We start from the raw sequence: 144,179 nt of genomic DNA on the forward strand, positions 1-144,179 counted from the left end.
TCTCTGTCCTCTACAATTTATTCAGAACAGGACTACGAAACTTGTCCTTGGCCGCAAGCCCAGGGATCGTATCTCTCCAGCACGGAAATCTCTTCACTGGCTCCCAGTGGTGGCAAGGATCAAGTTCAAGACCCTCTGCATTGTCCACAAGGCTTTCTGGGGCCTGGGACCGCACTACCTCCAACTTTCTCTTCCTAAAAATCTCCCATCTCAAGCTCTCCGCTCATCCACCTCCAACTCTCTAAGGGTCGGTCGCTTTTCCAAGCAGGGAGTTGGGGGCAGATCTCTTTCTTCGGCTGGGGCCTCGCTCTGGAACAGCCTCCCTGCCTCTCTCAAACTTGAGCAGAACCACCTCTGGTTCCGGAAGCAACTCAAGACCTTCCTCTTCCCTTCTGCTTTCTCTGTTCCTCTCCCCTGCTGATGACCCATCTTCTCCACCTGGACAAATGTCTCCCTTGACTCTTCCATGCCAGGTGGGTCACTTGCTTCTCCGTCTCTTGGTTCCTCTTCTTCGGCCGATGTCTTCTCTATCAGTTCCGGCTCCTCCAAGTATAGTTTGTGGAAAAAGGAGGCATTCTGGGTTATCTCACCCCCTTCTCCTGTCATGGTTACCATCGTCCCTTTCACCTCGGTAACTATGAGTGGTTCTGGGTTGTATCTCGGATTGGTCTTCCTTTGCCATTTTTGTCCTACTAGAATGACCTCGCCGACTGGGAGTTGGTGTTACTTTCCTCTCCTCTTTTGGACCGGCCATTCCTTCTCCTTTTTTTTGTTTTCTGCGTCCCTTTCTCTGATTTCTTCATCTTTTTCTGGTGTTTAGTCTTCTACTTGTGGGAGGTGGGTTTGAGGTTTGTATTTTATCATTGGCTCTAAGAGCGTCCGTCCTGTTGCTTTGTGTGGTGTATTTCTGTAACTCCTTAGCATTTGGGATATTGCTTGGGTTAGCAACGTTTGATCAGTAGTGGCCTTCTGTTGGGATCGCTTGATTGTGGCCATGAATTGTTCCACCATGCCATTGGCCTGTGGCCATAGTGGTGTGAATCTCTGGTGGCGGAAACCCCAGTGGGTGCCAAATCTCTGAAATTCTTGTCCTTGGAACGGTGGGCCGTTATCTGTCTTTACAGTGTTGGGGATCCCCCATTCACGGAACAGTTCATTGATCACTCCCACTATGTGGTGAAACGCTGTGAATTGTATGTGTCTTATTAGAGGGAACAGTGAGTGCTCCTCTATTATTACGAGGAGGTGCCCTCCTTCCTCCAGTGGGCTGTAGAAAACCATGGCTATTCTTTGCCATAGTCCATCTGGTAGTGGTAATATCTGTAGTTGACATGGGGGACTGTTTGCCACTGTCTTTTGGCAGGGTATGCAGTGGGTCAAGGTGTCTTCAACAATTGCGTCCATGTACGGGAACCACACTTGATTCCTCAGTATGTTCTTTGTGTTTGTGACCTCCCCGGTGACCCTAATGGGCTATGGTCACGTGTGCTGTTCTTATGCCTTTGGGAACCACTAGGCGGTTTCATCATAGCAGTATTCCTCTGTCCGGTGTGGCATGCTCATTCTGTATGTTCACCATTGTGTTCATATCTTTCTTGTCCACTTCACTGCTCCCGAACCGTTCCATGTTGAGGTGCTCGCATTTGTTTGTGTTGGTGAGGCATATCGCTGACTGTATCGTGGTGTCAGCCCTGCTTTTGGTGGAGAATGCCTCAGTCATGATGGCGGGGAGGAGGGCGTTGAGCGACAGGTATGAATGTAGTCTTCTTCCTCTTGTCTCATGGAGTCCTCCATCTTCCCTTCCAGATGTCTGGATAGATAATCTGCCGGGTTGGCATCACCTCCAGGTTTGTGGATGATCAGATAGTCATAGTCCTGTAGTCGGATGCCCCACCTTTCGATGCATGTGGGCATTTTGGTTTTGGGGTTTCCAAACAGGGAGAGTAGTGCCTGGTGATCCGTGATGAGGGTGAATTTTCTGCCGAAGATGAAGTGATGAAACTTCTCACAAGCCCATACCGCTGCTAGGCTTTCTCATTCGGCTTGGGGATATGCCTGTTCGGTGGGTGACAGGGCTCTGCAGGACTATGTCACGCTTGTGGGGTTCGCTGGGGCTCGTCTGGGCAAGTATGGCTCCCAGGCCAATGGGACTGGCATCAACGGTGAGTTCAGTGTCCCACTCTTGATTGAGGTAAGCGAGTTGGCGGTTGTTGGCGAGTTCCTGTTTGATGGTGTGAAATGCTTCTTGGCAGCACGTGTCCCACTCGAACAGGGAGTATTTCTTAGAAGTCTTCAGAGCAGGTCCGTGAGGGAGGCATAGTTCGGCAGGTAGCGAGCACAGTAGCCTGCCATCCCCAGGAATGATCATAGCTCAGCAACTCCGGTGGGGGAGGTTAGGCCGCCAATGGAACTGATTTTGTCGGTGTTGGCCGTAATGCCTTGGTCTGAAAAGATGTGGCCAAAGAAGTGTAGGCTCAGTTTGTTGATAGCACACTTAGGTCCATTAGCGGTCAGCCTGGCCTTGTGGAGAATGTTGCACACTGCTTTTAATGCAATGTCATGTTGTTCTTGGGTGGTACCAAAGATCAGGATGTCGTCACTGTAGTTGAGGACATTGAGCACCGGTGATATCAGTCTGCAAATTGTCTCATAGAATATATCAGTGACGGAGCATATCCAGAAGTTGAGCCACTTTTAGCAGAAAAGCCCTTCATGCACTGCAAAGGTGGTGATTGGTCTGGAAGCTGAGTCAATCACCAGCTGGTGGTACCCTTTGTTCAGGTCTAGTTTGGAGAAGTGAGTGGCCTGGTTGAGTCTCAACAGCATGTCCTCAATGTTGGGTCCTGGGTGTCTCTCTCTCTCTGGATTGCAGTATTTGGAATGCGCATGTCCATGCGGAGGTGCAGGTGGCCATTGTCCATGGGTACGATGACTAGAGGGGACACCCATGGGGTGGGGCCGTCCACTCTCTTGGTGATGTCGTTGTCAAGGAGTAGTTGCAGTTCATGTGTGACTTGGGCCTGTAAGTAGAATTCGACTCTGCGGGTGTGCTGAGGCACCGGGCGGACTCTTGGTTCAATGTGGAGGGATATGACTGTGTCTTTTAACATGCCCACCCCTTCGAATAGTTTTGGAAACAAGGATTTAAGTTCTGCGATGTCCAGTTCACAACATGATATTGAGGCCAGGATCTGTGCCCTGGCGGTAGGTCCTGTACAACTTCCTATGGGTCGTACTGGATGTCAATCAAGGCTAGGGCCCTGGCAGACCAGTAGCTGAGGAGACATCACCCTGTCATTGGGCTGTGGGTGACATGAAGCGTGGTGGGCACTCTTCGTCCTCTGTGGAGCAAGTCGCATTGATATTGCCCCTTGGATAGGAGTGGGTGGGCTGCTCCCCACTGGAATATGCGAGCCCGAGATGGATACAGTGAGTAGGTGTTTGCTATGGCGTGATAGATGCCCTCATTCATGATGTTAACCATCGCACCAGTGTCGACAACAAATTGGTTGCTTAGGCCACCTATTTGGATTGCAACCTTCAGTGCGATGCTGTCACTGATGAATCTGATGTATTCCTTGTTGTACCGGTCCTGGGCATAGCATTGGTCATCTTTTTGGTGTACCACTTCATTTAGTCGTGGGTTCTTGTACAGGTCCTGGATGTAGTATGGTGCTGGGTGTGTGTTTATGTCATGATCATGGTTGAGTCCTTGCTCAGGAGTGTAGCCTGCCGGTGGGTTGGGTGTGTAGTCATATGCACTGGAGTATCGCTTGCGGATCTTCTATTGCCCGTATGACTCCTAGTTGGGCCGGGGCTGACGGCATGTTCCTGTTTTGGAATGTTTTCGGTCATGGTATGGTCTGGTCTGAGACCCGGCCCTCTTGGCTGCTCAAGTCTCCTAATCGGGCCTGACAGTGGGGTCGGTCTGTATGCAGCAATCTTTGGAGATTTTTCCCTGCACATTGCCTAGAAGTGGTTTTCTTGGCTGCACCTCATACACATTTGCCCTATGGCTGGGCATTGACACTTGTTGAGAAATTCGAATCCACACCTGTAGCATTGCTTCTCCCCTTGGGTTCATCGGTGTGGGCTCCAGGGATTCTTGTCTGCCTGGCAGTACTGGGTTGCGGGTGTATCCTTGAGGGCCGTGGCCAATGCTGCAATGGTATCACCTTTCTTTGGGTTCTCCATGGCTGCCGCTTGCATGTCAACTCTTTCGTATATTCTCGCTAGGTCAATGATTTCTTGTAGGGAGAGGGGTTTCTTCAGCAGATGCTTCATAAATTGCAAGGAGGTGTACCCTTCGATTATCCTAAATCTAATCACTTCCTCATCGTTGAAGTTAGCAAAGTCACAGTAGGTGATTTTTTTCTGGAGTCAGAGGACAAACTCCCCTACTATTTCATGTGGTAGTTGTGCGCACTGATTGAATGTACACCTCTCATAGTTTCTGTTGGGGAGGATTATTAGTTTCCTGTTAACGACAGAGATTAGGTGTTGTTGGGTGGTTTATTCCGGTGTTGGGATTGTCTTCAGGGTCCCTTTGATCTCCTTCACGGCTAGGTTAGCGAAAATGTCTTCTTTGTTGGGGGAGTCTTGGTCCCCTATGGCTCTCTTAAAGTCTTTGAATTCCTCCATCCATTCTTCCCACCTCTGCCCCTGGTCATGATATGGTTGTAGTGGGAATGGGTTGGGTTGTCTAAAAAGGCAGGCCTGGAGCCCCCACCCCCAAATTCCTTCCCCATTTAGGTGAGCAGTGCCTTGCAAGCAGATTGCCAGCATGGGGAACTGGTGGGGGGCTTCATTTGTAAGTACTTGCCAGAGTCTCAGGTGAAGTTCGTGTCTTTCTATGGTTTATAAAAGATGCTAACCATCAGCTGCCCTGGCATTTCCATCCAACTACCTGTGTGAAGGTTAAAGGTGGGGGCTTAGGATGGGAGGGGGGGGCTTCCTCTCAGTGACTGCAATTGTGCAGGTTGGCTGGGAAAAGATTGCTGTGTTTGCATATAAACCAGATTGTGGAGAAGTAATTGGATTCTAACACACAGTATTCTCCAATGTTATTATAGATGAAAACCATTGAACAAGGTGCCCGAATACCAGAAAAAAAAAATGTGGATGCTCGATGGAGATTATACTTTCTTAGAATTCGTATCAATGTATTCCCCATGAATGAGATCCCAGGGGCTCGGAGCAAAATCGCAAGACATTTAAGGACTTGCCGTTTCTGCCACGTGCCATTCAAATGTCACGCCATTTTGCAATGAAGTGTTGCGAATTTGAGGGTCTTGGGCAACAGCACTTAGGACGCCTTCTCAATGAATGTATAACGATCTAATTCCATGAATTATGGCTTAAAGTCCGGGGGCGACCCCACATTTCATGGAAGATTTTTAAAGGCGATCTTTCCTGTCAGCTTTGAATGCTATTTTATTTTTTATTGAATATTGGAAACACCATGTTAGTACAAGTCACGAACCTTTTACTCATTTACACCATGTGAATGTATGCTCATTCTACGATCCGTCTATTTACTTATTCCCTGTGGATTTAAGTTGCCTACTGTTGTTGGACTGTGTATGGATTATGGAGCATTTACTGTTTTATTCTAATCTTTTTCTTTCCTTTTTATGCAATGCATTTGTGACAGGTTCACTTGTTAAACTGTAACACAATTAAATAAATGCATTTTTTTTTTAAAAGGTGCATTTTTCTCACGTTGTTTGACGTGCTTTTCTGGATGCATATGAAACCAATATACATTCTTAATTTAGCCCAAACAGAAAACAATACCTCATCTGTACATTTTTCTGTTACCATCAAATATGTCCTTGTCTATTAATGAGATGAGCCTTTTAGTAGAAACTGCACTTTGCAATAGTCTATGGTCACTGAGCTATTGCTTCCGGGGTGCCAACCTTTGATTTTCACCAGGGGGCAGAAATTCCCCCACCCCTGCCTGAATATGAGCAAGCAAACAGCCAAACTCATCCCCAGGCTGTACACATTTTACAGCACCTATTTCTTTAAAAATGGAATTTCAAAAAGTCATCTGATTGACAGCCAGCCTTCAACAGGACATCTGATCAACAGTCACTCACCCTGCTGAGCTACCTCTGTAGCTTTCTACTTCAGGACATGTCACACTACTCTCAAATGATTCAACATTGGATATGGATCCCCTATTGGGGCCAAAATCACGGCATTCACAACAATGCAGTTCATGCACAAGACTTTAAACCCAACCATGGGCCTCATTACGGGGTTGGCGGAAACCCCCCGGAGCTCCTGGCGGGTTGCTGCTGAAATCGTCACCGTTTCCGCCTCCTGATATCACAGTACCACTGGGACATTACAAGTCCCGCCAGCCTGGGATATCAGGCGGCGGAAAGTGTAAGTGCCCATTCCCGTGGAATCCAATAGGACTCCACGGGAATGGGGACATGGAAGCACCGGAATCATTGCGAACAGTGCCAGTGCTTCCGTCAAAAACATGCCAGCAGGGCCCGGTTATCCCGACAGGTCAGAACTGACGGGAGCAACGGGCCCTGCAGGCATACTCGTACTCTGGCATTCTGGAAAGGTTGCTGGTACGTTGCTACTGGAACCCTTATTTCCGGACCACCAGGCTCATAATGAGGCCCCATGTGAATGAAAGTCTGGGGCAAATATGTTCGTTAAAGTTCAATGTTACTTCTTCAATATTCAAAAAGCATTTACTTAATTAGAAATGTTCATATGGATATACACACACTTCAATACAATTGTTCTAACATCAGAAATATGTACAAACTTATAGTGAACATGAGTGTCCCGTCCACCAAACATATCACCTCAAAACATATCAACTCAACATTTTGATACACCACCCTAACACATAGAATCAATACAACATAATTGCCTATACTACCAAAAAAAACAGAATGTGACACACGCTATTAGGCATACCTAACATTTGGACAAATAAATTGCATGCAGTACAAAAAGTGATTACATGCTATACACATCTGTCTCCTAGTTCCGAACATCATGAATGTGCAAACAATGCACTTAATTCTCACACTAATGTTCACCACTCCTCATAAGTTCTTATTTCTGCCAACTTGAGTTTCGGCTAATGGAGCCTGTTTAATTTATTTGCCAAGCCTTCTTCAGGGAATGGTTTATTGTGTCAGGGTAGATGGTGAAAAAAATGCATATATCTGTTAATCCCATTTGGGAAATGTGTCAATTCTTGGCCTTTGAGTAGGGCTGTGAGCTCACACTGCCTCACTCCCAGAAACCCAGCCATGCTTGCGTCTATCTAGTGTGAGGGATCAAGAGTATGACTCGGAAACAGTAACAAGTTTCAGGTTGAAAGAAGGCTTTTATTATCGCAATAAAAAGAGGGGTTGGGGAATCCTATCTATCCCTAACTTTATGAGGGGATTCCCTGCCTCAACAAAACTAATGAACGTCTGTGTCAGGATGTCAAAATCAAAAGAGTTCTCTGTCCTGTGCCCAAAAATCTAAAATGACCCTCACACATTAGACTCATAATAATGTGAAATGGGAATGTCTGTTAGCTGAACCTCTGCTGCTTCCTTCCATGGTTTCAAATGTAAAGGGGCACATTACAAGTCCGGTGGTAAACATTAAAAGTGGCGGTAATGGATTTACAGCCACATTACCGTTCAGCCGAATTATGAGTTTGCGGAACTTCCGTGTCTGTGTTACAGCCGGTGGAATTATAGTCAGTGGAATTACTGTGAAAACATTATCAGCCCATCACACGTCTGGACATGGCAGTAATAGCATTGAAAATCAGTGCTAATTCTGCCAAAGAAAACACAGCGGACATGAAGTTGATCATGCTATTATTAGTCTTACTAAAGGCTAAATACCCCTTTGGATATTACCTCACTCACAAAGTCAGAGGCAGACCACAAATATTCATATACAAAGGAGAAGGTGACACAAATTGTATTTTCACAGATTCACTGATCTATACCAATAACATGATGCAAACCCTGCTGTACCTTATAGTCCTGAAAAAATAGACCAAGTACGTAAATCATATACAGAATTCTAGAAATGTTTTAATTTGGTTTACAAAAGATAAAAAAAAACTCATAAAAATGGTCTAAATGAACATGACCCAAAATAAACACACATGGTAGATATAAAATGAACCTATTCACTGACGTAACATACACTTAACCACATTTAACAATTGAAAACACACATATGCCTTTGACACCTAGTACACTCTCCAGGTGTCATAATTCAAAACATATATATCCCGACATGTTTCAGTTCTTCTTGGCTACAACTGCACAAACTTTCTTCAGGGGAAACACGATTATCTTGGTTACCACCACGCAATTCAGGGCCACATAAAAGTTTGCAGATTCAACAAAGAATTAGCCTAAAAAGAGGGGGACAGTAAACATACACCACCATAAGCTATCTCATATAGTCAGCAAAGCTGAATAAATAGCTGTACAATCCCGTCCATATAACCACAAATGCAATATACTGGATTAGGTCCACAGGTCAACATATTCTCAAAAAACTACATACCTCCAAATCTGATATTCGCTGGAATTACAGGAGCAGGAAAACCAGCACAGGGTGCAGAGAGGAGGAGGAGGAGGAGAAGGAGACGCCATGTAAGGCGAGTGCCCATACTCAGGGTCAGGCCCTCACCATAGACCCTCACAGACAGCCAGCTGGTAACTCTTTACCAGCTCAACAGGGAGACCATAGGTGAGCTGCTCACCACAATCCAGGGGGACATTGAGAGCAGGATTAACATCAGGACAGCTGTGCCCCTGCTGCTAAATCTAGTGTCTGTCCTGCAATTCCTGGGAGCTGGCACCTTTCAGCAGTACGTGGCCATGTTGCACGGCATGTCACAGCCAACATTTTCTCTCGTGCTTGGCAAGTGCTGGAAGCCCTCCCGCACCATGTTTCATGGTATATCTCTCTGCCCACCCCACCGGCACAAGAGCATGCCATGAAGGCACAGTTTCATGCTGTGGCACACATGCCAAATGTCATTGCAGCCCTGGACTTCACCCATGTGGCGTTGGTGTCCCCCCAGGCACATAAAGCGGTGTACCACAAAAGGAAGCACTTCCACTCATTGAACATCCAGATGACCTGCGATCCAGACCTGTACATCACACACTGATGTGCCCACTTCCCTGATTCCGCCCATGTGCCATGGTCCTACGTAATAGTACACTGCCTGGAAACATGGAGCAGCACAGAGGACAACAGACAAGTGATAGAGTATATGTGGAAAAACATTTGTATTTGTTTTATGTTCTTCAGCTCTCTGTAGTGCTTTTAGATGTTTATTAGCCTCCGCAAAGTTTTGGGTGGTTTCTATGGCAGTGGCCATATCAGGCCTATTTAACTGAAGTGCGGCTTTTTGTCAGAAAGGGGGCAAGCTATTAATACATTGTTTTATAGCCAGAGTTTTGAGGATTTCAGGGCAGGGATTCTTCCACAACTGGAGGGATAACGTATTTTGAATTCTCATTCCCAAATCAACTGGTGTTTCTCCCTGGTTTAGGCGGATGTTGCTAAACTTCTGTTTGTAAAAATGTTCAGTCTGGCCCACCTTCTGCAAGAACCCTTTTTTATCTCCTCAAAGGAGGCTGTCCCAAGGGGATTTAAGATTTGATAGGAGTTTTTCAGTTTCCCTTTTAACAGGGGTCCCAGGTAACAAGTTTTTAAATCATTGTCCCACCGACACTGCTGAACTAGCCTCTCAAAGTTAAGAAATCAATTTGCCAGATCTTCTCCTTCAATATACTGTTGTAAAACCCCATGAGGGAGGACCGGTTGCTGTTGGACCACAATCAGTCACTCAAGTCCAGTCTGCAACCTATACTCTGCTTATATTTGTTGTGTAATTAACTGTTCCAAAAGAGTGTCTAGGGTTGCCATATTGGTTCTTTGTGCTTCAGGGTTTTTTACAGCGATATCTTTGGATTTATCTGAGGGCTCGGGAAGAGATGGAAAAACAATGTCCTGCTCAAATATTTGAAGATCTTCCTTGGTCTCTAGGGTTGCGTCCAACTCTACGGGGGAAGTGTCTTCGTGGGGCGTCTTGTACTCTTTCCTCTGGGGGAATCCAAATAGAGAGAGTTTACTGGTGGACCTTTTTAAACTAGATTTTATACATAGGAGTCCTAAGTGAGGGATATGTTTTATGACTATGTTCAATTTACTGTTAAGTAGAATGGAGTAGTCTGCTAGACATGACCCATCAACTAAAAGCGGTCCCTTAAAGAGAAGTTTGTTTATATATTGGTATGCCTCGCTGTTTCAAGATGAACTGCTTGATGATTTGCATTGGCTCATCCTGGGAAACTTCTGCCCGATACTCATTCCCCTGTATTTCCTTTAGTCTCAAAATCATGGAAAGGGGAGGGAAATGGGTTTCGATCAGTGGGGAATGACAATTGATCTCATGGTTGTACTATTTTTTCTAAGCAACTAGTTAGGTTAGGGGCAAGTGATTCTTTAGTAGCTATAGAGAGGCTGGTTGTCTCTCACTGAAATTTACAAATTCAAGGGTCCCCAGTTTGTGTCAGCTGAGCCAGATCCTACATCTGACACCATACGTGAAGGATCAAGAGTAATACTGGGACACAGTAACAAGTTTCAGGTTGAAAGAAGGCTTTTATTATCGCAATAAAAAGAGGGGTTGGGGAATCCTATCTATCCCTAACTCTATGAGGGGTTTCCTTGCCTCAACAAAACTAATAAACGTCTGTGTCAGGATGTCAAAATCAAAAGAGTTCTGCATCCTGTGTCCAAAAATCTAAAATGGCCCTCACACATTGAACTCATAATAATGTGAAATGGGAATGTCTGTTAGCTGAGCCTGTGTAGCTTCCAGCCCTAGAGATAAGGGGTGTATCGGACACTATTACTCCCTAAAAATAGGCAAATACTCCCAAAAAATAAAAATAAGGAGTAAAAATACTCCCAACAAAAAATGGGAAACTGACATGTAAAATCTTGTGCCCGTCAGCTCAATACATATAATATATGATTATATATATTTTTTTAGGTTTTCGTTTAGGGAAAAAAAGTGTTTTTTAGCAAAAAAAGGGGTTGGGGGTACCCTCCCCCAAAAATAAAAAATATGTGAAAAAAACAAACAAAAAAATTCGATCCTTTGACCTGTCGACCCTTTGGTGTCGATCCTTTGACCTGTCGAACCTTTAGATTCGATCCTTTGACTGGCACCCCAACACACCTCCATTGACATGTTTGTATCAGTAGTGCACATAGTACCACAGGAAGGATCTACTATTATTACTGCCTGATCAGAAGAAGTAAACCTGTTTTTTTTTTTAATGTGCATGAATAAGTAGGTACAAAAATAAATGTTTTCCGGTTTCCAGTTAAAACATATTTTGACTCACTTATAAAATACTCCCACTGGGAATTGGCCTTACATTTTTATTCCCTAAAAAATAATGCTACTCCCAACTTTAAAAAAAATAGGAGGTAAAATACCCCCACTTCTAAATCTTATCTGGACCAGCTTTCTTCCATGGTTTCAAACAAAGTCTCTTACAGTGAAGAAAAGTAAACAGGATAAAGTTCCGTTAGAAAAGGGGTCTTCCCTTCCCATAGATTTCTCTTGTTATCCAAAATGTCAGTTTCTAATATTTCACAATCCCAGCAAGGGTGACTTTTTCCTTAGGTTTATCTTTATCCGCACAATACTCTCTCTGTGTCTTTCTGAATGTTCACAATGTCCCTTTTTTATATTTCACCGATCCGAGGGGGATGGTTCTCACCTTGGATTTTCTCCATTTATTTTATGTCAATATTTGCAATGTCACATATATATAAACCACTACTCATCTGATTTTGACGTATGGACAATCTGCCAAACACATCAAAGGCATCATACGCAAACACTGGAACACATTGGTAGTGGACCCGGACCTGAGACAATCATTGGGTGAATATCCTAACTTTGCCTTTCGGAAATGTCCATCATTTAAAGACAAATTAGAGAGCAGCTTCATGCAACCGAACATTGTTTCCCATCAGTCTACTTGGTTAAGTTGTAGGAAGGATGGCTTCTACAAATGCAGAAAATGCAAGATCTGTGAATTTGCAGAAGAGTGCAGCACATACCTACATCCTATACTCAAGAGAACAATTGCCATCACGGACAGGATAACGTGCGACTCAGAGTATCTAGTGTATGCACTTAAATGCACCTGTAGCAAATGGTACATAGGCAGTACCAAGTGCAAATTAAAGATACGGATACAGCAACATATCAGAGCCATCAAAAATCAAGATTACACATACCCCATTGCAAAACATTTTTGGGAGAAACATGATGGGAAACTATGTGACTTCTTGTTCATTGGGTTACAGCAGGTAAAGATCGGACCCAGGGGAGGAGATAGAGAGAAATTACTGAGACAACGAGAGACTAGAGTCATTATCGACTTCGAGAGCACGTTTCCATTGGGACACAACATCGATGAGGAACTTTATACTTTTTTGGGTGAATAATACACATGGTTGTTTTATCGCATACTAATTGTCATTGTTAAATCAGGATAACGATTATTCGCTGAAGATTTGTCAACCTTTCCCTCAGTATTCCCTTATTCCAGAGAATTTTATTTCTAACCGGATTGAAATCACTGGTTAGATGGGTTTTTAATCATGTATAGACACAGATCATCTAACCCCTATATACAGTTATATGTCATTTTTCATGCCTGTCCATAACAAGTTGTTTTTCTAATGCTTACATTTAGTCCAGGGTGGATTAAGGGCCGCCATTTATCCTTCCAGCACTAGTCACTTTGGAAAAATGTGTTGATGGTTTAGGTTTGTGTTCACCTATGGTAATACAATGCCGTGGTCAAAACTGATATTGAACATACCTTGCATTGTCTAATAGCACTTTTGCAAGAATATACTTTGGAATGAGGCACTATGCTTCCCATATGACAGACCCGATGTTATGCATTAAGGTTCGCATAACATAATGTGAACACACACAAGAGCCTCAACTGTGGTTACATGATTATGGTCGGAATTCGATCCAATAGGTGCAAGAATCTAGTACTCCGAGGATATATATCGAAACTTGTATTTATACAATAATAATGTGTGTACATTTTTAAATCACTGACTAATGATTTGTGTAACTGCTTTATCTGAATGTTATGTGCAGTGAGTGATCTACTCCAAAATGGCAGACGGTGTGAACAGGCATTTGGTATTGAAAGAAAAGGTATAGTCCTACCTCTATTGTGACTGTTATCCAAAGGGGAAGGATTCAAATTCTGTGTCTTGCAAAATCGAATTCATGTGAACAAGCTACAAGTCGTAGCGAAACGCGTCATCGTCAGGGTTTACCTTTGTGTTGCTGGGCGAGGGCAGGAGGTTTCCACATGAAATTATTTTAATTTTGTATTCAATAAAGAAAACATTTTTAATCGAACTTTGGTACAGCTGGCTCTCTGAGAACGTTGGAATTAACTCTGAGACTTTACTGCACAACACTCCTGGAGTGCGGCTCAAGACTGTGCCATTTCACGGTACACAAAATGGTGATATATATATATATATATATATATATATATATATATCACAATGCCCAAGGAGGATGGTTCTTCCCTTGCGTTTTCTCTGTTTACACAAATATATCACAGTTCTTTCTTTGGACCTCCAATATCCTTTACAGAAAAGGGGTATGGCTCTTCACTTATGATCCATAAAACAAAGTGGAGGGATCTTTTCCCCTATTCTCTCAGATTTCCACTATTTCTGGGGGGTCTATACCACGATTCTTCAATCCTTGGTTTACTCTCCTGCCAGGGTTTCACTTACTACTTGGGTGTGAGTCCCAGACTCGCTGTGTGCCTGGTTTACTATCCTGTCAGGGTTTTCTGCTACTTGACTTGGGTGCGAGTCCCAAACCTGCTGTGTGCCTGGTTTACTCTCCTGCCAACGCTTTATGCTACTTGACTTGGGTACAAGTCCCAGACCTGCTGTGTGCCTGGTTTACTCTCTTACAAGGGCTTTTTAAGTCTGCTAATGCCAGGTTTACTTTCTTTATTTTCATCTGCTCGTTTTTGTAATCCGGTAATTTTCACTCGCTTGTTTTTGTAATCTGGCAATTTTATTGCTTATACTTCGGGCTACAGACTCCTCTCCAGTTAAGCTTAATGTCCCAATTCCCTTGTAAGGGTTTCTGGTCACTGCTAACGGTATGCGGGAATTCAGCCTCAGGTGCCCCAGGATCTCTGCTGACTGGGAGGGGGTCTTGTCAGCCTTTCGGTTCCCCCTTGCCTTCTCCTTTGCTCTGTAGTTCTTGCTGCTCCTCTGTCAGCGCGGCAAACACTTCTTGGCCCGATCTCTCTGGATGCTGTCTTCTCCCATCTCCTTGTTTCGGACTGCTTCACTTCCTCCAACCAGCAGTGGGAGGCTCGAGACTCCTATTCTGCTCAGGTGTTCTGATTTTGAATGTACCGGCACCTGTCAGTAGTTTCCAATGACTAGACCATGGCGTTGGTTTGCCACACTTGGTGATCTTCATTACTCCATTCCTCTTCCTCGTCTCAATGGTGTAAAAAGAGAGGGGGAGGGAGTACATAAGCCTCAGTACTGGTGGTTATAATGTTGTTAAAGGGAGATGTAATGTATATGGGTTCCAGCACTTACTGTCTTAATGCTACCAAAGGAAGGGTAACATCCAGAAGTCCCTGCACTTGAACTCTCAGTATTATAACAGGGAGAGGATGGACAGAAGTCCCAGTACGTAATGACATCCTCCCTCAACTTGAACGTGGAGTTACTTTCATGCTTCGAGGGATATTGGCTCCTCCATCTCTCTTTCTCGTCTTAGTGCTAAAGGGGGAGACATTCACATAAGGTTGGTGCCCAGTAAGTAATGAGGATTCTTTACCTACGCCACAATATGCCATACAGGAATCGGGATAAGACAAATACTTGTCATCAAGGAATCCAGGCAAAGAATGATCTGGTCTAATGTTCTTACTCCACCTCCCTAGAGTTTGTCCTCCCCCATGTGGTCCTCCCGCAGATAGCCACCCCCAAGGTCAGAGTCGGGTCACTTCTGCCTTTCCCTGATCATGTAAGAGAAGCTTCCCTCCAGGGAAGCAGTGACGACACTGCTAGATCCGTCACAACAGCCAGTTTCTCATATTTATGCTGTCTACCTTTCATCAAGGGACACAGCTTCTTTCTCCAAGGATACATGGGCGGCTCTAACAGTTCACTCTCTGGTGCTGGTGGTAGTGACTTTAAAGCCAACAGTGTTTCCTCTAAAGCCACACTGAAAAAGTGCACAGTCACAGTCTCATTTATGTACAGCCAATTGAAAACTGTAAACATCTCAATGGTGGCATAGTGAATTTACAGCCTCCATTGCTAAAGAACTAAGGGAGAAATTGCTCCCTTTTCCCCTGCAGTCTGCGTCTAGAGGTGGTCTCATCTGATAAACGGGCTGTATTTGTTAAACTAACTGTTCGACTAATTATTGCCAGAGGTGATGTCTGCAAAAAGCATTCAGTCTCTTACTGAGCACATACTATTAGTTGGTGGAACTATAACTGATGTCTTCTCATGAAAGGTCTGCTGTCTCCTGCTTGCATACACATCATGCATAACAGGCTGCGTGCCTTCATCAAAAAGACTAAGAGCAGGTGACTATCACATGTATAACCCAAGCGGAAGATTAAAGACATCTAAAATTAACACATGGCAGGTGTGAGATGCTAAATCAATTCTCATGACCACATTGCATTCTGATACTTTTAAATCTTGCTTTATAATCAAACTAAAACTGCAATGACTGTACAAGAATACTAAATGAAGTGTGCTGCAAACAAGCACTAGAACACCTGAACCCTTAAGGGCACAAATCAAGAGCTTTCTTTATGCACGCTATTTAACATCGTGCAAATAAGCAGCAGTGGCCTCGTCCTGTGCCAGATAGCCATTCCTCCAGATGGTTTGGATTTTTCCAGGACCGAAATGTGGCTGGAAACAGGTGTCTCTGTGACATGTCGATATGTGGTAATTCAAATTGATGCCCTCTCCCTCGCTGGTACACAACTGCATATATTTTATAACAATCTGCAACTGAAAAGTGAGCTAAAACCTAGAAGGGTAGTTTGGATGTGGGAGGACATGGATGTCATTTAGGGGTCGCAACTGCGGTCTCCCTTGCTACCCTTAAAAATGTTTTACGTTGAGGCTCATGGGCTGTGGTCAGCAACATGTGGCTCTTTGTTTCTGGAGTGGCTGGTTTTCTGATAGCTATAGTCGGTAATATAGCTCAGTGGGCTGAGCGCTGCCTGCTGCAATGAGTGTGTGATCTGCAGGTTGCAGGTTTGACTCCCAGCAAGGTCAATTCAGCCTTTCATCAAGCTGAGGTTGATAAATGAGCACCAACAAAGGTTTGGTGATATTGTATGTAGATTTGTTCTATATAAAGCACTTAAGAGTAAGTGCTATATAATAACACATCATTCTCATTTGGCCTTCGATGTCTGCTTGCATTCACAGTGATTTGGTAATATGGGCCTATACGCATTGATATTAACGGTACATATGGTGATCCATTCTTGTATGAAATGTATATCACTTTACAGTGATATCGTAACCATACATTTTGTAGTGGATTCCGAAACAATGTTAGGTGATGCCAATTCCTGTTTTGTCGAGGGGTGATAGGTTGTGTTCCATCGCTTCCCATCAGAGGTCAAGGGTCTTGTGATGTCACTTCCGCTACCCCTGGCATTTTGGTGAAATGACGTCCCTGTAAAAGGACCCAGCTAAGAAAAAATATTAATTCCTGCACAGGCAGAATTATTGCAAGTACAACCCACCCACTCCCTCTCATCCTCATCACCCTGCCCCTAGCAGAAATAATTAGCATCAGTGCAGCAGAAACAGCATGAGGGCATGGCCCATAAAAGTGAAAGCCTCTCTCCTACAGAATAGGTACAGAAATTGCAAGCTACTCCAAAATGTAGGCCTTCCCCCTCTCGCCCGCTCTCCCTCTACCTTCGCTGAACTCGCTCACCTCACCCAACTCTATTGTAATTTCAATATTTGCTCATGTTTGTTTTCCATGCTGCTAACCCATGTACACCCTGGACGTAGCCTCTTAAACTTTTATGATTGAATGACTCCAGAGTATTACTCCCTTCCAAGGAGGATCTCAGTATTCCATGTGAGATAGTCAAACTCAAAGTTTGAAAGATGACCCTTTTCTTGGGAGCTGGTATAGGGATTTCAGGGCAGGGAGCATGTGGCCAGATATTTTCCAACCAAGTATGTCTGGCTGAATGATTTCAGACTAATTAAGCGTTCACCTGTGATATCTGTGTGCAGCCTGAAGTCACACCTTTGGATTCTGTCAGAGTCGATTTGGCCCTTCTTCCTCCAGAAGTCGATACATCGATTTCCTTGAAGATCCTCCTCCTGCCTCGAAGCCAAACTATGGAACTCAATGCCCAAGCAACTCTGCACTGAGGACAATTGCATAGTCTCCAAAAAAAACTCTCAAAACTTGGCTGTAATCTAGATCGCAACAGACAAACTAGCACAACACCCTTAAATGGCCGGACCAGGCCAAACTTTGCACCTCTAGTCAATCCACGATGGGGCTCTAAGAGTCACCAGAACTATGCAGATGAGCCAGCATGGTCCTGCAGCTCCCAGGGGATGGGCCACTTGGAATTTAACAAAATACTAGCCATCACAAATCTGAACACAAAGACTGATTAGAGCACCACTCTCGCAAACAGGAAGAAATACAGCAGGGACGTCATTTAGGGGTCACAACTGCGACCCGTGAGGTCTCCCTTGCTACACCTAAAAAAAATATTTTTTTTAAATGCAAGTTCCAGGTGGCTCATTGCTTCTGGAGTGGCAGACTATATTGTTCTGGCCAATTTAAAAAAAAAAAAAAAGAATAGGGGTTCCAAAAGTCTAACACTTTCAGCATTGACCCTAAATAAGAAAGAACAGGTATACCCACAATTGTGTCTTTCTGGAATTCTAGACAATTATTGCTAGACTCATCAAAGGGTTATTTCAGGCACACCTCAGGGGGTCAGTCACTGATTTAGTCTGTTCTTAAACACCTCACCTCAGCCTTTCATCCTTCTGAGGTCGGTAAATGAGTACCAACACAGGTTGGGTGCTACGGTATGTATATTTGTTCTATATAAAGGGCTTAAGCAGAAGTGCTATATAATAACACATAATTATCATTTTGCCATGGACATCTGCTTGCATTCACAGTAATTTAGTAATATGGGCCTTTATCGGCGATCCATTCTTGTATGAAATGTCTATCACATTATAGTGATATTGTAACCCTATTTTTCATAGTGTATTTAGGAACAATGCTATGTAATGCCTCTTCCTATTTTGTCAAGGGGTGAAAGGTTGTGTTCCATCGCTACCCGCAATATCACTTCAGGGTGGGGTAAAATTACATCATTTCCTGTGATGTCATGAGAGGTCAAGGCTCGTGTGATGTCACTTCATCTACCCCTGGCATTTTGGTGAAATGACGTCCCTGTTCTGAGGCTGATAAAATGAGTACATTTTATCCCCTTGTCTAGGGGCGAGCTGCTAGCATGCTAAAGACCTATGTCAGCTTTTCGCAGTAGCAGGCAAGGTTGTGAGCAGCAGGGGTGCAGTGCTAAATGGTGGAGAGGAGAGAGGTCTAGGCAAGCATCCCCAAAGCATACGACTTATGTGCCCCTCACCGATGGGCCAGCTTACAAATTGGTTCAAACCCCATGGCCACATGCCATAGGCCAGGGCGGGGAAAGTATAATACATTGGGCTGACAGCTCCTTACACGCTGCCCCATGCAAGCTCCCACACCTTCTCCTAGTAGTAAGTCATTTGGCTTGCAGTCAATTTGAAAGGAAAAACAACCACACTCCGAAGTCTTTCTATAATGATTAATATGGCAAAGTGACTACATTGCCCTGGGCATGCTATCCCCAGGTCCACACTATTCTGCTTGCATATTTCTCTATCCACTTTCAGAAAAAATGCAGTTCCAGTATTTCCATTAGAGACACTCTTAAAACCGAACAATTCAACAAAATACATAAACTTGCTAATCACCATGTAAAAACCCTACATACAAAAATTACAAAGCAGAGTATAGCAGGACAATAACACCTTGAGAAAAATTAAAAACAATTTATGTTAGTGATTTTTTAAGCGACAATCACATGGAACGTAGTGGTTCATCAACATCCTTGCAATACGTATACTTCCTAATCACAATCAAACAAATCCTACTTACTTTAACTGCATATCCTGGAGTATGCCAGAATGACGGTACCTTCAAAACAGTAACAGCGATTGGATGGACCTCATATTGGCCATCAAATCAAGAAAGATCCTAATATTTCCAGTGTACTCGCTAGATGATAACGCTTCACATCTATGACCCTACACGTGCATGTTTCCGTCCTTCGACTTATGTTGCTGGGCATTCTTCAGGGGACACTGCGTATGCAGATTATTAGTTGTCCATATCCTTTAATGGATTGATATCAGTGATGTGCCAACACGTACTTATTTCTCATGCCCTAATTACTCCGGTGGCTTTTGTAGTGTTCTTAATTTTGTTAACACAATCATTAGAGTGTCCTCTGTGGGGATAATAAAAATACTAATCAGACTCTATAATGAATCATTTATTTGTACATTAAGAGGAGAACAAAGTGTCACCTACCCTTTGCTTCTGGATTGAAAAATCAATGCCTGTAATATCTTCTCTCCTATAACTATCATCCTAGGGTGGGCAGCTTTACAAAATGGTTTCACAGGACACTTTAGATGCAGTGGTGCCTCAGAAGCAGTTTGTGGCGCTCGCGGTTCAAGGCAGTGCCCCATTTGCCCACACTTTTTCCTCCACCGCATCCACTTTTATGGTAACTGTATTTGCAAAAGGCCTTATAATACAAGCAGAGCAGAAACAATAAAAAGACTACAGGACTGTCATGCTCAAAGGGACTCACCAGTTAGATTTCTCTTCAAGGCCTGTCTTGGGATTTTTGAGGCCCTATGCAACTAAATATATGCAGAACCACTAATTTGCATCTGTATTGACATCAGACATGACATAATGGAAAATAACCTTACAAGGAGTGTGAGGGCACGTTTCCATGTATACGCCACGTTTCCATGTATACGCCAAGAGACAAAAAGCTGTGGTATCGAATATGTGAATGCACACTATCGTTAATATGTAACAACATAAAGTTTCTTAGCACATGGAGATCATAATGACCTCCTCTCATCCAATCAAAATGTTCATAATGCACTAGATAACTACTAGCATTCACTGCATTCTAAACATTCTGACTTCAAAAGCAGACAGGGAAACAATGCAATGTCCAGGCAAGATATCTTTCAACAAGACTCTTCTCTACCTCCTACCCCCACCTGCGAGGCTAAGAACCTCGGGGTCATCTTTGATTCCACACTTTCCTTCTCTGCCCACATCTCTGATGTCTTTAAAAAGTCAAACTTCCTACTGCACCTCCTCAGAGGTACTCTGCCTTTCCTCTCCTTCCCCCAGAAGCTCACTGTCTCCCAAGCCTTGGTTATCTCTAGGTTGGACTATTGTAACAGCCTCTTTCTAAATCTACCTGCCTCTACTCTCTGTCCTTTGCAACTCATCAAGAACAGGACTGCGAGACTTGTCCTTGGCCTCAATCCCTGGGATCGTATCTCTCCATTGGCTCCCAGTGGATGCAAGGATTAAATTCAAGACCCTTTGCATTGTCCACAAGACTTTATGGGGCCTGGGTCCAGAATACCTTCAGCTGTCCCTCCGTAAATACCTCCCCTTCCCGAGCTCTTTGCTCCTCTACCCTTTACTCCCTCAGGGTCAGTCGTTTTTCAAAGAAACGAGCTGGGGGTAGATCTCTGTCTTCGACTGGGAACTCCTTCTGGAACAGCTTCCCTGCCAATCTGAAACTGGAGGAGAACCTTCTCTGGTTCCGGAAGCACCTCAAGACCTTCCTCTTTGCTCCTGCCTTCGCCCCTCCTCTTCCCTGCTGATCTGCTCTCTCCTGGGACTGTGCACCTGGCCTTCCCTCTGACTTCTGGGCCCACGTACCTGCTCACTCTGCCACCCTCCCGCACTGCCTCATGGCAATACCTTGCGCTGGGGTCTTTATCTGTAACCATTCCATGAAGGCACAGCCAGCCACAGGTGAGGCCATCTTGCCCTTGTGGTCCCCTGGGACCCTTAACTTAAAAAAAAAGAAAAGAAAGCGAACGCGCTCTTCAGCACCTCACTTCCCACCTGGTCCTTCTGTGTTTCCCTGCTCCCGCCTCCCTCCTCCATCCATCCCGCCCACCGAGTCTGATTGGCCACTAGGGCCTTGCATTGAGCAGTGGGGAACTAGTACCCCTGCAACTGAGCCCCCCTTCCACTGAGTCATAGCCAGCCACAGGTGAGGCCATCTTTCCCTCGCGCTCCCCCGGCACCCTTAACCAAAGAAAAAAAGAAAAGAAAAGAAAGCAAATGCACTCTTGAGCGCCTCGCCTCCCACCTGGTCCTTCCGTGTTTCCCCGCTCCCTCCTCCCTCCACCCCACCCACTGAGTCTCTGATTGGCCGCTAGGGCCAAAATATCTTCAGCTTTCCCTCTGTAAATACCTCCCTCTCCCGAGCTCTTCGCTCCTCTACCCTTAACTCCCTCAGGGTCAGTCATTTTTCAAAGAAACGAGCTGAGGGTAGATCTCTGTCTTCGGCTGGGGACTCACTCTGGAACAGCCTGCCTGCCAATCTGAAACTCAAGAAGAACCATCTCTGGTTCCGGAAGCACCTCAAGACCTTCCTCTTTGCTTCTGCCTTTGCCAGTGCCACATCTAGATAGAATAGCGAATACTAGCCATTGCCACATCAAGACTGCATTGGGAATATTACCAATGCCACATTTAGATAGAATTGTGAATGCTAGCTTGCTTCGCATCTAGACAGGATTTTAAAGGTGGGCCATTTGGATATAATTGTAAATATTGGTGTGCGTCATATATAGATAGGATTGTGAATATTACTCAATGCCGGATCTAGATAAAAATGCAGAGATATTCATGCGCCTCATCTGGAAAGAACATGGAAATGTAGCACATATCACTTCTAGAGAGAGGCCAATAACCAGCCCACTAACAATTTTACCCCTCTGCATACGCCTCTCAAACTATAACCAAACACAACCACAACCCTAAAGCACAACAAACCGCACAAACTTCACTACACCGAAACAACATAACAAACCGCACAAAGCTTTGCACAACAGCACACGACGACTACTGACCGGAAAGCATCCCAAGCTGCGTATGGTGTTATCCGAATTGAAACTGCCAACAGCACATCACTGCTCTCTTGCACTTATCCTGCTGATTCCCACTAGCTCGCCCCCCAACCCATTTCCTTTTCAGATCCACCAGAGCGCCAGGGGAAAACTTTGGTGGTAATAATGCGCGGTACAAATATCCTTTAACATTAACATAACATCCCATATCACTATGCTCACTCTCTACTGTACACCATCAGACAATTAGAATGCAGCTATACCCCTCGATCAATTCGGCCTAGCTGTTCACATATGAACATTACTCCATGAACACCTCATCATTCTAATAAAATAAAGCTATACTCCATGACAAAACAGTGCAGCTGCACACATAAGCGTCCAACAGGCCTAACGCAGCCAGAACCTAGTCTTGGTGTCCACCCACCAGACTGCACACATTCAACCAACATCAAAACCACCACAGCTAATGCTAGGATGCAGATACCATCAGGCAAATACATCAGCTGGTCACATAACTGTGCACACAAGCACCCTACGACACCCTACTCTCTGTTACGCTCACCTGGTATCCACAGGGACGCAACCCAGCCGGGTTACTCGCTGGTAAGCTTCTCAGCTTTGCCCTGATGTGGTCTGCGGGGAAGGTTCTGCCTGAAAATACAGGAGGACTGTGTTCAAGACTGACCGACTCAGGTAAGTATCCTCCCTCCAACCCCGTATGATTTCAGTCCCTCTGGCGCCCTTTCCTCACCTTGTGGTAGAATTAGGCGTGCTCTCCGTCCTGCCTTCTTTTTGCAGGGGCGCGTTGCCTTTCATGGGAAAGTGCGGTCCAGTTACTTCACTGACGCCGGCCCGTTTGATATTGTTCAGGTAGGTCTTATTACTGTTCTTAGTTTTGTTGCTATCCTGCATGCCTTTCTTTGTTTAAAATGTCTCTTTTTTCTCCCTTAGGTATGCGGAGCTTCAGCGCGGCGAACTGGCTTGGTTGAGCCCCGCTGGTAAATGATGGCGCATTAACAGCGCTATGACGCGGTAAGTAAGTAAGCAGCGCTGTGAAGTCTTGCCTTTGCTAACCTGTGTTTTCCTTCCTTGTAGGTCGCTGTGTTCTTCAGCGCGAGTGGAATGTCCAGAGTGGTGCCAGCCGAGAGGCGACCAGCCAAGTAAGCCTTTTGAGCAGTTCGTAATTTGTAAATGTCTCTACTGCTTTCTGTTGCCTCTATCTTCCTCTTTCAGGTCGTTCTGTCCGGGAGGCGTGCAGATTCGAGGAAGCTGTTCTCAGTAGCTGCGAGTGTTTAAAGATGAAGACTGCAGGTAAGATGCTGCTGCTAATGATGTTCCTTTTGTCTCCTTGCAGGTTCTGCTTCTCCGAGGTTCGAGGGAATAGCTGGACATGGTGAGCGTCACGTTGCAAGCTGCAAAGTAACGCGAAGCATGTTGTCTTGCTCAGGTGTGGTTTAAAAAGCCCCAACAAAATACTCCAGGTAAAGTAGTCCCTAGGCTACCACACCCAAAACACTAGACCGCATAGCATGGTTCTTAGGAACCAAGCTATGTGGATGACTCCATGTTGGCTGACAATACAATAAAGTAGTTCCCAAGCACATTGGTTTTCATGGTGTATGAGCCTGGCGCCATAGGAGCCAGGACTGGCCCGATGAAGGCTTTTGAAGAGGATGCCAGGCTCTAGAGGCCCAAGTCCTGACTCCACCTGGCCAATGGGTTTGCCACAGGGGGTTTTGGGTGAGGGTTGTGACACTCTCTCAACTGACCAGGACCATGGTGCCCGAGGGCGTTCAACCTACCAGCGTTTTGAGATCATACCAATGATGCATAGAGCGCTATATAAATGCCAAATAACATAACATACCGCTCTCCCCCCCCTGCACTTACAAAACACACCCTGTCTGTTGCCTTAATCCCAGCACTAACCACTTGCTGGCTGCACTACCACTGTTTGTTGCTTGCTTTTTATTATTTAATTACTATGTATCTGTTTCTCCTTTGCTCCGCACTTTCCACTTCTCCCCCATCCACGCACTTTTCCCCTTTCCCTCTCCCATGCACTTGCGCGTTCTCAATATTACCGGGCCTAGTAAGATCGCTGTTTTGTTCTCCCTTGTTCCCCTCCCTTGCCTCGTCGTGCTCTGAAACACTTGTGTATGAGAGCGATACAAATAAAATATCAATGTCAATTCTCTAGGAGGACCTTTTTTTTTACTACAACATCCTATTTAACATACCAACTAGAAAGCGAACATATGTGAAAATGCTTTCACTTTCTTAATGACATGGCCCCTAATGCATGCTTGTGTTAAACCCTGTCAAGTGTAACCACGTTTGCAATGTAAATGGTACCCTTATGAAGACAACCTTGTTATTTAAATGCTACAAAATAAAACCACATTTAATGTCCTGAATTTGTCATTTTACTTTCTCATTTTTAAACTGACATGTTTTACTTCACTGCCAAAACTCCAGGGAATGGTTTGCTAGTAGCTCGGGAGGGGTCATTGTCGCTTGGGATAATGATCCTTTTCCCAGCCTATGACCTGAGGTGAAACTTGAGGGCGGGTCATTACACCACAATAACACCAACCCTGCTCTATAAACCACAAGAGTGGATGTTCTAATGTCTAAAGCTGCACACTAAATGACCAGCAAGGACTCCCAATGTTTGCAGCTCAGGCACAGTGGGCTCAAAGGATTTCCCCAGAATAACACACACTGCGTAAGTGGTGCAAGGAGGAATAGGGCAAAGTCTGCGATTTAAGTACTTGACCACAAATCCTCACAGCTATAGTTCTTATACCTATTTGTTCAGGTGTGGGATTCAATAGATGAAATCATTTATTTTATAGCAATGCCTTGAAAAGTAAAAAGCCATGAGAAACTAAGCTGTCTTGATGTATTGTTATATAAACAGTTTTATTTTCCCCATCCTGAATGCAACATTACTGTAGCAGCCTCCAACGGTGTGCAAGCCTAAACGCATCTCATTTGAGTTTATGATATGATATGGCATTTATAACGCGCCTATACACAAGTGTTTCAAGGCACGACCGGGTTTTCAAACGGCTCTTGGTGGGGAAAAAATGCAGGGCAGTTTGAGGGAACATACTTCAGTCATTGCAGTGGTGTGCTCCCCCCCATTTATCATCCACCATTTGCACCTCTTAGGGGGCAGTTGTCCTTCAGCAGGCACCCATGTGCTGACCCCTTAATCCCCATCCCTCTTTCTCTAATGCTTTGGTGGCAACATACCTCAGGGAAGCCATTGACAGCTAATACTGCTTCTGCGGCATAACACAATTTGGATTCCCCCCTCACTCCCAAGCTCCTCAGCAAAGCACGGGACACTCTGGGCTGGCCAGGAGCCACCAGGTGTGCGCAATGACCATGATAATCATGACGCTGCCGCAGCACACACGCGCTGTGCGAGGTGAAAGGTGTAAGAATGTTTTTAAATATAATATTATAATCCTTTCACCTAGTGTAGAAACAAGAGGACGGTGCCTGGCCCCTGGCACCCAAATGTGCTAGTCACCAGCGGCAGTTGGAGAATGTTTTTATTGGAGGGTGTAAATATTTGCCACAAGAATGTGATAGCAGCCCAGCGTACCGAGGGAGCCTGAACTAAAGGGGATGGGCGGGCGGAATTCTCACACATCCATTCTCCCAATCACCCATACATCATGCAATCACTCACACACACATTACATACATAATACATACGCTTTCATGCACTTAAGAATACATACAAACAGGAAACACCCTTGCGCACACACACGTAATTTGTTTCTTACTTGTTTCCAGTCTCCTGGCCCCCAAGGCACTCTTCTCAAGCAGTGAGAGCTTCCAGGTTCCTGACATGGTCAGTGAAGGTAGTGCACCTCCATCTTGCGCCGCACAGGAAATAGATATTTACTGTGCGGCCCAAGATGGTGGAGCTGGAGTGCGATGTCTGAAGCCCAAGGGAAATGATTTCCTTTGTGGCGCGAGATGGAGGCACTCTGACCCTGGAATACTTGCATATAAGGCTGGTATGGTTTTCACACTGGGCCTGTCTGTGAGCTTCAACTGATCAATTTCTTCTCAATTGATGAAATGTATTGATCTCATTTGGCACCCCAGAAAAGGCCAGGCTACCCTCCACCCAGGCACGCGTTTTGGGGGCATTCACGACTGGTGCCTCAAGAACCCAATCTCTGTCGCACCGTATTCTGGTCTATAGTCCTTTGAATGAAGGACCTTGATTGGTGGTTATAGGAGCCACACCTTATCATGCTGGGGGTCTCCTCTTATCCTATGCCATCCAAAAGCACGTCACCACTCTTCCTCGGCTAGTTGGGTGGCGACGGATGGCGTGCGCCCCCTTCAAACCCACAACTGAGCCGAGAGATCGCTGGATATCCATGTTCTGGAGATCAGTGTGATCTTCCCAGCACTACAAGCCCTACAGCGACCCCTCAAAGGACAAATTGATCGGACTACTCGGACAACACCATTGCCATGTTCAGAAATAAAAACACATTTAAAAAAAAAGGGTAGCACTTGTTACACCCTCTGGGAAACTTGAGATCTGGCACTGGTGAATCGCTGCTTTCTCACACTAATAATCCTCATAAAGGAGAACAAGGTTTGGAAATAAAAATGTGTGGTGCTGTTCATTTTCCACGAGGTGGCGCCCAATGCATTATTTTCTGGAGTCGTTAGTAAGTCTCCATACCTTCATTCTTTACCGCGCTTGATCGTAGATCGGCTTAGCTGTGGCTTCTCCTTTTATGGGTATGGCGCTACGCCTGAGCCTCGGAAGGGCTTAGTTACCAAGCCATGGCACAGTGAGAAAGTGGCACTCGTATAATATTAATGTTGCGCGTGTCACAATGTCACAAACAGCACTTTTAAACGTAGTACCAAGTACCAAATCTGTTTTAAACCAAGTTTGAAAGCGCGAAGGAAAAATGTCATATACTGTATTCGCTTTTTAATGCAGCGCCTCATTGTGTAAATGTCCTGTGAATGTCCGCGTGTTATTGGATAAATACATGTAAATAAGTGCTGTTTTTCATTGGTTTTGCACCTAGGTACATTTGATTAATGTATTGCGGCTCCTTTATTTTGGCTGCATTGTATTTAAAAAAAAGTATAGTAAAAAAGAAATCCACTTTTTGGCTTGTTTGGGGATTGCTTGTGGCTTGTTTTCAAGCTGCAGATTTTTTTTAGCATTCATCTTGGATTGTTTGGGGATTTTTCCAAGCAAGGATTTGTTAGTCTTGGGTTAGAGGATTTATTTTGGATTTTTACTGACTTGTTTCTCAGTAAAAACAATCCATTAACACTAATTGGCAGGCATGCATTTTTACAGGATTTATTTTGGATTTTTTGACAAGCAAGGATTGTTTGGTCTTAAAGTGGAGGATTTATTTTGGATTGTTGCCAACTTGTTTCTCAAAACCAATCCAGAAACATAGGCACACATTTTTACTGCATTTAAATGTTGTGAAAATAATGTCAGACTAGTTTCAATGTTGGTTGCATTTATTTAGCATTTTAAAATGGTTAAACATTTCACAGAGTTTAGGTTTGATTATTTTGCATTTTATTGGTGCAAATTACAAGTCCAGCTGCACTTGGTTAATTCTCCAGTAAATAATGCCTAGTCACTAACATTCTGGGTATACGAATTTGCAGCAATGGGTAGAAGAAATGGGCTAACAGCTCGGCCATCCCATCTCCCATCGCGCCACCTGACTCGCTGGACGGTGGCTGCCTGTCTCCTGCCTGCCACCTGGTACAGCTGTACCCCTCCTCTGTGCCCCTCTGTATACCAGTGATCAAAGTGAGGGGGAGCGGGTGTTAACTGTGCTCCTCTACTTTTTTTTCCACTGTTACCATTCCTATATTTTTATTTTTAAAAAGAAACCACTCTAGACCGGTTCTTTTTAAAAATAAAAGTATAGGGTTTTAGGACGAGAAGTCAATCAGCAGCACTGCACTCTCTGACTGAGAGATACAGGCTGCAGCAGACTGGATCACACTCGCATAGCCTTGGCCCACGCCTGCGCATTGAGCAGTGACGTGTAATTTCCTCACGTGCCCACACTATGCGCAAGCGTGGGCCAAGGTAGCGGCCAAGCCTAAACACTGTTGCTGGCAATAACTCACTGGATGCAGCCGCGGAACCGCCAGCTGAGCCCCGACAAACGAGGTCGGAGTTGCATTGCTGGTAGGGAATAGTGGAGGAGGCGAAGGCCAGTGTACTACTGGGTCGGGAGAGAGGGACGGTTCAGTGGACTTCATTTAACACTGTCAGTGAAGTCCACTGTACCTTGTGAACTGCCCCTCTCTCCCAACCATATTCTTATTTCAGGTGAGACGGGACTGTCACCTTTAGCCTGCCTCATTGCTCTGCAGAGGCAGGCAGAGCCATAATCTTCCCATTTGGTACCAATAACGAGGGCATGTCTTCTGCACTAAAATGCTGGAAGTATTTTAGCGCAGAACACAGGCCTTGCCTCATTATTGGCACCAAATACATGTTCTATTGTTCGTTTTGAGTTTGTATTCAGCTGGGAAACTGTCAAGTTGACAGCATTTCCCGGCTGATTACAAAGTCAAAATAACAATAACAAGGGACCCACCTTATTAGCCTGCCTGTCCTTGCTGTGCAGAGTGTTGCTGGGGCATTATATATTAAAAACGGGTTGTTAATTGTATGACCTTCTGCAATTCCTTATAAAAAAACAAGTGCTATATTTATAAAAATGTGTTTGGGTTGAGCTGCTGGTCGCTTGCTTATATTCAGTGTGGAGGTGGAAGTACTTCTGCCCCTGTAGTGGAAATCAAAAGTTGGCACCCATGAACCCACAGTTTAATTTCGTAATAACTGCTCTCAGCACAGCAGAAGCATTTATTTGTGATTAAGCAGTTTACAATAGAAAGCTTTCTAAGCAGCAGCACTTTGTTACTGAACACAGTGTCCAGGCTTCTCCTTGCCATAGGCTAAAATTCAAACGGTTGGCGGGAGTGAGGGGGCAGCAAATTGAATATAATAGGGGCAGAAACCTTATCCCCTCCACCTATTGCTCTTGTCCATGGTGCTAGCTGCAATGCCCTGTATTCACTCAGAGCTCCTTCACTGAGCTTTGGGCAACAAAGGCACTTTTGTGACTACCGGTAATCACTGAGCGAGAGATTTTAAGTTGTCCCAGGTCAGTTGTAAGTGCTACATACAGTTCAGGTTTTCATTGCATTATGGTACTTGTAGTCCTGTATTTAAAATAGGGACTAAAACATCAGAATTTGAAGAAAACAACAACAAGACTAGATGTGCTGCTTATGTTATGTTTGACGCAGAGCAGTCTGAGACCAAAGTTGTACATTCTCCGCTACTTGCACTGTGAACCGAGAGAACACATCTGTGGGCACTTCTATGGGCACCTGCACTCACTAGTTGTGCAAAGGTTTTGCCTCTGTACACACCTAGCCCCCATCAGTGGGTACCTGTACCCACTATGTGTGCACTGACACTGCTCTGTGTAACTCTCAGCAACTTCTGTGACCCCTTTTCTCACTTTGCATACACCTACATTAGCTCTGTGAGCACCTATGGCACATCTGCTGGCACATGTGCCACTTGGGATGCCCATGCACTGCCTTTGGCAGCTAGGACACATTAATGGGCACCTGGAGTTACTCTGCAATCACCAGCACATCCTCTGAGCAGCGAGGACGTAGCTGCGTATAAGCGCTTTGGATTAAGGCACTATATAAATAACACATCATTATCATTATTATCTGTGGGCACATGTCCTGCTCTGCATGTAATGGCATTGCCTCTTTGAGCACCCAGGGCGCATCTGTGAGCACCTATTAACGCTCTAACTGCTAACTTACTCCCAGACCCTGCCTCTTTTGACCATCAAAACCCTTATTACTCTTCCAATCTCCCACTTCATCTTCGTCCTCCTGACCTCTCCAATTGCCCCTCTCTGTCCATTTGTACTTGAATCTAAAGCCTGCATATATATATACCCTGCATCACATCCTCCAGGGATTTCTTTGTGATGGCTCTATCAAGCAATAGCATCAAACTTCACACTGTAAATGCCTGCCAGTGCAATTTCAAAACAGTCTTCTGAGATGTAATGCCTCAATCAGAGTTGTAAAAGCTAATCTGGTGTAACAAAAATGTCTTAGCCAAGTGTGCCTTCAGCCACTTGATTTATAAGAAGCTCGCATGTTCTTGCACAGAAGTCCTGTTAAAACGCGTATTGACAAAGACAAGAGTTTTTAGCTTGTTTATAGGCATTATATAGATAATTGTCTCACATTACTATCGTATTTCCGGTTACTTACACTATATTGGATGAAATAGTTGCACGTTGTTAGGCAATGTGGCACAACACAAGGCAAGACGCCAATGGGCTGCAAAAGTGCAAGCTATTTTGGGGAATGGTGAAATGATGTGAACATACCAAGTGTCAGAAAAATAAAATGCATTTTTATTGTAATATAGTATGTGTATAGTATGTGTACGTTTTCTGTATGTTTATGATATTGTGCTATGCTGCTTACTTTTGAAACCTATCCAAGTGTTTCTGGTGCTTTCTTTTTCTGCTTTTTTGGATGGGACTTAGTTTGTTTTGGGCTATTGTCGGAAGGACATGCGGCTTGTTTTTCCATTCTGACTTCCGGCCTGGCAACAATTGTAGCAATGGCGAATGATGAGGAATCGAGCGTGGGCCGGCGGCTGAAAATCCCAAGCCTTAAGGTAAGGATCGGGGTGGTGAGCACCTTTCTAGGCTCGTTTATTTCATAGTGCACATGTCTCTCAGCACACCAGGTTAGCTTGATTTTTGAGGCACACGAGCTGCGCAGCTCGTGTGCCTCATAAATCAAGCTACCCTTTTGTTGTGCTCTCATTGCCGAAACGGTTTCTTTTTAAAATAAAAGTATACGTTACATGTACCGTCGGATTTTGCTTTGCCATTGAAATTCACGCATGCGCAGTAGCACCCTAGGCATTTTTCGACACGAAGCAGATTTCGACGTTACACCGGCAGGCGCCGTGGAATGGCTGGGCTTTCCTGCTCATGGGGCGGGTAGGCAACGGAGCGTGGAGCTAGAGAGTTGCTTGTGGATTTCTGTTTTGCTTTTTACATGCTACACCCATCTCCAGATGTAAAAAGCAAAACTGGAAATCACAGCAAGCAAAGCGTCCTGGAATGCGGCAGTAGGTAATCTCGTCAGCTGCCAGCAACACATTCAAAACATCCACTATATATATAGCCAAAGCCCAGAAACGTGCCTTAGCCCAGTTGCTCATTCTCAAATGCTTATCATGCCTACGAAGCATTATGCAGAAACCCTAAACACATGTTTACCAGCATGGCATACAGACAGCCTAATAAAGATCTGTATTTTTTTAAGCTGTGGGCAGCTGGGTTTTATTTCCGCCTCTTGAGCCCTTGTTGTCTCTCGCAGAGTCCCTCGCTTAATTAATATCATCACGTTTTCTTTCATTTCGGAGTCTGGAAGGTGTCTAACAAATGTACAGCCACAGTATGCATTGTGTTCACATGTGCCTTTGGAAATTCGAATCCTGGGTTTCTAACAACACTTGTCCTCTGTCCTTTGTGTGTCTCTTATTTGCTTCCATTAACCTCTCTTTGTTTCGCTATCTTGCCGTTCCTACACAGCAGTCTCTCACTCTCCTATTGGTGTCCCCCTTCCTTACTCACTCTGTGCCCCATTGGCTATTGCGCGCACCTTTTCACCAGTTTCATAATCCCTCTCTCTTGCAGTGTATCCTGTCCTCAGCCTTCCTCTGAGCTTGTCACTCTGCCCTGCTTCTGCAGCGCCTTGAGCCTCCCTCCTGCTAGCCTTGCCCGTACGTGTATCCTGCGCTCCCTCTCACCTGTCTCTATCTGCTCTGTTTCTGTATATTGCCCCGCTGCCCGTCCAGCTCGCTCCCTGTGACCTGATATCTCTTCTGCTGTATTGCTCCGTCTCTCCTGGTAGCTTCCCCTGTGAGTGACTTCTGCTGTCTCTTCTGTCTTCTCGCCCTCTCTGTGTCTCCCTCTCGCTCTCCCTGTGACCTGCTGTCTCTTCTGTCTCGCGCCCATGTGTCTTTGAGTGGTTGAAGCTGGTCTGATTGCATCATTAAAGGTCCGCAGCAAATTTAAAGACTTGCACATCTATTAGGCTGGGTTTCTTGCATGCCAACCCACATTTACGCAACCATGATGTGCAATTCTGCGGAGAGACTGAGAGGTAATGATGTCATCTCAACAGATTTCTGCACATTTCTTCCAATGCCTTACATTAGACTATTTTCAACATGTAATGTTACGATGCAGAGACATGCAGCTGAATATGTGCTATAAGCTACTCCTTGGGCCACGCATGGTTTCCTAGATCCTGGGCAATCTACCAGTATTGCGAGTCCTGCACTAGTCGCAATCTGCATTGTCCTTCGTGCTTACGGCGGCTGGATTTCATCATACCAAGCGTGATTAATAGGACGCCACATGCTCAAATGTAATGTTTGAAAGATAACTTTGTTGCAGTACTGACAGGCAATCTTTGGAATCCATCTGTTGATCCAGCTGTGGGGGCCATGGCAAATACCTACATACATATCCTTGGGGGTCCACAAGTGGGCTCTACAGGCTATGATTTCAATGGTCCTGCATCATTGTCTTTGCTGTCTGGAGATTCTGGTGGGGGTGGTTTGGACATCTGGAGGGCCAGGGATTGCCTTGTCTATTTCATCCCCAGATACCATGATTACATGCAATAATATCATTGAGGTTTACCTCCATGGGCTTCCCCAGACACTTTGCCTACTTCCCCCAGTTGAATAAGCTCATGCACGCAGACCTTGTCGGTCAATAAGTTTTGTGCAATGTGTTGAATGTATCTTGACTTCTCAGTTTCAAAGATTCTCAGGCCTATTTCTAAAACCACGGACGTCCTCTTCTCACTTAAATCCACTAGGGAGCAAAGAGGCCATGCACAATACAGATAAGGCTTTATTTAAGACCCAGCATCACAACATAGTATTCATGATATGAACCAACGTCATCCTCTCCGCCTTGAATGAGTGCGTCTTATTTCACCACTCTCTCACGCTGTATCTCTTAACAAGGAATTTTTGGGGATGGAAGTGTTTAGGTTTGGCTCATGAGAGTGTGCCATCTTGCAAATAATGCGGACAACTTGCATATGGATTCTACTGTCTGTTCCTGAATTGGAGGAAGGTGGACACTGCATGGCATGTGTATTTGGGGCGGGAGGGACTGCTTCAGTTGGGGGTTTGGAATTAACCTATTTAAAGCAATTTCATATTTTTACTCATTTATTCTGGCAAGTAGATTGCTTATGTTATAATTCTAGACAGTATGTGTTCATTGAAATCTCATTTTAGTGGGGATTCATCTTATCCAAGGGTTACTATCTAAGCTTAGTAGTGACTATAATTGAATGCTTGCTTTTGTAAATTTCTCCTTTGACTCAATGGGGTTGTGTTAGCCGACTGTTGCTTTTCCTGGTTTTCAAAATATCTTGAAATATATGACCTTCCAAAATTATGATATGAGTATTTGTGTTCTGATCATAATACAAATAACAAGTTGTTGATCACATATTCTCTATTGTGTTCCACTGTGTTCCCAAGGTCATTTGGTATTAATCTTCATCGACTCACAAATTTGATAATTCAAAGCATATAGTTAGTGATGGTTGTTAACCATATATGGAACTGGGGTTTGTGAGATGGCATACTCAATGTTCAATGTTTCATATCCATAGAACTAACAATGTAATATGGGTATCGAGAGTTTTAGTATGGAGTTAGGAGACGAAGTCAGAACCAAGGGGTTGGTTATAAAAGAAAAATGACTGCTAATGAATTAACTTTGGTATGAGTGTTAGCATTATGGAGTGGATAGAGTGTTAAGTAGGCCAAGACTTGAGTTAATATCTCAATTATTATTGATTCACTTATAGTGTGGGTTTTTTCATGAATCTTGTTTGTATTGGTAGAGTTAGGTCGGAATGGCATTCGCTCTCAAATAAAGGTTGGATGACTTTAATTTAATTTAGCTTTAATGGGTTTACATTGTTTACAGTTCAGTTAATTGGGGAGAGGTGCCCAGGGTGTTGGGCTTTAGAAATGTGGTATTCAAGTTTATTCCAAATGCTGTTCTTTGTGTTGTTTTGCATCTCTTTTGGGGTGGGTGGGGTGGGGTTCACATTCATTTACTTTCTAAAGGAACAGGATTCTTGATCTAACTGCCTGGTGAGATTAAAAATGGGTAATCATTTGAGAGTGGTGACTTGGAATGTTAATGGTTTGAACAATGTGCAAAAGAGGAAGAAGGTCATGTCCTACTTGGAAGGTCTAAAATGTGACGTGGGTCTTATTCAAGAAACACATCTTGTAGAGAAAGAAATGGATGATCTGAAGAAAGGTTGGGTTGGAAGAGTGTTTCGATCTACGTTTAACTCGAGATCTAGAGGAGTGGCGATTTTTATTAGAAAGAATGCCCCGATCAAAGTTTTGAAAGAGGTTAAAGATGGTGAAGTTAGGGTTGTGGCAGTTCTAACTAATATTCAGGGCATGGAAATGTTTTTTTGTAATATATATGCGCCTACAGTTGATGATGGTACATTTTTCAGGAGTGTTGCCCAAAATTTGCAAAAGTTGGGATCACAAAATATAGTTCTAGGTGCTGATTTCAATACAGTTTTGGACTTGAGTAAGGATAGGACTAGTATGATACGTATCAGGAATAGTGACATGCACTATAGAACACTGAAGGACCTACTAGAAGAACTTAATCTAAAAGATGGTTGGAGGATGGAAAACCCTACATCCAGGGAATTTACATTCTATTCTGGTGCCCATGCGACCCATTCTAGGCTAGATATGCTTCTGACATCTGGGTGAGTATCCGAGAACTACTTGGCAACCAAAATCGGAAACATTGTGTTGACTGATCATGCCCATGTTGCAATAGATATGAAATTGGATTTTACTTTAAAAAAAACAATATACTTGGAGATTAAACACCTGGGTGTTGGATAATAAGGAGATGGATAAACTTTCCACAGAAATTGACTACTTTATGAAAGAAAACTGCACGGGAGAAGTTAGACCAGATGTGGTTTGGGAGGCTTTCAAATGTACTGTAAGGGGTATGCTTATCAGTTTAGCAAGCGGTTTGAAGAAAAAATCTGATAAGAGACATTTGGAGTTGGAATTGGAAATTAAAGATATCTCTAGGAATTTAGTGATTAATCCAGCTAATACGGATTTAATCCGAGAACTAAAGAATTTGAAAATGGAATCGAGAAATCTGATTTCAGATTGAGTAAATAAGAAATATTTTCATTAGAAATGCACGTATTTTGAAAAAGGGGAAAAATGTGATCGGTGGCTGGCTTTTAGGTTATGGATAAGAGAGTCTGAACGCACAATCACTTCTATTTAGGGGTTGGATGGTCAAATTACATTCAACCCTATGGAAATTAATACATTTTTCAAGTCCCTTTGCACACATCTATATAAAAATGAATCTCACATAAATCCGTCTGATTGCGTTTTTTTGGATGGATTACAGCTTTCAAAGATTTCTCAGGAAGAATCAAATAATCTGGAGAGGGATAAAACATTGGATGAGGTGAAGGAAGCAATTGGTAAACTTAATACTGGGAAATCACCTGGACCAGATGGGCTGCCGGTAGAATTCTACAAATGGTTACCAAATTCAGCATTGACTCTTTTGTTGAATATGTTTATAACTTCCAATTCCAGGGGTTTGCTCCCACCGTCCACTAGGCATGCTATGATCTCAGTGTTTTTAAAAAAAAAGGCAAGGATGAGACTATGGCTTCAAGCTACAGGCCAATTAGCCTAATAAATGTGGACAATAAAATTTTGGCTAAAATACTAGCGATGAGAATGGAAGATCTGTTGCTGAAATTGATACATTAGGATCAGTCTGGTTTTGTCAAAGAAAGGAGAACTTCCATTAATATCAGAAAGTTTCTATGTACCATAACCATGGCGACTGATTCAACTGAAGATTCTACGATTCTATCATTAGACGCAGAAAAGGCTTTTGACAGAGTAAATTGGCAATTTCTGTTGAAGGTTCTTGAGAAAATGGGGTTTGGTACTCAATACCCTCTTGGGTTAAATTGCTCTATTCCAAACCAACGGCTGATGTAAACCCCAATGGGCTGAGATCAGAATCATTTGAACTTGAAAGGGCAACAAGCCAGGGATGCCCTTTGTCTACCTCATTGTTTGTAATTCGAATAGAGCCATTAGCTATTGCATTGAGAGCTGAGGAAGGTTTACAGGGCGTCAGCTTTTGGGTTTAAAACAGAAAATATGGTTGTATGCAGATAATTTGTTAGCTCTCAAGAATCTGAGGCAGTAATTACCCCTTCTGATGAATATTCTGACATCCTTTATTTCATACTCTGGTTACAAGATAAATTGCGCTAAATCCGAGGTCTTACCCTTAGTACCGATTATGTAACGCAATGGGGCTTCAAGTGGTGAGCAGAAAAATTGTTATACCTAGGAGTTTGGATTTTACCAAATATCACTGACTTTATCACAGTGAATATGAATATGGTCTGCAACACATACAAAATGGACATAGAGAGGTGGAAGTTGCTAAATTTGTCCCTATGGGGGAAGGTTAATGCGCTGAAAATGGTGTCTACACTGAGGATAAATTATGTGCTAGGTATGATCCCACTAGACATTAAAAGAAAATACTGGTCCGAACGGGATAGTATAAGTTTTGTGTGGGATCAGAAGCCACCACGCTGAAAATTGTGTAAACTACAGTTGCCTTGGAGACGGGTGGTTTGGGGGTACCCAATTACAAAGCGTATCATTTGGCCCTTATGACACAAACCCTGAATGAGTTTACAAAACCAAATCCAAACGAATAGGTTTGTGCTGAATCTAGTCATGCTGGGCCCTTACTGCCCAGAGCTTTGTTGACAACTTTACCAAGGAAATATGGGAAGACTGATCTCTTGACAAGAAGTCTATAATATTCTTGGAAAGGTTTGAATGACTATTGAGAATTGACGCGTTAAGAGATCCTAATGCCTCTATATGGTTGAATCCAAGTATTAAGTTGCAGTGAAAGACTTTGTTTTGGCCTGAGTGGTTCCTAGCAGGTGTACTTTATTGGTTAGGGCACCTTTTTGAAAATGGGAAATGGATGGGTGTCAGAGGTTTTCAATCAAAATTTGATATTCCAAATTTCAGCTTGGCTGATTACCATAAAATCAAGAAAGCAGTTGGTGAGATCGACTTATAAACTTGATGTGGAATTGCTATGGCGTAAATCAAAAGTGGGTGAGTGTGGACTGGTAAGTCAGGTATATGATTTGATTGTAGGGGAATATAAAAGTAACAATCTATTAAGAGCGGATTGGAGGAGGAGGATTGGGTGTGACATTGATGAGGTTTGTTGGTCACGTATGTGTGAAAACATTAAACTATGTTCGTTGAGCTTGAATAAGAGGTCACGTCAAATTAAGATCATGAACAGGGTCTACTGAACACCAGAAAAGTTAGAAAAAAGAGGTATGACAGACAATTCAGATTGCTGGGCTTGCGTTCATGATACTGGTACATTGGAGCATATACTATGGAACTGCGCCAGAGTGAGAGGTTTTTGGTTTGAATACAGTACAGTTTGCGAAAAAAATTTCTTAGGAACTAGTTCCTTTTGATTTTAAAACCTTAATATTGGCAAGTGACATGTTATTGGATGATTTATCTACATGTATGAAAACATGGATTTTTAGGGGAGCAATGGTTGGAAAAAAGATGATACTTAGAGGTTGGAAGATGGTGAATCCTGTTACCATAGATGTATGGATTGAGGAAATGCATAGTTTGGCAGAAATGGAAAGAGTTATATTTCGGAGAGATTTCTCTATTTGAAAAAATCTGGGGGAATTTCCTTGAATTGTACTGATTAGATACATGTGATGTGAATCCTGGGGTGGGTGGGTTGGGGGTATTTCTATTTAATGTATATATGTATGGTTTCTGTTAAGTTATGTTTGACTTGTGATTGCAGGTTAGTGCTTTCATTGTAAATATTGTAAAATAAAATAAAATATTCAACAACAGAAAACATGGCTCGACCCGAGTAGCCCTCAAACGGCTGCTTCAACCCCTTGGGCACATCAGAGTACCCACGGTCACCAATTCGAGAAAAATCCCCCACCATCTCTGCCTGGCCCTACCTTGATGAGACCCTGGTGAACGTCCTGACCTGCATCGCAGAGCGACCGCATTCGCCCCTGATCATCGCCCGCTTGCTGCCTGGTCCCACATGATCTACCGTACCCGAACTGAGCTTGATCCACTCACATCGACGTTCGACACCGGGTTCGACACCTTCAACCCACCAAAAAACATGCAACCAGGTACTGTTTGACCCCAAAATGCCCTTAGGTCCATTGGGACCCTAGAAACTGGGTAGATCACCTGAGCACCTTCTTTCACCCAAAATATATCCTTTTGTGTTTGGTATTTTCCTATTTATTTATTTTTACTTTCGGAAAGCACCGAAACCCTGAGGCACCAGGGCGCTATTACGAGACTAGTAAAATGAGGCATATTAACTTAAAGCAAAGTGACATGTACATGCAGATAAAACAACTCTGCAGGTTAATATTATATATCATAGCTTTTATGGCATGTGTAGGAGGAAGTCTGTTTAGACAAACAGCCAAGTTTGCAGGGCCTCACGGAAGATCCAGTAGGAGTTCTGTGCTCTTAGTTCTGGAGTGAGGGCATTTCATTGGTTGGCTGCAACAGTGGGGAAGCTCACCCCCCTCCTTTGGCTCTTTTCACTTTTGGTAGGGTGAGTCGATTATCATAGCGAGACCTGATAGGTCTGATGGAGTTCGCCCTCTTAATTTCCAGGGAGATGTATTGTGGGGCGGTGATGCTCAGGCATTTGTGTGGGATGGACAGGATCTTGAAGATAATCCTTTCCCGTTTGGGGAGCCAATGCACCTGTCTTCTGGCAGCAGAGGTATGGTCTCGTTTGGGAATGTTTAGCACAGCTTAGAGGGCGTTATTTTGGATTATCTGCAGCCCATATCCTCTCTATTCATGCTCAGAGGGCTTGCTATTTTCTTCAGTCAGTGGCATCATCTCTGTTATTCAGCGGGGGGCGCGGAAGGGGAAGAGTTGTGCAGTGTTTGCTATTAGTTCTATTGCAGATGGTGTGTTTAATTAAAAGTATATATATTTTTATTGAACCTTGATTCGGCATTCCCTTTATTTTGGATTGTGTCATTGGGTTGTTTGGTTCACTGCTGAATCACATTCACACCCCTCTTAAGAGCATAGCCTTCCCTCGTCCCACATTACCACAAAAGGGAAAGGAGATATTATCTCTCAACTGTCCCTGTTTTACCTTCATGATTGCGTTGGGCTTTGGTTTGTAGAAGTGTGAGGGCTGAATGGGCCATTTTACCCCTACTCATCCTTGTACTCCTATGGTGCTTAATCCCATTTGTCACAATGCGTCCGGCTGTAACTGTGTTGAAAATAGAGCCAGTAGCCCTTCTCTGCATATCCACAGGTCACAATAGCAGATGTCTGCAGTAACTGCAGTAAAAGCAGATTGTTGCACCTGGATTTAGGAGTTATGTTAAGGGGATATTATGTATAGGGCAATGTCAAGAACGTGTTAATGTTTATGTTCAACTTGCCTGTATTGCATGCTAGCAGTGGCTTCTGGAACTGGAATCCTAGGGGGCTAGGATGTCAGTTAAGGAAGCACAGTGGTGGCATGGGGTATATTGAATAAACCTTCCAGAAATAATCCATTGGACTCACTGGTGACGAGGGGAACCTATGAAGGGTGCACCAAAAAGCACACATGTACCGACAGTGGACCGAGGGATGGCAGGTACGGATAGCTGGACAGTGAGCGACCACACCATAGCTGGAGCAGAAGGACAGTGAGCTGCTGAACGCTGTTAGGCCCGACATACTGAGGGCTACAGGATGAGTAGATGCACACCTCAAATTGAGGGACGAAGTCACTGTTGGCAAGGGCAGCTTTGAAGCTGAAAGTGGAGAAGCATAAGGGTGCTGGGGTAATTGAGATAGAATCTTCTGATTGGGTATCTCCACTGGTTTTAGCTCGCAAGCATGATGGATGATTATGCATGTGTGTAGATCTCTGGGAGTTAAATGCAAATATCTGGATAGACATCCATTACCTAACATCAATGAATTGTTAGCCACTATGGGGCAAGCATCCTGGTTCACCGCACTCGATCTGTCATCGGCATATCACCAGATAGAGATACATGAGTCTTCACATCCATTGATGTCATTTGTCACAATCTTTGGGGCATTCAGATTTTGTAGAATGCCCTTTAGGTTGACATTGGTGTCAGTTTTATTCCAGTGTCCCGTGAAGGAACTATTTGGTGATCTGTATGTGGTCAGCTACTTCAAGGATGATATATTGGTGTGGGGGAGATAGAAGAGGAACTGTAACGCTTACCTGATGCCCTCTGGAATCATCATGCCTTCTGATGCCAGGTGCGTGCATGTTCCAAACCACTCCTTCCCCACTGCTACACAGATGGCGAAAACAACCCTGCGTTCAGTGTAGTAAGGAGTGGTTGGATGAGATCCCATCAGCAAAGGTTGCCTAGGTCCCCATGCTGGTGATGAAGTGCCCTAATGTAGTGGGTTTGTAGCTGAGGTGAGGAACCTAGGGGTAAGATAAAGGATAATCACTGACTGCACTCTCACTTATATTCCTCTAAATCTCCCCTATACCTACTGGAATGATGGCTGGTAGACTGGCTCACCTCTTATTTTGCTGATATGCACCCAAACGTGAAAGGTGAAGGCTCCAGATCAGTTCCTTCCCTGGGGGATGTGTGGTCCAGTCCTGCTGTGGCCCGCGTGGTGCTGGTGCAAAGAGCAAGCCCCTCTGTAACTTCTTCTGGTGTCCTTGGGCTGGTGCGCAGTGTGACGCTGCTTTTATATCCTTTAATGTCTTGCAGGCGCTTGCAGATGCTGCCTGCTACTGTATGTCTCTTAAATGTCTGGCATGCCCTGCGCAGTGGAAATATGCTGCTTGACTGTTTTCTCTTGTTGTCCTTTGCAGGTGGATTTACTGGTTTGCTGCCACCAAAGTCCCTGAGGGCCGAGATTGTCAGGTAAGCCATACAGTAAGGGTGGACGGGCACGATGTTGCTTCACTGAGCGGTTCTCACTGGATTGCCTTTTCTCTCAGGAGTGCGCCGGCAGAGTCCAGGGGAGGAGCTTAGCTGAAGCTGGGGGCAGGTGAGTAAACGGAATGAGGATCAGGTAAGTATAGCAGGAGGCAAGCGGGTGGAGAGAAGCAGGAGCGGTAAGCGTCAGCTGCTGGTCGAATTTGCTGTAATAACGCAAATCTCAGGGTGTGGTCTAGGGCGTGGTATTAGAGGCTTGGGCTGCACCCTGTGCTCCTAGACTGTGCAGCCTACAGTAGCAGCACTGGAGTCTTCTGGAGGCCATCTAGTTTTTCAGGTAGTATCCAAACCCGACGGCCATCTTGGTTGTGGCACCCTCCATGACTTTTCATTGATCAAGAGCCTCCTGCGCCAGCCAGCAACTAAATAAGTCCAGCCTCCCTCCCTCTTATGCTTGTGATCACCTAAGGGTGTGTGCATAGTGTTGTGTATTGTGTCCCAAGGGGCCATGACAGGAACAAGATCAAATGGTGCATGCAGTTATCAAAATCTTGCAGGAGAAGGGCTTGCCGGTTAAGTTGGCCAAATGTCAAATAAAAGTGCATATGTCACATACCTAGGACATACCATTGGTACAAAGGGTATTAGGCCAAGGCAGGGTTTGGTTGAAGTGATGATGCAACCGCCGGCACCTTCGACAAAGCACCAATTGAGATCTTTCTTGGACATGTCTGAATATTATGTTAAATGTATACTGTCGTGTGAGGAGAAAACAGTTCACATGAGAGGACTGCTAAAGAAAAGTGCACCTTTAGATGATCAGAACAGCGTCAGTGAAAATGGGAGGTAATTAAACGTGATGTGAACAATGCATCATCTTTATCCACAGTCAATGTCAAAAGCAAAACAATGCATAATAGTGCATGCCAGTAATGTTGGGGTGGGAGCGTTACTGGCACAAAGGCAAGATGGTGAATACAGACCTATTATTATTATTATTCAATTCTTATTCCGTGCCACAATCCCTTTCTTTTTCAGGGGCCACATAAAACAAAACAATTAGAGAATCGGGATATCTGAAGGGGGGTAGAAGGCAGCATCAGTTCTACTCAACCCGGGTTCAGATTAAATAGATACATTTTAATGGCGATTTTAAAGGAGAGCAACGAGGGAGAAATCCGTAGGGAGAGGGGAAGAGCTTTCCATTTCTTGGGTGCTTGTACATCAAAGGTTAACCCACCGAATCTCACCAGCTTGAAGTGCAGTTGCAACAGTTTGCGATTGTTGCAGGCTTCACTTAGGCTGAGCACCTGCTAGACGGTTCATTAGATGTTGAGGCGCTGAAGCCATCTGACGTTTATATGTCAGTGACAGCAATATGTGAGTAATTCTTCACTCTACTGGGAGCCAGTCCTTGTGCATCCAGAGCATTGAGGGAACATAAAACGAGGTATGCAGTCATAGAAAGGGAAGCATTAGCTGCGTGGTGGGCTTCAAAACACTTCCACTTCAGATCATAAGCATCTTGTACATGTGATGACCACCAAAGGGTTGGGCTCAGTTTCACTTAGAATTGCAAGAAGGATTGTTGACCTGCAGGAATATATTTTTGTGGCAGATTATGTACCATGGTGGTGAAGTACAGTGGCTGACTGTCGAGGGGGTTGATTGTGGGGTGGAACAGGTTGTGGGGGTCTGTGTCCCATGTGCAGTGACTGTTATGGGTCAGGTGGTGAGGGAACAGATCAGTGTTCCTGTCATAATTCTGTACGGAGCATGGCATAAGGTAAGTTTGGGCATAATGGGTTCAATAGAAATATTGGGTGTGGAAGCAAGGTTTTTATTGGTGTTTGTGGATTATACGTCTACGTGGATATAGGTGTCACCGGTTTATTCGTTGACAAGGTGTAGTGTGATCAAGTTCTTAAACATGGTGTTTGATAGGGAAGGGGTTGCAGAGGAGTTGGTAACCAACAATAGAGTGCACTTTGTGTCACAACCTATGAGAGAATGTTTGACAGAGTGGGGAATAAGGCACCACAGGACAGCACTGTATAATCCTAGGTCGATTGGGCTGGTGGAGACGGACAATAGATTGGTAAAAGATGCCATTCAGTTTACTTTGAGGATCAGGCTCAGTTGGAGAGATGTGTTATCTGCAGCGATTATGGTGCATGGTCATACTCTGTTTGTGGTGATAGAACATACGCCATTGTGATGAATCAACTTCCAGGGCAGCAGTGGTCCAGGGATGAATATCTGTTTCTAAACCATCAATCAACCCCACACCTCTAGTACATCAGAAGGGATCCAAACAGATTGGAATACAAGTGAATTATAAGACTACTAGTCCAATTTTTGGTAACGTGAACAGAACAGCAGGCTTATCTCCGCATGGTCATGGATCATTGGTTAGTTGCAACACAGCGAAAATACAATTATTACCAATGATAAAAGAGACAGTTCAGTCAAGGTTGTATAAAAATATCTACTTTTTTATTACTACAACAGACAGTTCAAGCACACTACAAATACGACCTACCCTGCAAAGAAATACAGACGACAGACAGTTTCACAAAGGAAATGGATGCACTCTGGATACTGACAGGAGGGTAGTTGGCAAAGGCTCATAACTGTCTATAAGGGACTTCGGACAAGAACCCGGGGGGCAGAACCACAATGTTCCTGGTGCTGTAAATGTTCTTGGGGCTCGACAGTGTCGAGGAGGTTCCAGGGCACTTTACAGCCCTTGAGACAGAGTTAGTGGCGAGAGACAGCTGCAGGTACCAGTCAGCTGGCAGTTCGCCAAGCGAGACTGGACAGATGTTCGCAGGCTGTCTGGTGTGGCGGCTCAGGGCCAAGAATCATTGTCTCTGTGCTGGTTGGCGGATCTGGAATGTTGGTCGAGGCAGCTCGGATGGCTCTTGCGACTGCGGCATGACAACAGTCAGCTGTGCAGCTGGATGCATTTCGAGGACTCGACTGTCTCAAAAAAATGTACTTAAAAGATGGAGGACGGATGATGCCTTGTGTGGCACTCTTCCTAGCTTCTTTGCAGGGCTCATGTCCTTTCAAGACGGACAGCCCAAAGCTCAGGAGAGTGATTGCAGACAATGGCCTTGTCCTTTGTCCACAGACTCTCCAAAACTTTCCACCTAAGAAGCTTGCTGGCAGAACCTAGCATGGGCACACTATGTGCTGGCTGGTTACCGATTTTGGGGCTTCTGGACGGGTTCTCTGAGTCTGGTATCCCCCTCTGTTCCCTGGGAGATGTTTAGGGGAGGGATCTTGCTTCCCCCTTGGAACTCCTGGCCTTCCTTCACTGGTAGAAGATGTAAGGTAGACTGTACCTTCAGCTCGGGTCCAAATGAGTCCTTCTTCTTACTCCTTTCGAAGACGTCTGATGATCTGCAAATTGAGGGGTTCAGCCCTCTTTTAAAGCCAAATGAGCCCGAGTGATTGCTGCAGGCTACGCCCACCTTAATGAACCAATCCTGGGTCCCCACCAACAATCTTCTGTTACGCATGAGGTCAGGACCATAGAGCTCTGCAACAGGACGGACAATGGGTGACAACATACACCTAAGTAACACCCATCTTCCTATCTGTTGTAGATCAAAGTGTCTATCTGGTTAACTGAGCCCTCTGTGAATCTTAAAAGAAGTGCAGGTTTCCCTTGAAGTATGCAGTGGGTGCAGACTTCCTGTCTCCCCCAAATCATATACTTCTCCCCTGCGAAAGGGGTATGCTCTGCAGGGACACCTGTGGTAACTGCTGAACCCAGACATGCCATTCACTCCCTTTCATACAAAGATGGGAACTAACTTCAAGTTAGCACATTGCATAACAAGGGGTTGTTAGTCCCACCTTCCTGTTGTCTTATTCGGCAACCAAGCCTCTTCAGGCTTGCCTCCATTATCTCGTTAGTATGCACTGCCACCAGCTGAATTTAGACAAAAGGAATGCAGACCCCATGGAGCCTTTGATATTTAAATTAGGCTGCTCATGGCTGGAGGAAGGTGTGCCTTCCCCCTTCTTGGAATGCTTTGATGCATTCCAGCTGAATATGACAGGAGAAGACAGCGTCTGAAGGCTGTCTTTCCAGAATACATGCGACTATGCGTTTTGTGCGGGAAGCAGATGAAATGTGCGCGGCATGGCCTCTGACATTTCTCAGAGGTTGGTCTCCCATCATTCATTTTCATTATTTAAAAAATCTAAAAAATTCCAGGAGAGCACACTCTCTGCGTGCTGATGGTCGAATTCCTCACATCCATTTGAGATGATGTGAGACAGGAAGGGTGGGTGTAAGTTGCTACTCGCCTGGCTTGGTGGAGGTACTCATACTGGCATCATATGAAAGCTGTGTTTGAGCGTGCCAGATAGATGCAAATGCCAGAGGCTGATGCAGCATATGCCAGGCGAGGTGTCAGGGCCACCATGCAAGTGCAGGTGGGTGATCGGGTTTTAAGTTTGAAACCTTAGGTTTGTATCAGAGGGTCTTCCAGCGTATTTACAACCTTGTAAGGTGGTGCAACTAGGCAAGGAGTATGTCAAATTGGAAGATGGCAAGGTGTAGAGTAAGAGTCATATCGATTCAGTGGAGGTGGGACACTACATTTGTTGGGGAAAATGAAAAGGGGGAGGACAGAGATTGTTGGCGCAAGGTGGCGTAAAGCCAGCAGGCTTTGAATGGAGGGGTACAAAGGGACCGAGGTTAAGGTGGTGCCATTGAGTGAGAAGCGTGGATGTGGCCGTTAGACATGACATTGTGAATGGCATGTGTCCCAGATGGTTTAGTAGGATTAAGGCAGAGTTTACAAAGTTATAGGATTATGTTCATTGTGCAGGTGAAGGAGTGTGGTGGTGAGAAAGAGAGGTGCTCGTTGGTTATAGTGTTTGCATTTTGGTTTAGAAGTTATGTTATAGGTTTATTACTGAATGATGCAATGTTGTTTACAGTTTTGTATTTTGTTGGAAAATCTGTTGTTCTTCTATCGGGGAGAAGTGGTTGGGTTTCAAAATAATTTTATGAGGATATTATGTATGGTGCAATTTTGAGAATGTGCTAATGTTTATGCTCACCTTACCTACATTCCATACTACCCATGGCTTTTGAAACTGGAATCCTGAGGAGCTGGGATGTCAGTTGAGAAAGGACTATGGTGGCATGGAGTTGCTTGAATAAAGCTTCCTGAAATAGTACATGAGGCTCCTGCTTACTTCACATACCCCCGCTCACACTATATAGATGTGTGGTTGTTGTTGAATAACCTACCCATGTTACATATTAAATGGATTTTTAATTATTGTGTATGGTTATGGACCAAGATTTTCTGGGCACTTAGCGGATTATTGTTTAGGAACAGCACTCACTCTGTTTCATCGGACATCTTCTCTATCCCGCTGAATTAGAATGAAAATTGAAGAGAGGTTGTGATGTGCGGCGACTTGATCAGCTTTTTTTCTTTCTTCCGGACCACAGAGGAGGTTTGCAGTGATTGGCCAGCCTCTACATCATTTACATTAACCGATCCGGAGCCGGCAGGTGACCGCCGGCCCCCTCAAAGGGCCTCATCTAAGGACCATGACTCTCCCTGTCTGGCCCTGTCTGGGGCTGGAAGGGCCAGAGGGCCCTTTCACCTTGTTCGTCCCGGCATCATCAGCTTTTCGTTGATGCTCCTGCGTTCCTTACCCCACATTGATGACTTCATGGGCTGGCGGCCTTCCCCCCTCACTCTTTCTGCCCTGTGTCCCCCCTACCTGAACCCTGTTCCACCTTATTACACTGCATCACTCTTCCTTCCCTCCTGTTGATGCTCTGGTGGTATCCTACCCTGGTCTCCCTGCTTCTTATAGCATCTCAGATCTTGACAGGCTCTGAAATTTCGTTTTGAGGCGGGGCCCTGCCGGGGCCACTAATCTCCCCTGGAACCCACGGCCACTACACGAAAAGGCATTTATTTCTAAAGCCTGAAGCTCTCGCTCGTGTGCGAGAGCTTCAGGCTTAAGAAAATAATGCCTTTTAGCCATAATGGTGGTGCCGCACCTGCGAGGCATCTCTTTAAGCAAGAGATGCCCGTGGGCCGGCGCCAGCATTATGGAGAAATCGTGAGGCCGCTGGAAGCATAGGTCTTGTTTCCCTGATTCTGAAACTCCTGCGCATTCGCGGGAGTTTCAATCCTCAGGAAAACGGCCTCAGCTTCCAGTGGCCTCACCCTTTCAGTCTTAATGGTGACGCTGCCCCTCCCCAGCTGGCGAGGGCCGGAACCACCATTAAGGCTGAATAGGCGAGGGCTGCCCCCTGCCAGGCAAGTCTATAAAAAATAAAGGCAGAGAGGGAGAGGGTGCTGATCTCTACAAAATGCTGCCTGGCAGGGGTACAAGTAGCCCATTGAGCCGGGGCTTGTCAAGGGGCGTGGCCTGACAGGCCAGCAGGATCCCCGCCATTAGGCCACGCCCCCCTTGATGAGCCCCGGCTCATTTTGTAGTGCCACTTAAGGCACTGTCTAGAACTGAGGTGTTTTTAATTTCTCTGCAACCTCCACTTCCTCCGCCTTCCCTACCCCTAACCCTTTTCTTTCTCTGTCATTAACCCTCCCTTCTTCCTCTCTCTCCTTCCCCCCTACTCCTCGCCTACTATAGATCCTTTCACCTATCGCTATCAGAAACGCTGTCAGGCACGTACAATAGTTTAATTCTTTGTTTGTCTTTACCCTACCATCCCCCCTCCCCTCTCTCCTTTTTCCATGTAAAGCTCTTGCATTGTTGAAACGACCGCCAGGCACATAAATAATTATGTCATATGTTGTACATAGTTTTGTTTTCCTCTTGTTCCATGTTGTACCTCTAAACGCATAGCACTTGCACATTCTGAATGTTCCAGTGCTTTTTAAGAATGTAACTCGGTCTTGCTTGACTACTCACCACCATTCCCCCACACCTCTGCTCCCACCCCCCGCCCATGCCTTGGAGTGCTTTGAAACACATGTTTAAGTGTATAGGTGCTTTATAAATGACCAATAAATAAATAAATGTTGTCCAAGAATAAATCATATGAAATAAGATAGAACAATTATGTGATCAGACTGCCCATTTTCATTTGATTCACGTATCCCGCACCATGGCCCAATCCCTTTGGCATGAACAAACCAGAAAGCACTACATGTTGTTACTACAATTATGGGTAATTCCCCTCTTGATCAAACCCAAAACCCGGATTGGAACCACAGAGTAGAATTTTGGGGCCAGTGCGGGATAGACAATACAGAAGCCACAGACAGGTCACTTAGACCAGGGAAAAGGCTATTAAACATGTCCCTGGGTCTGATGGCCCAAACCAGGTTAACAAACCAACAACAAAGGGATTACATCTCCCAGAATCCCTCTTTTCCAACAGAGAAAAACCCTGACTGCAATATAAAAACTTGCTTACATATTTGGACCCACTGAAGTGTTTCACACCCCTCCCAAAGGAGGCAGTCCTTGGAAACATGCAAACATGCACCCGTTTCCCCTTTTGATATGTTAGGAAATCCAAAGGCGTAAGCAGGATACCCAGTCCTCACTTTTACAGTTAAAGGACACACAAGCAAAGCCCCACTTTCTTCCCATATTACCAGGAATATAGATATGATATGATATGATGCATGGCATTTATAACGCACCTATACACAAGTGTTTCAAGGCGCGACGAGGCAAGGGAGGGGAACAAAGGGAGGACAGCCAATGATACTACGTCATTCAGATCACGCAACTGCATGGGAAAGGGGCAGGGACAGTGCAGTACATGGCAAAAGATGATAACAATAAGTAAGTGGCTGCCAGCATGTGGCAACGGCATGGATAAGTGCAGACAACAGGTGTCACAGCCTGGGAGGGGGACTGTAGGGATACAGAAACAGTACCCAAGTGTGGGGGTTGCCAGGAGGGCAGTGCAGGTGTGAGACACTGGCGTGGGAGGGACCTGGTCCCGAGATCAGCAGGTGTCCAGGTAGCCAGTGCAGATCCAGTTACAGCTAGGAGGTCAGCAGAGGAGAGGAGGAGAAAAGGCAGAAGCAAAGAGAAAGGTTTTGAGGTGCTTCCGGAACCGGAGACGATTCTCCTCAAGTTTGAGGGAGGCAGGGAGGCTGTTCCAGAGGGAGGCCCCAGCCGAGGAAAGAGATCTACCACCAACTCATTGCTTGGAGAAGCGAATGACCCTGAGGGAGTTGGAGGCGGATGAGCGAAGAGCTCGAGAAGGGAGATATTTAGGAAGAGAGAGTTGAAGGTATAGAGGCCCCGGGCTCCAGAAGGCCTTTTGGACAATGCAGAGGGTTTTGAACTTAATCCTCGCGGACACTAGAGATTTCTGTCCTGGAGAGATACGATCCCTGGGCTTGATGCCAAGGACAAGTCTTGCAGTCCTGTTCTGGATAAGTTGCAGAGGGCGGAGAGTAGAAGCAGGTGGATTTAGAAAGAGGCTGTTGCAATAGTCCAGCCTAGAGAGAACCAGAGCTCTGGAGACAGTGAGCTTCTGGGGGAAGGTGAGGAAAGTTAGAATACCTCTCAAGAGGTGCAGCCGGTAGTGTGACTTCTTAGAGACATCAAAGATGTGAGGAGAGAAGGAGAGTGTGGAGTCGAAGATGACCCCAAGGTTTTTAGCCTTGCAGGTGGGAGCAGGAAGCGTGCCAAGAGAGGCTGGCCAGAGAGCTACAGGGAAGGAGGGAGCGGGTGTGCCAATGAGGAGAATCTCATTCTTACTGGCATTAAAGCAGAGGTTATTGGCGGCACACCACTCCTGGATAGCAGACAGTCAGAGATGAGGGAGGGAGAAGAGGAGGCCGAGGGTAGCCTGAAAATGAGCTGGGTGTCATCCGCATAGCACTGAAAGTTGGGGCAGAGAGCGGCAATGCGGTGGGCAAGGAGTGCCAGGTATTGGTTGAACAGCAATGGGAGAGAGGTTAGACCGCTGGGGTACACCACAGGTAGAGGAAAAGATAGCAGAGAGGAAAGACCCAAGTTGGACCTGGGAGGATCGGTCAGAGAGGAAAGAAGTCTGCCAAGCCAGAACCTGACCAGTGATACCCAGGTTATCATGGAGACGGTTGAGCAGAATGGCATGGTTGACAGTGTCAAAGGCAGAAGAGAGATCAAGCAAGAGGAGTACGCAGGGGGTGTTAGAGTCAAGGTTGGAGAGCACGTCTTCACGGATGTTCAGGAGAGCAGTTTCCGTGCTTCTGGCAGCTCTGAAGCCGGACTGATGTTCATGAAGACAACCAACAGATTCAGTGTTGAGATTAAGCTGTGAGATGGCCAGTTTTTCCTGGAGTTTGCCCAGGAAGGGAGTGATGGAAATTGGGCGATAGTTAGCCGGGCAGGAGGGGTCAGCAGAGGGTTTCTTAAGAAAAGGGTGCACAAGGGAGTGCTTCAGGGGGGATGGGAAGACTCCAGTGGTGAAGGAGTGATTGCAGAAATCAGCCAGGGCAGGAGCCAGGGAGTCGATGTGGTCCTTGATAGTTTTGGAGGAACAGGGGTGAACCTGTTTCGACAAGTCTTTCATAGATCGGACTTGTCTAGAAACCTCATCTGCAGAGAAAAGGGGAAAGGCAGAGAAGGAGGGAGGGGATGTGACTACAGAAAGGCCAGAGGAACAGCAGGAGGTAGGGGGAGGGAGGCGATAGGAGGAGAGTGAGGACAGGATGTCCCGAGTTTTATAGATGAAGTGAGAAGCCAGTGCTGTGCTGAGGGCCTGGCAGGGGACAGGAGAGGTAGAGACCGCGGCAGGATTGGCCAGTTTCTTGCAGATTTTAAAGAGTTCAGCCGAGTTGTTAGATGCCGCAGAGACGTAGGCTTGGATAAAGTTCTCTTCTTGGTGAGGACAGAGAGCCGGTATTGCCTTTACAGCAGGTGGCAGGCCAGTTTGTCAGAGGATGTACATGAAGCATGTAATTTCCACTTGGCCACCCTGCACTTGCGTTTTAGGGTGACGAGGTCAGAGTCGTACCAGGAGTTGCACATGGCTTTGGGCTTCAGGAGGATTCTCATGACAGGGGAAAAGATATCAAGAGTATCAGATATAGCAGAGTGGAGCGTGGAGAGGGCTGTGTCAGGGTGAGGGTCAGCCAAAGGGGGAAGACGGGGTGAGAAGGTGGCAGTGAAAGCCTCAGCTGACACACGCTTCATGGGTCGGATGACCAAAAAGGTGGTGGCAGTGATGGAGGTGGCTTGGCCTGAGGGCTAGGGAGGGTGAGGTGGGAGGATAGGAGAATGTGATCACTCCAGGAGAGAGGAATGGAGAGAGGGACGGAGAGGGGAAGGTCTGAGGAGATCACAACATCCAGAGTGTGCCCTGCAGAGTGATTCGGGCCAGAGGGAAGAATAGTCAGAGAGTTGCAGAGGTCGTAAAAGAGTCCGGAGGGAAGACATGAGGTATCCATGTGGATGTTGAAGTCTCCAAGAAGGATCAGTTGAGTGGTAGAGGCCAGGAGTGAGGAGGAGAGGTCCACCCACTCAGAGAGGTAGGAGGAGATCTGACCAGGTGGCCGATAGATAGTAGCCACAGTAAGGGAATGGCTAGGGGAGAGAGAGAGAGCCTGCAGACGAGGCATTCAAAAGAGGAGTAGGCCTGCGTAGGAGTGACAGAGGCAATCCACTCAGGGAAGATCAGGGCTACACCGCCACCAGAGTGGTTGGACCTGGGCGCGGAAAGGATCTTGTAGCCGTCCGGTAGGAGCGTGTCAAAGCTAGTGACAGAGCTGGCTGTGAACCAAGTCTCTGTGAGACCGAGGACATTGAGGTCAAGTTCTTCAAGAAGGCAGCAGATAGCAGAGGAGTGTTTGACAGCAGCGGGAGGAGAGAACTTATGTCACCTTCACAATTACCCACAAAAGGGAGAGAGAATCACCTGCAGCCTCCATTCAAAGCAAACGGAAGGATACCAGCACTGCACCAAAGAAAGAGGAAATATATTTTCCAAACTCCCACCCAACAGGAGTAATTCTTAATAAATACCCTGAGTTGTATGATACAGCGAAATTGAGTCAAGGAAACAAACCACCAGCTCCTTCCCAGCCATCAACAAACACAAACTAAAGTGGGAGCCAAAATGTCAGTGTCCCAATTTAAAGACTTCTCCCATGAACTCAGGACTACAGAGCATACCCGCTATGGAGCATGCCCAGAGCAAGCATGGGACCCCTCTGGCCAATCAGCAGGAAGCTTTTCAGTCCAAGCACCATGTAAGGGACAGCTCCCATGACAACAGTGGAAGGGAGTGTTGTGGTTCAGTGAAGGTGAGTTGTGGTGTTAAAGAGGAAGAGGATTGCTAGTTTATAGAGGAAAGTTGCCGGGCTGACTTTATGACCTGGAGTGGAAGACCAGATTGTAAGACCTAGAGAGGAGATAGAGACCGCCGGGCTGGCTGTAAGACCTGGGGAGGACAACCAGATTGTAAGACCCAGAGAAGAGATGGCTGCTCTGCTAGCTGCAAGACCTGGAGTGGAGAACCAGATTAGAAGGCCCGGAGAGGCGAGGAAGACAGCTGGGCTTGCTGGAAAATCTGGAGTAGATAACAGGATTTCAAGAACCAAAGAGGGGGGGGGGAGATTGTTGGGCAGATGGTAAAACAAGTGGAGTGATACATTTTAATTCCTTGAGATGAGAGGCTGATTGTAAAAACTGATTATAAAACCTGGAGATCAGCAGAGACTGAACCAGGGACCAAAAATACAGAAAAGGAAGGAGATTGATGTGGAGACCTCTGCCCGTTTTCCTCCAAGATTAGGCCCTGATTGTCAGTGGTGGAGCCAGCCACTCCCAAATTGAGGAAGTTGAAGGCAGAAAGCAGACATCTCACCCAGAGGCGTAGCCAGGATTGTCTAGCAAATGGGGCCTGAAGCTAATGTAGGTGGGCCCACTGCACTGACAAAAATATATGTAAATGCCCACATAACGCTGCTGAGTGGGCATTTACAGATTCTGGATGGGTCTTGCCCCAGAGGCAAGACCCCTGTCTATACCTCTGCTCTCACCCCCAGGGCAAAGAGTGGGAAAGGCTCACTACAGCAAGAGTCTTTCAAATCTTTCACTTTTGAGAGCAGAGTGTTTACATTTAAAAATCATGAACAAGCAGCAATATGAAAGCATACAGTAGCAGAGGACATAAGACTTCCCTGTGCATATCAATACACCCCAATGACAAAGTCAAAGATTTAACTGACCTGCACAGCTATCAGTGGCTCACACCTCACAATGATTATCATCTCTCCGTGAAACAAAACATCCTTTGAATTGTGGTGAAAGATAGATCTAATGTGCCAAAGGAAGGCAACATGGAAATGCAGTTTCCTCCTCTCAGAGGAAGGAGGGTCGACAGACCAATGGGATAATGCACCTACTGCAGCCTCCTATGTGTAGCCTGCAGGTGACACATTCAGTTGCTGATGAGATGCTGATACAGGTTTGCTTGCTATGCAGGGGCCGGTGGTCACCTTACAGCACCTCGAGAAGGTGTCCTGTTTGAGTCCCAGTGCTAGAACTCAGGTCTCCAGCATTCCAAGACCAAGCACTTACCACTTGAGCCACTGGTGGCTGTGCTTCTGAGAGTAGCTTTTGGGTGTATATATCTTTCTCCTGCATGCCCCGGTGAGTATACCCATTTGCATTGTGAAACATGTTCACTGAAGCCGATGAGGATAGAACATCTGGCCCCCGCTCTACCAAATACCAACTAACTGCAGTGGCCTACAGGTTAAGTGCTTGCGTTACAGCGATGGGGGCATGGGGTTGTGTCCTGCTTTTGGCACATAAACAGAATAGTTGGGTAATCTCCTTGTACAGTTGCAGGAACCCACACTCCTTCTAAAAGGTTCAGTGGTTATGAAAAGAGTGCCATGGTAAAGGGAGGGTGGAAGAAAGCAGAGAGGCAGGACTGTGCAAGCAAGGAAGTGCCGGGTAAAGGAGGAGGTGGGGCAGGCTAAAGGGGGAGGTAGGGCTGGATGAATGGGTCCATGTGGAGAGGAGTGGCTGGGTGAGTGGGGGTAGTTCTAGAGGGACATGGCGTAGGTTCCCTGGTAAAGGGAGGGTGGAAGAATGCAGAGAGGCGGGACTGTGGAGGCGGCAAAGTGCAGGGTAAATAAAGGAGGAGGTGGGGGGGTAGAGGCGGATGAATGGGTTGCTGTGGAGAGGAGGTGGGACTGGGTGAGTGAGTGGGGTTAGGTCTAGAGGGACATGGGGAAGTAGTATAAAGTGGCCCCAGGGGATGGTGTCATGGGGGAAGAGGGCCCTGAATTGTGGAGGGTGGGCTGTGTAATGGAGGGTCCTAATGTGGGGCAAGGGGGCATTGTGGAGGGAAAAGGGTGCCCAGTGGAGGGTAGAATGGACCCCACAATGGGCTTACATTTTTTTTTAATCCAGGTTTAGTGAGTGCTTCCCAGAGGCATACACAGGGTAGGCCCTCAGGGGCTAGGCCCACCCGAAATCGGTGAATGCCCACTCAGCAGCACGGTGTGGTCATTTACAGATATTTTTGCCAGTGCAGTGGGCCCAAGTACATTAGCTTCTGACACCATTTGCTAGACAATCCTGGCTATGCCTCTGGGTGAGAGGTTTGCTTTCTGCCTTCAACTTCCTCAATTTTGGAGTGGCTGGCTCCACCACTGACAATTAGGGCCTAATCCTGAGGGAAACGGGCAGAGGTCTATGCCCTGCGTCCTCCATGCATCCCTAACGCTCCCAAACGCGACGACAGCTCTTACGAGCACAGCCCTATGTCCTATGCAGCCCCTCTGGTGCTGCCACCCACAAAGCTTAGGGTTAGCATCTGTGCTCTTCCACGTAGGCCGGGCCACATAGGCCCCAAAACGTGTCACAGCCTGCTTTGTAAACCTTAGTGACGGTGGCCTAGGTGAAGATGCTCTTGCTGGAATACTGATGCCTTTTTCCTCCCAGAAGCCGCCTGGGAGCATAGTTAAATGAAGGGGTGTGCCTACTCAGCTTCCCTCTGTTTACCCTCTGCCTGAGTGACATTAGTTCTCAGCTCTCCAGGCAAATGTATCCATTCGGGAGAGAGCTAGGAATAGGACGTCTCTTTCTGCAGGCACAGTGGGGAAGACTCAGAGAGCTGTATGCCTGAGACATCTTTCCTTGTCCCTCACTCACTGTTGTGTTCCCTAACTTCTAACTCTCTGCGAGACCAAGCCCTGTTTCTTTTACTGCCAACCCCCCTGACTCCTTGTCTTCCAACTTCTTCCCACTCTATTCATGCCATCTCCTTTTTTACTCTCTTCTATGGCCCTTTGAAAAGGAATGCAGGCCTAGCTAAGTCTCATGACAAAAGATGCATTCCTCACTCATGGGAGGTGCTGTGAGAAGAGTAAGAAGGGTTGAAAGGGTGATTGGGTTGTTGAGTTGGGAAGCACCAGAGGCGTAGCCAGGGTGGTCTAGCAAATGGGGCCTGAAGCTAATGTAGGTGGGCCCACGGCACTTACAAAAATATCTGTAAATGCCCACATAGCGCTGCTGAGTGGGCATTTACATATTTTGGGTGGGCCTTGCCCCTCAGACCCTACCCTGTCTGCACCTCTGTGGGCAGTAATGGGTATTCCCCATTGGACCCAATGGGGCATTTTCAGAGCAATTAGCGCGCGCTAATAGAGCTGTGCTAATTGTGACCGGAAATGTGTGTTAAATTGGCGCATTTACCCACCGCTTAATGCTGGGGGCAAATGCTGTCAGACTCGGGATTGGGCAGGCCCTTAAATGCCACAGTAATTTGTCCAAAGTAAAAAAGAACAGTTTTTAACCAACAAATGGGAATCTCTACTTGAGGCAGCAGGTAGCATGAAAGCCTTTTGGAGAATAATCCAGAATGTGACAAATAGATATGTTTCTTCACTAGAGCTTTGCATTCTGGGTAATGAATGGTACACCTGTTTTGCTATTATTTTTAAGGAGGACAGATTGCTTTGTTCCCAGCAAAAAGATTCACTTACTCAGCTTACGCCCACTCCAGAAGTCAAATCACCTCTTCAATTTAGGCAAATAGAAATTGATCAGGCAATTTAATGAAAGAGGGCTCAGAAAGTGCCATGGCCTGATGGCATCCCAACTAACCTGATTGAAAGTAACATGGACATTTGTGTGCCTCGCCTAATGGCTGATTTTAATGCCATATGTGCCCACGAAAAGACCCCATAATCATGGACAAAAGCAACTTTTATCCAAGTATATAAGAAGGGAGGGAGAGAAATACCAGGCAACTACTGACCAGGATCGGACTGGCCCATAAAATTAGTCAGGGCCCACCGTCGCAAATGCAATACTACTCACTGGGGGAGTTTTTTTTTAAGTAAAAAGTGTTGCAATTTACGCATTTTAAAGGCTATTTCTTCAAACTATTTGCTGCACAGTGAAGTAACACACCAAACTGACCTACTTTCACCAAAATAAAATGGCCAACACAAGCATGTTTGGCGCTGCAATTCTGGCATTACCCTATTGCTGTATAGGCCAGTCCGAGCCTGCTAATGACCGATTTCTTGACTCTGTAGTGTAGGTAAACTCTTTGTGAAAATAATTCTGGTTAGGCTGGTACAATAGTTCACTACAAATAATAGCATCAAGTTAGCAGAAAAATATGTAACTCTGAATAAAAAATTATTGTACCTGACGTTTGTCGATCTAAGAAGGCATTCAATAGTGTCCCGGGAATAGAAGTGAAAAATTGCCCGGAACACCATGGAATACCGGGTATCAGTACCCCGGCGAGGGACAATCAGATTGTTACATAAAAATCTGATTGGCCCTCTGTAATGCTGGAAATGCATCGGAGCGACACAGCCGCCGTATCCTTGTCCTTTACTGCTTTTTATCATGTGTTCTGTCGTGTTTTCCGCGCAGGAGTTCATGTGGGACTCCTGGCGGTGCAGCTCTCTCTTTTGGTTTTGGTGAACCGACCCCTGGGATACCCCTATGGCACCCATGGGCGGGGGCACAACCCTTTCCCCCTAGTGTATGTTTTTGGGCACCTGTCCACAGAGCAGGGTACAGGCTGGTGGCAGCTCCGTGCTGAATTGACTGGTACCCTGAGCGTCCTCCATTTTGGGATGATTCCTGATGGAGACAAGATGGCCCCCGTGGCCTCTTGCCCTCCATCGCCTGTTATCTTGATCTTCCCGAAGTCCCGGGAAGCCCTGACTCTGTCCCTTCCCCCCAACTAGCTGTTGGGTGGAAGTTCCATATATGGTAGTTTGGGTAAGTGCTGACCAGACTGGCTATAGCCTTCCCAACGACCGTATGTCGTGGGTACGCCTGTGGGTGGGACCTGGGTGAATGGAGTATGTGACGAATGTGCACTTCTTGTGGATGGCTAGTTTCTGGTGTTTGACACAATGACTGAGACAGCCCTGCCCGAAACTGGTATGAATGTAGTGTGTAGTGTTGAATGGCGTGGTACTTGTCCCAATACACATGACTTGTTGTGAGTGTCTGGAGAGAAGTGAATGGCCTGAATGCACCGTGCGCCTGATTGGCTGACTGACTGCTAAATGCCCTTCGTAGTGATTGGATGCTCAAGTGTGACCCAGCGGAATGAATGGGAGATCCACAGTATATCTGGGGACCTCTCACTGCTAGGAATCGTGTTCAGAAGTGTTCAGAGCTGAAGTCCAAACTACGAAGAGTAACCATAGTGAAACTGACGCTTGACCTTGAAGCCCTGCAGGAAGAGAAGAATTGCTGTTGCTCTCCTTCATCAATCTGAAAGCTGCTGTGTCTCCAAGGACTGACCCAGAGAGGACCTGGTAAAACGCCCTCTTCCCGAGCTACGAGGGACCATCCTGCACAAGCTGATCTTTGCCAAATCTCCCTGGTAGACAGACCTACGACAGGCTGCCGACCGGAGACAGGGACTACCGCAGAATCCCAAAGAGAAGTGCCCGGACTGTTGTCCGCCACTGTCGACAACCGTCATTGCTGACCGGAGCGGTCGTGCTCCCGTTGCCTAAGAACTCTTGATCCAAGGACGCTCTCATCTGCATCATCGCCCATCTGATCCCACTGGAGAAGGCCAGGCTGTCGAAGTGCCGAGGAGTATCTGCCGGTGCTTTTCCCGCCACCCAAAAACCACAGAGACGCGGACGACTCAATGCCCTTGCTGGGCCACAGTTCTTCAAACTCTTTGCGGTCCAGAACTATCGACATCAAGGTGCCCCGCATGCCTCTTCCTTGCAGGACGTTTACCCTTACCCGTCGACGAGCACTGCTAGGAAAGGGGCTGCCACTTCAGCGCTGTAGTTCACCCTGTTCTCCGTCAGACGTTCGACGACCCATGACTCCTGCCTTAAAGGCAGGGCACTCAAGAAGGGCTGTTGATTCCCCGACGAGGAACGCTACAACGCCAGGTACTTTGGGGTTGCAGAACTATTGGAAAGACTCTTGTGAACAATATATGGACTGGGCTTTGGATATATCTTTATTGTACAGGTTGCCCATATGAGGGGATCTCCACACAGAACTGTGTCTAGGTATCGGGCCAGTATTCTACCAATTGTTCTAAACAACCCCTTTCCCCTCATATCTATTGTTGGTTTCCTTTACAAAGTGATTTGTGTGACATTTAACCATACAGTTGATGCACTTTAAAGAGATCTAATAGTAATTGTGGTACCACATAGAACTGTACATTTGCCATTATAGATAACTGAGTACGAAGTGCCTTGAATATTAATTATATAAAGACTGTGTTTTAACTAAGAGAAACAAATTGAGTAAGGTCATGTGAATCTCGATGCTGATTAAAGAACAACAAACTCCTGAATTTGTCACCACTTAATGTGGTGGACACAGAATTGCGCAAAAAGTATTGGAAGGGCAATTCAGTAGACTGCAGTTCGGATTTAATTTGTTTGCAGTAGATGTTTCAGATACATTTCAATTTCTAAAACATAGGATATTTCAACATTTACAGATTCACAGGGTGTAGTACCTAAATTGCATAGATCAAATATTGAGTATTTGCAAGACAAGGTTCTATTGCTTCTACATCCTCTATGTGTTCCTTGGGAAGGAAACCAGAGAACTTAGTGAAGTAGTAGCATAGTTATTAGCATGATTGCAGGAGACACAATGTAGGGTTGAACAACAACAACAAAACAAGTCAACACAACAGTGTTTCGGCCACAGAGTAAGCTGAATGAGCTTCTGGTGTGTAGGCCTTCATCAGGACAGGATAATCATGTGGGAGAAGTATCCTATGGGGTCTGATCTGACGATCAGAGGGGCTTGAGGCATCTAAGTGTCTATGTACACCGAGTAGAGTTAGTTGAAGGGGGACCCTCCTAGGCGGACTTCTGTAAGGGGCAGAGAGAGTGCCACTCTCTCGAGGGCCTGAGGAAACAGGCCCTGTCCCAGGCACAAGGAGAAGTGCCTAGGACATTCCGGATTTATTGGGAGGGTGAGCTCCTTGTTAGTGAGCCCACTAAACCTGAACCTGGTGCCCTCAAGAGGTTCTTGCTGCAGTTGGCACATGAGGTGCGCTTAGCTGGTCATCTTGGTACCAAGAAGACTAAGCAGAGGCTCTCTGCCCATTTCTACTGGCCTCGGATGGGAGTAGAAGTGGAGTCCCACTGTCCCACTGCAAGACCTGCCCAACTTGTCAGTTGTCTGGCAAGACTGGAGGCAGTGTCATCGCCCCACTGCAGCCATTGCCAGTGGTTGACACACCATTTGAGAGGGTGTGCACTGACACTGTCGTTCCCCTTGACCCTCCCACTTCAGGTGGACATCGGCTCATCCTGGTCTTGGTTGATCATGCCACCAGGTACCCTGAGGCTATGCCCCTTTGCACTGTTACTACCAAGGTGGTTGCCAGGGCTCTCCTGGGCATTTTCACCCGTTTTGGATTCCCTGAGGAGGTTGCCTCTGACAGAGGATCCAACTTCATGTTCAGTTACATGAAAACCATGTGGAAAGAGTGCAGGGTAAACTACAAGTTCTCCACCTCTTACCATCCCAGACCAATGGTGTGGTTGAGAGGTTTAATAAAACTCTCAAAGGCATGCTAGGTGCTTTGGAAGAGCCCCTAAGGAGGAAATAGGATCTCCTCCTGCCATGCCTTCTGTTTGCTTACAGAGAGGTACCTCAAGAGGATATTGGTTTCAGCCCCTTTGAGTTACTCTTTGGTCATGCCGTGAGGGGGCCCCTTGCCTTGATCAGAGAAGGTTTGGAAGCCACCGCTCCATGTCCCGCCAAGCAAGTGGGGGACTATGTGTTAGGCCTCAGACGGAGGATGACACAGATGATGGGTCAGGCGACAGTAAATCTCAAGGCCAGCCAGGAATTGAATAAGTAATGGCATGACCTTAAAGCCACGCAAGTGGATTGGACTCCGGGACAGGAGGTCCTCTTGATGGAGCCTGCCAAGCCTCGAGCTTTGGCAGATTAATGGACTGGACCCTTCAGGATAATCTCCAAGATGGGCGAGGTCAATTATCTGGTTGACATGGGAGCCCCTGGGATAGCCCTTCAGGTATTCCACGTTAACAGGCTCAAGCCTTTCCACAAGCGAGCAGAAGTCTCATGTCTCTTGCTAGCTTCAGAGCAAGAAGAGGATGAGAGTGAGCCCCTTCCTGATTTTCTGTATAGCAACCCTCAGGATGGCTCAGTGGAGGGAGTGCATCCCTCTCCTGATCTGACGACAGAGCAGCAGTGGGCCTGCAGGGCTTTGCTCCGGCAGTATGCCTCTCCGTGTTCACTCACACCAGGCCTTACACCGTGGTGTAGGCACGAAATTGACACTAGTGACAGTGTGTCTGTCAAAAGCAGGTGCTACCGTATGTCAGATACAGTTAAGAACCACATCCAGGCTGAGGTCGCCAAGATGTTGGATCTGGGTGTTATTGAACCCTCAACCAGTCCCTGGCCCAGTCCAGTGATCCTTGTCCCCAAGGCAAGTTCCCAGGCACGTACCAAGGATTGGAGGTTCTGTGTGGACTACCGAGGAGTCAATGCTGTCACAAAAACTGATGCGCACCCATTTCCCAGGGCTGATGAGCTTGTGGACACTATATGTGCTGCCAAATTTGTGAGCAACTTTGACCTTACCTCAGGCTATTGGCAAATAGCTCTGACGGACCATTCCAAGGAAAAAACAGCGTTCTCAAGATCAGAGGGACTCTACCAGTTTAGGGTCATGCCTTTTGGGTTGAAGAATGCCCCTGCCACCTTCCAGAGATTGGTCAATCATGCACTCAGTGGGCTGGAGGCCTTTTGTGTGGCCTACTTAGACGACATTAGGACTTGAAAAAGGCTAACCTCACTATCAAGGCAACCAAGTGCCAGATAGCTCAGGGGAAAGTCACGTATCTTGGTCATGAGGTAGGAGGAGGTCAAATCCAACCTCTCCCCAGTAAAGTGCAGGATGTACATGACTGGGAGACTCCCACTACTCAAACCCAGTTGAGAGCCTTGTTGGGCCTCACTGGGTATTATCGCAATTTCATGGCGGACTATGGAACCATAGCTGCACCACTGACAGCTCTGACTTCACCCAAACAACCTAGGAAAGTTAATTGGACTGAAGACTGTCCGAGGGCCTTTGATGGCTTGAAAGAAAGTCTGTGTAGGGCACCTGTGTTGTGTGCACCTGATTACAGCAAGCCCTTCATCGTTCAAACTGACGCCTGCGACACCGGAATTGGAGCTGTCTTGTCCAAGTTAGATGACAAAGGAAGAAAACATCCGATCATATTCATCAGTAGACAAGTCAAGGGTAGAGAACTTAGGTAGGCTACTTTTGAAAAGTAATGTTTTATGCATAGTTTGGAGCCTTAGGCATTTTAGACCCTACCTTACCGGGTCTACCTTCATGTTCCAAACAGATCATAAGCCCCTGAAGTGGCTTATGCAGATGAAGGGTGAGAACCCGAAACTGCTCAGGTCGTCCATTAGCCTGCAAGGGCTAGACTTCACCATAGAGCTTAGACCAGGTAAGAGTCACGATAATGCAGATGGCCTTTCCAGAAGGGATGTTTACCATCTGGATCAGGGTGTCTATCTCGTGGGAGATTAGGCACCCTAACATCAGTCTGGGGGGGGGCGACTGTGATGCTGGAAATGTATTGGAGGGACAGGGCCTCCGTATCTTTGTACTTTACTGCTTTTTATCGTGTGTTCTGTTGTGTTTTCCGCACAGAAGTTCATGTGGGACTCCTGGCGGTGCAGCTTTCTCTCTTTTGGTTTTGGTGAACCGACCCATGGGATACCCCCTATGGCACCCATGGGTGGGGGTACAACCCTGTGCCCCTAGTGTTTGTTTTTGGGCACCTGTGTGTGGCCAACAGAGCAAGGTACGGCTGGTGGCAGCACCGTGCTGAATTGACTGGTGCCCTGAGCGTCCTCCATTTTGGGATGCCCAGGCCCTGTCATTGGAACCGGTAGATTCCTGATGGAGACAAGATGGCCCCCGTAGCCTCTTGCCCTCCATCGCCTGTTACCTTGATCTTCCCGAAGTCCTGGGAAGCCCTGACTCTGTCCCTTCCCCCTGACTGGCTGTTGGGTGGAAGTTCCATATTTGGTAGTGTGGGGAAGTGCCGACCAGACTGGCTGTAGCCTTCCCAACGACCGTATGTCGTGGGTACACCTGTGGATGGGACCTGGGTGAATGGAGTGTGTGACGAATATGCACTTCTTGTTGTGGATGTCTAGTTTCTGGTGTTTGACACAATGACTGAGACAGCCCTGCCCGAAACAGGTATGAATGCAGTGTGTAGTGTTGACTGGCGTGGTACTTGTCCCAATACACATGACTTGTTGTGAGTGTCTGGAGAGAAGTGAATGGCCTGAATGCACCGTGCGTCTGATTGGCTGACTGGCTGCTGAATGCCCTTCGTAGTGATTGGATGCTCGAGTGTGACCCAGCGGAATGAATGGGAGATCCACAGTATATCTGGGGACCTCTCACTGCTAGGAATCATGTTCAGAAGTGTTCAGAGCTGAAGTCCAAACTACGAAGAGTGACTGTAGTGAAACTGACGCTTGACCTTGAAGCCCTGCAGGAAGAGAAGAATTGCTGTTGCTCTCCTTCATCAATCTGAAAGCTGCTGTGTCTCCAAGGACTGACCCAGAGAGGAACTGGTAAAACGCCCTCTTCCCGAGCTACGAGGGACCATCCTGCACAAGCTGATCTTTGCCAAATCTCCCTGGTAGACAGACCTACGACAGGCTGCCGACAGGCTGCCGACAGGAGACAGGGACTGCCGCGGAATCCCAAAGAGAAGTGCCCGGACTGTTGACCGCCACTGTCGACAACCGTCATCGCTGACCGGAGCCGTCGTGCCTCCGTTGTCTAAGAACTCTTGATCCAAGGACGCTCTCATCTGCATCATCGCCCGTCTGATCGCGCTGGAGAAGGCCAGGCCGTCGAAGTGCCGAGGAGTATCCGCCGGTGCTTTTCCCGCCAACCAAAAACCACAGAGACACGGACGACTCAACGCCCTTGCTGGGCCACAGTTCTTCAAACTCTTTGCGGTCCAGAACTATCGACATCAAGGTGCCCCGCATGCCTCTTCCTTGCAGGACGTTTACCCTTACCCGTCGATGAGCACCGCTAGGAAAGGGGCTGCCACTTCATCGTCGTAGTTCACCCTGTTCTCCGTCGGACGTTCGGCGACCCGTGATTCCTGGCTTAAAGGGAGGGCACTCAAGAAGGGCCGTTGATACCCCGACGAGGAACGCTACAACGCCAGGTACTTTGGGGTTGCAGAACTATTAGAAAGACTCTTGTGAACAATATATGGACTGGGCTTGTGATATATCTTTATTCTACAGGTTGCCCAGGTGGGGGATCTCCACACAGAACTGTGTCTAGGTATCGGGGCCAGTATTCTACCAATTGTTCTAACCAACAGCTTTCCCCTTATATCTATTGTTGGTTTCCTTTACGAACTGATTTGTCTGACATTTAACCGTACAGTTGATGCACTTTAAAGAGATCTAATAGTAATTGTGGTACCACGTAGAACTGTATATTTGCCATTATAGATAACTGAGTACAAAGTGAGTTATCGTGATATTGTACATAACCTTGAATATTAATTATATAAAAACTGTGTTTTAACTAATACTGTGTGCGGACATTCCTTTGTGGGTGCTTGGGGACTACACTGTACTTAAGAACCAGCCCGCATCACCTCCTGAGAATCTAGGCCTTGATTGCTCGACCACATACCAATAATAGAGAATCTTGGCTTGGGTCCTCTGTGCCTCTCCTCTACCATATAGAGAGCGGAAGTACAGACACCCCCCTCCGGTCCTTCACACCCTTGCCGGGCTCGAAATGGGGCAATCCCAGCACCGAGTCTCCACACGTCTGGAGGCTGCAATCCTCCCCTGCCGGGGATTCAGGTATGTGTTTTAGTCGGCCTCCCCATGCCACCCTCCAACAAATCCCATCCCTGCCCTCCCAACCCCACTTACCTTCTTTTTGGTACTTTTTCAGGAGTGAACGTGCTGGGAACACTTCTGTCCCCGGTGCGTTTGCGTTCCCGGCGGCCTTTTTTTAAACTTTTTTTTTTCCTGTTCCGAATCGCTGCAGCATTTTGAAACAGAAAAACAATGCTATTAGTACCCTGGTCTTGTGGGCCGGGGTATTAATAGCAATAAGCCCCTCGCCGCTGGGGTATTGCCAAGCTGTAACTATGGGCCCAAGGGCATTACCTGACTCGGTAATGCCACCGCGGCTCGGGGCTTATTGCATAAATATCATTAAGGCGATCTTCTGGCTGTACTCTGACAATAGTGCTACACTCAGATGGGATCCGAGAGGGGGGCAGAGGGGGCGCTAAGTGTTTTAATGTGCATAAAGGAGTACGTCTAGGCTGTATCCCATGCCCCTACCCTCTATACATAAACGAAATTGCAGTGGAATTAGCAGACATACAAGCTGATGCACCAACCCAGGGCACAGAAAATATACCAATATTACTGTTTGCCCTTGATGCAGTTCTATTATCCAAAAGAATTAGCAGCTTAAAAAAACGGACAGAGGGGCTCGTAGAACTATGTAAACTAAGGGCCTGGACCTCAATATTAAAAACAAAAAAACAAAGACTATGACATGTTCAAAAAAGAGAAATTGACAAAAAAAATCATAAATGAAAAAATGTATGTGGACCAATTGAAGATATGAACACATTCGATTACTTAGGTATGCATTTTATTAAACCCAGCAGCTGGACTGACCAAGTGACTAAGTCAAAGTGCTTATTAAGGTGTTCCTCACGCATTCATTGGCAGAGGGCAGTGAGCCCAACACTTCACATTCTTAGGAGTCACGCCAGGCAGGGGCACTATCTGGGCCATAAGAGATCCAACATTTGAGACCCAAGAAAAAGGGTTCTTAAAAAGACTGGTTTGTCTCCCAAAATCTACACCCAATTCAATTGTTCACCTGTTTTAAAATTGGCATGGGAGTGTGCCTATTATTAAGTTAAGGCTGATTTTTGACTAGGTACCTCTTCCGTCTGCACCTACACTGGCAAAATATAGAGATGGTGTGTTGCATAGTTTTACCCACCTTAATGGCAGTTCTCTCCCATGGTCCAGGTACAGTCACATCAAATCACTTTGTGACGCCCAGGAACTGGACTATTGCTGGACCAATCCTACCTCGATCGACCAATCTACAAAAAGTCTTTTGAAAAGGGGTTCGGAGGAGTGGTCTTTTTCTTTACTCCTCAGTAATTTTAGTAAGAGTAGCTTACTAGCATCAAGTAAAAGATATACCCCACCCAAACTGAAAAGTATTTGGGCCACATCGAGGAAGCTTACCTGTGCTCCCTTTTATTTAAGTCCAGAGCTGGCAGCCTACCCATTGCAACATTGACGGCAACTGGAAACCAGGCGGAAGCCAGATGTGCGCATTCTGCCTCTATTGAAAGAAACACCTGCTCCTTTTTTGTTCATGGGCTCTACATACACACACACATCAGACAGAAAACCCTGAAACCACGATTAATCGATTATGGAAGAAGGGATATGCCTACTGCAGAGATAAGGTGCCTAGAATGGAGCGGGAGGACATAGGCCCTCATTACGACCCTGGCGGAATTCGGAAAACGATGGCGGAAATGCAATACCGCCATCGAATAGCGCTCGGTGCGACTATGACCCGTCACCGCAAAGTACGAAGCCACTAGCGACACCGTAGTGAACGCCAACGCCAACTGCACCAAGCACGCGCGCCATGCCAAACCGTAAACACCACCATGGCGCAAGGGTACGCCAATTCCGACCCTAGCGGACATGTACCTAACGCCATCAAGCATGGCGGAATGTACCATTCCGCCATGGTGAGAAGTACGGCATCGCTAATCAACCGTAAACGGCCCCACTGAGTGCCTGTACACCGCTCCCTGCCCACAAAGTACAACTCCCCGTAGGTGCAATGAAGCCACAATGCAACCAGTGAAATGTACAAGTCACCCATGCATGCCAACGAACAAAAGAAACACAACAGGGGCCAATGGGAGCTGCAGGGCACAGATGGCACGAATACAGAAGCCATCCCAATGGACATGACCACAGTCCCCCACCAAGAAACGCACGCAAACACAGGCACCTGTGACCAGCAATATTCCGAAAATCACATCATTCCACCAGTCCACCTGGCTGACCGGCATCTGTTACACAAAACCCAATCCCCCGCCCCTGAGCATGACAACATTCAAACAGTCATATTGGCAGCCCCCATCCCTGACCTCACGGGCTTCGTAGGCAAACGCGCCCAGTACAGTACCACGCAACTAAACTCCGAAGCTGGAACCCAATGCAGATCTCCTCACAATACATCGCTCCCCAAATAGGCATATGCCACATCACTTGCAAAGAAGAACGCTACACGGGCCAAATCAGAATAGAAATTTAATGCACAACAAAATCACCAAGCCCATACAGCCATCAGGCCATGAACTCCAAAACACATTTCACCATTGTGGGCTGCATCCGCAAGAAATGACCAGCCACTACTTGTGTGACGCCCTGTTCCATCATGGTACACAGAGCCACATTCACGTACGAAAAGGCAACATGGAAGCGCACAGAACCGCAGGGCCGTCCCAATGGGGAGGCACTAGTCCAGCTGAAAGGCCGAAATGTTGCTCCGAGCCACCAGTACTGCGTAAGGGCATGTGGCCCATTGGCGATCGTCCCATAAGATCGTAATGCTGCTCCACTGATTAACACGAAGCAGCAGGTGTCGGGAGTAAAAGCCATCTGCAGGAGTGGCATACAGATGGCAGTGGCAAAAGGGGAGGAGATACCTGTCAACCAAAAGAAAAGAAAAAGAACAGAATGGCCATCAGAACTACATTCCAACAACTCACTTCAATGATCACACTAAATCCACAGCCATATGCATGCTAGCCCACTCCAAAGGTCCATCACCACCCAAAAACCACTTGCGACTCATAACTATCTATATCGAGGTGTAAACACCATCACAAACGAGTGTACCTGTGCATGCGTCTGTGAAAACAGAATCCATCAGATGGGATTGGTAACGTGCATGGACACAAGTGTCTGAGGGCGCGTCGAGACAGGGAGGGCTCAACAAGGCCAGACAGACGATGGTCCCACTATGGCAGCCCTGCATCACATAGCGTAGGGGAGGCGGATAGATCCCTAGAAGCCCTGTACATGGCAAACTCTGTATCAAATCACCTGCCCATGCATCCATTCATCATTCCCTCATCCCGGGATTAAAACGCCTGAATATTTACTCACATAACATTAGAAATATCCATTGAGTCTGTGCGTTATGCAGCCTGCGAAATCCACAGTGCCCCAGCCCGTAATTCCAGTGTAGTGAAGTAACATGTATTTGGGAACGTCCGGCCTCATCGCCCACGTCGCCATTGCGCATCCCAAACCATTCATATCAATCATTGCATCCTCGCCATGGCCCCTGTCCCAAGGACATTGAACAATAGTACGTTATATTTGCAGTCAGACCTGTGGGCATTTCCTCGCCGCTAGCTGAAAACCGAAAGCGCCGCCCTTCGAATTCCTCATTTGCAACATCACGTCGAAGAGGCATCTGTGGCCGTTTGAAATCACTAATTAATCCATCGAGTGCGGCTGTGTGTGAAAATGGCAACTGCCTTCACCCACAAATGGGACGCCCCGCCCGTCGTTGCAACTCGGTACAGTGATGCATGAGGGCCCACCGTTACTCGAGTACTACGTTCCACTGACCCTTCACAAGTCTGTTCGCGACTGCACAGATAGAATGTGAAACAATGGGACCACAGCAGAATGAACATATCAACCAATGTTACACGGCCATCGGGTACAAATACATGATTGCAATAGCAAGATGCCATTCCCCGAATTGCAGCGTTGTGCGCGGGACGTACTCGGCCAAAGGGGAGAGCAGTTTGCACAGGTGGAATGAATAACCACAGGTGGAGGCCATACAGCCTGAAAACACATAAATTGCACAGCCAGTCTCCTCCCACAACCACACCGAAATGCTACCGGCAGGACTCGCGATGTTGGCCCTGGGGGACATGATAGCACTGCAAGTACTCCAACTCCAAGAAGAAGACGAACACCAACTACAACCGGCCGCACGGAGGAGACGCAGGAGGAGGAGGAGGGCAAGGCAGGGCCAGCAAGGGCCGCCAGCACAGCCACTACCACCACGCAGGCAGCCCGCAATCCCACGCCTCCGAGCACATCCGTTCAACCTCACTGATGAGCAGATCCACACCCTCTACCGTCTGGACCGGGACACCATAGCCGCCATTGTGGACATGACACAGGCTGACCTTGTCAGCATGATAGATAGCCCAACCGCCATCCCACCCCTACTGAAGGTGGTGTCTGTACTACACTTCCTGGCCACAGGCACCTACCAGCACACAGTCGGACAGTTGCATGGCATTTCTCAGCCACTGTTCTCACGGGCACTATTGCAAGTGCTCGATGCCCTCCTGCAGCACGCAGATGACTACATCTCCCTACCACGCTCGGAGCAGGAAATTACCAACACAAAAGTGGGATTCCATGCACTTGCCGGCATACCGGGTTGCATTGGTGCCATCGACTGCACCCATGTGGAATTGGTCGTCCCACATGCCATGGAGGCCCAGTACCGCAACAGAAAACAATTTCATTCTCTGAATGTACAAATGGTGTGTGACTCCAACAGGATCATTACACATTGTTGTGCCCGATTCCCTGGATCAACCCATGATTCTATGGTCTTGAGGAACTCTACAATACCACGCTACATGGAGCGACACGCAGGGAACAGATCCTGGCTACTCGGTGAGTCTCATTACATGCATGATAATGTGGGGTATGTGATTCGAACCCACGGGACCAGCATGAGGAGGACTACAACCATGCCCACTCACGTACCCGTGTAGTCATTGAACAGGCATTCGGCCTACTGAAGGGTCGTTTCCGCTGCCTCAGCAGGTCTGGCGGGGCACTCCTGTACCGCCATGAGAAGGTTGCAAAGATGGTGATGGCATGTGTCATGCTCCACAACATGTGCGTACGTAGAAATGTGCCCATGCCCCCTGACGCAGAACTGCAAGCACCTGATGATGGTCATGATGAGGGTGGGGATGTGGCAGCACCTCAAGGAGTCTGCGAGGCACCGGAGGGCCGTGACATTCGTCAGCATCTCATTGATGTATGCTTCTAGCACTCACGCCTGGTGGCTGATACATGGACACGGGACTCGTGGCACTGTGTGTGTCTGGGACATGCACAATATGGACTGTACGCCTATGATGGCCTAGTACACAAAGATCAATGTCCACACATCTCATTGGTTGATCGTGCACTGTTTATGGCATATGTGATATCATGTAGTACACCCTATCGACCCGCCACCCAAGTGAGCCCAACACACCCCCTCCACCCTCCTACCTCCCCCCCGAACACCAGTGTCCAAAGATGCTCATTGTCAGTGGGCTGTCGCTATTGCAAGCCCCCTCTGCGGGTATCAGGGGCACCCCTGCCTGTGGAGCGCAGGTTCCTCCCAGATCTACGTTGGGGGCTGCCCTGGACGGAACTTGCAACGGATGATGTCTCTGCCTGCTCACGTCCATGCATGTCCCTAAGGGTTTGCGAGAGCTCAGTGAGCACACGGCGCACTGCGGCAAGTTCGGCACATACGTCCTTGGACGTCGCATGCAGTTCCCCCCTCAGGCTCTCGGTGCTTCTCTCCATTTGGACTCCCAGGCTCTCGGTGCTACTCTCCATTTGTGCCCTAAGTGTCTCAGTTGATGTTTCTATGTCTGCCTTAGTGCCCCCACATTCATCGGCATGGTCCTTGAGGAGCGTGGCCAGTTGCTGCTGTTGCACGATTAACTGGTCGAGGGACTGTTGCCTCTGCTGGGCCATGGCCATTTGCGGGGGTGTCACAGAGGGGCTGTTGTCCTCATGTTGCCTTGCCACAGGGCTTGTGGGGGATGGCCAGTCGTCGTCTTGTGGGTGCCCCTGCGTGGTATCCTCATGTTGCACGGGATGGGACAGACAGGTGGATTGGGACAGGTCATGGATGGATCTGACTTCGACATCCCCGTCTTCTGTGTCGGAGCATGCTGCCATCAATGGGGTGTCACCTATGGTGCTGCTGCCACCAGAGGCAGTGCCTTCTGTGGCATCCGTTGGGGGGACCTGTGGTGGTGGTGTTGTGGGCATGCTGGCTGCTGGGGTGCCTGTTGATGTTCCCTCCTCTGTGCTGCCACCTGATTTGTGCTGCTGCCGTGTCTTGATGCGTGCAGCTGAGGTGGAGGGTCTTTGGCCGTTGGTCTTGGCCCTCTTTGCAGGTGTGCTGGTAGGGGTGTCCTGATGCTCGTCGTTTGGATCGGACCCTGTGGTGGAGTAAAGGAGGGCGAGGGTTATTAATGGGTCTGTGGGTATTGGAATGGCATTGTATCACATGCATTGGGGTGGTACCTGAGGGTGATTTGGGTCGGGGCCTTGGAGGTGCTTTCATTTGTGTGTGGGGTGAGGGTGCAGTTGTTTGGCAGCCTGCAGTTAGGGTGTGCCTGCTGCACGTGTAGTGCGTGTTTTAGGGGTTTTTAATTATTTATGTATTTATTGTGGGTTTTAACGTGCGCTATCAGGCCGATGTGTGTGGACGTTCTCCTGGACATGTGTTTCTGTTGCACTATGTGGACACATGGTACTTCACATGGATGGACTTTGTGGATTTGGCATTGTTTTATTTGGCCCACCTACCTGAATCTTCGGATGTCTGCACTCCTTTCTCCATCCCTCCGACTCCCTCTATGCTCTCCATTCCGATGGTGGAGGCACAGATTTCTTCCCAGGGGGTCAACTTGATGGGTGATTCAGGACCTCCCCCGATGGCTGTGGCAATGTTGCGGTTGGCAGAGAGGATGCTGCGGACGCGTATCCACAGGTCGTCCCATCGCTTTCGGCATTGCTGTGGGGTGCGGGGTGCGGTCCCCACCGCACTTACCCGCTGTGCCACCAGAGCCCATATGGCCTTCTTGTTTGCAAGTGCCGTCCTGGTCATTTGCGTGCAGAAGACGACGGCAGCATTCTCCTGGAGGGTCTCTGTAAGCACGGTGAGTTCCTCACGGGAGAAGTGGACCTGCCGCTTGCGGTCGCACGCTTTCTTCGCTACTTTTCCCATTTTTCTTGGTTTCGCTAGGGTGGATGTCGGGTTGGGGTGTGTCTCAGGGTAGTGTTTTTAGTGGTTGTGTGGTTTTAGTGGTTTTACAGGTGTACGGCGGGATGTTTCCCGTTCCGGGCCCATGTTTTAACTTCCGTTTCCGTATATTTCCGGTCACCGTACTTTACGGTAGGCGCACACTGCGGTGTCCGCTGTGATGGGTGGCGGTATTGCACCTAGGGCGCCGTACGGCGGCGGTGTGGGCCGTTTTGGGGTCATTTCCGCCATCGCGGACTTTGCACTTCCGCCATGCCGTGGTGCTCGTGCCCGATGGGTCGGAATGGGCCGCACTTTGCTCCTTCGTGCAATGGCGGAAACGCTATTTACGCTGTGGCGGTCCGGTCAGTCACTTTCCGCCAGGGTCGTAATGAGGGCCATAGTGTTTGCAGTAGCTAACTTTATAGGAAGAGCCTGGCATAAGAGAACCAAGCTATTGCAACAGGTAGGGCACGGAAAGGGCACCGATTTTGCCACCGAACCTTGAATATTAACACTGGACCAAATTTGAACCACTAGCCTCCAACAGGTTTTAATTCAGCCAATGTCTGCGCCCAAGGTAATAAGTATTTTACTGATGTTCCTAACAGCTGCTGGAATCTTCACTGTATGAAAATGAATGTATGAACTGCCCACTACCCAATGGAGATTCATTAAGACTTGGAATGTGAGTAGCGCAAATGAGTTTGTGCATATATGTGAACTTCTAATTAGGGACTTATTGGTAACACAACACATTTATGGGAATACGTGTATGTGTATATGTTATTAATCACTACGTATGCTATTTAAATGTGATCTTATTAAGTCATCATTCTAACATGGGATGCATGTTTTATGCTTTACCATGACGCCATCATAATCAATTATTGTTTTAGAATCTTTGTTAATTTGTACGCGTACTGCTTTTATGAAATGTTGATCGAAATAAAGCTTGATTGATTGGATTCAAATTTGAAACAAGAGCAGCACAAAGCAGTGCAGGTGTGCCTTCAAGCAGTGCAAGTGTGCCTTAAGGCAGTGCAAGTATCCCTTCAGGAAGTGCAAGTGTGCCTTCTATTGGCTTGCTGCAAATACATCCACTAGATCCTTTAAAATGTGGAGGAGGCCAGGGAGCCCCAAGGACCAAACTCTTTCATATATCTCCCATAGCGCAGTGCAGCAAGAGAGGATTCTCAGAAATAAACAACTGTTTTTTCCTCTGCTGATGCAAGACTTTCTTGGGCGAATTCATGTGAGAACAGTAAACACTGCGCACGTGAAATTATATTTGGAGGTAGTGAAGGGAATTTTTTGGCTTCAGGGTGTACGTGGGAAGGGTTAAACAGCAGCAATTGGGTAGTTGGGGATTTTGGGGAGCAATAAAGAATACAATGGGCCTCATTACGGGTCCGGTGGTAACTGTGCCAGTGCTACCATCAAGTTGCCGCCGGACCCATAATGATTTACTGGCGCTTGTTTTTTTTTTTTTTTATTGATTTGGTTGAAACAAATCAACCTTTCAAGATGTTACAAGAGAAAGAGGAGAAACACAACAATAAATATTATACAAAGTAGAATGGTAAACAGAAATTTGCAATAGAGATAAAAATTGTTATGACAAAGACATGGTATAAAAACAACAAGATACGACATCTAGTCGTATTTAGAAAAAATAAGTTAACAATTTACCACGCACATAGACCAAGTTAAGACATAGTAAAAAGTAAATGCACTCATTGGTTCATAGCATAAATAGCAAGACACGATGGCAAAAGGCTAGAGGGGAGATCATCAATGAGTTTAACCATTTGAATTTGTCAAGGACAAGCTTTCAATAAATTTAACAACTGCAGTTTGAATAGGCAGGTACGTAGAGTTCAGAATTATAAGCCATGATGCTTCATAGTCTAGGAAACCTAAGTGCCGACAATGCCGACCCAGGAACTTGAGTCTATGAAGAGTGAGAGCAGGACACTCAATGATAAGATGCTCCAAAGTCTCAGGTTGACAATTGTTCTTACAAAAGCGACAAAAGTTATCACGATCTGTTATTTGCTTGCGTCTGTGAAGAATGGCTTTGGTTGGCCAAATGTTAAAACGTAGACGCATAATTGCAGAGCGGATATTGACTGCTGGGGCTTTGACTAGATAAGGATGGGGTGTTCTCATCTTTTTTGGAGGAAAACGGGAAACATTACCATCACGATAGGATAAACACAATTCATTTGTCTTAATCCAGTCAAATTCATATAGCTGACGTTTAGCTTTATCAGGATTGTTAATTAATGTATCAAGGGAGATATCAGCACTACTCAATGCAGAGTAGGCAGTAGTCACCCAAGAGGCAAAAAATGTTTGTGTAGTATGAAACATATGAAGAGCAAGTTCTGAAAGTAAAGTGTGATCCCTGGATGCAAGAAGGCATTTTCTGAAAAGCGCACACAAACGCCAAATGTATTGGGTTTCAAGTGAGATTAGGCCTAGTTCATATCTAATCCACGAAATGGGGATACAAGCTGGTAATTGTAGTATCTTTTTCCAAAACTGGCTTTCCCATTTGTGGAAGACAATTTTAGACTGACATGTAAAAGTTTCAAGCCCATACAATATTGACGGCACTGCTTTCTGATTCCAGTAAGCAAGGGCCGGAATGATGGAAAATTTGCCATATCTAGACATAATCAGACTAGCTTGTGACGTGGCCGTTGTCACCTTTTTCAGAATCCCGTCCACTTGAGCATTGAAGGACCCACGCAATTCAAATAACACACCTAAGTAGGTGTATTGCGGCACAATCAACAATTGTGCCTGATTAATGTACCAGTTGAATGATTTATTTCTTTTGGTTGGTTGATACAGCATTATCTGAGATTTATTGGAGTTAATTTTTAATTCATTACGAATCATATAAGATTCAAAAGCAGTTTGCAGTTTCTGCAAGCCAATTTGAGTTTTGGATAACAGTACCATGTCGTCAGCATACATTAGGGTTTGTACCTGACGATTATTAATTTTAGGAGAATCTGAATCAAGATTTTGAAATATGAAAGCTATGTCATGGATAAAATAATTAAAAACAGATGATGCCAAAAGACAGCCCTGTTTAAGACCACGAGCCGTGGGTATGGAGGTGGACAAAGCTCCATCAAGGGTTAATCGTACATAAATACACGTCTCAGAGTGGAGATCCAAGATGATGTCAAACAGTGTTTGTGGACAATGATCACGTTTTAATTTGGCAAAGAGCAGGGGGCGAGAAATAGAATCAAAAGCGGAGTGTAGATCAATAAACGCAAGAAATAAAGGTTGTTTCGATTCTTGGCACTGAGCTTTAATTGAGTTCAATGCAAAGAGATTGACCTGGGTGCCCATACCCGCAATGAAACCAGTCTGAAACGGATCTCTAAATGAGTTCTGTAGCATCCACTTATTAAATTCACTCAGAACAAGTTTGGTAAAAATTTTACTCGGGGAGTCTAATAGTGCAATTGGCCGATAGTTCTGGGGTAGACACCTTTCACCTTTTTTGAAAATCGGAATAATGATGGAGGATTTCCAAGATAAAGGGATGGTGCATGTGTGCAATATGTCCTGAAAAATGCCATACAATATACGAGCCCATGTGTCAGGGTTTAGTTTCAGCATGGCGTTGGAAATGCCATCTGGGCCGACGGCTCGGGAGGGGCTAGCTTTTTTGATGACTGATACAATGTCGTCAATTGTAAAAGCCAGCTTCCAAGTTGAAGTTCTAGTAGGGCGAAAGGTGTCCGGAACAAAGTTCGCATCAGCATATAAGTTTGTGAAATACGATATCCATTGTGTTTCATTGACTGCATTTAATTGTTCATCGGCATCTCTAATGTATGCATGATTGTGTAACAGATGCCACATTTGGGCCGAGTTTTTTTTGGCAAGTGATTTTAACATTATTTCACTGTCATGTTGGAACATTAATGATTTATGGCCCTTTAACCAGTTTTTGTGTTGTGTTTTCAACTTGTTAAGCACTTGCCAACGATTACACGAAGTGGAGGATAGAATCTGGCGCTTTAAGCGCCTAAACTCGGTCTTACGGTCTTTAACCAGCCAATCAAAGGAGTGGGTGTGATTGGATTGAAGTTGCCTGGGGGTCGAAATGGTATGCGCAAACGGTGCAAGTGTATCAGTATATTGTACACCCACTGTGTACAAGTTCTTTTGAATTGATTTTTCGAATTCATAAAGTCGGTAGTCTGTCCATTTCAGTCTAGATCTGGCCGAGTTGATAACAAAGCCACAGTTGACTGAAGAAGATTTTAACGCAAAAGTTTGCCATGAAAGGGTCAAAAGAAGTAACTTGTGATCACTGCCAGGATATGCAGTGATTGAAAGATCCTGACAGAGTTTAAACAGTGGCGAATCCACAAAAATGTAATCAAGTGTACTTGCACTGTTGTTGCGATACCAAGTCGATTGGGATGGAGAATCACCTTTGAGGGCCCCATTGATCATGATAAAGTTCCGTTCATTCATAAGTTGCATCCACCGAGAACTAACTGTTGAATATGGATTGTTAACAATGCAATTCATATTAAGGTCCCCTAATATGATGGTGAAGTTGGTATTATTTGCCATATTTATAGTATCCAACAAGGAAATAAGGCCACCATAAAAGTGTGCATCAGAGCAGGCCACAGGATTTCTATACACATTCAACAATGCAAGCGAGGCAGTACCCAGATCAATTTTAACTAGTTGCAAATGAACCCCAAAGGAAGCCCATGCATTTACATGGAGACCAGCCCTTTGTAGTACGGCAACCAACAAGCCCGACGTGGGTCTACCTTTAGTTCGAGTGGCCGGCAGCAGAGTGATTTCATACCCGTCCCACACCGGGGGGACTAAAAGCCAGGTCTCCTGTAAGGCAAGGATGTGAAAAGCCACAGGCATAGATTTAATAGACACCTGTAGATGATTATGCCCCCTGGTATTCCAACATGCAAGATACAAAGGATTGCCATTTTGACACAATGATGGTTAATTCTGGATGCGGGTCCGAGAATCATACACCTTATTAGTATCACATCTATCAATTTGTTGTCTTTCATAGATGCGTGGCTGTGGGATGGTGACCCTAGATTGAATTGTGTTATCATGTGGTTCATGAGCCAATAAGAAACCCATGTCAAACAGGGCCATTCTCGCTCGCCAGATCGTGTTGGCAACAATGGTCGATGGTATCCATAGTCTGGAAGAGACAGAGATGAATTCAATTTGTGCTATATCGAGAGTAGAAATATCCCTTAATTCATCAATGTCACTAAAGATGTTTAAGACACTCCTCCTATTCAAATTGTAAACAGGATAAGGACCATCTCGACATTTTAAGATAAATGTGCAAGCCGAGAGGGTGGAAGGGATTTGAGCAGGTTGAGATGGAGGACACCTTATTTCAGAATTATGAGGATTAGGCAATCTAGATTGGTACGCTTGTTGGGGGGGCAGATCTTTAAACTCAGTCACTTGAGACTCGTGATTGTACTGCTCAAGACTAGTAAAGTTGGACGTGTCAGAAGGTTTGGAAATGAGTTGGACGGGGGCTGTCATAGTAGACATGAGTTGGGGTATGGGCGCTGCAGATAGCCTTTCCTCTAGAAACTTGTCAACAGCTTGTCTCAGGTCATTCAACGGGCCCTGATTCGGTACAGATGTTGAGAAGGAGGGCCGTCTGGTACCTGAGGCAAAAGAGACAGTTTTAATGGGTGGTATGTCGATCACAACTCGTTCGTTGCGCTGCTCCAGCGTCTCAAGGGACTCAACCAGAGCGTCCAGAGGAGGGTGGGGAGGTATCTGTGCCGGAGTATCAATAGGCGCGGGAAGTGGTGCTTCCTTTGTTTGATCAGGCGGCTGAAGACTCGCTGGCAGCAGCGCCGGGTTAAGAGTTGCCGAGGGTATTTTGGGGGACTGACTCTGGGAGGGATCTTTCTGCCCTGCTGCCAAAGACCCACCAATAGCTTTGAAAAAGGCATTCAGAGTATTTTTGTTGCCTCGACGAGGGAGCTGTTTTTTCGTTTTTTTCATTGCGATAAGCGATTTATTTGGAATCATTGTGGTCCTAGACTTGCCACTGGATGAGACCAGAGGAACTGGAACGGCGGGGTTTGCCGGAATGACATCCTCAGGAAGGGGGAGTATGGCACTAGAAGTAGTAGTTACAACCGGGAGAGGCACCTCAAGAGCAGGCACCAGATCAATGTTGTTTGGGGCTATCTGAATTTGAGGCACAAAAACAGAAGTTATAGTATTAGGAGGAGCGTCAGCTGCACAAATGACATGATGAAAATGAGGCAAAACAGAGGGGACATTCGCACTTTTCACATGTGGAACACAAATTGCAGGGGGCAAAGCTGTACTTATGTGCCTGTCTAGATTAGTATAGCTACCACAGGTGATAATTGAGGCTTCATGGTTCACCACTGGCCTTTCTAATGGTGAGGTAGGTGAGAGGCACTGCTGATCATGGCGACGACTCCAGTGTAATAACTCCTCCAGTTGTGCACCTTGGGTAGCTATTTTTGTGTGCAGGATATCAAACATTTTGTGCATGCCCAAAATAGAGGTATTGATTGCCTGCAAGGCTGGTTCAACACCAATACTGATGGCTGAAGCAAATGTATTGCGAGCAGGCACAACTGGACGAGGTGTGGGAAGAGCAAAGGAGGCGATTGCTGAATCTATTGGGGTGGAGTAAGTACCTTGAGGAGAGAGACAAGATGGAGCCACATCGCAAGAGGATTTCTTAGACTGCAAAGTATCATGATGGCTGGCATACAAGGAGATACTCGTACTATCAAGGTGTAAGGGTGAATTTGGAGTTATGGGCGACAGAGTGTGGTTTGAATGCGAGCTGAATTTCCTCCTCACATTCCGTGCTTTTAACGATGCAAGAATCGTTTTATCCGAAATACCACGTGTGCAAGAGGGAGTTGATAGCACTTTGGAAGGACTGGGAAGCACCATACACGGTACCGTTTGCTGATCCACAGCTGAAAGATGAGATCCCGCAAAACCTTGTATCAAGGAAGGGACAGTCAGGAGTGGGTCCGCCAACGGGCCCACGGTGGGGTTGGTAGAAGTGGGGTCAACTGGATTTCTGGGAGATAGAATAAACGCTGGAAAGTTCGTTTGAAAGAGCCCAGTGCTGGGACAGCCAGGCTTGGGATAGGAAGCCAAGTCTGGCATGTTTGATTTCAATGAGTACGGCACAAAGGTCATTGGGGATAGGGCAACTCTCAATCTAGCCCAAAAAACCAGGGAAAGCGCAGTATACACAATTTGGGAAAAACACCTGCACTAAGAAGCCAGACCGCAACCGCAGAAACGCGGTGAAGCGGTAAAGCGGAACTTAGCCGTGAACTTGCTCGTGCGCGCGCGCTGTGCGCGTAGGCACGTCTTTAGTAGGGAACAGAATAGTAAAGAACACGCCCTTTCCTGGGCAGGGCTGTGTCAGTCACTGAGGCTGGTGTAACCAGGAAAGCAGTCCGCTTGAGTGCAAAATGAAACACTGTAAAAACAAAACAAACAAACAAACATATATCAAAAAGTTGCTGAATGCTGGCAACTCCCACTAGTGGGCTTACGAGTCCAAGTCCTCCAGCCAAAGCAATCACCTGGCCAGGCAAAAGGTCCAAAAACACATCCAAATGCAGAGCGAAGTCCTCACGAGTCCTCACGAGCGGTAAAGCGGAACTTAGCCGTGAACTTGCTCGTGCGCGCGCGCTGTGCGCGTAGGAACGTCTTTAGTAGGGAACAGAATAGTAAAGAACACGCCCTTTCCTGGGCAGGGCTGTGTCAGTCACTGAGGCTGGTGTAACCAGGAAAGCAGTCCGCTTGAGTGCAAAATGAAACACTGGCCAGGCAAAAGGTCCAAAAACACATCCAAATGCAGAGCGAAGTCCTCACGAGTCCTCACGAGCGGTAAAGCGGAACTTAGCCGTGAACTTGGCGCTTGACTTCCCGTTAACACTGGGGTATTACAACCCCGGCGGACCAGAAAGTCAGGAGCCGCTAAATTGTAAATCCCCATTCCCGTTGTTCCCGGACTAGCAAACTTAAAATGAGGCCAAATGTATTTATATTTGTTTTTGGCCTCTCCTGAGGCCCGATCAGCTGGCAGATGGCGCATCCAAAAGGTTCTCTCCCTTCCTACCGTCTCCCTGCAGGTCTGGTCCTCTGTGCAATAACACTGCCACCCCCGGGCTTGCCAGCATTGTGTGGCGTATCTTCTGCCAGCTTGGCAAGTTGCGTGGAGCGCCTCCGCTGCTCCGGCGTTATGAGGGAGTGCAGTGGTGTCGAAAACTATGACCGGCACACACCCCCTTGGCGGGGGAGAACGTGCCCTGTCGTCGTCAATGTAAATGTGGCTGGCCCGCCACCCATGTGTCGGGTCAGGCCGCTCAAAAGAAGGAGCCGGACACAGTGGGCTTTCCACTTTCTCTTTATTAAATTAACTGAACTCTGCCCCTTCCCCGAGAGGCCCGTCACTTCCTTTTCCCTCTCCGCACCCCAACAAGCCCCTCCCACATAACGAGGCCAATGGGCCTCACAACATGACACATGCTTTCAGGAAATGTGGCCCGGTTTTTCTATAGGCGAATCTAGCCATGCTCTTGACCTATGGACACACTCCAAAGGTATAAACTCATATAGCGCAAAGCAGCGGTCCTGCTCAGAAACATGCGTGCCAAGGTTACCTTGTGAAAAAGCGATGCCATCCCACTTTCGAGTCCGTCAGAAACAGGCAGTTGATTTTGCCGTTTTGCTGCGCCCGACGAGGCCCTCAGGACCCACTTTGGCTTAGAGCAATGGTGTGGCACAGTCATATTGTGAGCGAATGCAATTCAATTTAATCTTTCATTTTATGGACACTTAAGCAGGAATATTTTGCATAAGTGGATTTCACGCTGCTAGGGAATGCAGTCTGCATCTCAATTCAAAACTACTAGTCGCAGAGCACACATTCGGGGGAAAGGCACGGAAGGAGTGCGCAGAGTGGAAAGCAGAAGCGCTACTTCAGCTCCCTTGAGTGGTGCCTGGTGCGAGTTCGTCAAGAAGGGCCTCCAGGTGATACAACAGGTGGGGACACACTAGATGAGCCATGCTGCCTTTTGTTGAAGGCAGCCCACTTCTGTAACCGCAGCGCATGCTGGCACACTGCATGCACCCTCTCCGTTTACTGCCCTGAGTATGTACGCTGCCACCCCATGTTTATTAATTATTTTCTTTTTCTTTTTTCTGAGGGCTCAGTAACTCAAAGCTCTCCAGACATTCCTTAAAGGCGACAGGATTGTCCACTTTAAATCACCCCAGCAAGGCCCTATGTTAAGTGCTTACAGTCGTGCACTACAAGCTGAACAGTGTAATATACACCGCCCACTTGTATTCTCTCGGGCGTAACAACCATAGTTAGCCTGCACTCAGCACTCTTAAGCGTGGCAACAATATCAGGCCAAGCTGTGGCAGTAAAAAGAAAGTCATAACAAAACGAGGATTCCAAAAATGAAGTAGTGATTTTATTAAAACGGGCCTAACCGTTTTAGATTGTGTTTGTTACTGTGGTGTTCCTGTTTTGGAGTTTATGGGTATAGTATGAATGCGGGAATAGACTAAACCCATGGGAAGTTTTATGGGAGCGATCGTTTCTGGATCATTGTTCTAGGTCATTATTAATGGCCTTGGATCGCTATTTGAAGTTGTTGTGTTTTTGGTAAAATGTAATGAATGTATTTATAATTGGTGTGATGATGATGTTTGGAAGTGATGTATTATTGTATTGTCTGTGTATTGTTTTGCGCTAAGGTCTATTTAATTAGGCTATAGGACACAAATAAAAAAAAAAATAGGGTATGGGGAGCTAGGGGTTGCAAATGAGTGCTCTAGTGGTGACCTGCACCGCTCCTGTAATCAATAGTGTGCATTGACTGAGGCCAGAGACGTTTTTATGGGAGGGCAAAAGGGGCACTTGCCCTGGGCCCCCACCTTGGAGGGGGCACCACAAGGCTGCCTGATCTAAAGAAGTACGAATCCATTGTTCACCAGATTTAACATCTTATGGAGTGGTGCTGAGGCTCTAAACCTACTGCCCGTACATCCTGCCTTGATCAATTCATGATGTAATGCGTTCTGTAATCACTGTGGGGTACATAGTTTGTGTGTTCTTTGTGGCACAACTCCTGTACCATTCTCTTCTTCCTGTGGGAGTTAGGTTGATCATGGCACCAACTCTTTGTGTGTAAAGCGTTTTGCTAAACAAAGGGCCAGGGGGTGCTCACCTTCCTCTGTGGGCTCCGTCCTTTGGAACAACCTCCCCCTGGCCCTGCACATTGAGCAGGGTCTTCTCAAATTCTGGAAGCTCTTTAAGAGTTTATTCTTTTCCTCCTCCTTCCCTCCTTCTCTCCTCTGCTAATCCCACAGTTGCTGAATCAGTGTCCATGGCCCTTATGCATCTTCGGGGCCTTGACCTCCCACACCAATTCTTCCCAGCTCCTGTCTTTCCACAGCACTTTGCATCTGCACACGCTCCGCTCTGAATTCTATCCTTGCAACAACGAGGAGCCAGTGGAGAGATTCTAGATCTGGAGAGATATGGTCCCAGGGCTTAAGGCCAAGGATTAGTCTTGCAGCCCTATTCTGGATGTGAGGTGTAAAGGAGCGAGAGGAGCCAAAGATGACACCAAGGTTTTTGGCCTCAGTGGAAGGACAGGGAGGTGAACCCATAGAGGGTGGCCAGAGTGCAGGAGGCGAACGGGGAGCAGGTGTCCCGATAGGAAGGATCTCTGTCTTACTGGCATTAAGACAGAGAACATTGGAGGAGCAGCAACTGAATAGCAGACAGGCAGTCAGGGATGATAGAGGAGGAAGAGGGGACCTTGAAGAAGAGGTGTGCGTCATCGTTTTAACATGGAAATGAGGAGAGAAGGCAGATATCAGGTGAGCAAGAGACGCAAGGTAGATGTTGAAAAGCCAGGCGAGAGGATGGAGTCCTGGGGAGCACCACAGGTAGAGAGAGTGGTGGAGGAGAAGGAGCCCTGCAGCACTTGGGAAGGGCGGTCAGTGAGGAAGATCAACCAGTCCAGAGCCTAGTCTGAGATACCAAGAGTGTATTGGAGCCACTTTATGAGGATAGAATGGTTGACCGCGTCTAAGTCGGACGAGAGGTCAATGAGAATGGGAACAGCAGGAGAGTTAGAGTCAAGATTTGTGAGCAGTTCTCACGGGTGTTCAGAAGAGCAGTTTCCGTGCCTCTGGATGCTCGGAATCCAGATTGATGAACATGTAAACAACCCACAAGCTCATTGTGTTGGGTCAGTTAGGAGGAAGACCAACTTCTCCAGGAGTTTCCCAAGGAAGGGTGTAGTAAAGATAGGGCGGTAGTTGGCCAGACACCAGGGGTCCGCTGAAGGCTTTTTTAGGAGGGGTGCACAAGGGAGGGCTTGAGAGGTAAGGGAAAGAGCCAGATGCTAAGGAGTGGCTGCAGGAGTCAGCAAGAGCTGGAGCGAGGAAGGAGATGTTGTCCTTAATGGTTCTGAAAGAACAGGGAGAAACTTGTTTGGCTGAGACCTTCATAGAGGGGACTACTCTAGAAATCTCATCCGCTGTGATAGGTGAGAAGGAGGAGAGAGTGGATGGGTGGGGGTGGAAGAGAGGCCAATGGAGGCAGGGGGAGGAATGGGGGAAGGGAAAGAAGAGAGATGTCAGAATGTCCTGAGTTCTAGAGGTGAAATGGGTGGCCAGTGCAGCGGGCCGAGAGGGAAGAGGTGAGGTGGAGACTGCATTCCAGCAAGACTGGTTGAGCCTTTACTATGTCTGAAGTTTATAAACCTGCCTGCATATGTACTTGGTTTTGCAGCACAACAGGTGCCATTATCAGCAGTGTACCTGCACCAGATAGGGGTTGCTATAAAAACGAACATGTCATCCTTATGGTCAAGGTCTAGAAATTGTTCAGATGGGGTGTTCTAAAACCTAGGCAATCACCTCCAATGATTAGCATAAATTGTTAGACCAAGATGTGCATAAGTATCCAAATTCAAGACTGTGGGGCCAAAGCGATCATGCTTGAATCCTTGCTTTGCCAGCAGACGATACAGTGATCCTGGTCAAATTATCTGATATCTCTTACTTGACTGTGCTGCCTTCCGTGAGGTTTGCCTTCTCGCATGTTAAGCCCATTACTTGATCTTTCTTCTTAAGTAGGACATTTGAGTGGAAGGGGTGGTGGAATGAATAGAACAAATTAGATGTTGCAGGCCTCGGACAAGCATATTCTGGACACAAAAAGCTGTTTCCTTTTTTTGAAAAAGTCAAATATTTGTAGGCACGTTTATAAATGAATTTCACAAGCCATTGTTTTGCAAGTATTTAAAGCTTTACAATACAAAAGATAAACCCCATATTAAATCTGTTAAATAACATTGATTGGTATACTGGTAGTTACATACTTTCCTTGATGATAGAGAGAATCGAAGCTAGAATAATTCCCATTTTGTATAACACCCTTCTATAATATATTGTTTTTAAAAATTGTCATGTTTGGTAATGTGATTTGTGCACTTTCCAAGTCAGTTTTCTAAAATGAGATTCCTTTAATTCATGGTATGAACTGGAAAAGAATGTGTTAAAATGCAGAAATTGTAGAGTTTGCACAAATCCCAGCTTCGCTCCTTAACAAATGTGCGGTCCCGGGCATCTCATTTAATCTTGTATTGCTTAACCTTTCAAAATTGCCAGTCCCTAAATCTTTCAACATTATCAGCCCTTCAGAGAGATTTCCTTCTCAGGGTATGATCTTCAAAAAAGCCTCACTCATGGTGTCACTGGCTATAGTGTTGCTTCCATCATAATAGTGAGCATTGATATAGTGCACACTACAGACACTTGTTCCTTTGATCTCTAATGGCAACACTATTTGAAAACCGTGTTTCACTTCTAATCTCAGTCTGTCTGGATACAGACACCTTCTTGGAAGCTTTTAATCTGCATCCGCTATCCAAGATAAGGTATGTGTAGCTTTCCCATTCCTTCCAATTTGTCTCGTTCGTCCATGCTTGAGCACTTTTTCATTCTGTGAGGCAGCTAATGTGAGTTCTCTGTCTATTCTGGCTTACATGCACTTTTTACATATGGTCCTGCATTAATACTACAGGCTGGATACCTTCCTGGATGCTATTGAAAAAAGTATCCTGTATCTATACTCGAACAGAAGTAACCTCTTCATAGATTGCTAATGTTGGCCTTCAAATGCTACTTGTTTATCATTCCGACTAGAGCAATAATGAAGAGGGTAAGGGGACTTAAAGGGAGTACACATGCTTATTTTGAATGCTGGGGGTGCGACCAGTTATTCTTGAGGTACGTTATATTTATGTAGTACAGGGATATTGTCGTGATGTTCACAATATTTTTGGATTCCTTTTCCGTTTGTATATTTTTTCTTACAATGTATTAGTTCTTGGATTACGTTATTTACTCACAGTTTTAAAGATTGTATTGTAGAATTTTTTTTACCATAATAGTTTTTCTAACTAAATTATCAAACTGATCCTTAAATAAATAATGAAAAAGAGGGAAAGTGATTTGCACCTCATCACATGGTTGGGGTGTGCGGATGCATGGTCACACCTGCTCAACATTTTAGCCTATAACCCAAAAGAACCTCTTTTTTGTAAGGGGCTGGCTTACCCAAAAAAGGTGGCTTTTTGAGGGCCTTCTGAGTGCATAAAGGCTTGCTACAGTCCATGATACCAGAATGTGACTGAATATGTTTTATGCCATGATGTTATTGTGTCATAGTCCCTTGGTGCTTAGCGACCTGCAAAAGATAGGGCGGGTTACAGTTGGTTGTGGTCGGAAATTAGATTGTAAGGAACCTGGCTATGTTTGGGTGAGCATCAAAGGGCCCGATTCATGGACCTTTTAGCACGGTGCAAAGTGACTTTGCACTGCAAAAATACACTTTGCACCACCCTGTGAATCAGAATGTTTGCTGACAGTGCAACGTGTCTTTGCACTGGTGCAAAAGTGGTGCAAAATCACTTTGCACCGCATAAATACACTTTGCAGTGCTCTGTGAATCAGGGTGTTTGTTGGCAGTGCAAATTCACTTTGCACTGCGCAAAAAATTCCATGAATCTGCCCGCAAGTGTTCTTGAAGCCCATTGTCTGGTTAAGTGTGTCCTGTGCCTTTGTGTAGGTACTTGCCTTCATGGCATTCATTCTTACTTGATCTTATTGGTTTGTCTGGACCCTGTTGATGATTAGATCTGACTTACGCTTTCATCTTGTTTTAGTCTGCGCTCTGATTAGGGGTTTTATCTGGCTTACTTTTTATCATGTTTTTATTGTAGTGTTTTTTGAAACTTTTCTTGATACTTGTTTGATGTTGTTTTAGATTTACTTTTCTGTGTCATTTGTCTTATCTGTGCGCCCGTTTGCCCGAGGGCCTAAGGCGCTATAGAAATACAATAAACATAAACGTGGTAATGTTGTCATTGTGAGTTGGTGCGAGTTTGGCTTTGTTAGCTGCTAGTTCATTGTGCAGGTCTGGCTGCACGGTACAGTAATCCCATTTCAGACAGACTGCTGTAATGGCTGGGGTGTACCTGAGGTGTCAGAAGCTGTCCCGAGCACCTGGCTACAAATTGCGGACCCAGCAGTTGTGCCATGGCGTAGTACAACATTCCATAGCATGCCATAGCCTAAAATCACATAATATAGCACAATGTGGCGAAACAATGTTGTGCATGGATATAAACAAATAAATGCGGTAAACTAATATTTCCAAAGTGAAAAAAAAATGTTTCCAGTTGTTGGGAGGTCTGCTGAGCAAGGGATAGTAACAACAAACGCAAAATCATTCTACCTCTCACCAAAACCGGCAGCATATCCACAGAACTCCAGCTCCACAACGGCACAGTTTACCACCATCGAAAGCACACCACACGAAGACCCATGCGTCTACACTACATTTCCCTAAAGACCATACTAGCCACCACAGATAAGTTGGCACATCTCTCCACACTCTCCTTAACCACTACTCTGCCAGAAACAGCAGAAAACCACACCAGAATATACATCATCACAAAGCAGGGTCTGCAATGGCTGTTTTTGGCCATAAGCGCAGTACAAGTTATATTGTATTGCACATTATCAACCGGAAGCACACAACAGCCCCTCACAAACGATCTAAAATGTACACAACACAAGAGGGCAATGTTTTCAGATCTGCACATAACACTGAAACAAAAAACCTTGCCGTGGCAGTCCCATTCCCCTCCCCTTGACACCAAGAAATCCTGAAAATGGTAGAAGTGGTGTTGTACAAGCAGGGGTGGACTGGCCTATAGGGAACTCTGGAGATTTCCCGGTGGGCCTCTGCACCCTGGGCCTCTTTTGTGTGGTATTTGCACATTTTCTCATAGGAAAAGCATTGGGTTTGCTGAAAATGTGTCATATGGGGCCTCTTTGAACTTTATTTCCAGGGCCTCTTTTGGTCCCCAGTAATTATTTCCAGGGCCTCTTTTAGGTCCCAGTCCATTGTTGTGTACAAGACTCAATAACAAAGTGAGCGTAAAAGGGCTTCACTCAATCTCCTGTGAGGTAGGGCTCTGACAGGCCAAAGCATTTCTGGCGGTTGGCAGCAGAGAAGGGCATTAATATTGGTTCTGCTGCAGTCCGTCTGCTACACTAGAATCGCTGGGGCACTGATGGGCTTGTGAGGGTATATATCTGTCTGCCAAATCAGGTAATGTGGCACTGAGGGAAGGCCAGTGCTAAAATAACAATTCAAGGTGATGACATTGGGGGCCACAGAGTGAGGATCACGAGGGGACACCATTTTATCCATAAATATTTAAATCTGCCCGCTTTTTCAATAGTCTGAAACACTTCTAAGGGTCCAATTTTGCATTGATGGCACAGTAAAATTAAATTCTTTGCCCAGGATCTAACACTTTGATTAAGCAGCAAAGCCAGGATTTTAACCCAGTCTGCTTCCGTATAAACTTGTTAAGTCAAAACAGTATAATTGCAGCTGTAAGACTACATGTCCCAGAGTGCAGACCCAGGTATCTTTACATTTTCAACTAGAAGACCCTTGGGATCTTAACTCAGCTTTAAAAAGTCACTGTATCTTCTGCCTCCAGTGTTAGGTCAGTGAAATAAAGCAGGTCTGCAGGCACTTCAGGTCAGTTACAGGTAAGTTGCTTGATTGTTGTAACTTCAGATCACATTAAGTTATCTCATAGGAGCCCACTGGCGCCAATCACCCTGGCAAGAGCTCTTCAACTCCCTGAGCATAGATCCATTACCCATAACACTCACTCATACAACATTCTCACAGCATTCTCACTGACATCATAAGTTCCATGCATCCATCCAGGCACATTACAACATGTATCTAACCTCTTTACACACATTCTTGTGAGACTCTTCAGCTCACGCTCCTGTGTTAAAATCTGCCATAACTCTTCACAACTGAAACAAGACACTTCAGGACTGATGTGCAGATAATGCGTCTCCTCTTACCCTCCAACCCTTCCAAGCTCTCTCCCAGCATGCAAGTGCAGACATTGGGTTTACTGAACTAAGACCTGAATTCTTGTCATTAATAATTTATTGTGAGGTTTTTTCTGTTTCACTCCTAAAGTGTGTTCCCTTTGTTTAAAAATGCACTACTTGTGACTCACTTTGATTGTCTTGAGAGCAGTCCCACATGTTGTGGGTGATGGCAGTACTGTGTGAGATTTAAGTTGGAAACGTACCATCACGGTTCCAATTGCCTTAAATATTTATGAATAAGACAACAATGACAATTAAATGTTTTACCCAAGTAATTACTAGGAGTTTGTTAACGGCTCAGCCCCAGACAACCAACATAGCGTCTGTATGCGTGAGCGAAGACCAGTACATCAGCGAAGAATTCGAGAGGTTGAGAGGGGCAGGGGATGTAGGGGGGAGGGGCAAAAGCCCCAATAGCCCAATGGGCATTGTGTGGCTGTAACGTCGAGAGTTAGGTTTTGGGTGAAGCGAGGTGATGCAACGAGGAGCTGCCGCAGGTGCTTCCCACCTATCTGGTCACCAGTACTCATAGCCTTGACTAAGACAATTCCAGGATAGGAAACATTTCACACGTTTATATTTAGCATGTGGGCATTCACTTAGCATGGCATGTGAAAAAGCATAACATATTAACAGAATACAGTACACTCCCTCTTACTGGTACTGGTAAGTCTGTGACGTGTCCATCGGTAATCAGAAAAGGGCCTTATCCACGTTATTATACACTGCAGGCCCAGTCTGCGCCCTGGCAGAACCCGGCCTGACAGTGCGGCAAAGGCGAACATTGCATAATATAGCATAACACGAGTAAACAAGGCCTGAAAAAGCATGGACAGGCATGCCAAGGCATGACAATGTAATGCAAGGCAGTTTAACATGGCGTAAGTTCTGGCATTGTGGCACCTGCGAGAGATGAGGAGGCTGAGATAGTGGGAGGAGAGGGAGAAGCAAGACATGGAATCGGACGTGCTGATGAGTACAGATCAGAAGAACCCAGCCTCTATGTGTTAGTATTTTGTCATAGATGATTCGTGAATCCAAAAGCCATCCCCTGATATAGGCATCCTACTCGGCCAATCATTGTTGGAGAGCGATGCAGAGTTTCTACGGTGTAAGTGTGTTCAGGGGAAGGGATATTAGCAAGCCTTAACCTGCAGTGTGTTCGTGGCTAGTCATTGTGGGTAGTGTATGGTGCACAATAGAATGGTGAACAGGTAAATGAGGAGCACAAACAATCAAGAAATCACATATACTAAATGACAGTCTATCAAGGTGGAATTAATATGAATCTGTGTTCAGTTGAGAGGCAATATGTGAGGCAACAATGAAGGTGACATTTAAATGAAGTAATCGCTGATGTTATAGTTCGTGATGTTGTAGTTGTAATGTAATGTAAGCCTGTTGTTATGACTTCCCGCTATAGAGGGACGTTAGGAGCCCATAATGCCTTTCTACGGAAACACGGTCACGGAATACTCTATTTTAAGATGGCCGCCACCAGTCTGCTAAGGCACACAATAGACGCCTTAAGTTCTAAGGAGGACCAGTGCTGGAAATGAAAAAAATGTACTGTGGGAACCCTCTCCTCCTTGGACGGGCAGGGTCATGGGCAGGAAGAAGTGGGGCTGAGGGACATGGCCCCAGGCCAGGTCACGCAACACATTATCTCTTCATAGAACCCAATCCTGGTGATTTGAATAAAAGCAAAGAGCATTATGGGAACATAAGAATGCCCAGAATATAAAACGTGAAACATGTATTATAGTGATTCATTAATAAACCCTTTTGAGTGACTAATGGAAGTTGGACTATGCAGTTTTGCTTGGTCACAATACTCACCCTAAGAATAATTACACGACATATATACCAGTTTGGACAGCTGCAACAATTATATGAGGTTTTGGATGTTTCTGTATTCAGTTTCATGTGCCGCATTTTCTAAAAGCCGTCCGCCTGTTAAAACGTGGGTTGCTTTGCTCGTGCATGCAATAAGCTTCAGTACAGATCTTCCTCAGTGTCCTGTGCTAGCGCCTGGGCCTGGGGGCAGTTCTGTTCTGAAGCCAGGTTATCGCATGCATGAGCAACCCGCACTTCAATAAGCAGACTTTCAGAAGACTCAGGGTGCTGCTGAGTCTTCCTAAGGTGGTCTGCTTGTTGAAGCACGGGTTGCTCGTCCATGCGATAACTCGACTTCAGAATAGATATGGGAGTGTCCCGTGCTAGCCCCTGGGTCTGGGGACAGGGCAGAGCTCCAGAAAAATCAGGTTTTGCCAGCGTGTCACTCTGCTTGTTCCAGCCCGTTTCTCGCTCTGAAGAGGACATGTCGCAAGGTTTCTGCCTTCGTTGGTAGCACTTGCATGTTCTGAACATTCACAAGGCATAGTAGGTGTGTCTCCTCCCCACTGTATTTAATATTTGTATATATTTCAATCGTTTTGACATCCCCTTGTCCCCTCCCTGCTGCCCTGTGGGTGCTTTGAAACAGTATTTACTTCCTGTATAAGCACCTAACAAGCAAACAATAAATAAACAAACAGACGCTTCCCTTATGTAAATCTTGCCTGGTTTCCTTGGGCCTCCTTAGTCCTTGTTCCTTTCCTTTCCTTCCTGCTCCTCAGATCACTCTTCATTCTTCTCTGGCTCCTCTTCGCCTTGCTCAACATATTGCTCCCTCCTAATGTCCACTTCGGATCTTTCTTCAGGAACGCCAGCGGTTGCAGCCTGACTCCTTATTGTCGCATTTCACCTGTAATCCTGTTACGTACTGCAGATGGGGCTTTCTTCCCAGAATGTTTCCCCCATTGGACACATCTTCTGCAGGGGGATCTTCCAGCTACCTGTTACATCTCAGGGGGCAGGGTGGCCCTCTACAGAGCTAGACCCTATACCTTCTCGTCCTGATGCCGCCAGAAGACATCTGCAGGTTCAGAGGTTGGTCCTGACCGTCACCATTAGAAGAAATCTGCAAGTCCAGAGGTTAGTCCCGACACTCTCGATGTGCTAGGTGCTAGAGCAAAGTGCGTGTCCCGATGCATTTTATTATTACTGTAAGGAACTCATGGTGAAAACAGTAAAGACAGACACAAGTGATCACAGTTCAAGGGTGTTTATTATACTGTATGCAGGTTGGAAAAACGGCTAATCTAAACCTTAATTTAAGATGGAGCAAGCGTCGACCACCAAATGAAACTAAGGCAGTCCTAGTGGCGTTGTCAAATAAAAAGGACCTATACTAAGAAACCTATTGCCAAACATTACAATTAATACAAAGAGGGGTGTGGGATAGTTCTCAAGAATAGAAAAAAGTGTTCACAAATAATATGTCAGGATGCGGTAGCATGGGACTCCCTATCCCACGTTTTGATAATGGGGTAACGTGGTATCTTAGAGCACAGCACACTCTCAAGCTTCTCCAGCATGAGACGACAGTTCTACTTGCAGCTCTCAGGACCGTCGATGGTCAAGTCTAGTTTCTCTTGAAAGTCTCTTGCCTTCGCAGGCTTGACGTATTCAAATAAAAAAACAAAAAGTTCCTTCAACAAAATGAAAGTGTGTTTCCTGGTTTCACTTAGGGTGAGGATTCTTCACCCCCCTGTCCCTCTTTTCTGGGCGCTGACCCTTTGCAAATCATATGTTATAAATCCAATACAGTTCCTTTTCTTAATGGGGTTTGGGTGATGGCTTCACCCCTGGATCTCTCTCGTTCGGGTCCCTCTCGATTGTTGGCCTCCCTCTAACGGGTTCACTATGGCTTAAACAAATCTTCCTCTTTGGTTCTCGTAAAACCAAAGACTTTGCTGAAAACAAAGTCTTTTCAACAGTTCACTGTGAACCTCTCTTTTCTCGGGTTCACTTGATCAGGGTGATACTGGCTCTCCCCTGGATCCCCCTCTTCTGGGCGCAGACTTCAATTCTCAATACTCAGCCTCCCTCTACCGGGTTCACTTATGGCTTTCCTTCTTTCACAATTCTTAATGTCTTTTTAAACAGTTGCAGTGGACACCCCTTGGCCGGGTTCACTTTTGTCCACACACTGTTTCTTGGGACTTTATACCTTGCCCCCTCCTCGTCAGCATCCGTCTTCCAGGTTCACTCTTGCCAACTTCACATTCATATTCATTTTCAATATCTGCAGCATTCACTTCATTTGCTTTCTCACTGTTCTTAGGTCAAAGGCTTTGGCCTTTACAGGGATTTAGCTTGACCTCCTGTATGACCAATTTGACCTATCTTGGCGGCTCTCCTACGGCCATCTGGTATCTGAAGTTTCGTTCAAACAGGGATCAACCAGAGTCTCTAGAGTTAGCACCCACGTGGTGCCGGTTCCTTCTGCAGCTGGTCTCCCCTCAACACTTTTACAGTTCTTTGAACTTGATTCAACTTGCCACTTTGTGTTTTTTTTATTTACCACAGCCCGGCTCTTCTCTCTCCCCTAGACTCACCGGCTGTGATGAACCACTTGGCTTTCCTTGTAACTGGAGTCACGGCTGGTACCAGGAGTTTCCCTCGCTCCCGCTTATTAGCGTCAACACGTTCCGTGTATCACTGACATCTGAAGCATCACACTTGGGTTATTGTCCTCAGCCTTACTATTCTTTCAGAGGAGGGTTTGCAGGGTTTTGTCGAAGAGGGCAAGGTTGTGTGTTTCTTCGTCCGCCTCTCGATATTTGCCGCTTTTCTCCTGAACTGCCGGGTCTGAATAGCTGTCTCATTGTGTCACACCGCCGAGCTCATGGCGTTTGTGGAGGCCTTTGTGGAGCCGCTGGCGACGCGGACTCTAATTTCCGTCTCGCCCGGCTGCATTCCTAGACAGTCCCCTTTTCTTCTGATCCGTCCTATTGGTTGTACGTTCCACGACCCAGAGTTTTAACCTGCTTCTTCCGGGTCGCGGACGCATCGCAACGCTTCCGGTTTTCTTTCCACTACCTCCGCATTGCTGTGTTACCTTCTTGCTCCCTCTTCTTTGCCCATTCCTTCCTTCGTTCGGGGTCCTTGTGCCCAGTTCGGTATCTCCTATTTTCCCCCCTCTTCGCCGTTGCTTCTTTCTTGCTCTTTCCTTGCATCCTGCGTTTTCAGCCCTGTTCCCCGCCACCTTCGTCCTCCTTCCAGTCTGTGCTTACCCTCCCTCCGTCCCATCTTCCTTGAGTCCGGTTTTCTCTTCCTCTGTTATTTTCTAGTTTTGATTCCCTTCTTCCTGTTTTCCTTCTTTACCCTTCGCCCCTCCTTACCTGCCTTCCCGTGTGCCAGATTCCGGCTTGTTTACTGGACTGCCTGTTCCTTACCGCTTGGATACTTCTGCTGTATTAGACTCCCGTGCACCTACCTCAACCTGCTTCCGGACTGTCTTCGCCTCTACTATTCTGCGCTCCAGCCTGGTGTTGTGTCACCTTCTGTCTGGACAGCTTCCCCCTTCAGGGGATTCCACGGCATTCTCCTCCGGATCCTCACGTCCAGCCAACTACTCCCCAAGGGTACCCTGGGATTCCCTCCTCCCGAGGAGCTCTGTGATTGCTCAGGGGTTTTTTGTGCCTAAGGGCTTTTTCCCCTCCTTGACGGTCCTGGTGGGGGGCCCTTGGTCACCCTCTTGAGTGGCACGGTGGCTTCCTTCAGTGGTCGTCCTTATCTCCACAAAAAAAGGAGCGATCAAGAAGAAAAGAAGGGTTCTTGGAAAGAAGACGAAGGTGAGGAGTCTGGGGAGGGTGGAAATTCTGAGTCAACGTTTTCTGACGAAGACATCACAGATCCTGGTGACACATCGTATGGTCTGCCTTGCTCATACAGTGCTCTCTAGCTTCCCCTTTTATCTGTGTGTGGAAGGGAAAGGGCCGTCGGGGGTGTGTGTGTGATTCCGTTCAATTGCCCGACTTTGCCTGACCCTTGCATTGGGACAGGTCAGGTAAATGGCTCTGGTGTTAGTCCGTTCTCTGGTGTGTCATGTGGAATTGTTCGTGTCAAAAGGGGGGGGGGGGGAGGAGGGAAGTGGTTTTGAATGTCCTACAGAAGAGGATGGGGAAAGGGTTTTGAAGGAAGTGGGATACTGTGTCTCACCCGTCAGTGTCCCACTTCCACTCTCTGAGTACCCCCCCCATCCAGGTGATCGATCCTCACTAGTCCACCCCCAGGAACTGGATCCAATAGCGATGGCCGCATCCTGGACACCTTCAGGTTTCTCACATTACCCATATAAGACTGAGCAGCGTTTCAAGCGGAGCCTCTTGTGGTGTACTTGGGCAGTTTGGCCAATTGACTACAATTGTCAGGCCCCGAGTTCGCACCTTGGCATAACATGACCTGCCACAGGGTGACAGCCCAATATTGCATAATATAACCTAATGAGGCATCACAATGTAAGGGTTGAAGCTTCATAACAAGGGTTTATATATGTATTCTGCCATGGGCATGGGCTCTTGTTGCAGTCAGCTGTCTCTGTAGGCAAACAATTCTTTTAGTTTGCTTGACCTCACTCTGGTTCTTAGGTAGGGGTTTGGTGCATCTTTCCCCTTTTTCCAAACACCACTGTGAATAGTGAGTTTTGCCTGAGTGATAAGGCTTTGGGGCATTCCAAGACTCCTGGGTTTCAGTGTGAGTTTATGGGTTGCTTATGAGTTATTACATCGGGCTAAGCTCTTCAGTGTTCAGGTCTTCTGTGACTCCTGGGTGCCGGTGTGAAATTGTCTAGTTAGAAGGTTGAGAGCATTTGTTGCAGGACCACGGTCATGAGTTTGTTTGTAAGGTTTCCTTAGTGGTCAGGCAAATTGTAGGAGGCAGGGAGTCGAGTTGAGGGTGCGTGTGAGAAGCAAAAGAGGAGGTGTAGGGGGGGCAAGGAGCAGAGGTGAAGAGGGATGTGTCAGGGGGATGAGTGAATGTGAGAGAGACGGGAAAGGAGATTAGTGGTGGGTGGGATGAAGTTGCTCGAGCTCTAATGATGGTTGTGCAGGTGACAATGAGTTCTGAGGTGTTGGCGATGGAATGGGTAGGATAATTGGTGGGACATGGCCCTAGAAATGGAGGTGGCAGAGTGTGGGAGGTGATGTTGGAGTGGGAGATGACAGTGGTGTTAAAAATGAAGACGAGGAGGAGTAGCAAGTGCCAGCTTGCCCCCAAGTCAAAGGTAAGTGCTTAACACTCAATCTATCCAACCGGTTGCTGATGTTGTGGTTGGAATGTACTGCAAGGCTAGATGTGGCAATTGCTAGTGCAAAGTGCATGTCCAGCCACAATGTATTGTTACTGATATAAGGCTGATCAGTGTTTCAAGTGGAGCATCTTGACGCCAAATTGATTGCACAAAAAGAGTAGGCATCCTAAATCAAGGACCAGGGACACGGCCAATAGATATTGTAGTGAAACTGCACAATTGTGCATAAAAAGAAGAAATATTAACATTAGGAGAAAAGGAAAACTGACTTTAATGACAGTTTAATTTAGATATTTCAATATGTTTCCAAAGAGACACTCAATAGAAAAAAAGAGATGAAACATATTATATTCAAATTTACCAAGAGGCAGATTAGATCTGAATGGACTTCCCCTTTTGGACTCCAATGTAATATAAAAGAGTGTTGGCATTCTCAATGGAAGATGTGCAAAGCTATTAGAAATAGCGATTCCTAAAGATCTGAATAAAATGGATGACCAACTCCAGGGGCACTTTGAATGGTGAGTACCTACATGGCAACTGAAAAAGCAGAAAAGTTGAATACAACCATGAAAGGAAGAGGACCATTTTAGCTCGAGGTAGACTCAAAGCTGGACCTTTAAGGCTGCCTCAGAAGAACATGCATATTATTATTATTTTCCTGGCAGACAGTAACAGGGTATAGCTGGGGTAGCCTATGCCAGAATCTGATGAAATGTGAAGAAGAAGGGAGAAGATACTGAGAGCTATAAAGAATAGATGAACAGGGGGATGCACAGAGGACATTGATGGAAAGGTAGAGTAATATGTCAGGGCACTGATCAGAGATGGGGAAATCTGAAAAATGGGTACAGGTCATTTTGACAAGAACGTTATGGTTCAAACCAAAAGTCGCAGTGAAAGAGGTGGGCTGATGTGATGGGGGGGGGGGTGTAGGAGGGGATCAGGGGGTGAGGATGGGAAAATAAATATTCACACATGTATTGACAGAATTTGCAGTAGGTCAAAGAGGATACTTGTTTTATCAAACCGCATACACAGGCACGAAGGTGAGAAATATAGAAGGCCACGCCTCGAGGCTTTAGGAAGGAATACACATACAAGATTAGGACATCTAAGGAAGTGCTAGGGCACAAATTCTGGCCACCGAAACATTAGAGAACTAAATACACCGATAAAAAGAGTTAATCTATTTAGCGATCTCTACAGAGCTGGAGCGGGTATGCTGGCATTACAAGAAACACATGAAGTTGCCTAAAACTATACGAGATTACAATCTAGATTATATGACCAACAATTTCATTCATCGCGCCCACTAAAAATGTAAGATTCGTCCTCATACTAAATTGACATTTCCTGATAACAGTTAGCATTTCCAAAAGATGAGGCGAAAGGGACTTGTGATAATGTATGGGTCTGATGTATGGGAAGAAAATTATGTGGGCATCATTGTAGGTGCAAAATTCAGGTCAGGAGGTTTTTATTTATAGTTCTATTGAAACATTGAAAGAATATGCAGAGGGAGACTTGATACTGGAGGTACACATGCATCTAGTGATGGTTAACAATCTGGATAGGTCCTTCGTGGTGTTACCCTGAACATCAGGGAAAGGAAAAAAAATGAAATGAGATGCTACAGAACCTGAATTTGACACGTAGCGATGCGTCCACCCCCAAGAAAGAGACTTTCCCCCCCTACTATGTGCACAGATCAAATTCCTGAACAGATTGCATATGTATGTCTACAGTGAAGATGAGGAGGGTAGCGAAGCTAGAGATATTAGCGAATGCCAGTTCAGATTATTGTATTTTGGAGACTACATTTATAATTGAAAAAATACAAGCGAAAAGGACCAGATGGGTTATGGACACTTAGCTACTTCAAGACATAGCCTGTAAAACAGAAATGGAAAATACTGTTAAAGAGTATCTAAATATAGATTATATAGGATCCACCTCCTTCACCTGCAAGACACTGATGTATTTAAAGGCATCTATCAGGGGCGAAATGATAGTTGCTTTGAGGCAATCTTGAGATCCTACAGAGACATTTTTACAACCGGAATTGGAGGAGGCTGATAAAGTGCCCAAGATCACCCCCTACTAAAAAGACATTGAAGAAAGTACAAAAGAAATTAAGTTCACTAAAGACAGGCAAAACGGAAAGTATGTTGCTTCAGGCCAAGCAAAGATTCCTTGAGTAAGGGAATAAAGCAGGGAGACCATCAGGAATAAGATGAAACTAAGAAGAACAGAACCATCATATACAATTAGATGAAAGATGGGTGAAAAAAGGGGAAGTGGCACCTAAAAGGCCATCATTCACAGAGTTTATTAAGCGATTCTATAGGGCACGAAAAGTAGAGCCAAAACAAAAGAAGAATTTTTAAAAACACAATCTTCTCCCTCAGATACTGGGAGAAAAAAAGAGCTTTTAGAAGTCCCAATTGCACCATAAGTTGATTATACATCTGTAAAGTGGTAACAGCCCTCAACCTGACTCCAACACTGATTTTCTATAAAGAATTCAGGCATTTATGGGTTAAACCCTTCAGAGAGTTCTTCAGCAATATTAGGGCAGGGATGAAGATCTCAGACACAATGAGAGAAGCTAAGATGACCATTATTCCTATAAAAGTATTTAAGACTATGTTCCACTTACTGCTGATTTCATTATTGAATATTAATATCACAATTGTTTCTCTAATAACAAATAAATTAGAGATGATCGTGCCTTACATAATAGATCAGATCAATCAGGTTTTATCCCAAAGATCAACTTTTTATAATATACAAAGAGTTCTACAATTGGTAGATAAGGCAGGCAGATCCCCAGAGCCATCGTTGTTATTGGCTTAAGATGTGGAGAAAGGCTTTGACGGGGTGGACTAGGGATTTTTAGGAACAGTTTTGAAAATACTTCATTTTGGGCCAAAAAACAGACATAGGATACTAGACAGTTATAAATGTCCCACTGCACGGATTATGCAGAATGGGTTTGTCACAGAGAAACTGGCCTTTGTGAAAGGGGACAAGACAGGTATGCCCTCTCTCCCCGCTGCTCTTTGCGATCAGTATGGAGCAGTTGCCAAAAGAATCAGAAGAATCCAACAACCGGAGGGATTACCTTCATAAAGACTACATAAAAGGAACTTATTCACAGCTGATGTTGGTTTATCAATCTCCAAACCGCAGGTTTCACTGAAAGAAATAGAGGGATAGATTGGCCTATTTGGGGGAAGTATCCAGGTATAAGATTAATGAAAGTAAATCAGAGGTTCCAAACAATCTGAACCAGAAAACAAACTGAACGCACAAAAACCATAGTGCCATATCAATAGGCAAATAAAAGAAAGATATTTGGAAGTTCGTATTACCCCTAATCTGTCCAAACTATATACAGCCAATTACCCCTGTGGCGGCAAAAGGGGAGAATTGCGGTGGTCTGACTGCGCACTGTGGAAAAGAGGAGCAGCTAGTCAAGCTGGCAACATGCACCGAGATGCACTGTCAGCATGGAGAGAGGAAAAACACTTATCAGCTGCAAGGAAAAGGCCTCAACCTACCTCAACTGAATAGCAACACACCTGACATAGAACAGTGGTAGAATTGGTACCTCCTATGTAAAAGACCTGGGTTCAATCCCCCATTAAGTACTGTGGGTAAACTGAATTTAAATGAATGATATAACAACCACAAAACCACAAAGACATGGTGAAATGAAATAAAACCTTATTTCACAGAGTAAGAACATCACAGAGCGCCATACCATCTACCCAGGAGGAGCAAACCATAAAAACTGGAGAAAAGAAATATAGGATAGTTAATGGAATTCATTTGACTGATCTGACCAACAGGGGGAGGAACTAACTTGGGAGGCCTATGATGTAAGCACTACTTCACTAATCGTGTAGCTGGATGGTTCAGCCAATTAGTAGTTGCCTAGTAGAGATAAAAACGGTATAAAAGGAGAAACAGTTCAAGCTGTCTCAGATGGGGACTGGTTCCCTGGTTTGGGGAAAATAGTGGAGAAGAAGCCTGAAGCAGGGAAAGGGTGGCTGCATTGTGCCTGGTAGCTACGCTGCGTTGCTGAGTGCCCTGCTGAACCCACAGGGGGAGCAGAGGCCGACTCCCATCTGATCCAGGAGCCCAGAGGAGCTGGAAGAAAGGCAGCCTGTACTAGCCTCTGGAAGGGGCTATGCAATGTAAAGTTCCCCAGTGAAGGACTTTGGGTAGCCTGACTACTCCTCGAAGGGAAGCAGCGAGAAGGGGGGACCAGTTCGAAAGGAGTCACATAAAAGACTCACCCCCTTGCTCCAGCTCCAAGTGAAGATACCCTATGAGAGGGGAACGAGAGTCAAGAGACCTCAGGAGAAGGAGTGAAAGTGAAGATACCAAGAGGGGGAACAAGAGACCCAGAAGAGGGGGAGAGAGTAAAGTCACCCAGGAACAGGGATAAAAGAGAGAAACAAGAGAGAAGATACCCAGAATCAAGAGAAATAGAGTGGGAAACTCAGAGTGGAAAAGAAAACCCCAGAGTGGGATAAATATGTGCAAACAGCACCCAGAGGCGTCAGGAGACCGAGAGACTGGAATATCTCAAGTAAGACTTTATTTGGAACTACTTTGGGAACATTTAACCATTATAGTGTCACCTGGAGAACATTCTAACCAGGGGAGAAAACCTGGAACCAGAGCAGTCAAGCATCTTTTTAGTTATTGTACCCTTTTGAATTATTTGTGTTAGATGTTCTACACATGTTGTAGGCTAGTATAGGATTTGGGGTAGGCACTTTATGTTTTGATTCATCCTGACAAGACAACCCTTTCCTTGAACATTGGAGGTTTAGAATAGGCAATTTAGGGCTCATTTCTATTATTTTAATTTATTTTCTTCTTTGGCCAAGAGGTTAGATTAATTGTAAGAGAAGATAATAAAGATCCATTTACAGGATGCCCCAGAGTCCGAGTCCTTCGCCTGGCTTGCCACCTTCCCTTTACCCCCACTGATCGATTCGACTAAGAGGGACTTGAAAATTACCTATGTCTATCCTTGATGGGTAGGACCTCAGTATTGAAAATGAACATACTGCCTAGACTGCTCTTTTCATTCCAAGAGGCTTCAATCCTGAACCCAAATATAGAAATAAACAGATGGCAAAAACTGAATGTATTTTACATGGTGTGGGTAAAAATCACGGGTGAATAGGAAACTGTTACAAGGAAGTAGAGTGTAACCCCAGACACAATGGGGCCCGGTTAGGTAGGGGAGTTAATAATAAAAATGTATAGAATCCACAAGACAAGAATGAGTTTAGAAGTGTTTATTTAATGTGTGTTTTAAATTGTGTGCTTACTAATGGACTTACCCGACTGCACCACATTCCACACCATGGGGGACAAATGGAATCCTGGGACTGAGGGACAATGGGCAGACCTCCCCTGTCAATAGACATGGACTGGACTTACCTGAAGAGAAGGACCATTACAAAGTGACAGTTGGACGGAAGGAGAGCAGAAAGGAGAAAAGCAGAAAAGATCATATGCTGCCGGGGGGGGGGGATCACAGCCTCGAGCGCCAACCCCAAGGCCTCCTGAACGTGCTGGGCTGGGCTGTGTCTGCCAGCGCAGCCCAGCGTGAAGATAAGACCCAGGCTGCATGTTGGGTGTGGCCTGGGTGAAGGTAAACACCTGCATTAAGGCCGCCTGTGCGGGGCAGACCCCAAGCAAGAGCATGGCCAGGATGCAATGGCCAACCCGGTGGCCAGTTTGGGCAGGTAAGAAGATAGGAAAAGTCCCGGGCCATGTGCACGGTGCAGCCCAGGTGAAGTAAACACCTCAGTCAGGGGCCACATGGTGGGGCAGCCCGAACCGGGGTGCTGCCTGAGGGCTACAGGCTGCCCTGGGGCCAGTCCGGGTGGCCCAGAGAAGAGGGAAGGTCCAGGCCGCGGTGCACCTGGCATCCCGGGTGAAGGGGTTGGTCGGCGTCCCCCATGTTGTAAGTCCACCCTCCCCGGGTGCACACAGGGCGGGTGGTGAAGAAGATGGAAACCCGAACTATTCTGGTGGCTTGCACAGGTCGTCGGCAGGCCTGTGCCCTACCCGCTCTCCCCTGGCCTGATGGCGAGAGCGGGGAAAGGACTTACATGGGGCTCGGCCGAATCGCATCTGGTGGGGCCTGAGCCCAGCACAGGATGCCAGTGATGGGGAAAGGGCCTGGCCAGGTGGACAGGACCTGGGCAGGGCCCAACAAACCTCACTTTCCTGCAGCACCACAGAGGAAATAAGGGCTTGTGGAGCACATGGTCGATGGTGGAAGGGGCTCCCTAAGCCCTATGGAATTGAGGACTCTCAAAGCCTTAGGACTGTATTATCTAAGAGTGCACCACCACAGAGGAAATTGTAAACCCAAAGCATGAGACAGTTACTCTTATAGGACTGACAGGTACAGGCTTTTATCAAGCGACTAAGGGCAGACTGCAGCTGCCAAGGTTAGTTTAAGTAAGTAGAAATGTATGTTGATGTAGTGGGAGGTTGTGATGTGGGGATGTAATGCACAGGGTGGAGAGGTTGCAGACCTACTCCAGGTTAATATAAAGTGAGGTTGTGCGAGGGGTGTCCTCTACTCCTATAAATGCATCATCAACTACAGTATGAGTATAGATTGGGGCAACTATTGATCAGAAGGGATTGTATATGTTGCCAAGTTTTATATAAAAGCCTGTGAGGGTATCAAACGTCCCCCCTGGTGTTCCCTGCCTCATTAAGCTCAGGAACTCAGTATCACCTGTATTAACAACCATTTTATTTGCAGGTTGCCCAGCGCCTCCCCAGAGCAGCTGGTCTGGGATGGTGGGTGGCATCGAACTGGTCCATCTCTGGCCCAGGGTAATAATTCTATTATTGGGCACCCTTGGGTTGGGGGGGGGGGGGGGGGGGGGTCGGGGAGACCAGGGGCTACAGGACTACAAGAGCAAGAGGAGGACTGAGGTGTCCTGCAACTTACGAATATTACATCGGGTCAGAGCATAAGTGAATGCAGCAGAGGTCAGAAAGACGTTGGCTTTTGGTGCAGCGGTCAATTGCATGCAACACATTTGGGCAAAAGCATTGCATCCGAGGTACACTCTGCTGCCGAGTCTGTATTCAAATCTGATAACAAGGGCAACCCTCGATGCTTGGGATACAATATGGAAATTCCAGGTGCTCCAAACATTCCACTCTCATGGATTGAGCTTAAAGGAGGAGGCTCATATCTCAAAACCAGGAAATCTCTTCAATTAGGGATTAATTAAGATGTTTAGGGCAGTGTAAATCAGAATTTAATCTTGGGGACAAGCATCACTTTCAATATTGGCAGTTAAGACACTAGTTGTTGCAACCCGAAATGCGTAAATGTGTCACTAGATCGTTGACACCATTGGAGAAAATGCTGTCTGGGGCCAATATGATGAAAGCACTTATTTCAAAAATGTATACGGCACTTCGAGAGAAGGAATGGAAGAGGGACCCACTTTAGAGGAAAAGATGGCACAGGAACTATGGACGGTATTCTCAGAACAGCAACTATAGGAAACGTCGTTCTGCTCTACCCATGTTGAAACTCTTATGTAAATACTGTACAGATGTTACTGTATCCCAGACAAACTACATAGGATAGACCCTAAAAATAAAACCGGACTGTTTCTGGAGAAGTTGCAGTGCAAGGTGTAAATTAAGAAATGTTTTATGACGGCTCTAAGATTCGGCATTAGTGGCTGGAGGTCCATTCTAAAATTAGAGATATGGTGCATATGGAATTTCCAGATGACACACTATATTGGTAGTGATTGACAATTTTCCTGGGTTGGCAAGTTTAGGGAAGGCCAATCTTCTCTAACACAACTGTTATATGTAGACAAACTGTTCAAGAATGGCCCACTTCTGGCTTCTTCGGTAACGCCTCCCTGACTTGCATATGAAGATACTATGGAAGATATAAACTTTGTGCAGTAGTTCAAAAACACATCAGATGAATGTTTGAGCAGGCATGCTTCAGGGGCGGTGAAGAGTGGCTACATATATTGTGTCCCATTAGGCTTTCACATAGACTCAAACTAGCTGCATTTTCAGGCACTGTTTTTGTTTGATCCTAGCCGCATTAAAGACCCAACTCTTAATTCAAGATTTCCATTTTGCCTGACATCACAGAATAGAGCTGCACACTGGCATTCAGAAACCAGACCAATTACCTTCTTGCCGCTATCCACCCCACTCTACCCAATGCTCCGCCTCCCTGCACACATCACCCCATCTCATATGTCCCTTCCACAAATATACATCACACTTCCCAGAATAGAGCTATCCACTGACGTTCCAGAAACCAGATCAACCCTATCTGCCACTCTAGACACTTTATTCCATCTCCTCTCCCCACACCCTGTAGCTCGTATCCACCCTTTTCCCCCAATCTCTCCTACTCCCTCCACCTCACAACCTCCTCCCATCTTCCCCAACTCACATTTCATCTTCACTAAGCGTAGTTCGGGCTGCCTAGGCAAACACACCGCATTCAATAGCCCCTCCTACACTCTGCCATTGGCTCCCAAGCAGCACCCACAAAAACACAAAGGCACAGGCCATGGCACCCTCAATCCTCTCCTCAGTTTCGACCAAGACCCCTCAGGCACCCCCTAAACACCCATCCCATGCACCATCTTGTCCTCCCCTCCACCTCCCAACCCTGTCCAATCTCTTTCCCTCCCCTCCAAAATCTCCCATACCCGCCTGCGCCTTCAACCCACCCCACTTCTCAGAAATCTGCTTCCCCTTTTTTTCATCCCCCCTACAGCCTCTGACCTACCCCCAGATCACCCTCTTCCTCCTCCTATCCTATACATGCACACCCCTCTGCCACATCTCAGACCACATAACCCCTACAATCATCCATCCCCGTAGGCCAATTCCTCCTCCCACTCCAAGACCTAACCGCGCCCCTCACAAACCCCAACTACTCTCTTCCATCCTCATCAACACCAGATCTGGCTCCCAACATTATTATTATTTTTTTTAAACTTTATCTCTAATGAAAACCCAGACATCCTCTTCACTGAAATTTCTTGGACGACTTCAAACCCATCGCACACAAGGCCTTCCCCTCCCTGATCGTTCACAATAGGCCCATCAGAAATGGTGGATTAGCCATCCTTCACAAATAATGCCTCTCAGTCTTACACACTGAGAAACAACCCTGCAACACCAACTGCAAATCATTACTAGTAAAAATCCAACTTTCTCCCTCCTTCACCGACAACCTCTTACTCCTTTACAGACCTCCTGGCTACAACAGAATCTTTGCAGGCTGCCTATCATCCATCCCGATTTCGCACCATTCCCTTACCATATTAGGAGACTTCCACATCTGGTTTGATGTTCCCTCCAACCCTATGATCCACCCACTCATCAATAACATGGCAGCTCTAAGCATGACCCAACTGATATCACACCCCTCTCACACTGCAGGACACACCCATGACCCTTTATTCAGATCCACAGACTTGATATAGAGATCGATCTCGATCTCTCGATCTCTCTCTCTCTCTCTCTACCAATGGTTCTCCAATGCCCTCATCCCACTCACACAGACGAGATGTGACCCCCCCCCCCATCCCCCAGAGATCTGGCCCCAATCCCAAATGGTACACACCCTCCCCCGAATGCTCACAGCATCACCTGGAGCACACAAGGAGGGCAACCCCATGCCTCAAAACAGAGACACTTCTGCCAGACAGACCAGGTTCTATAAGATTGGAATTAGGAAAGACAAAAATCCTTCATGGGAAACCGAATTTCCAACTCCCATAACCCTAGCAGGGAACTCTACAGGATCATTGCAGAATTCAAGACTCAAGTTGCTCCACCCTCCCTCTCCCTACTCCAGACACTCTGCAATGCCCTGGTAGACCAGTTGTAAAACATAGCTATCAAATGGACACTGCCCCCTCACTACCAAACCATCACCATCCATCCCCCTTTTCTTCTCCTCCTATTTAGCACCCCATCTGCTGGTCCTCTCCTCCTTCACTCTGTCTCAGCCTGAATTCCTGAAACTACTATCCCAAAGCCGCCCTTCCAGTTCCCCTGGAAATCCCTCTTACCCTCACTCCATATGGAACATCCTATCCGCAACCTGTGCAGGCAGCATTTCATTATCCATTATTAACCAATCTCATACTTCACGCATCTTTCCTGAGGCCATCAAAACATCCCACGTAAAGCCCACGCTCGACCCCCTCCTTACTTCCATTTACCGCCCTACACCCAACACACGCTTCCTTGCCAAACTCTTAGAACGTACAGCATACACACAGCTCTGCCTCTACAATGAATCCAACTGCCTTCTCACCCCCCCCCACCCAATCTGGATTCAGAACCTTAACTCCATTTGGGGGTGACCTAAAAACAGAAAACTCTGACTGCAGTATTTATCCTCCTGGATTCCTCTGCTGCCTTCGACACTATCGACCACACCAACCTCATGGACAGACTGCACTTGGCTAGGCATCAGGGATGCCACTATAGATGGATCTCATTCCTCTCCAATCGCTCTCAAATCATGCCCCCACCCTTCCGTCTCCTCCCTCAGTCACCCTGTTCCCAAAGGGGTGACATCAGGAAGCATCTCTGCCCCCCCTCTTCAATCGCTACCTTAGCCCCTTCCCCACACTCCTCCGCTCTCATAACCCATCATGCTACAGCTACGTGAATGACGTCCAGATAACTCAGGATTCCCAAGTCACCAGCCTCCCCCATTATGAATCCCCCCCGACCCCCATCTCTCCTACCCTGACAGAGGCTCAGCAATCCTCACTATCATCTTCTCCCACTTAAGACTACACTAACTTCCTCTATCTGGGCACTCCTCCCGATCAGATCAGAACTCCAGCAAATCCAAAGCTCCATAGCAAATATTCACAGTTCAATCTCAATGTGGTGTAAGCCAATGGTCACAGTCCTCTCTAGTTGCAACTCGGGTAGTATTCACAATCCTCACTAGTTGTGAAGCTTGTTAGTATTAACAGCCTGGTGTGCCATGTTCTGAGGGTAGAGTGGCAGGGCTTCCAGAGTACAGCAAATGCTCTACTCCCTACCCAGGCCACACCTACCTTGCTTGGTCGCTGCTGGTTGGTAGCTGGCCGCTGGCCTCCACTGCAGACACTGTCTGGAGCTGCTGCTGCTGTAGGGGACACTCTTTGCCATGGGGCCCTTATCCACAGGGGCTGCACAAGCAGAGAACTGCCCAGGGAGGGTGTGTTAAGAGGGGTGCAGCAATGTCTGGTAAATACCAGGGAAAACCGATAAAGCTTTGCAAATGAGTAATGTCCCCACATCAGGGGACATGATATAAGCAGCAGGCATATCGAATACTAGCCATACATCAGGTGACAGACTCTTACCATGATGTTAGGGCCCATTACCAAACAGCAGGCTTTCCTTTTAAGCCAAACCATGGCAGTACATTTATTGGGAATAAAGTTTGGGCCTTATCCACAGAAGCATTTTATAATGATGCAATCAAATAGAAAAATGCTCTGAAGCGGGCCCTTCGTGTGCAAAATAAGGTGCACCATCTATTGCACTTCAGACATGGCGTTCAGTGTACCCTCATAACACCGTGGCTAGATAAAAGTAGAGATGTTTAAAATATTGCCCCACGAGGGCGCTAGAGGGCCAACCAAGATGGCCACCTTGGTGTAGGCTCCCGATCAGCCCCGCATCAATCCTGCATAATCCTTGCTGTTTACGGTGTTTCCACGTATTCCTTCCACGTCCCCGGTAAAACGACGAACCCCAGCTGCCTGCACGCGAAATTTGGTAGAAAATCGGCCGCTCCAAGACATCACACGGCCGGCAGGGTCTGGAGGCCAAGCTGCATCCTGCAGGCCTACCGGGCACGGGCTAGAGTGCGGCCGCCGACGCCCCCCTACAGAAGCCCGGAGACTTCCTGCACGGAGACCTGGCGTGCTCAACAAGTGAGGCGTAACAGAGACGCCCCCCCCGACAGAGCTGCAAAGGAACCGGTGCTCCCGCCAGGCCCCGGTCGCCGTGAGGACACTGTCGCCGGAGCCCGGGAGGCTGGGCGCGAGGCTACCGGCCACCGTCGTCCCATCCCCACCTCCCCCCATCCGAAGATCAGACAATACGCACCAGAATCCAGCGATTCGTCGGAAACTGTGACAATCAGGGCGGTCCGGTGAAACCCGGGAGGGCCGAAGCGCAGACACGATCCGGACAGCCCGGAGCACGAGCGGACGGCCACGTGTGGAGGTAAGGAGCGGGAGGGAGGGAGGTCATAGCCATCCCTGTTCCGTGTAGACACGGACTCGGGCATCCCCCCCCCCCCCCCTCTGCCTGTGCGCCTCGGAGGGCAGGCCCGCCTGACTGCCGCGGGGAACGCATTTCGCCAGCCCATAGGCGGCCCACATTCTCCTGGCCCCAATGCTCCAGTTGACAACAGCAGCATGGCGAGTTGAACACCAAATCGGAACAGAATCCCGGAGCGACTCCCCGGCAATATCGGGGGTCCCCCATCCACTTCCAAGTAAATCAACCTTAATAAATATTTCAAAATACCCGCTGATACAAGCACGGACCCCCCCCGGGACCGCACACTACATCACCTCTGACATGGGGGCCCCGTCCCAGGAGACCCTCCCCCACCTTTCTTCCCCATTAGGAAGGAACAGAACTTGGCAAGAGCAAGAGCTTTGTTTTTTGAGGTGACTCCTCGCCCCATCTGGTTCTCGGGACCAGTACTCAGGACACTACGAGAAATCCTATTCAGTGAAGAGCCCCCGGAGCACCCCGGGCAGGGCGGACCGCGCCCCACCAGCCCCCTCCAAACCCTCAGTCAAGATGGGAAAATACGATAAATCCCAGAGGAAACTAAACTTTGACGGCAGCTCAACCCCAAAAGCACTCCTCATTCAGGAAGACCAGGCGCCCTCTTCAGCATGTCCAATCCAAGAAGAGGAATCAGTTAATCCGTCTGAAATCAAAGAAATTCTTCTGGACTTGAAGAGCGGCACCGGTAGCCTGAATAGCAAAATGGATGGTCTAGCTTCCAAAGTAGACTTGATGCAACATCGTATGGACTCGCACACTGAACGCATGAATGAAATGGAACAAAGGGTGTCTAATCTCGATGATAACTCCTCAATCCTGACAAGCAAAGTCTTGCAACTTGAAAGGCAAATTAAATCTATTATTGATAAGTGCGAGGATTTGGAGGGCCGATCGAGAAGGAACAACCTACGGATAGTGGGAGTGAGAGAACACCAAGTGCAAGGGAAAATGGAGGACTTCGTGGAGTCCCTTTGCATATCCCTATTTGGTCGTGACGCTCTATCCCAAACCTTCATAATTGAGAGAGCACAGAGGGTACCCTCATCCAGACCGGCCCCAGGCTTGCCACCCAGGCCAATCGTAGCGAGACTTCTTAACTACAGGGATCGCAATTCCATCCTTCGGCTGGCCAGAGAAAAAGGCGAACTACTGCATGAGGGGGACACAATCCACTTTTATCCCGACTTCTCCCTGGCGGTACAGGCTCAGCGGAAAACTTTCGCCAATGTTAAACAGAGACTTAGAAACAGTCAAATACCTTATTCAATGCTATTCCCCGCAAGGCTTAGAATACTTCACGAGGGGAAAGTGCACTTCTTTCACTCCCCCGAAGAAGCCAATACTTATTTGGATCAACTGGGTTGTCCAGTACAGAACCAGGCTCGGCCAAGACCTCAAAGAGACAGAAACCTCAGGAATCCTCCATAAAACAGTGGAACCACATGGTTCATGGCAGGCATAGTCACGTTGCTGAATACACCGGATCACATACACTATACGTAAGTCGGGGCTGAATCACCAGGGAAGCCCCAGGGTACCCCTAGCACCTCGACTGTTGAGGTCACTTGGGGAGCCCTGAGCGCCCCTAGCACAGCCACTGTTAAGTTGTTTCGTTCCAAGTGGAGCTTGCTCCGCCGAGGTGAAGTTTCACCCCCCCCCCGGCATGGTGGCTCCAGGGGTTATTTTGGTTGTTTGTTGGTTCATGAGGGACCTCTCGGTGGGCCAGTTGGGGGTTGCCCACCCTCCAGAGAGTAACGTCTCAGGCCTGTTGGGGTTAGCCTGCGGTTCGAGCCCTCAGAGTTCATTGGGAAAGTTCAGCGCCTCCAGATCCCGACCATCCTGCTTCTCACCCGCTCTTAGCCCATCATCTGCACCGTCGCCTCAGCCGGACTCCCCACCCTTGAGCATTAACCCTGGCACCAGTCCGAGCATAACTAGTCCTTCACAGTCCACTGAAATGGCAAAATGGCCCCATATAAAAACTAAATCACCCCATTCAATGTCTTAACGTGGAATATAAGAGGCGGCAATATCCCCGCTAAAACCAGAAAAATTCTGCATTACCTCAGATGCCACGAAGTGGACGTGGCTTTGATCCAAGAGACTCATCTCACCCCAGGGAAGGATCATCAGTGGGCCAAGAGCTGGGGTTGTCACAGATACTTCTCATCCTTCTCCTCGAGAGGAGTCGCGATTCTCATACACAGGAGGCTCAGTTTCAGGCTACTTCATACGGCAAAAGACAACGAGGGAAGAGCGATTCTAGTGTGTGGCATCGTCGCAGGTCAAAAAATGACTCATTAATTCATACGCGCCGAATATGGACGGCCCCGACAATTTCGGTTGGGTGCTAACTCAGCTCTCCACTCACGACCCTGCAACAATTATCTGGGGTGTGGACATGAACACGGCTTTGGACCCTACAAGAGATAGATCAAAGGCCTCACAACAACCGCCCTCTAAGGCCTGTCTCCAAATAAAGGAAATTTGCAAAGCATTTGATCTCCAAGACATATGGAGAGTCTCTAATGGGGATCTGCAAGATTTCACCTTCCATTCTGCAGTCCACAACACAAGCTCCCGGATCGACTATTTCTTCACCTCCAAAAATGGCCCCCTGACATGTGGCCGGTGTTGTATCCACCCGAGAACGCTCTCAGACCACTCACCACTCTTCCTTAAACTTATGCCATCCAACCCCACACCGCCATTACAACGCTGGCGCTTTAAAGGGGGCTCGCTACGTGATGAAGTCTTCGCCTCTGAATTGAAGGAAGAGATGGACGCGTTTCGAGGCCAACCTGGGCTCGGTCCCCTCTGCAGGCACCATCTGGGAGTCCTTAAAATGTTTCATTAGAGGAGTATGCCACGCCAAAGAAAATGGTATCCTCAAACTCATAAGGAGCAAACTCAAAACCAACGAAGACAAATTAAAGCATCTTGAAACCCAGAACACGAACATGGCCGACCCAGAGTCCGCTGCAGCCCTGAAAATAGAACTGCAAAAATTCAATGCCGCAGCAGATCGATAGGTCCTATTTTTAAGCTGCCCCAACCAAGTCCGCCAATACGGCGAGGGCCAAAAACCAGGTGCCCTTCTGGCGAATCTAATCAGAGCCGACAAAAAACATTACCAAATCGAAAGTATCCGAACCAAGCAAGGCGAGGTGCTCCACACTGACGAAAAGATTGCAGAGGAATTCAGTCGATTCTACCAGGATCTCTACAGTGCTAAACTTCCAAAAGACTCAAATGCCCCACTGGAATATCTAGAAGACACAGAGCTCTACTGGGTCGAACAATACCTACGCGAACCACAGAATGAGCTGATCTCACAAGACGAGATTAGAGCAGCCATAAAGACCCTACCCTCTTCTAAGGCGCCGGGCCCCGACGGCCTAACGGGAGAATTCTATAAAGCCTTTGCAGATACCCTGCTTCCTCTCCTGGCGGCTGTGTACGAAGAGGCGCTGGAAGTGGGGACTCTCCCTCACTCCTCTTGTGAAGCCAATGTCATCCTTTTGCATAAACCAGGAAAACCACCTGAAGATTGTGCCTCGTACCGCCCTATCTCCCTGCTCAACCTCGACAATAAAATACTCGGCAAGGTTCTAGCCAATAGGTTGATGCCCCTGATGCCTGCCCTTGCACTAGCAGACCAAGCCGGATTTATACCAGGCCGCAATACGACCTTCGGCATCCGGAGAAAGTTTGGAATCATCGAGGCACTAGACCCCACAGATCAGGCAGTTGCGGTCCAACTAGACGCTGAAAAAGCGTTCAATTCAGTGGAGTGGCCGTTTATGTTCTTGGTTCTCACCAGGATGGGACTGGGTGCCCATTTCATCAAGCTCATCTTGCTCCTGTACACCATACCACAAGCTAATATCATTGTAGGCACAGCAAAATCAGCTTCAATAGACCTGCAGAGGGGAACAAGACAAGGCTGCCCGCTTTCAGCTTTAATATTCGCCCTGGTAATGGAACCACTAGTCTCCAACCTTCGTGAGCTCCGACAACAGAGGGGTCTCATCATCGGCCCTCACAGGCTCATCGTTTCCCTATACGCCGACGACGTGGCGCTTTTCATACGAGACCCCGAAGTTAACCTGAACCCAGTCATGAGAGAAGTCATCAAGTTTGGGGCAGCCTCTGGCTTAAAAATCAATCATGCTAAATCAGTCGTCTTTCCACTGACTCGTGCCACAAAGCAGTTTGCAGACGAATTCAATCTCACATGGAGGTCCGCCAGGGTTCGGCACCTGGGGGTGCAGCTGTCTCTGGATCGGCACAAGGTGTTTCGTGATAATTACGAGGAAGTGGTCAAGTCCCTTCAAGACAAGGTCTCACTCTGGAAGTCACTTTCACTAACGCTCTGGGGGAGGGCCCCTCCCTGGTTAAGATGGTGGTCCTGCCTAAACTTCTGTATCTTTTCAACAACATTCCTCTGTTACTACCACAGACCTTCCTGAAAAGTTTGGTCCTTGAGTTGCTCTGGGCAGGCAAACCAGCCAGGGTGGCACACTCAATATTGACACTTCCCGTGTCCAACGGGGGGCTAGCCCTTCCGGACTTGGAGAAATACTTCTGGGCAGCTCAGGCACAATACCTCAGCCACTGGTATGCGACGCAAGCAGTCCGCCCTCATGTACAAGTGGAACGCGCCCTGGCGACTCCCAACTTCCTGACTGCAGTGGTCTTTGGCCGGATTCCCGTGCCTTCCCCACGATGAATGTGGTACTCGTGACGTACAAGGCCTGGAAGACCCTAGCCCATAAGCTAGGGGTGCAAACAAGGTACTCTCCCCTCTTGCCAGCCAAGTTCATTCCTGGAATCCCCCTAACTTCAGAAACGGTCTTTCACCAGTGGGCCGACAAGCTGCACATACAATCCCTAGGGGACCTTTTTACTGAGGAGGGCTTCCTAACCCCAGACCAAGCGAAAATGAAAGGGGGCAACACTGCACTGGACGTATTCCTCTATTTCGGACTCGATACACTCTGCAGACCCTTCTGCCGGACTTCCCGTGTCAACCGCCAACCTGGCAATTGCTGCATGACGTTATTCAAGCACAAGGTGAAGGCAGACTGGTGTCGCAAATTTACAAAGCACTAATCCCGAGTGCGACCCCCGCCAATACAGGGGCAAAAACCAAATGGGAAAAGGCACTAAACACAGTCATTTCAGAGGAGGATTGGGGCTACATCCTGAATCAGACTCAGAAGATCGCACTCAATTCACGTCTCAAACTCATCCACTTTAATTTCCTCCACCAAACCTATTATCCGCAAACTTTGTCCATCTGTCCTGGGAGTGCCCTGAAGTAGCTCTCTTTTGGAACCGAGTGTTGGACACGACAACGGCGATTGTAGGAGAAGCAATACATCCGAGACAAACAGCAGCGTTGCTAGGTATGACGAGACTGCTATTCGCCCCATCAAAGAAGTTGACTGGTATTCTGCTGACACTTGCCCGTAGGAGAGTCGCTATGGCATGGGGCCGGGGTCCCCCTCCATCCTACGCAGCCTGGCGTAAGGACTTACTCTACCACCAAGATGTAGAATCAGACTTTATAAAGCTCCTTCCACAACACGCACGCCCACCCGACATATGGGGCCCACTGACAATATTCTTGATGAACGAAGCAGAGGCCCTTTCAGTTGGTACATCGGAGACCGGTGAGAGACCTTTGAGGCAATCTCAGTCCTGACCAAATTTTCCTCTAGTCATGGACCAGGAGTGAGAGGAAGATTCCCCTCAATGACATTGTTTGGGTGTAACGGGTGAAGGAGGCGGGTGGGAGTTTGGTTGGGAGGGCTCAAAGCGGCGGCGCAAAGTTAAAGTCCACCCTAATGTGGGTGTGTTTTTTTTGTATGATGTGTTAAATACCAAAAATAAAGTTTTTTAAAAAAACTATTGCCCCACACGCTACAATGCACTCTTAAACCGAGGCAGGGATCACGCCAGTTATCAAATATTTCCCAGGCCAGGGACTAATAATCCAGACCAGCGGCATATGCAATACTCCTATTTTACAAGAAACCAGGGAAGGAGATATACTGCATAGTTCAGGACCAACAGTACACACGGACCAGTTTGGCCGCGGGGTAAAGTGTCCACAAACCTCTTCTTGCAACAATTGAATAAAGATTTGGATGACATAAAATTGCCAGGAAAAAAAGTCAGTTTCTCGAAAAGACTATTTATAATTAAGGCTTTGAGTTTTTACTGATTTTCACACATAAATACAGACTGAAATCAATCTGCTTCTGTCTATTTCTATAAAATAAAAATTTTAAACGTCTGTCTGATACTCTATGATGCCACTCATACATCACAGGCCAATTGCATTGCAGATTGGTGAGAGTGTATAGGTTGTATAAAAAAAGTTCTTCAAATTGCTCACAGCACATATCTGCAGCAGTCACAGGAGCAACCATTGGAGCTGACAGTTCTTTCCTATATGGCTGCATGTGTGCTTTAATATCCTCTCCCGCTTAGACAATGCAAACTCCTTTTACTCAGGCACTCCAGCACAACAGCTCAGGAAACTCCAAAGAAACCAAAACTACAATGCCAGTCTCCTCCTTGAGAGGTCACCAAGCACCATATTAGCCCCGCACTCAAGTGCTACACTGGCTCCCTATCGGCCGACAGACAACTGTGGTATATATTGACCCACTCAACAGCATTTCCCCACATTACTAAGCTGCCTCTGTGCAAGAAACAGCAACCTGGCTGTGTTGGCTCCTGTGTGCACCAGGACCTCAAAACTGCATTTTGGCAGCAACAAAAGAAGGCTGCACCATCCTGCCTAGCACACTGCAGGCAAGATGGAAAAAGGGGACACTGAAAAAGTATGCCATTGCATTCTAAAACCTATAAATGGAATCAAGTGAAAAGGAAAGTCTGCCATTGCTGCAAAAGCCAAACATCACCTTCAAAATTAAACATTTTCCCCCATTTAAAAATGCTGCTTTGATGCCAAATCTATCTTTTCATTCTGAAACCACTGCGATTAAAAAGGCCCCGTCATGCCGAGGATAGTTCACGGTGCTTCACCAAAACCAGGTATAATTCCAGTGCGACAGGCCCAGTCAAACCAACTCAGAGAAATCAATAAGCAACTTCACTTCACTAGCACGAGAACACGCTTTTATTTCTTTCCAAAAAGTATCCAGGCTCAGCAGTTCAAAGAAACCAGCTCTCTGAGCCAGGTCAGTGTCAAATGTATCTAGGCTGTAGATAAAACTCCTGCATTCAAGGAAATGACTAAAGCTGCAAAGACAGTGGCAATCTAGTGGAGCTGCCAAACCAAATTTAAAGAAAGAAATGCTAGCAGTTTTAAACACATGTGGAAATATGGGCTGTGCTGACTGAAGAAAAAAATTGTCCTGTTAAAAAATAAATGGTTAATGACATCCTGCCTACTTAGCAATGTAAAGGGATTATGTTAGTGGTGATATAACGCACATATGCTATCTTCTTTCACAGGTTTGTTTCATTCAGGACCCAAAATAAGAAATTAAAGAGTTTAAAACACATGGGCTGGATTTGCAAGCTCTCAGAAAAACCTGTCATTCCAGTTTCCAGCCATGAAACTTCCCCAAGGAAGGCAGATACACCATAAATCCAAGACACACAAGTGAAAATTGCCAGCTTGAAAACTGAATGGGACAGGACAATGAAAGTTGACCTGCTCATCAGACCTTCGTCTGAACCCTGGGACACTAACTGTCAAGTGTGAAGGAGCAATAAAACCTTCAATTAAACTGCAAACCCCCACTTTGCTTTGAAGGAAATGACAGTTGGTTGCAGTTGAAGTTAAAGAAAAAAAAAAGACCCAACAAAGGACTGCCTTTTGGTGCCAGACTATTTCAGAAATAAACTTTAAAAAATGTATCTGAAGCAAGAATTAGTAAAAATGTAAAAGAAAATGTTTCAAATGTAATTTTATGGACTTGCTTTTAAAACTTGGTAGAACTCATTGCCACACGGGGACAGAAGTTACAAAATATGACAGATTCAAAGGGAAGTATTAATGTTGCAAACATAACATTTTGTACATACATCCATGGGGATAATTTGCATCGGTGTAGAAAAAGTTATGGAATTTTAAGCCAAATCTTTCATGTGTAAAATTTACAAATTTTATCAGAAGGGCAAAACAAGGTCCCACAGACCTGAGGATTGGACTGATCTGTGCTGCACATAATATGTAACCTGTGTGTATAATTTGCCAAGAGATTGCAAGTGTACAAATGTATGTTTTGGCAAAATCGGATTTTAAGTAGAGTAAATGTGGGAGTTTTGGGACATTGTAAAACTCACCTCATAAACCGGACATCATTCTCTTGGAAATCCAACCAACTGAGAGCGAGACGGAGACTAGCACCCTTGTCCACTCCCTTTGTTAGGGGTGTGTTTAGTTAAGCCTGCCCCAGTCATACTTGGATGATGTCACTAGGCATTATAAATAAGGGTCCCTGACAAGACTCTAGGACACACTCTTCCTGATTTCCTGCGCTGTGTTCCCGTTTCATCTTCCAGACTCCAGATCCCAACTACAAGGCCATGCATTGCTGATCCTACTCCAGGGCCCATTGCAAGTGCCAATCCCATTCCCAGCAAGGCCTCCAATATAATAACCCACTAAATCTCCCATTAACACATAGAAAACTGTGGTACTTTGTCATCCTGATCCAGCTTGGCTTGCCGCCACTCACTGCATGCTGCTACCATCCTGCTACCCTGATGACCTATAGTATCCAGTGACCAGAATTTCCAGTCCAGAAGAACTATCCTTTTGTATCCAGTCAATGTCCAGCTGTCCTGTTAGACCAGATCCATGTGGTGACCCAAACGCGGACTGTCCCAAAATCCTACACTAAAGTGGACTGAGTAGCAATAGAAACCATAGTATACCTTGCCTTGTCCTTAGTTCCTCTCTCCAAGTCATCCTATCCTTACCCTGATACCTTGTAATACTGTCAGAATCATTCTTCCAACCCTGCCATTGATTTCTAATGCTAGCACCATCTCTTTAGTAATTTGTCTTGTAAATCCTAAGCTTTCGCGTGATCGGACTGGTTCCGCCAAGGCGGGCACTGAGGTGCTAGGGTTGAATTTGAAAATCAACCCTGGAGCTTACTGTGTCCCTCTTTGATAGCCTAAATGCTCTAGTGTCAAGTAAAATTGTTATTTTTGTCAAAACAGATTCCTTTTCCTTTTTCACCACTCCATTTTTCTCAAGACGCGCCTTTCTAGATCTTGCTTGACTCACTCGATTTACCAGCTAGAGACCGAATTTCACATCCATATCGTACCTATGATCTATAGCTACACCCCAACATAAAAACCGCACTTCAAATCAGCGTATTTCACGCTAAAGTTTGCTAAATTTCCAACGTGTCATTTGCTACAATCTGTTTTAAACCTGCCAATCAATTTCAACTGTATGCTCTTGGTTATCCATTGCCTCTGATCGTTAGTACTTGTACATCGTTGCTGTAGTGAGGAATCATATGTTTCAAGGTTTTTACACATACATTCATTCATTTATCCATCCATCCCTGAGTGTCATTTTTAGCATTGCCAGGGTTTAAAATCTGTTTTTCTCTTGTTTGGGGAGGGAAGGTCAGATTTCAATTCTGTTTTCCATTAGTCATTCCGGATTACCTGCTGCTTCTGTTTATCTGCTCAGAATTGATTATTTGTGGGTTGAGGGACCATTGCCGGGGGAAATTCTAACTGAAGTGCTATCTTTCCTAAAATCAAAAAAGTGCTCCTTTTCTCTGGTGTTTTGTAGATGTGTCAATAGAAGGTTAAACTAAGTGCATTGCTTACATTCCTATTGTTCTTAATCACCCCATTGGTGATTGCTGCCCCATATTAAAAATGTTATGATTTCTTTTGAAATTTAAAATTATTACATTTTATCAACCAGCCTGGTTCATGGTCCATTATGACCCAGGGTATTTGAAAAGGGTGTGTGATATGAGTGGTATACCATCTCAATATTGAACCGAATATAAAAACAAGCATTTCAGTCGTGCGCTGGATACTGGGCCGAGACTAAGGTGTGCGTCGCTTGATTGAAATCCATAACAAATTTGGGGGCTCGAGTCTGGGGATTAAGTTTGGTTGCCACCCGTGACAGTCTAACACAGCAGACTAAGCTGCAGGGTAGTAATACTTTGCATGTTGTGAATACTAGGTTACACTGCTCAAGCGCCTCCTAAGCACCAGGCCTGTCTATAAAAGTAAAATTATTAATTATTTCAGTTCTGATTTTAAAAAAAGAACATTTCCAAAATGGCTGTTACAGTAGAGATCAATTTGGTTAGGCAATAACTTCTACACAAGCTATTTGCCAGAGGTGAGTGGCCAGAACAGGATGAAAATGTCTGGCTACAAGAAATAACCAACAGCTCACCGCCAAGGACCTGGATACATGGCAGGACGCTGGCCTATTACACCAAGCTCTGAGCAAGCTATATATGACCCCAGAAATTAAAGAGGAGCAAAGCAAAATTGCCAGAATCACAGCCTACCTGCATCTCCACGCGGGAGAGGCAGGAGGAAAATGAAATTTTAGCGCAGAATCAACTGTTAAATAAAATCCAGATTGATTTAGGTTTAGCGGAACATTACAAAAGAGCCAAGAGTTAAGAGGTAGAATCTACAAAATTACATCATAAAATTAAAAGAGGATTTGGCTCTCCAACAGCACAATAATGTAGATGAAGACACCCAATTAGAGGCATTGAGAGAGGAGTGTAAGAAAAAGGTTGACTCTCTGCAAGAGTCAACAGAAGTTAAATCAACAAATACATTTTAATAGAGCATGCGCAGAGCACATTGTTACCCTACAAGACCAGATAGACAAACTGAAAGAGGAAAATAATAAATTAATCACCAGAGACCCCCACTCAAGCAGAATTTGATCAGGAGCGCCAGAAATCCAATGCCATCAAAAAACAAAGGGATGACCTAGCTGAACAGAGGGGCACCCTAAATCAAGAGAAAGAGGCCCTAGGCCAGGAAATGGGCAAGTTAAAAACAGAGTTACAGGAGAGTGAATTAGCCCTCCAGGAGCTAAATGAACTGAAAACAGTATGGGAAGCTACTGGAGCATGCCAGGCGGTCTGAAGGTGCTCTGGAAGGGAACACCCAGACCAAAGATGCTAACTCAGGAGGAGTCTCCTGCAGCAAAAAGTGTCTCAGTATTCCCAGGCCATACAGGAAGCGAAGAGAGACAATGAGGCTCTCTGTGAAAAGAATGATGGGCTCAACATACAAGTGGCAGCGCAAGAGCGGGTCAGAGTGATAGCTGAACAAAAAGCTTAGATCTTTGCTTCTCATCCAGAAGCAGGGGCGGAAAAGGAGAAACTAGCAAGGTTGGAGAAAGAGGGTGCTAGATTTAATCTTAACTGGAGGGACCCCAAACAGATCGAGAGGGACAGGGTAACCCCTGATCATAGTATAAGGACCTCTATGCTAAGGGACTCCAACCCATTTAATTCTGTGAACACTGCCAGCTTCATGTCTACCGGTTCACATGAGCCAGAAACCATGAGGACAGCAGAATTCAATAGACCAACCATGAGGGAAGGGACAGGTCAGCGCCCCACAGAAAGTGATGTAAGAGCGTCCCTGTATAGATACCCAAACATTCAGGCCGATGTTTGACAGGGAATTAGATCCACCGAAATATTTTCTGGAGGGACCAGTTGGTCCAATTTAATGAAAAACCCAATGAGAGGAGGCCCAAAAAGAGTATCCTGAAGACCTCTACCCAATTAGGGCAGGGGGAGATACTCTGCCAACCCTGGGAGTAGGGAGGAGTCAGAAGACTACTCTCCTGCACCCCACAGGAGTGGAGAAACTAGGCCCCACCATTCTGTGAGCTCCTCTGAAGCTCTCAGAATCCGGGAGAGCCTAGATGATCATGAGGCAACCTCAACTAGTAGCGACGCTGAGTCTGAGAGCGAGTGGACTCGGGTGACTGAGCCAAAGAAGGCAAACAAACTCAAGTGAGTTATGACCAAAGACCCCATTACGCAGATTAAGGCCCTTAAGAGTGTCATAACCCCCTACCATAGAAATGCGAAATATTCTGTTTGGGAACACTTGGAGCTCCATGAGCAGATGGACACTTTACATATGAAAGACAACCAAAACTGTATAGATATGTAAAATGGACACTCCCCGGAATACTCAATTTTCTTTGCTGGACTGGAGTACCAGAACAATTCAAGATGGTCCACCTACAGGCCGGCCATCCTGAAACACTTTTCTGCCCACAGGAACCCCCAGGAGGTTCGCAAAGCGGCCTACAATCTGCAGCGTGGGGAAGAACAGGCCCCACGAGAGAGTGTGCAGGACCTCCAACACACCTTTGCCCAGACCACTAGGAGGGTGTGCACAGATAACGGAGTTTGTAAACACCTTCTTTCATGCCCTCCCCAAGTATATTATGACCCAGCTGGTGAGGGACTTCCACGGGTCAGAGCAGGCAACCCATATTTATGAGGTCCAAAAACCTGCAGAAAATATAAATCTGAATAAAACCCCAAACCAGCCAACACCCCTGCTGCTGCTAAGTTGGCAGAGGTGAAGGTTGCCCCCATGTTAGACTTAGATATGGTGGAGCCTAAAAATACACCTGCACAAAGTCAGCAGAATCCAAGACCCAGAAGGCATTCTGGCCAGTCCCAAACAGGTGGCAGTCAGGGAGGTAATCCCACTAATAGGACACCCAACTCCCCTGATTATATCAGCTGCCGATACAAGGGCAACAGACCAATCCTGGGGTATGCCTGGACTTCCCCGGCCCAGGGGGGGGGGGGGGGGGGGGAACCCTCCAGGTAAGTACTGCCCCAGGAAACTTCCCTCAAGAGGGTAGGAATTCCCCAAATGGTGGGTTAAGTTTCCTTCCCTGCCCCCCCACCCTACCCCCTCCCCCCCCCCCCCCCCCCGATACCCACAAAACCCCAGCCTGCAGGACAACCCTCCTTTCATTCCCTGCTTTCTGGAACCCTTACAACCCAATCCAGTAGAGGGGAGGCCAAGGGTGGAGGGTTACCAAAATTCACTGTATCCAGGGTACGTGATCCACCTAGGGTTGACCAGAGACCGCCGTACCAGCCAGAACAGGTGTCCCAACTGGAGCACCAGGTCCAGAACTTAACACAGAATCTGGGTCGCATGGTGAGGTCTCAACAGAACCCTCAGACAAACATGGCGGCTCAGAACCCCACAAACCAAGGATCTGGCACCCCAGAACAATGATGGGGCAAGAACACTTATCTCTCACCCGTTCCAGGGGAGGAGGCATGGGGGTGTAAAGCCTCAGAGGAAGCTTCGTTCCTCACTCGTGAAAAGCCCCTGGACACCCAGTAACCAGAACAAAAATCTCCTGCCCCCGAAAACCTGCCACCCAAGAACAGAGGGCGGGTAGGATAAAATAAAGACCTCAAAAATACCCATTTTGTGGAGGAGGTTAGTGTCATCCAATTTGAATGAGAGGAATCCTCAGAGGATCCTGGGAAAAAGATCTCCTTCAGGGACAGGGGACTCCTCCCAAAGAAAAATGGGTCCCAAGAGATCAAGATGAAGACTGGGTGGGACTGGGGACTGACTCTGAATCACGCATCCTGGAACCCCAAGAAGACACATTAAAAGGTGGTTGGGCGACATGTTCTTTTGAGGATTGTAAGAGGGAGTATGCATTGAAGGAGGCGGAGAGGCTCCGATATGCACAACTGGGCCACTGGGTTATGGATCCTGTGAATAAGCAAGCCGCCACAAGAGAAAAGACGCGGTTCGAGAGGTTTCTCCTTTCGAATGATGGGGCCAAAGGTCCGATATCCAACTTATATAAGATACTGGACGAAACGCCCGACAGAGACCCATGGGCGTATATGTAGAGATGGGACCAGATCTTGCGAAGGGCGGTGGAGCAGGAAAGATTATGGAGGACAATCCCCAAATTAGCTTAAGTGTCTCAGCTCCTGGAGATGTGGTACAAGATTTTGCTCGGGTGGCATTACACACCAGCCCGCCTTAGGGAGATATATCCCAATACCTCTGGGAACTGCTGGAGAGGATGCAGGATGGAGGGCACGGCGCAGCATATCTGGTGGACATGCCCGAAAATTAGGCCCTTTTGGGTGGAGGTCCAGAGGGCTCAGGAACAAGCATATGGCCCGGGAGGCAGCAGGCCCCCAGAGGAGATTTTACTGGGAGTAGGGCGGGCTTCTGGTGCGGGAGAGCCTAAACCCCAGGGCAAGGAGAGAGCAATCCTTGTACTGGCTGCTATGACAGTCATAGCACAGAGGTGGAAGAGTAGGAAGGTTCCTCTTTTACAAGACTTGCTACGGAAACTCTGGGAAATTGTGGTTCTTGAATGGGCAACGTACGCAAAAGATAATTTGCAGTCCTTTGCAGAGGACTGGAAGGAAACCTTGCTTTTTCTAAAAGATCTTGCTTTTTCTAAAACACTACTTGAATTGGATGGCACCCTCAGCGCCTATGACTACTGGACTTGCAGTGAGCACTCTAAGGATTCATGAAGGTAATGATACATGGACAAGAAAAAACTGCCGCAGGGGAGGGAAAGAAGGGGTTGGGGGGCTGTTGCTGTTTTGGTTTCTATCTGACACTCGGGAGAGTTTGGCTCATGGCGCTAATGGACAATGGATATGACGTAGCTGCCTTTGAGGTGGGGGGGGGGCGGAGTTGGGAACCGTTCCTTTTCTCTGTTTGTAAAACCAATAAAAAGAAGTTTTCAAAAAATAAAAAGGGGATTTCCAAACTCCCCAAAGCCACCAAAATTGTGGTCTCCAAAATGGGGGTGGGGCAGCCCAGAATCCGAAAAGGAGGAGCCCGAAACTCCTTGAATATTCGAGTGCAAAATTTGTCTTAGTTTCCCAAACTCCCACACAGAATTATGCCCACACTACCCCTTTGTCAAGTCAAAAATAAGGAAACTGACCACCCAACTTGCCCAAAATGCACATTATCTTTGCCCCCTGGATGAGGAGGAGGGTAAGATTTTATGCCCCAGTCCAGGTGCAAGGGCAATGTAAATTTCAGCGCTGGTGGACACTGGATCCCAAGCCGCTCTTCTGTCAAAAAGGACCTGTGATCAGATAAATTCAGGAAGGGGGTTTGGGGGGTGGGGAGGTTGGGAAGATACCAGATCCCTCTCACCCCCCTTCCTGGACAACTTCAGAACTTCGATGGGAAGGAAATCCCTGTCGAGGGGACTGCGGATTATTGGGCAACAAAGTGAAACACCCTGTCAAAGTCGTAACTCCAGAGGGCACACCCTGTCTACTAGGGAATGACATCCTGCAAAGGTTGCCCCCCCCTCCCCTTAATAGACTGTGTGAACAAGGCCCTCTGGACTCTGACACTATCAATTTTATTGGCCTGTTGGTCCATCATGTTAATGGCACATGCCACATGGTTGAACAAAAACCTGATCATATGTAGTTTCATTTCCAGAATAACCAAAGACGTGACAGTAATTGCTGTAGGACAACAAACTGGTGATGGGAACTCTCCATTCCTGAAAATCAACCTGCCTTCCAGTCTCAAGTGGCATTCCACACTGGAAGGAAACACTTTGAAATTTTATACCAATTCACAATCTGAAAATCCCAATTCCGTATAGTCAAAAGTGATGAGAAACTAGCTCAAAGTTTATCTGATATTCAGAAAATCAGAGAACAGTTATTCATCCCTATTCAGTTAAATGAGGGGAAGGAATCGGTTCTCACCGGAGTGTGCGTGAACAACGGTAAGAGCTTCATCAGTGAAGCCATGTTCCAACAGCTCCCAAAAGATAAAGCCATTCCCACATTTAAATTGATCAATAAGTGGGAAATGGGCCTGTAAACTTCCAATTCCAAACATCTCCTGCCTAGCAGGTGTATGCTCAAAATCTCTATCGGAGACAAAAGCATAGTGTATAATTGTTTGGTCATGCAAGATGTCCCTGCTGCATTCTATTTACGGAGTGACATTCTCAATCGTTTTGCCATTAATTTGGACCTGATAAAGTACAAAGCCTGATCCCGACTAGGGGTAATCCCATGGACTTTGATGATAGAGAAAATGCATTTCGGTCAACCCAACTGCTGCCATATGCAGCTGAAGTTCATATTGGAGAGGTCACCATACCAGGACAGACACGACTATTCCCACTCTAAAAAAAAGGACAGAAACTGAAATCCTGATGCATATGTACACCTCAATGCCCATCTCCAATAGCAGGGGTCGAGGCTAAACCCAACACCATTAGTCAATGTAGAACACCACCATTCCAATATTGATGGAGAACAGCGACCTTAGTAGTATCACTCTGGGCACAGGCACCATTATTGGAATGGCAGTTGATGACCAACATTTTCCCATGTATCTAGGTAATTAACTGATAGGACCAAGGACCAATCCCCAATGACTGTTTTGATAGTGATAGCGACAATGACTTCCCACCAGACAGGAATTTCCTGGTCACCTCTTCCTTACAGCAAGGCGGGATGAGGTGATCTTCCAGGTCCCCAATGACACCCCCGTCTACCTGAAACCCTCTGTCCAGGTCAATACTCTAATTAGGGACCTCTCCACCCAGCTGGAGGAGGCATCTGAGATCGCAAAACGGGAGGCCTTTCCAAGCTTCAGCCAAATGGTTGAAGAGCGAGTCAACCTAGCTGATGCCTGAGAGACTCAGAGCAAAAGTTGAAACAAGTTTTCTTAGATTTAAGATCTTTGCAGTGGAATCTTATGACTGTGGGCACACCGAAATCCATAAAACAATTCCCACGGACCCTGGAATGACTCCCGTGTTTGTAAAGCAATATCGCTTGCCTCTCGCATCAATAGAGTCCCTCACAGAAATAATCAAAAACCTTGAGACCTGCGGGATAATTTGTCGAGTCCACAGCACCTTCAGTAAGCCAGTGCTGGGAATTTTAAAACCGAACGGCCAGGGGAGACACCGTGCTGACCTAAGGGAGCTGAATAAACGGGTCCACATGTCCCGATGGCCTCTCCCCTACATTGACCAGAGGCTGGCCCAGATCCAGGGGTCAAAGGTATACACTGTCATTGACCTGACCAATGGGCACTGGACCGTGCCCGTCAGTAGGGAGGACCAATACAAGCTAGCCTTTACCTTCGGGGGGCAGCAATACACCTGGACCCGGACTCCCTTCAGATACATCAACGGCAAAAAATTCAACATCTCCCTACATAAGGCCATGCCCGACCTGGGTGAAAGGGATAACCTGGCATATGTGTCGATCTTGAAAAAATAAACACCCCTTGATCGGAAGGCTATGTATTATGTTGGCTGAAGACCAACCGTCTCATGCATCTAGTATTAGAAATAGATAGCCATAAGCTTGACTAAGGTGCAGCCATTTTGAAGTGACTGAAATCACCATTTTGTTTTTTCTAACATTTGCCTTTTGCCTCATGTAAAACTGCTTTGCTGAAATGTTATTCTGCTTCACTGGTGCACAATGCAAGGCCACGACTGGCATGTTGAAATATAACGCAGTAACTCAGACAAAAATGTCCGGTCCCCTCCCTCACATAGCCTTGGAGAGCAAGCAACAAGGCATTTTAATCAGTACAGTAGGTGCCAGCTAGTCTCAGTACGCATAGTAGAAACGCCAGAGCAAACATTAAATTACTTGAATTATGCTCTTCTTTGCAGCCCCCTTCCCTAGCCCGGTACAGCACTAGAGAGCAAGTTGACCGCCCCAGTGCAGGAATAGAAACTAGGAGATAGCAAGGCCTGGAATGCGTCTCTCCCTACACCATAGCTTGCTTGCAGAAAACATAAGCATTGTGTTCTTTAAAACACAGACTTCATGTGTGTGGGCTTACAAAATTGCAAACTGTTACACAATTAATGTTTGAAGGTGTGAAACGCGTCACCATTGTCAATCATCGTGCCTAGTTCAAAGAAAATGCAATACAGGCGGTATAAATTGAGACACTACTGATTACTAGATGCTTGTTTTGTATATATGTAAATGTTGTACGAATTTCGCTCTCTTGCGTCCCCCGAGGTCTGGTAGACACACGTCGCAGGGAATGGGACCAGTTGGCCAACAGACTATTTGCTTTGCAATAAACCCTAGATTTTGGGACTACAACCTTGTATCTGGCGTATCAGTTTGTGTGTGGGGATTGTGCCTTGTTTCCACAAACAAGGGTCCCTCGGGGGCCCCTTCAAGATGGCACCCAAATAGGGACCCTCCCCCACTTGTTCCATCGTGTACATTGTAAATTAAGGAAGGCGGAAAGAACGGCGAGGACAGGACGATTGAGCCGGGATCAAGAGGTGTTCGGGGCACCCCTGCGTAAGCGATGAGACTCCTATGCAGATCTGCACATATCTGATCCCTGATCGACGTGCCCGGCCAGAGAACAAGGAGGCACAGGTCCCGAAACAAGGCAGAGTGAGCCAAGATACGCAGACACAACATTATTGGTTGCGTCAGTATACAGACGAATTGTGTCTTGAAAAGACAAATTGATCAGGTGAGTCATGCCCCGATTCGTAAGTAATCCGGATATTGGTTGAGAGTTGATTTTGCAAAATCAAACACCCAGTGTACGTTTGATTAGCCAAGGGTAAGGTTAAAACATGGCTGGGGTATTGTCCACCCTAGCAGGGTTTTTCCCCTGCGGCGGACAATCTTTGGAAACTGGCCAGGTTGCGGCACCGGTGGAACGCCGGCATATGAGATGTATGTGAAGGTGTCCAGACATTTGGTCGACCTAAAACTGGTCGAATGACATTTGGTCAAAAACCAAATGATAGAATTTTTTTAATTATATATTTATTTTTCGGGTTTTCATTTTTTACAAAAATGGGTTTTTAGAAAAAAAAAAGGGGGTTGGGGGACCCCCCCCCCAAAATAAAAGGGGGTGAAAATAAAATAAAAAATTCGACCATTTGGTTTTCGACCAAATTGGTTCGACCATTTGTCTGGTCGACCAATTTTTTTCGACCAAATGTCTGGTAACCGTATGTGAAATATGGTGTGGGAGCGATAATGTTGTGAGATTTGGCATAAGCAAACCAGAAAGCAGGAAGATCTTCAGTGGCTGAATCATGGGAGTTTTGAGAGGACGAGGATAGATCATTTGGAGAAGGTTTTAATAAAAAAGAAAACACGCCCTGAGGCATTTGATATCCTTAGGGACTGGAGGAGGGAAGCTATGCTTCATTTCAGAAGTAGAGAGAAACATGCGCGCAGGCATAAATCAAAGTCAGAAAGAGCGGAAGAAAAAGGAGGAGGAGGAGTGGAGTGATAGTTGAGATCAAATAGACGCGACCAGTTGAGTATAGAAAAAATATATCCACAACAAGGATTGCATTCATCAGATGAATTGATAGAAAAAATATTGACTGATACGAAACAAGGCCCAAGGTGAGAGACTCAAAAGACTGCATCAGTGGCTATTGCTCAACCCCTCCTGTTGCTCAGCCCCTCCCATCTGTTCAGATCCTAGCACAGCCACAGACTGCACATACAGCGCCTCTTGTTAGCCAATCAGCATCGCAACAGATACAGCCCGTTCCTATGGTCCCATCCGCACCTCCCTCTCTAGAGATCGTTTCTGACCCATCTGTCCCTCCTGTAATTGAACTTGAATTTGTTGAAAAAGAAGGGGCCGGACAGAGTGGATGTGCAAGAGTGACTCGTAGTGTGATTAGCAAGGAGAGGAACCGACAGTTGCAAGAACAGGCCGAAATGTATATAGATGGGACTGATGATGGCTTCAATATTTGACTTCAGGAGGAGCAACGAAAGACAGGTAGTGTTGGAATGCATGGGTGAATATTTAGTGGCTAGATGGAAACAGTTAATTGGGTGGTTACTGCCACAACGATTGTTAGATTTGAATGCATTCGCATGTTGTAGATGGAGATGAAGGAACATGTAGATTGGCTTTTTGAACTAAAGAATGAACTCGATAATGAATATGCTGAAATGTTTGCCACACCTGGGTAGAGGAGTAGGGATATTCGAAGAGATAAAACTGAAGTGGTAGAGCCATATATACAGCAGTGATATTTATCATCAAGACAGATTTATAAATAGGGCTCCTGGTGAGGGACCTATTCTGCACAGGAGGGCTACAACAACAAAGGGGGAACCCCCTTACAGTCTCCTATGTGCCCTGAATACAAGGAAAAAAATCGATATTAAACACTCAGTTTCTTGAAATCTTTATATTAGGTACAAAGGCATACTTTAACCCAATTTTCTTTACAGGAAGCCAAACATACAGAACATAATACAAGTGAATTCAATATTGAGATCAAAAGCTAGTACATGGAATCAAAAGATTGATCTCTTATTGCCATTATCTAATGAACAGCATTCTGGTAAAAAGTGAACAAGTATATTACAAACAGTATACAAAACAAAACCAACGAAAAGTGTATTTCCAGAACAGTGATGTTGCACTGTGAATTTACAAGGTACGTCTACACAGGGGTGCTTCTGCCGTCTTGGTGGGCTAGATGAGCCTCATATCTATCACGGCATTCATCAGGACGAGGTCTCTATGTTAGGGAATCGTGGAGTGCTGTGAAACAGGAAGAGAGAACTGTTTAGGAGATGGCTGGAGTGAAAGTGATAAAAAAAAAAAACTCAATTGTATAGCTGTCTCATTTAACGAATATCCTGGCGGGAAAACAGCTTACCTGTGTGGAGGAAATTCCACCAGGCACTTGAATAGATAATCGTCTCAAGAAGAAATCCCGACAACGTTTCTAAAGTGAAATAGGAGGGGACAAACTTAATAAAAGTCTCCTACGAGTCAAGAACAAGACAATAAGCACTAACCGGAATGAATAAACATGTATAGTGCTTTGTTTATAAAAGAAATCGTCTAGAGATTACCTCTCAATGGAGGCGTGAGGCTACGTTGAATGTGCCGAGTTCGCAGTCCGACAAAAAGGAGTATTTTTGACCATTTCTCCACAGGATGTGCCAGTATCTGAAGTTTTGTCTAAACCTTTGCCAGGGGAATTAAGTGAAGTGCCAACTTGTCTATGGGCGGAAAATGGCAATGATGTGGGATAGAGCCAGTGAAAATTACACTAAAAGGAGTAACGTTACCACGTATTCCACAGTACAAAATCTCAGCAGAAGGAGAAAGGATTGAAAAGTATTGTCTGATTTGGTAAAATTGGGAGTGATTGAAGAAATTACAGGCAGCACGTGTAACAGTCCCATTCTCCCGGTGTATAAGAAAGGCAGCAATGAGGTACCATACCGTTTTATAATTGATCTGCGTGCATTAAACAAGGTAGTAGATCCTCAATTTCCATTGGTCCCAGATGTTACCACAATTTTGACAATGATTCCTGCTTCAATGGAATACTTTAGCGTTATTGATTTGAAGAATGCCTTCTTCAGTATTCCAGTGCACCAAGAAAGCAGATTTGTTCGCCTTCACATTAGGACGACGATCATTCACATTTACGCGCATTCCACAAGAGACACAGAGAGTCCGAGTATTTACAGCAGAGCATTGAAAGAACTAGACATGTTAAGAGTTACCAACAGGTTGTGTATTGTTACAATATATAGACGACTTGTTGATCGCTGAGATTTGTAAAGAGTACTGTTTTGTTGTTAACACATTTGGCAGCGCATGGCCACAAAACAAGCTTAAAAGTTTCAGTATTGTCGAAAGGAGGTGGCTTATTTGGGTTACCTACTTTCGAGAGAATAGAGAGTATTTCTGGTATGCCTATTCCAAAAACACAAAAAGGAGTCAGCTATAATAGGCATGGCTTCTTATTGTCGGCAGTTGATAGTGAATTTCGCTCTAATTGTGAAGCCAATGGTGGAGTTGACAAAGAAGGATGCTGTGATTCCTTTGCAGCAGAGTGAAGAATGTCAGAGCATTTGGGTTGCTCAAAACTGTGTTGTGTTCTGCTCCAGTTTTGGGCACACCAAATTATGATTTTTTTTTAGATTGATTGTGCATGAGAATGACGGCTGAGCGCTGGCTGTTCTGACACAGGAACAAGGTGGAAGAAATAGGCCGTGAAGCTATTTTTCTTCTGCACTGGACCCTTTAGCGCGCGCATTACCACGATGCTTGCGAGCTGTTGCAGCGGCTGCTGCGTCAGTGAAACAAACGGAAGGGATGGTACTGGGGCACACTTTGATTTTGATGGTGCCACATGCCATAGACGTTCTACTCAATAGAACGCAGACGCCACACCTCACCTCTGCTAGATTGACTAGATATGAAATTGTCCTGTTCGCGCCACAGATCCAAATTATGGAGGTGTAGCGCTTTGAATCCTGCTGAATTAATGCCACTGCCCATGGAAAAACTTGATGGAAATGAATCACCTCCCCATGATTGTTTAATGGTTACTGAGGAAGAAACGAAGGGGAGAATTGATTTGACAGACACCCCACAAAAAGAGCCAGATGGAGTTGTTTTGTGACGGCTCCAGTTTTAAATTGCCGGATGGCACATCAACTGCCGCTTACGCTATCACCACGTTAAAAAGTATTGTGGAAAGTAAAAGAATCCCCTACAACTCCGCACAAGCCGGAGATAATAGCCTTGACCAGAGCTTTTGAGATTTCAGAGAATTTGAGTGTAAACATATATACCGACAGCCAATACGCCTTTGGCGTGGTTCATAACTGGCAGACTTTGGGCTGAGAAAGGGGTTCTTATCACACGGGGCTAGAATACAACATGGTCCTTTGATTGTACGATTGTCTGCACTTACGTGTACCAAAGCACCTGGCGATAATGAAATGCGAGGCACATAAAAAAGTAACATGCAAAGTGGGAGAGGGAAATGCATTTGCAGACAGAATTGCGAAACAAACTGCCACTGACTTGAATACCAAAACAGTACTGTCAGAGGAAGTGCCCTGCATGATAGAGAATGGAATTGCCACGGTCAAGGAAATGCAGGTGGAAGCCACTGCAGATGAAATACAAGGGTGGGCTGAGGGCTCTGCTGAATTAGATCTAGAGGGTTGCTTTGTAGACAAGAATAGAAATTGGATGCTTCCCAACTCCTATGTAACTGCAATGGTCACAATGGCTCACAGCCCTACTCATATTTGTGCCAAAAAGATAGTTCAGCACTTAGCCACAGTATGGGAGAATGCGCACATCAAGAAAAATGCTGAGAGGTTGGTGCAAAATTCTATCGCGCGTCTACAACGCAATGTGGGGAAGGGAACGGTGAATCCAACAGGCAGTCTTGGTCCTCCCTCTATGCTGTTTGAGGTAATCCATTTTGATTTCATAGAAATGGAGGGATGCCAAAACTTGAAGTATGTCCTAGTGGTCATATGCGCAATTAGCAAATGGGTGGAAGCCTATCCATTGAAAGACTGCACTGCTATGAGCACGGCGAAAGTAATGTTGAAAGAATACTTCTCCCATTTTGGCTTGCCCCGTGTCATATGGTCAGATAACGGTCCACATTTTATGGGCGCAGTAATACTACAGATTTGTGCAGGTCTGCAGATTGAAAAGCGATTCCATTGTTCTAGGCACCCCATGTCTGCCGGTCTTATTGAACGCCACAACCACGGCATAAGAAAGATATGTGCAGGCAACAAGTTAAGCTGGTTAGAAGCATTACCGCTAGCGCTACTGTGCATGCGCAAGTCTGTGCAGGCAAGAACTGGGCTCTCCCCTTACGAAATCGTTATGGGGAGGCCGGCGAATGTTTGGTGTGCACCTCAGCCAAAAAGGCTGAGGGAAATAGAATACCCTGTGCTCAGCAGCATGTACTGTAATCATTTAATACAAAAATTGCGTTTGATTCATCAGCAGATGCAGGAGGCGTTGCCAATAAGATACACTGGCCCGGGACCCGCACTGGAGCCAGGAAACTGGGTGCTAATAAAAAATGAGCTAAGGACATCATTAGCACCCAGATGGTGTGGGCCCTATCTGATCCTCCTAACGACGCAGACGGCAATTTGGGTGGATGGGAGGAAGGCGTGGATACACACGACAAGAAGGTCCCACCACTGCTTGAAAAGCTGACTGATCGGGACGACCAGAAAGAGACAGCGGTCCCAGAAACGAAAGAAACGATTGCCAGTTCTTTGCCACAAAACTGCCTGATCCTGAAACAAAGCCTAAAGAGATTGCTGTGAAAGAGGAAGGACAAAGAGCACCCCAACATTGTCCAGCAGATCCTGCATCACTGCTGGCCGACATCAACCGTGTACTGCTTTGGCGTCCACCATCTATTGCTGCACCACAGCCTGAAACGAAATTTGCATTATCACATGGGCGCCCGCCATCATCTGTCAGAGTGCCACAGGCAGACTCCGAGTCTGGAAGTGCATCCGCACTGTTCATTGATCACATGATACCAGGAGCAAGGCGATACAATTTGCGGCCCAGGAAGAAGGAGTGATCAAACCTGCATTCCTGGTAATTTTCTTTTTGTTGCCTCTGTTTCCTATTCTCAGATGGAAGTAGGAACCGGAGGCCTAGAGGAGAGCGTTGTGCAAATCGGACAGCCCAATAATCGAGACTCCTCTGTGCTAACACAAAATCCATGTGTCCTGAACCCGTACAGACAAACGGGGCGCACATGGTACGAAGGCAATTGATAACTGCTCTGGAGTTCTTTTGAGCAAATGTGCAGACGCACAGAGATCTTGCCCAACGTGTAGCAATCCAGGCTGCTAAGAACTGGCAGGAAAGACGGTTGACATTATCGAACTTATTGACATTCCAACAAGTGCAACAACAAGAGAAATTCACGACGAACACTGCAGAAGAAGGACCGCGAGAGAAAATGCCGGAACCACTGCTGATAATGAATTAAACATAGAAACTGAAAGATTACACAAAAAGTTATCGAAAATATTGTATGCCAATTCTAACAATAATGTGCGTAATGAGCATAATAGCCACAGTAACGACAGCACTGGTATTATGGTACCTGGAAGAAATGCACCCCTTAGAAATGCTCTTGCCCATAAGAAACAACTCCGCCACTGAAAGCCCTGTTCATGTAATTACTTACACTCTGTCACCAATGGAAGAAAGACAGAGAAGGTTATGGGAACAACATTACTGCAAATAATGAATATGACACATTCAATTTTGAAAAAGAATAACTGTTGGGTGTGTGCTCATTTGCCACAGCACGGTGGCAAAGGAATAGTTTGGTACGTGCAGCCACTAACATTAAGTTCTGCATGCAGTGCATCTCCGAGTACATTATATTATGTAAAATGGAATAAAAGTGAAACGGGTCAATTAGATAGCACAAACATGAATGAATTTGAGGAGATAATTATGTGACCCATAGGTTGCTCCATATTTCATAGAGCAGGAATGATAATGCCAGAAGCTACGCCCAAACCAATGCCACAAGACAGATTGTTTGTGCCGGAAAATCAGTAGTAATCATATTTTGTATGAGATCAGAGGGAAATAAAGATGCAGTGCCTCCCTCCTATACAGTAAACTACAGCCCACGTTCTGTTTCTTTTTGTTGAAAGAAGGGCTCTTATTCAGTAGGGACCTTCTCTAGATGTATAAATACAGCGATCCTTACCAGGGAAGTAGAATCAGTATATGTAGGTGACCCTGTATATTTTATATGTGGAGAAAAAGCATATCCTTGGTTGCCTAGTAACTGGGAGGTACTTTGTTATTTAAGACTTTTGTTCCCAGGAGTGTTTCTTTTAAAAACAACGGATATACCCAAACTATCTAGATCTAGGCCACGAAGGAGTAATGAGGATGGATTAATAGTAGAAGACATAGCAAAATCATTAGTACCATTTTTGGCACAAGCAATAAACTCCTATAATATACAACCACTATCCAGAATCTTAGAACAAACAATAAATGGAACAGATATATTATACAACATGACATTAGAGGAGAAAGGAATTAGATTAATGACAGAACAGAATGGCTCTTGATGTAATCCTGATTGATCGTGGCGGTGTTTGCAAAATCGTGGGATCAGCGTGCTGTGTATTTATAAACGACTCCTCTCCCACGATTTTTGAAGCAATAAGAAAGCTACAGGTCTTAAGCTCTGAACTCCATACCCAAGAAAGAGGTTGGGATATAGGCTCCTGGTTCTGGGGGTTATTATATTCATGGGGATGGAAACTATTTGCGATCCTAGTAACAGTACTAGGAATATTCATGACATGTTGCATACACTGCTTACCTGGAATATGCACCGAAATTAGTAAAGGGTGTGTGCAGATGATAGAGCACTATTAAATCGAGTACCCATGGTAATAAGGAAACAAAGAGTCAAAGAATTCCTGTCCATCAATGTAGATGACAATGAGGTGGAAACTAAAAATGCAACAGAATCTGAATCAGATACTTGGTCAGAAGAGGATGCAATGTATGGATGAGACGTTTGGCATACGGCCAAAAGGAGGGTTTGTCGATCTTGAAAAAATAGACACCCCTCGATCAGAAGGCTATGTATTATGTTGGCCGAAGACCAACCGTCTCATGCATCTAGTATTAGAAATAGATAGCCATAAGCTTGACTAAGCTGCGGCTATTTTGAAGCGACTGAAATCGCCATTTTGTTTTTTCTCTAACATTTGCTTTTTGCCTCATGTGAAACTGCTTTGCTGAAATGTTATTCTGCTTCACTGGTGCACAATGCAAGGCCGCGAGTGGCATGTTGAAATATAACGCAGTAACTCAGACAGAAATGTCCGGTCCCCTCCCTCGCATATCCTTGGAGAGCAAGCAACAAGGCATTTTAATCAGCACAGCAGGTGCCAGCTAGTCTCGGTACGCACAGTAGAAACGCTGAAGCAAACATTAAATGACTTGAATTATGCTCTTCTTTGCGGCCCCCCTTCCCTGTGCCCGGTACAGCCCTGGAGAGCAAGTTGACCCCCCCCCCCGGCGCAGGAATAGAAACTAGGAGATAGCAAGCCCTGGAATGTGCCTCTCCCTACGCACAGCTTGCTTGCAGAAAACAGAAGCATTGTGTTCTTTAAACTGTGGGCTAAACTCGTCACCATTGTCAATCATCGTGCCTAGTTCAAAGGAAATGCAATAGGGGCGGTATAAATTGAGACACTACTGATTACTAGATGCTTGTTTTGTATATATATGTAACTGTTGTACGAATTTCGCTCTCTTGCGTCCCCCAAGGTCTGGTAGACACGTCACGGGGCGTGGGACCAGTTAGACCATTTGCTTTGCAATAAACCCTAGATTTTGGGAATACAACCTCATGTCTGGCATATCAGTTCGTGTGTGGTGATTGTGCCTTGTTTACACAAACGAGGGTCCCTCAGGGGCCCCTTCATGTGGATGATGTCTTGATAACAAGCTCAACTGTGGAGGAACACATAGCAGAAATCCATTCTGTTCGGACACAGTTGAGGGTTGCCGGAGCAAAACTCTCCTTTCAAAAGGCACAGTGGTGCAGAACCCATGTCAACTTCTTGGGGCATGAATTTACTCCCGAGTGTGTCTGTCCCCAGGAGAAGAAAGTGGAAGCACTCCTAAAACATACTGCATGAGCCAAGAAGCCTCCTTGGACTTACTAATTACAGTAGGAAGTTCACAGAGGATTACGCAGAGATCACAAGACCCCTGATCCATCTGTTGAAGGAGGGGGTCAAAAACAAGCTGAGGCAGTAAAGCAACTCAAAAGAAGCCTCTCACAAGCGCCATGTCTAGCTTACCCTGGCAAAAACAAGTTGTTCTTGGAGACAGGGTTCTCGAATACATGCTTGACAGCAGTATTATATCAAAAGCATGACAAGGTCAATAAAGTCATCTCCTATGCAAGCAAGACTATCCTCTGTGAGAAGGCACTCCTGGCAACGGTGTGGGCATTCATTGAAAAATTATTGCCCGTTCATCCAGGGGGAACACAGCCTTTGCAATATCTCCAAAGTGACAGAATCCAGGCCAGAAATGAGTAATTCCAGAATTACTTCCTGGATTCTGTCAATGCAAGGCTTTCCTGTGGAGGTCAGATATAGCCAAAACAAGAAGAGTCCACTCGCGCAAGCCCTGGCTGACTTGCATGATTGTGCCAGAGAAAACTGTCTCGAGGACGAAAGTCTTAAAATCCAGGACAACACAGAGGCTTACCTGAATTCCCCGCACAAAGTCGATGAAGAAGACAAGTGCGAGGAAATGCCCAGTTTGTGGACGGGTGCTCCTACCATGTTGACAACGGGGTGGCCAGCATTGGGAATGCCTGGATGAATGATGCCCCGCAACCCTCCACTGGGTACAAATTGGTACCCGCAGTAGTCAGATGGCAGCGTTTATGTCAGTTCATCAAGCCATCCTCACTGCCGTTCAACACCAACTCTACAAACTGGTCATAACAGATTTAGACTATGTCTGGATTGCGTTCGTGGAGCACCTGGTTAATTGGAAAACCAGAGGTATGCTAGGTGCCAACAATAAAACAAACATGGGAGACTCATCCAAAATATTGAGGATCTGGTCCCCTCTAGTGGGATGACCAGCTATTGGAAGATGATCAAGGGTCATTCCAGAAAGAAGATCAAGGGTCATTACAGAATAGAGGGGCCAGAAAAAACTGGAAACGACCTAGCTGATCAGCTGGCCAAAACCAGAGCCATCCAAGGGGAGCTCCTCGAAATCGAGTCCGTTGGGGGAAATCCAGGTCATTGATATCACTAGGTCCCAGACACATGCTCACAATGAACTCAACTGCCCAATGGAGCAGGAGACCCCAGATGCTGACGGCATAAAAAGGGGATCTGATTATTGGTATGTTTTATCAACACATTGAGGGCCCCGAGAACTTTCCCCTGATGGATACCGATTACATTGGGAAAGAAATGCTAGCAGTTTTAAAACACATGTGGAAAAATGAGCTGTATTGACTAAAGAAACGAATTGGCCTGTTTAAAAATAAATTAATAATGAAAGCCTGCTTACTTAGCAATGTAAAGTGATTATGTTAGTGGTGATAATATACACATAGGCTATCTTCTTTCACATGTTTGATTCAGGACCCAAAATAAGAAATTAAAGAGTTTAAAACACATGAGCTGGATTTGCAAGCTCTCAGAAAAATCGGTTATTCCAGTTGCCAGCCATGAAACTTCCCCAAGGAAGGGAGACCATAAATCCAGAAAAAGCAAGTGAAAATTGCCAGCTTGAAACACTTTGAATGGGACAGGACAATGAAAGTTCACATGCTCCTCAGACATTCGTCTGTGCTCCAGGCTGGGACAATATAAGTCCTGGGACACACACTTGTCAAGTGTAAACGAGCAATAAAACCTTCCATTAAACTGCAAACCCCCACTTTGCTTTGAAAGAAATGACAGTTGGTTGCAGTTAAACTAAAGAAAAAAAAATGACCCAAAGGAACTGACTTTTGGCGACAGACTATTTCAGAAATAAACCAAGACTTTTCTCTGAAGCAAAGATTAGAAAAATGTAAAGTTAGCAGTTTCAAATCTAATTTTATGGGCCTTCTTTTAAATCTTGGTAGAACTCATGGGGAACAAAATATGACAGAATCAAAGAAAAGTATTAATGCTGCAAACAACATTTTGTACATACATCCATGGGGATAATAACAGTTATGGAATTTTAAGCCAAATCTTTCATGTGTAAAATTACCAAAATGTATCAGAAGGGCGAAACAAGGTCCCACAGACCTGAGGATTGGACTGATCTGTGCTGCACATATGTAACCTGTGTATAATATGCCAAGAGATTGCAAGTGTATAAATCTATGTTTTTGGCAAAATCGGATTTTAAGTAAGTAAATGTGGGAGTTTTTGGACATTGTAAAACTCCCTCATAAACCTGACATTCCCTTGGAAATCCAACCAACTGAGAGCGAGGCGGAAACTAGCACCCTTGTCCAATAACTGTTAGGGGTGTGTTTAGTTAAGTCTGCCGCAGTCATACTTGGATGACGCTGCGTTCCAGTTTCATCTTCCAGACCCCAGATCCTAAGTATTGCTGATCCTGCTCCAAGGCCCATTGCAAAACCCAAGCACTGCTGATCCCATTCCCAGCAAGCCCTCCAATATAATAACCCACTAAATCTCACATTAAAAAGGAAAAAACTGGTACTCTGGCATCCTGATCCAGCTTGGCTTGCCGCCACTCACTGCATGCTGCTGCCATCCTGCTACCCTGATGACCTATAGTTTCCAGTGACCAGAATTGCAAGTCCATAAGAACTATCCTTTGGTATCCAGCCCTGCCCAGCTAATCCTGTCCCACTGATTTTGTCAGCTGTCCTTCGTTAGACCAGATCCGTGTGGTGACCCGAACTCTGACTGTCCCACAATCCTAAACTAAAGTGGAGTGCGAGTATCAATAGGAACCATAGAAAACCATAGTATACCTTGCCTTTAGTTCCCCTCAGTCATCCGATCCATACCCTGATAACTTGTAATACCATCAGAATCATTCTTGCAACCCTGCCATTCATTTCTAATGCTAGCGCCAACTCTTCAGTAATTTTTCTTGTAAATCCTAAGCTTTTAATCCTATTTCAAGTGATCGGACTGGTTGCACCAGGGCAGGCACTGAGGTGCTAGGGTTGAATTTGCGAATCAACCCTGTAGCTTACTGTGTCTCTCTTTGCTAGCCTAGCCCGACTGCTCTAGTGTAGAGTAAAATTGTTCTCGTCAAAGCAGATTTCCTTTCCCCTTTCACCACGCAATTTTTCAAAAAACACACCTTTCTAGTTCATAACCCACTCAATTTACCACTTAGAGACCCAATTTCACTTCCATAGTGAAATTATGATCTATAGCTGTACCCCCAACATAAAAACCCAATTTTTATTAAAAACCGTTGGGTAATTTCAGGCAGGAATTGGAAAGTTTGCCAAATTTCCAACTTGTCATTTGCTACAATCCATTTTAAACCTACCAATCAATTTTGATTGTATGCTCTTGGTTATCCATTGCCTGTGTCAGTACTTGTAAATTGTTGCTGCAGTTTTGTTTCAAGGTTTTTACATACCTTCATTAATTCATCCATTTCCGAGTCATTTTTAGCATTGGCAGGGTTTAAAATCAGTTTCTCTCGTTTTTTGTGGGGGTGGGGATGTCAGATTTCAATTCTGTTTTCCATTGGTCATTCCTGATTACCTGCTGCTTCTGTTTATCCGCTCAGAATTGATTTGTGGATTGGGGGAACATTGCAGGGGGAAATTCTAACTCAAGTGCTATCTTTCCTAAAATCAAAAAGTGCTCCTATTCCCTGGTGTTTTGTAGATGTGTCAATAGAAGGTTAAATTAAGTGCATTGCTTACATTCCCATTGTTCTCATCACCCCAATGGCGATTGCTGCCCCATATTAAAAATTGTATGATTTATTTTGAAATTTAAAAATAAATATTACATTTTATCAACCAGCCTGGTTCATGGTCCATTGTGACCGGGGGTATTTGAAAAGGGGGCGTGATACGAGTGGTGTACCATCTCAATATTTAATCTAATATTCAAATATAAGCATTTCAGTTGTGTGTTGCATACTGGGCCGAGACTAAGGTGTGCATCGCCTGATTGAAATCCTTAACACTAACCAAGCCCTCCATAAAACTGGACCCAAATACCTCCAGGATAAGATTACATGCAATCAACTGACCAGAAACCCCTTCTCGTAATTCTCCCCCCCAATCACCCCTTCTCGTAATTCTCCCCCCCAATCACAACTCCAGAGTCGGAGGATCATCGCTTTCCATGCAAGCACCAGCTATATTCACTTCCACTCCAAATCTGCCACATTGACAACTTCTCTTTCAGAAAGCTCCTCAAAAGTTGGCTATTACCTCAGCAACCAGAAATCCTCTACCCCCACCTCCATTTTTATCATTCACATGCAATCTCACTCACATCTTAAGACCTACAAGTCGGGTGTGCATACACCTATAGGCAGAAGCCAGCCGTTTGCGTGGGCCCACCTTACACACATACAGGAGGATGCCAGTTGTGGCAGCACACCATACAAACAAAATCTGCACACTACTTGGTGTACAGAAACAGCCAACCAGACAGTTCGATGGTAGCCAGGACTTTAAAGAAATATGCTAGGATAGCTGCCCAGGGCACGAAATAAGTACTTGTTTGTCAATTACACACTGCCCTGGTCATACACCTAGAGGACCCATACTTGGAGCCTATCGCCTGTCAAAGAGTCATGTGGTTTGCTGATGAAGCACTCAGAAGGGTCTTGAAAGTTCATGGACAACTGGTTATTCCTATTAGAAGCTATTAGACCAGCATGTTCTGTTCAAATCAAGAGAGAACTCTGCCTTTACAGAGTACATAAGCACCAACTACTTCAAAGAAAATTGCACATTAAGAATGTCAAGCCTAGCGCATGTACTGCTCTAGAAGAAATAGTGATGGTTAACACATGCATTTCACTTGAAAGATCTGTGAAGGTTAGACGGAGGGTGTGCAGTGCACCATGATGGATCTGGGAGTGGACTCTTTGGGCAGCACCTCATAAGGTTAACATGTCCTTGCGCACGAAGATGATGGTAATCTGTCATTGCTATTAGATCTACAAGTTAGCCATTGTAACAGATATATGCAGGTATCCTTAATATTGCACTTCGAAGATGCCGGATTGTAGCCTACTATGGGACTACAAAGAGTAAGACCAAGGGTCGCCTGTCTATTACATTGAAACATATAACCTAGATCTTAAGGTAAGCATGTCTATTATAAGTCCAAGATAAACAGTCTATTTGCGCTTAGAAGACATTGAGGGTAGCCAGTCTACGGTGCCTAGAAGAGCCTACGAGGGTAGCTTGACCACACAGACTATCAAATCACACAGTGAGGTCAAAGGTAAGCTCCATCTGAGCTTGTATAAACACTTTAGAATGCAGCTACGACTAAGTCGGTCTAGCTGGAGGCATAGGTTTCGCCTACTTACAAACACCTCTGCCATTATAATAGTGACAACCTACAATAATATTTGGTCTAGCTGGTCACATCCTGCACTAGCACACCGTTATGACCCCCCACCCCTTAACAGCCACCCATGTGTCTGACCTCTTGGGTTGCTTACAAGAGCCTACTAAGCGCACCAGATTTCTAATCTTGGCCAAATGCACATATGCACCAAGCCTTTGCAGGATATGTTCTCATACCTGGACTTCAGTCCCCAAGAGGATTCCCATCACAAGCACATTGAAGCCATACAACGGCAAAAGGCGCTATATAAACTAATATTGCATAACTAAATGTAGGTGTAGGACAAGATTATTGTACAACTTTTAACCATGAAAACCTTGACTAACGTGACATCGTTGATATAAAACTATGCATTATGCATTGGCAAGGGGGCGGGCATATGATTTGCATAGATCTTGGGAAAGTGGAATAGACTTCCTTTGACTTTTGGTGAAGATCGCTGCATTCTAAAGAATTGTTGGATGTTCATGGTGGTGTATATTTGTGTACAGCTAGGCCAAATTAGTTGGATATAGCTGCATTCTCTTGTTTGTTGGTGCCATGTCAGCATACTGGTGTGTGAGACTGTGCAATCGCATGCAGTCCGCTGTTCCTGCTTACCTTCCAGTGCCTGCAGATTTCCTTATTTAAGAGATTCAGCGCTTAGGGTTTGCAGTCTAGTGCAAGTCCAGCGACAAACCAAAAACCTGGCCGTGTTGTTGGTACTGTGCATGTTCTAGGTCTAGTTTATGATGAAGTATTAATAACAAGCGATCTCACGTCATCCCTTGCCACTGCTTTTCTTGCCAGACTTCCCTCCTGACTAAAGTGTAGTAACTTGATGGCGAACAATAGCTGGTCCAATTCTTACGGCAGAGCATAAGTGCCTGCCTGCCCATTTTTCGGTGTCCATAGTATTAGTTTACAGCAAATGGTTGGGTGTTCCAATACTGGCTTGAGTTGCGAGTTTCAGACCTTTGCAAGAGCTGAATGTGCTAGAGACCGTAGTGTGTACCCAATAGAGACATAGGGCAGGCCCAGTCATAGCTTCAGGTGCTACTAGACCCTGGGTGGAGGCGTCATGGCCATTAATTCCAAGCAAATAAAGGCAAGTATTACCTGATCAGAGCACAGTGCATACCTGGTGTAGGCAAGATCAGGCCCTGTCCTGTGCATTTTGGACAAGTATAGATAGATATCACCTGGACTGATAACATAGTGCATATCTGGTGGAAATAAAAGGTCAAGCTCAGTCATAGCATAAGAAGTCAGCGTAAGAAAGTGCTATTAGGCCTGGCAACTGTTCTGTGAATTGATTTTTATACAAATAAAGAGTCACCTGGTCTGAGAGCGTAGTGCGTAACTGGTGGAGGACAAGCTCAGGCCCAGTCATAGCTTAAGAACATAAGTACCACTGAGCCCCCAGGTTTGGATTCCTCTGCATTCATTTCCCAGCAGGTGTAGGGTAGGCATAGTTTACATGTCGGCAACTAGGCATCATTGCCTGACACTCTCAAGGGGTCAACAGGTTCATATTTAATTTGTTACCGGCAATCAGGTTCTCTTTCTAGTTATTCTTACCTATCCAGTAATAAGTGGATTCTAGCCAATCTTTGGCCGAGGGTGGTCGTCATGAGGGCAGATTTTGTGGATGATAGAGGGTCAAATCAGTCTTAGAAGCAAATCAGGAGACAGGTTTTGGGTACTTATGAAAAGCCATGTAGTCTTGGGTGTGACGAATGAAAGTAGGCACTGAGTTCCACAACGTGGGCACCAGGGTTGAGTAGGATCCTCCGACCCTGGATGAATTGGAGTGGAGCGGGCACTGCTTAACCTTACAGTGGAGGTTGGGCAGTAAGGAGTAGTCCTCTTTTCTTGTAGGTATTTGTGGGCCAGCTTTGTGCACCGCTCAGTGAATAATGGCCTATCAGGAGCCGGTCTAGGGTGCAGAGAACAGGTGAGATTTGATCCCTTCGTCTGAAGGGAAGGAGTAGTCTATAGGCCAAGCTTTGGACTCGGGTGGGACTGATGTGTGCCATTGGTTTAAAATCATCTGAGAACCATGTTCAGTGATGAGAGATCAGGACTGTCTGAGGTTAGTTGGTCATAGATGCCGTGTTTGTTTTTGGCCACAGAGCAGGCATTCGTAAGGAATCAGGCAAATTTGTGGGAGGTGGTGTGGGGGCTGCATCTCAGGGTGTCAAGTGCTGGGAGGCCTCGGGTAGTCAGTAGCTGGTAGAATTTTATTGGTCACTGGGAAGGATTGGTGGGACTGGGTAGGTTGGTGTGGCTAGGGGGCAAATGAACATGTGGTGGGATTCTGTTGCCGAGTGGGTGGTGGATCAGAGGGAGTCTGTTGTGGCAGGCATTGGGGAGGACTGCCGTGGGAGGTTATGTTCAGATTGGATCAGAGGAGGGGGTGGCAAATGGTGTGGGGGAATTGGTACTCTTATGGTTTGGTACCCAGAGGAAGGGTGAGGGGGTGCTGGGAGTGTTTCAAGAGAGAAATGGAAGGCATGGATAGCAGAGGGGCTAGCAGGTAGGAAAGGTGCGCTAGGTAGACTGATACATGTAGAGCTGAGGTGCAGTCTCTGCCTCTGTGTCTTTAATGTTTGGGTGCAAGGTGCGTGTGAGGGTTGTGGGCAGGGAACAGGGTTGAGGCAATGGTTCAGGAGAGGGCAAGACATGCCATGCCGGAGAATGGAAACGAGCGGCAGACGGTCTTGTGGAAGGG

The 144,179-nt window shown here is 46.2% G+C and overlaps 1 long non-coding RNA gene across 2 annotated transcripts; it reads left to right on the forward strand.

Moving 5' to 3' along the window:
• Positions 1-31,077: 31,077 nt before the first annotated feature.
• Positions 31,078-118,370, forward strand: LOC138530190 (uncharacterized). Of its 2 annotated transcripts, XR_011284847.1 has the most exons (4): positions 31,078-31,162; positions 41,589-41,640; positions 41,718-41,767; positions 115,947-118,370. It is a non-coding gene; the product is annotated as an uncharacterized lncRNA (long non-coding RNA). The 2 variants fall into 2 exon arrangements; XR_011284848.1 differs by lacking the exon at positions 41,718-41,767.
• The last annotated feature ends 25,809 nt before the right edge of the window (positions 118,371-144,179 follow it).

This window comes from Ambystoma mexicanum, chromosome 1q, assembly GCF_040938575.1.
Source record: "Ambystoma mexicanum isolate Mex_15411 chromosome 1q, UKY_AmexF1_1, whole genome shotgun sequence".
Lineage (NCBI taxonomy): Eukaryota > Metazoa > Chordata > Amphibia > Caudata > Ambystomatidae > Ambystoma > Ambystoma mexicanum.